The 144179-nt window shown below is 39.6% G+C and overlaps 2 protein-coding genes across 3 annotated transcripts; one reads left to right on the top strand and one right to left on the bottom strand.

Annotated features, from left to right (window-relative positions):
• Positions 1 to 68746: 68746 nt before the first annotated feature.
• On the bottom strand, positions 68747 to 137094 carry WIF1 (WNT inhibitory factor 1). Of its 2 annotated transcripts, XM_059404710.1 has the most exons (10): positions 136536 to 137091; positions 135889 to 136028; positions 93538 to 93646; positions 85541 to 85681; positions 84543 to 84638; positions 83461 to 83556; positions 79505 to 79600; positions 73224 to 73319; positions 72616 to 72711; positions 68747 to 69617 (listed from the first exon to the last, which is right to left on the bottom strand). In XM_059404710.1, the coding sequence occupies exons 1-10, from the start codon at positions 136681 to 136683 to the stop codon at positions 69496 to 69498; spliced, it is 1140 nt and encodes a 379-aa protein (XP_059260693.1). In that variant the 5' UTR covers positions 136684 to 137091; the 3' UTR covers positions 68747 to 69495. The 2 variants fall into 2 exon arrangements, with proteins under 2 accessions (XP_059260693.1, XP_059260694.1); XM_059404711.1 differs by lacking the exon at positions 79505 to 79600 and having other exon boundaries at positions 136536 to 137094.
• On the top strand, positions 116849 to 117320 carry LOC132020576 (prefoldin subunit 4-like). The gene is given in 1 exon segment (XM_059404709.1): positions 116849 to 117320. A coding segment is annotated over 1 exon segment (405 nt). The 5' UTR covers positions 116849 to 116855; the 3' UTR covers positions 117261 to 117320.
• Positions 137095 to 144179: the final 7085 nt, after the last annotated feature.

Here is a 144179-nt window from a genome sequence, read left to right as displayed (position 1 = left end):
TCATCTGATGTCTATGTCCTCTAGTAGAAAACAAACTCCATGAGAGTAGAGGTTTTGCGTTATTCACTACGGCATGTTCAGGACCTAAAACAGCTCCTGGCACCAGGTAGATGCTCAATACAGTTAAAGTAGAGGAAAGAATCCCACACTTGCCCATCTGCTGGCAATTCCCCTCCCTAGAGGCAACCACTGTTCTCAGGCCCAGGAGAAGTGTGTTATTTAAAAAGACCATCATGTTCTCCACTGAGCCTCCACCTGGGGGCTTACAGGCCAGTCTCAGGGTGCCAAGAAGGTGTCCGCTGGCTGTGTGTGGGCTGCAGGAGACACTGGTCTTCTAAGGCTTATAAGGACCTGGCTGCCTTTCTTGACTGGGGAGCAAAGGAGGAATGAGGAAACTCTGGTTAAACCCTGGAACCCCCCTTCAGGCTTTCATGGGAACTTGGCACTTAGGAAAAGTATCTACCTGCTGCCCCACACAGTGAGTACCTCCCACCCCGCCTTTAGCTCATCGCTGTATCTCAGCACAGGGGATCTGGCAGCAAATACTCTTTCTGTATGTGAATGTGGAAAGCCAGAGCTGCACACAGTCTTGAGTCCCACAGCTGTTGGAGCCTTTGCTTTTTGGTGGACTTGATGTATGACCCTTAAGCAGGACCCAGGTTGGGGACCACGTTGAGTGACGGGAACTGAGTCCTCATCTCAGAAGAAACTTCTCAGAAAGTATCAAATCCATATAGAGTATCTAGGAAGTCAAAATGAATGTTTTAATCATTATTTCCTTCATTGACAGACAAGGCAAGATTATCCCTCAATTTTATACTTGGGGCAATTTGCAATTTACAAGTATTAGGGAGGGAAGAAATTAATAATTACTGAGTATCCATTATCCTTGATAGATTAATTACAAAACTATCATTCAGAATGTGCTCAAGACCACACAGCTAGTAAGAGAGTGGTTACTTAATTAGTTTTAGAAAATTTGAGCAGGATTCCTTAACTCACAGCAAATCTCCCCCAAAGCAGTCTTATTCTGATGCCAACAAATGCCTGTTCAGGTTTTATTTTGTGTCTTTAGATGTCTTGGGTCAAGTCACTACATCTTTAGAGTCCGTATACCTGTGTAAAGCCTAGCATATCATACACACAATAAGTACTTGTCAAGAAATAGAGGAAAAGGTGTGTCTGGGTGGCTTAGTCAGTTAAGCATCTGTCTTCAGCTCAGTTCATGATCTCAGGGTCCTGGGATCAAGCCCCACGTTATGCTCCCTGCTCAGTATGGAGTTTGTGTGTCTCTCTTTCTGTCCACCCCCACCTTGTTCTCTCTCTCTCTCAAATAAATAAAGTACATAAAAAAAAAGAAACAGAAGAAAAAACTTAGTCACTAATACTTTGTATGAATTAGAATTAGTCTATTGACTATTTTTTCCTTCATATTATTATTTCCTTCTCTACTAGTGAATAGCATATTCGTTAATTATAACAGCAACAAGGACTTCTCTATCTAAGTTACTGGCCACTGAATTCTTCCATTTGCTTGGTCCCAAATCTTTGGAGTCACCTGCAACCCTTCCCCTCTCATATGGTACATCCAAAATGCCATTGAATCCTGTTGATTCTCCTTTCAAGAGATGTCCCAATATGACTCATCCTCACTATCTCCCCTGCTACCACCCTGATGCAAGCTACCTGTCTGGATCACTGCGCTAGCTTCCTAACTGGCCTCTGGGCTTCTGCCCTTGCTTCCTCCAGGTATTTCCCAAAGAGCAGCTGGAGTGAATCCTATAAAAACACATCCGATCACGTGACTATCACATGATCTATGAAATAGAAAAATGAAGAGTGTCAGTAAAGGAAGCAAGGGCAAAAATGAACTATTGGGATTTCATCAAGATCAAAAGCTTTTGCACAGCAAAGGAAACAGTTAACAAAACCAAAAGACAACTGACCGAATGGGAGAAGATATTTGCAAATGACATATCAGATAAAGGACTAGTGTCCAAAATCTATAAAGAACTTAGCAAACTCAACACCCAAAGAACAAATAATCCAATCAAGAAATGGGCAGAGGACATGAACAGACATTTCTGCAAAGAAGACATCCAGATGGCCAACAGACACATGAAAAAGTGCTCCATATCACTCGGCATCAGGGAAATACAAATCAAAACCACAATGAGATATAACCTCACACCAGTCAGAATGGCTAAAATCAACAAGTCAGGAAATGACAGATGCTGGCGAGGATGCAGAGAAAGGGGAACCCTCCTCCACTGCTGGTGGGAATGCAAGCTGGTGCAGCCACTCTGGAAAACAGCATGGAGGTTCCTCAAAATGTTGAAAATAGAACTGCCCTATGACCCAGCAATTGCACTATTGGGTATTTACCCTAAAGATACAAACGTAGTGATCCAAAGAGGCACGTGCACCCGAATGTTTATAGCAGCAATGTCCACAATAGCTAAACTATGGAAAGAACCTAGATGTCCATCAACAGATGAATGGATCAAGAAGATGTGGTATATATATACAATGGAATACTATGCAGCCATCAAAAGAAATGAAATCTTGCCATTTGCGACAACATGGATGGAACTAGAGCATATCATGCTTAGCGAAATAAGTCAAGCAGAGAAAGACAACTATCATATGATCTCCCTGATATGAGGAAGTGGTGATGCAACATGGGAGCTTAAGTGGGTAGAAGAAGAATCAATGAAACAAGATGGATTTGGGAGGGAGAGTCACCATAAGTGACTCTTAATCTCACAAAACAAACTGAGGGTTGCTGGGGGGAGGGGGGTTGGGAGACGGGGGTGGGATTATGGACATTGGGGAGGGTATGTGTTTTGGTGAGTGCTGTGAAGTGTGTAAACCTGGTGATTCACAGACCTGTATCCCTGGGGATAAAAATGTATGTTTATAAAAAATAAAAAATTAAAAAAAAAAAAAAGAGTGTCAGTAAAGCCAAAAGGTGGTTCAGTGAAACAATTGATAAAATTTATAAACCTTTAACAATACAGATCAAAAAAAAAAGAGAGAACACATAATTTATCAGTGTTAGGAGAGAAAAGGGGGCATTATTAGAGATCCTACAGACATTAAATGTCAATGCATATGTCAATAAATTCAGGGACTTAGATGAAGGGAATAAACTCCGGGAAAAAGATGCATTAAAAAATCTGATAAAAAAGAGAGAGAGAACATTTCTCAGCCCTATATATGTTAAGGAAATTATATTCAAAACAAAAAACCTCCTACAAAGAAAATCCCAGGCCCAAATGACCTCACTGGTGAATTCTCTCATACACTGAAGGAAGAAATAATGCTGACTTTACACAAACATGATCAACATTAGCTGTTGTTATGATTACCATCTGTATAGTTTTTATAAGTCTCATGTATCTTAAAATGAAGAAGACAGAACTTTTCATAGTCTTCTAAAAACAGTTAATTCATGGGAGTTTACTTTGTGTTTTCTTTTTTTTTAAGGTTATTTATTTATTTGAGAGAGAGAGAATGATCGGGGGGAGGGAGAAAGAGAGAGAGAGAGAAGCAGATTTCCTGCTGAGCATGGAGCCTGACGGGGGCTCGATTCCATGACCCTGGGATCATGACCACAGCAAAAGGCAGACAGTCTGTCTGAGTCACCCAGGTGCCCTTGGTAGGTTACTTTGTACATCCTTCCTCTCTTAGCTGTGTTCGGTTGACCCAGAATGGTATGTGGTGTTTGCAAAAACACTGTGTATTGCTATTGTCTCTGACCTAAGTAGTTTTTAACCTTTTATACAAAACCAGTTGTTCCTCTGGGACTTGAGAAGAAGGTCTGCCAAGCAGTATGATCAAGAATTTTTCAGGATTCTATCACACCTGGTTTTTGGTGACCTTTTAATAACACTAAAGCTTTGTTTACTTGTTTCTTCAATTGTTTTGTATAAGCCCTTTCTGGAGGAGTGACAAAGAATTGTTCAGATGAAGTGTTTCTTGCCTTAATTTGGTTTCATGTTACAGGCTAAGGTTAAAATTTGTATAGCAAATGGAAAAGTTGTGGGCAGTCGCAGTAATGGCTGGGGGAAGCTTTCCTTTTTTCCTATCCTTCCTCAGAGATACTAAGGGCCAGTTAGACTAAATCCTTCAGAAGCATTCTTTTTCACTATTGTTTGATGTAGTTCCAGCCACATCAAACACAGGAGGCATCCAGACTTCTCTGGGTTGAAATGACTGAGGTTGCATTTTTCAGAGGTCTTAGGAATCTGGTAATATGAACTGAAGAGAAGTCATGGTGAGAGTTTCTGAGTGACTGAGCATTCATAGCTAACTAAGGGATGAGGGCCCTGCACTCAGGATACCTCTTCTCCCCACCACCCTGGTTTCTTTACTCATCTTTCTCAGCAGCAGAAAACTGCATGTATTAGAGCTCAGCATACCTGGCCTCAGCAAAGGACAGTTTTCTAATGGACTATGATATTTCTCTATGTTAGAGTATAGGCCAAGCTACTGTAGCAGAGAGACTCTAAAATACAGTAGCTTTAATGAGATAGAAGTTGATTTTCCTTTCCTGTAACAGTCAAGAGGTGGGTGGCTCTACTCCATGATGTCATCCTTTATTTTACCTCTCCACTATTTCCCAGAACAAGGGTCTTGACCTTAGGTCCATGGACTGCCGGGAGGCCATGGATTAAATTTTTTCTTTCACTTTTGAAAGCAAGTAACAAGGAACAGTGACATCAGCAATACCTATGCCTTTGCCACCAGAAATTACAGATAATTTTATATCATATTCATTTGTTGTAAGTATCTTATACTAATATCATACTGTACCACTGTTAACAATAGACCTGCCTCTAGAGCTTGCTATTTGATGGATTAATAAACACATGACATTATATTAAAACTTGTAAACATAATTTTTCAAAATGTATATTTTAGTATATTTTCCTTTTTAATTTCGTGTATTTTATTTTATGCATTTATAACACAATTCTTAGAAGGGCTGCATAGATTTACCAGACTTCCTTGGAGGTCTATGATACAAAAGAGGCTAACGTCTCTATTCTGAGATGTTTCCCTGGACCTCATGGTAGAATCTTGCTTTTTCGCTCCACATCATTCCATTCTAGCTAGAAGGAAGGGAGAAAGAGGAAGTGGGGAGTGTTTTCTTTCAAGACGATGACCTAGAAGTTGTAAACATCCCTTCTGCTCATGCTATGCTAGTGATAATATAGTCAAATGATCACATCTAGCTGCAAGAAATGCTAAAATTGTAGTTTCTAACTGGGACCAAGAGCCCTGCTAAATGTGGTGGTGATGGTGGGTGCACTAGCCAGGGAAGAAAGAGGAATATACATGTAGGATGACAGCTGAGGGTCCCCACCACTCCCACATAATTCTGCTGGGATTCTGAAATCTGTTTCATTAGTGCTTTAGTAAAACATATAATATCTCTTAATCTGGGTGGGGAGTTGGGTCAAGCACAATAATAATCATATCTGGAGTGTCTATACTGTCTTTCCTAAAAACTTCAAGTCACCTTATAGACACTTTCACAAGAATTGGTCTACAAGATTTTTCAGACTGACCACTGTGTTTGCGGGCTAGAAAAGCATTGTGAATACAGAAGATGCTTTTCTTGCCCCCAGATTGCTAAATGGGAAGACCCTACAAATGCAGGTAATTACATTTAACATGAACGACAAAAGCACACTCAAGGTCAAATCCAACTGGTTGTGGAAGTCCTTTGTACTGAATTAAAAGTTTCATTTAAGTTCTGTTTTTTCATATTTTTGAGTTAACATACATTGAATGTTTACTCTATTTAGGCAAGCAGAGGACTGAGTACATCAAAATTAATAAGCCAGTTTTCTTACCCTCAAGAGGCTCAGGATCACATATAAGTGTGGGTGTTCATGCATATGTATGTATGTGGGGAAGAGAATATGTATACACATTCACATATATGTATGTATGTGGGAAGGAGAATGGCACAGTAAATACATTATCTTTAAGTGTTATTGTTGCCAAAATAAAGAGAGAATAAAGGTGTCATGGGTATAGAAAAAAGAAAGAAGGGAATGAATGTCAAGTAAGGAATGGAAGATTAATCTTCAAAGACAGGAAGTTATTGCTTTTATGATTGTACATATAACCAATAAGTCATCTGTCCTCAAGTTGAGTCTCTCTTTTCACACTTTTTTTTTTGCCTTGGAAGCTGGTATTGACACTTCTTTGCAATCAGCTTAAAGGATTTTTTAATACTATCAGAACACAAGCTAGCAATATTAATTTTCCTGAATATTTTGTAAGAGATGAGCGTAATTCACATTGCGCAGTTTAATGTTATTTCACTTCAAAGTATTTCACTTTAATATTATTTTACTTCAACAAGTCCCTTTAGACCTTTCTCTTTAATGGTCTCTGCAATGCTGAGGTCAAATAGGGTTTTTTCTCTGTTCTCCTTCTGGCATCATCTTGCTTCTGCTCTGGTTTCCCTTACGCTGGAATCTAGAGCCTCCCTGCCCTGCCCCTCAACTGTACTTCCTTCTGCAGAGTAACTTAGTTCTACCCAGGAACTACAGACTGGTTCACCTATATGCACAGTGCAATAGTGTTCTTTAAGCATAGAAAAGGCCATGCTTCCACATTGTATGAAGATGATTAATTTTTACAGTTGTTTTTTTTTTAAGAAGGCTCCACACTGGGTGGAACCCCAACATGGGGCTCAAACCCAGGACCCTGAGATCAAGAGTTGGACATTTAAACTGATTGATCCACCCAGGTTCCCCTAAGATGATTAATTTTAAAAAATTTATGGCTACACCCAGAACTCTTTAGAATTTCACTTGCTTTAGTTAGGCAAGTGAAGCAAGATAGTAACACAGTGTTGGGGGAGTAGGGTTGGGTGATAAGGTGGCACATTAAAAAAAAAGATTTTATTTATTTGAGAGAGAGAATGAGAGAGAGAGAACATGAGCTGGGGGAGAGGCAGAGGTAGAAGGAGAAGCAGACTTCCCACTGAGCAAGGAGCGTGGTGCAGGGCTCAATCCCAGGACCCTGGGATCATGACCTGAGCAGAGGGCAGATGCTTAACTGACTGAGCCATCTAGGCATTCTAATAAGGCGGCTCATTTTAATGATTTTGTTAGTTGTGATCACTTACACTTGTATAGGTCAGTGACTCTGGGTGATATAAGCCTCCGAAGGGACTCTTAAAATGCTATTTATACCCTATTCCTTAATGCAATGCATTTTTAGGTTCATTTTTTTCAATTTTCCCAGAGAAATTAAATACATAAATTGTAAGTAGATGAAGGGCATAAACGAAGAGGAGGCAGGAAAACATTCCAGATTGGAAAAATGGCAAAGGTAATGTTGAGACATATTGGGGTGATGGTGGAGGGGGGAACAGAATCCAGTATGTCTTCATCTCATACAATGTTTCCAGTTCCCTGAAGTTAAGATAACTAAAGGTTAATCTGGCTCATTTCCAGTTAGGAATGGTAGGATGAATGTGCCTTGGCTTCTTAGCAGCTATCTCTTGAAAGATGAATCTCCTTTCATACATCTGACCCAGCAGTTACCTCTGAGGCTTCATCCTCTCCAGGCTGCATGCTAAGAAAGAACAGTCAGACCAAGTGGTACAAGAGATGGGAAGCAAGTTTGAGTAGGAGCTATTGGGTCAAAGTGGGACAGTACTTGGTGTGTGTGTGTGAATTAAAAAATGGTGAATGAACTGAAATCAATGAAAGAGAAAGAAAAGTGGAGAAAGCAGGTTATGACAGAGGTAATAGATACCAAATAATTTTCCAGGTGTGCTGAGCGGAGAAGAGAAAGGGAGGTTGGGTATGAAATTAGTTGATTGCCATCACTTAGTTCACTCAGTGTTGCAAGTATAAGCAAATGTAACTCAAGTATTTTTTTTTTTTAACTCAAGTTTTCTTAAGAACATGTTAAGAAACATGTTTTCATTAGAACATGATTAAGAGAGCTGGTTTTGGAGGAAGACTGGTTGGGTTTGAATTCTGGCTTTAATACTTGAGATCTTGAGTAAATTACTTAATCCTGGTGTTTCAGTGTCTTCACTTCAATGAAATAAATCCATTTAAATTAAATTTAATAAATGTAAAAAGCACACAGAAGAGTGCTTAGCTTCTGGCAAGCTTTCAATAAGTGGTTAACTATTATTTATTATTATTATGTTGGTAAAAACAAACTCCCAAACCTATAAAGTCAGTCTACAGAAGTCCATCAGGCAAAAGGAAATAATGATTCTTTACTTTGCTGTAGTTGATACATTTATTTTCAGTCATTATATTCACAGTGTTAACTATGCTGTTCTCTCCATAAAATTATGTGTGTGCATATGAATTACAGGGCTCTAATTTGAAACTCTAACTGCAACAAACCTACAAAATGTTTAAGTGTAAATTATCATGATGACTAAACAGAAAATCTGCAGTTACCAAAACCTGCACATAAATTGACTGTACAAGATGATAATTGGACAGTAGTGAGTAGATGCTCCTGAGGACCTCGCTACTGCTAATTGGATCTTCCACACTATTTCAATGTTCTCTCAGCTGCAATGCCCAGAAGGCAGCTGGAGATCAGCCTTGTGGCTTTTGAGGGTAACCTACAGTTTGTCAGCACAGGGGTGAAGTGAGCACCATGGGACTTTTCCCAGGCTGCTGGTTAACATACTCTAGTTCTAATACCCTAAACCACTACATGAGGGAGAGAAAAGAAGCCAAGACCGTAACTGGAGGAAACGAAGGAAAAGGGAAAAGGGAAGGAAGAATAATATTCATGAAATTCCTTCTTTGGGTCACTTTCTAGGGACTTTCAGATATTATTCTTGCATCAGTCTTATGGGAAAGATTCTTACCCTATTTGTAACAGATGTCATTAGTTGAACTATTTCTGTCTCCTTTCTTGCTTCAATAGAGTTTCAGTCTCTCTTTGATTGTTTACCTTTCGCCTACGATGGAGGTCCTTCACTTGTTCCTATCTCTCAGCAACTGGGGTAATCCTAATAAGTCATTTTCACCCTGTTATTCTTGATAGAGATTGTTTAGACATGTACAAGAGATAAAATTCTAGTCAATGAAAGGTGATGAGAGGCTTCTGGGAAGATTCTGGGAATAATTTTTTATTCTTTTAAAGTAGTCCCAGAGGGGAAGTGGAAGCTGCTTCTGCAGCGGGATGTAGTTATGTCTGCAAGGGACTGAAAGTGTAGCACTATCTTGCGGTCATGAGGGGAGCAACTTGGGGGCAAAGCAGACATGCTGATGTGCCTCCTGTTTGGACTTTTGTGCATGATTACAAACATTATCATCATTAAATCCTCTTTGCGGTTGGAGTTAACTGTAGACAATTCTATTACTTGTTTGTTTGTTTCAAGTTTTTGTTAAATTCCAGGTAGTTAACATACAGTAAGACATTAGTTTCAGGAATAGAATTTAGTGATTCATCACTTAAATACACACGGTGCTCATCACAAGTGTCCTCCTTAATACTCATCACCCGTTTAGCTTGTCCCCTTCCTACCTCCCCTCCTGCAACCCTAAGTTTGTTCTCTATAGTTAAGAGTCTGTTTTATGGTCTGCCTTGCTCTCTTTTCCCTGTCGTATTCATCTGTTTTTCTTTCTTAAATTCCACATATGGATGAAATCATGTGCTATTTGTCCTTCTCGGACTGACTTACTTTGTTTAGCATCATATACTCTAGCTCCATCCATGTCATTGCAGATGGTAAGATTTCATTCTTTTTATGGCTGAGTATTTTCATTTTATGTATATATACCACATCTTTTTCATCCATTCATCAGTCAATGGACATTTGGGCTCTTTCCATAATTTGGCTATTGTTGATTGTGCTGCTATAATTATCAGGGTATGTGCGTGTGTCTCTTCAAATCAGTATTTTTGTATCCTTTGGGTAAATACTAGAAATGCCATTGCTGGACTATAGGGTAGTTCTAATTTTAACCTTTTGAGGAACCTCCATATTGTTTTCCAGAGTGGCTGCACCAGTTTGCATTCCCACCAAAAGTGTAAGAAGGTTCCCCTTTCTCCACATCCCTGCCAACATCTGTTGTTTCCTGTATTGTTAATTTTAGCCATTCTGACAAGTATGAGGTGATATCTCACTGCAATTTTGATTTGTATTTCCCTAACGATGAATGGTGTTAAGTATCTTTCCATGTGGGACGCCTGGGTGGCTCAGTTGGTTGGACGACTGCCTTCGGCTCAGGTCATGATCCTGGAGTTCCAGGATTAAGTCCCGTATCAGGCTCCCAGCTCCATGGGGAGTCTGCTTCTCCCTCTGACCTTCTCCTCGCTCATGCTCTCTCTCACTGTCTCTCTCTCAAATAAATAAATAAAATCTTTAAAACAATTTTTTTAAAGTATCTTTCCATGTATCTCTTGGCCATCTGGATGTCTTCTTTGGAAAAATGGCGGTTCATGTCTTCTGCCCATTTCTTTCTTTTTTTTTTTTTTTAAAGATTTTTTATTTATTTGTCAGAGACAGAGGGAGAGAGAGCGAGCGAGCACAGGCAGACAGAGAGGCAGGCAGAGGCAGAGGGAGAAGCAGGCTCTCTGCCGAGCAAGGAGCCTGATGTGGGACTCAATCCCAGGACCCTGGGATCATGACCTGAGCCGAAGGCAGCTGCTTAACCAACTGAGCCACCCAGGTGTCCCTTCTGCCCATTTCTTAATTGGATTATGGTTTCTTGGGTATTGAGTTTGATAAATTCTTTATAGGTTTTGGATACTAACCCTTTTTCAGATATGATATTTGCAAATATCTTCTCCCATTCTGAAGATTGCCTTTTAGTTTTGTTGATTGTTTCCTTTGCTGTGCAGAAGATTTTATCTTGATGAAGTCCCAATAGTTCATTTTTGCACTTGCTTCCCTTGTACACACACACACACACACACACACACACACACACACACACATACACAATGCATGTGTGTGCACATACACACACATACTCCACTCTGACAATTTCAAACTTTGAGCTGGCAATTTTAGTCCATTTACACTTACTGCAATTATTGATATATTGGGTCTGTCTTTATTGCTTTGCTTGTCATTTTCATTTGCTCCACTTTTTCTGTTTCTTTTTAATGCCTTTTACTTAAGTCTTGCAATATGCATAAGTCTTGCAATATGAAAAGTCTGTGTATGCTTATGCTCTTAAAACTCTCTTCCTGACTTTCTCTACCCTGATGTCATCATTTTGATATTATCTAAAAATTTAATTAGGGGTCATTAAGCATATATATATATATATATATATATATATATATATATATTTTTTTTTTCTTCAAATGTAACTGTTTTAAATAATAAAACTCTAGTAAGATATTTATTCATCTTACTATAAATTTATCTCATAGTTAAAATTCATAGTATTTACCTATTCTGAAGTCAATCAGTGGCCTGATTAGTGCCTAATGTTGGTCTCTAGAATATTAAAATTTGTGGGTGTATTGATGGTTGTTTCATCGCACACTTTAAATTCCTTTAAAAATTTATGGAATTCAAATAAAGTGTGTAGCCGTTGAACTTCTCAGTAGAATATTTTTTTCTCAACTAAGACTTTAAAATAACTTTACTGCATATATCTTAATACAACATCTCTTGAATGTTTTTTCTTTTTGAGTATTTTATTGATAACCTTCCTTCTATGTGAGTCATAGTGTGACCATTCTTCTAGACCTTGAATGGCCCGGGATATTTTTTATCTTTCCACATATCTGAATAATAATAAGTGCTATGAGCTTTCTTTCAATATTAAAAAAATTGGTTTTTCATTATATCATCTATGTACTTTAATCTGTTTTTTCATCTTTTCTAGCTCTTTTCTCTGAGGTTAAATTTTAGATGATTTCCTTAGTTGCATTTTCCAATGTATTAATTCCTTCTGTAGCTATGTCTTATATGTTGTTGAAACCATCTATTGTCTTTCTAATTTCAATTAGTGCATTTTTCACCTCCAGATGTTCTATTTTATTCTTTTAAAAATCTACTTACTTCTTAACCCCATTATCCAGACTCTCCTCTATTAAATGAAATGATCAAACATATTTATTTCATATTGTGATTTTTATGATTCCAGTATCTGCAGTCACTGGGAATCTGATTCTGCTCTTTGTGGTTTCTTTTGGCTCTTGCTAATAATTCCTTTTGTGTGCTTTGTTTTGTTTGGGTTTTGTTTTGTTTTGCTTGAGAGTTTCTCATTTTTTTCTAGACTGGAATTCTCTGAGGCTCTTTCATGTAAATTTGCATTTGTTTCTACAATATACTTGAGGGCACTAAGACCCTGGTCCCCTGTCAACTAAATTCTTACTTTAAGGTTCTTTAGACCATTCAGTTGATATAAATTTAGGCTCAATTATATACAAGGGCTGGTTTATGGGGAGGAGTTCTCAAGGCGAATTTCTTTTCTTCTCCCCATCCCTCTATTTAGCACCAATGTTGGAAGGTATTTTCTCTTCAGTGCTTTGAAATGGGGCTTCTTGTTTATATTTTATCCTTACACTGAGAGAGCAGGCCCTTGGGTATCTTCACTTTGTAAATAAGGTCTTCCATTATATGACCTACATTGGGAAAGCTCTAGGGCATGTTTCCTGTCTTCTAAGTCCTGTGAGTTTTTGACAGCTAATGCTCAGATCAGTTGATCTGGTAAATGTTTTCAAGGTAAAAGATGTTTATTGTGCTCTCCTTAACTTTTTGTATTCCTACTTTCACTTTGTTTTGGCCTAACTATGACTTATTTTCTTGTTAGTTCATGGATACTTCTAACCAGATGTTTCAATCTTTTCCCAGTTCTTATTTGACAAAGAGCAATGGAAGTTTGGGCAAAGATGTTAAAATTTCTGTTGGTAATATTATTTGCATGTGCTTGTAGAGGGATCCAGAAAAGTTAGATAATTTATTCCTAAACTTGGATTTAAGCTGTCTTATTCCTGAAAATTACTGATTACACTTAGGACATGCATGTCTTTTGGTTCCAGCATATATGCTCTTGTAAACGCCTGATCTTTGCATCAAATTAAACTGATAGAAATGATATAATATAAACTGATCTTAGTATAGAACTGACTGTGCCTTTCTGTTGGTGCTCTATACATAGTGTATTAATCAAGGTTCTCTAGAGAAAGAGTAGGATATGTATATATGTATATATTGTGAGAAATTGGCTCACACAATTATGGAGGCCAAGAAGTCCCATGAGCTGTTGTCTGTGAGCTGGATACCCAGGAAAGCCAGTGGTGTAATTCAGTCTGAAGGCTTAAAACAGGGTAGTCTATAGTGTAGTGTCTAGTCTTATAGAGAAGATGTAATGAGATAACCCAACTCAATCAGTGAGGCAGGAAAAAAGGGGCAAATGAAGTAAATTCCTCCTTCTTCCACACACAGTTTGTTCTACTCAGGCCCTCATGGGCTGGATAATGCTCACCCTTGTGGAGGGCAATCTGTCTTACTGAGTCTACTGATTCAAATGCTAAACTTTTTGGAAACACCCTCACAGATACACCCCAAGATAATATTTAATTTGGGCACCCTCTGGCCAGCCAAGGTGACACATACAATTAATCATCACACATAGTGATTTTTATTTTTTACTTTTTTTAAAAAGATTATTTATTTATTTATTTATTTGAGAGAGAGAGTGAGAGAGAGAGAGAGCATGAGAGGGGAGAAGGTCAGAGGGAGAAGCAGACTCCCCATGGAGCTGGGAGCCCGATGTGGAACTTGATCCCGGGACTCCGGGATCATGACCTGAGCCAAAGGCAGTCGCTTAACCAACTGAGCCACCCAGGCACCCCACATAGTGATTTTTAAAATAGATAGCCCAGACTTTAAAACTGTACCATGAGGCATGAGAATGAGGTGATATCCTTGTGTTTTGAGGGTAAGAATTTAATTAACAGTAATGATTACACCTGTTCATTGCTCCTAGACCAGAGATAGAGGTGAATGTTTGAATTGAAGGGAGAGGGTCTCCCTCAACTCTACCCCATCAGTATTCAGAAAAAGGAGGACTGAGAATAATTGGGATTAAACACAGAGAAAAGTAGTGATAGATTTTTAATGCTCAGAGTTTTTGTGTTTGCTTTTCTTTTTAATGTAGACAGTAGTAGCCATAAAATTAGACTCTGTTTAATGCTCAATTTAACTTACATGTCTAACATAAATGTAAAAACATAAACAATAATTTTAAAACTTTTATAAATAAATTTAAATCTACTACAAAACATTAACAATGTAGTTTTAATTAATTTTTTTGTTGTTGCTGTCATACTATTTTTCATCTTTCTTAGGATTATTGTTACACTTATTTTTATATCTTCCTTAGGCTTCAGCATTACTATTTTGGCACAGTTCTGGAATCTCAGTTATCTTAGCAGAACCTGAAAATTGTGCTGTGGGTGCCTTGTCTGCTTTAGAAGGATTTGTGAACTTGAATTAGAAAATACTACACATTGAAATGCCTGGGTGGCTCAATTGGTTAAGTGTCTGCCTTTGGCTCAGGTCATGATCCTGGGGTCCTGGGGTCAAGCCCCATATGAGGTGTTCCTTGCTCACTGAGGAATTGGTTTCTCCCTCACTCGCTGCCCCTCCCCCTTCTCTCATGCTCTGTTTCTCTCTCCCTCTCAAATAAATAAATAAATAAATAAATAAAATCTTTAAAAAAAAGGAAAGAAAACACTACATATTAATGTTTATTAACTTCTAACTAAATCACACAAGATCTAACTAAAATTTCACATTTCTTTAAATTATGAATATAGTTTATCAGTTATTGCTTCACAGCAATCATAAAACATCTCAATGACATACATTAACAAACACTTACTTTTCATGCATTGATAGGTCATCTGGATTAGCTCTTCTGATCTTAAGTTAGATCTTCCTGATGTATTAATGGGTTGTCTAATTTAGAGGGGGCTCTGCTTTTTGCTGCAGTTTTGTAGGTTGGCTAGGCAGTTCTATGCCAAGTGTCTTTTATTCTTCTTAGACAGTGGGTTAGCCTGGACCTTCCCATGGTTTTGGAGAATGCATTAAGCAATGAAAACACATGTGATGAAATCCCAGAACCTAAGTCAGGTTCGGTGGGGTGAGGTTCGGAGCTGACGACTAAAGAAAGAATTCTTAAGACATCTTTGGTGCAAAATGGTGGTTTATTAAAGCACAGGGACAGGGCCCATGGGCAGGCGGAGATGCGGCTGCCCCGGGTTGTTAGGAGTGGTTGGTTATATACACAGGAGTTGGGTAAGTGACGACAAAGGGGTGTTCAGAAGGGCTATTGGGGCAAAGAATACTATTGATAAGCTTAACTTCTTTGTTGTAATCTCAAGGACATTTGCAAACCAAGGGAGACTCCTGTCTTGCAGGATTGTGATCTCAGCAAGTTAACTATTTATCATTTTATGGCAGTCAAGGGTGCCTGAGGAATGCTACACATATGGAGGGGAGCGGATGAAGGGGGGGGTTGCAAGGCGCCAGCTCTTGCTTTGTCCTCAGCCAGCTTCCTGCTCCCTCATCACATGAGGCTTCTTAAGGCTTAGACTCAGAACTGGCATACAGTCACACCCTTCTGCCTATATCGCTTTGGCCGAGTCCAAAGCCTAGGGTGAGAAAGAACATTCTGCATTTTGCGAGAGTAATTGCAAGGTCACAAAGAAAAATGTTAAGGCAGAAAGGATGAAAAGTCAGGTCTACAACAAACCTCAGAAGTTTAGACTCTGTCAATGGCTTTTTCACCAATAAAAATTACAGGTATTTTGATATCCCTTATAGTTTCAGACATCTCTAAATATTTTTTATGCTCGTCACCACTTTGAAATAGTGATTTTTATTACATTTATTGGTAGATTGCACAGGATCTGTGAACAGTCAGTTGATATATCTGGCCAACAACGGGGCAGCTAGTGATCATTCAACCACCAAACACAGAGGATGGTGTACTGATCCTGCTGATCTGGACATCGGTGCTGCTTTCTCTTATTTCTTATGAATATGTGGAAGGAGATAAGATAAGGACCGTGTCAAAGTTTAACGTTCCAAGTCAAATTAAGATCTACAGGCTTCACACTGCAATGTCATTAAAAAATAAAATTTAACTTTAACTTGCCTGTACTTTAAATGCATTGTCTTGTTTTTTAATATATTAATAGAGAAGCCCATATTTTATTAGATTATATTTTATTTTAATATTTTGCTGACTCTGTTTAAATATTACAAGTTTCCTTTCTAATCCTTTATTTTACCCATTTAAAAACATTAGTCTGAACCTGGATGGACCTAGAGGGTATTATGGTGAGTGAAATAAGTCAGATTGAGAAAGACAAATACCATATGATTTCACTCATATGTGGAATCTAAAAAGCAAAACAAATGAATAAACAAAGAAATAAAAAGCGGAATCAGACCTATAAATACAAACAAATTGATGGTTGCCGGAAGGAAAGGGAGTGAGGGTGGGGGTGGGTGGGTGAAATGGAGGAAGGGGTATAGGAGATACAGGCTGCCAGGTATGGAATGAGTAAGTCATGGGAATGAAAGGTGCAGCACAGGGGATACAATCAGTGGTTTTGTAATAGCATTGTGTGGTGACAGATGGTAGCTGCGCTTGTGGTGAGCATAGCATAACATACACAGAGGTTGAATCACTATGTTGTACACCTGAAACTAATGTAACATTGTGTGTCAACTGTACTTAAAAGTTAATTAATTAAAAATAAAACAAAACAAAACCCAAAGCAAAAATGCTATTCGTTGGTGGTGGTTGGTGGGGGGGGTCTGCAGACTTCACCAAAGTGCCAAAGGTTTCCAGGCCATAAAGAGGTTTTTTCCCCCCACCTTGGTGGAAAATGGTTGTCTATTAAAGCACGGGGCACCGGACCTGTGTGCAGAAACAGCTGCTGATTATACAGGGTAGCTGATTATATTCTGTGGGGTAGGGTGAGGTAAGGGAAAAGGGAGGTTTTAAGAAAACTTTCATATGCTAAAGAGTACCTACAAGATACCTGAGGCTTTGCCATTGTCAAGGTGGTTTTTCCCCTCCAGCAAGGCATTAACATTAATATAGCTGGGAGGTTCCTGGAAGAATGTCACAGGAGTGGGGGTGTGTGGGGGGGGCGGGCAGGGTGCAGGGTGTCAGCTTCTGCTTTGCCTTCTGCCTGCCTTCTGTTCACTCGTTTCCCCACTGAACAATTTTGACCCTTAAATCTTGAAGGTGGAAGGTCTTATCTTCAGTAACGTCTTCCTGCTGAACAAGGGCGTAGAGATGTCCCTACCTATGGGTCAATACTGGTCAGTTGGGGAATGTATAGGGGAGTTACAAAAGCGGAAGGCAGCTAAATCCAACACTGTCAACCTATGAACCTCCTTGATTAGAAAGGATCATCCATTAGCTGGAAGTTATGGCAGTGAAGGAATCTTGGCGCTGGTGAGGCTGCTGGGAACTCTGTAACCAAGGTATCAGGGCAACATTGCCAAGGGGTTTATGACTCCAGGTTTCCTAAAGTTAACCTTAGCTCCTTAAAGCTGTTTGGTCATATCTGAGTCTATGCATGTCTCTCAAATATGACATTCCAGGCAAAACCTTGGTAAAATGACCAGTGTTTCCAATGGTGTCCAAGTTTGCACCAGAATCCAGATGTAAAGACTCACATTTGGGTGTCAAATGAGATGATGTGAGACTTTGAAGCTGACAGCCAAGAAAGAATTCTCGAGATGTCTTTGGTGCAAAATGGTGGTTTAGTTAAAGCACGGGGACAAGACCCATGGGCAGAAACCCAAGACCCTGGCAAAAACCCAGCTGCCAGGACATCAGAAGGTTTAAGAAGTCTCTGTTCTATATATTTATTAGCATCCAGGAACTCTCAGGGATGACTTCTTTTTTTTTTTTTTTTTTAAAGATTTTACTTATTTATTTGTCAGAGAGAGAGAGAGAACGAACACAGGCACAAACAGGCAGAGGCGGAGAGAGAAGCAGGCTCCCTGCTGAGCAGAGAGCCCGATGCGGGACTCAATCCCAAGACCCTGGGATCTTGACCTGAGCCGAAGTCAGCAGCCTAACCCACTGAGCCACCCAGGTGTCCCAGGGATGACTTCTTTGAATAAACCAACTATTTCAGTAATGCTATGGGCTATTGAGGGAAGGCCCACATGTCTACACAGGAGCCAAAGTATTAAGTGGATAGGAGCATGACCTGACTTCTCATGGGCCACTGTGGTATGAAGATATCTCTAATGGAGAAGTGAATCTGTAAAGAGTGAATGGTAGAGGTTTTCTGGTCTTCTGTTCCCTCCCTCCCTTTTGAGACATTCTCTTACAGAGGTAAACTTATAAGATTTGGGTTTGTGGGGGCCCCTGGGTGACTCATAAGCATCTGCCTTTGGCTCAGGTCATGATGCCAGAGTCCTGGGATCGAGGCCTCACGTTGGGCCCTCTGCTCAGCAGGGAGCCTGCTTCTCCCTCTCCCTCTGCCTTCCTCTCCCCTGCCCTGTGCTGTCTCTCTGTCAAATCAATAAATAAAATCTTTAAAAAAAAAAATGGGGGTTTTGAATAAGAGATGGGACAATTTTCACTTGATACCTCTACTTGTTTCTAGGCTTTCTTAGCTGAACTCTGCAGCTCTTCACTCTTCACTATCAAGCCTCCAGCAAAAGAGACCTCACTGAGCAACTGCAGTTCTTTTTCCTACAAAGCTTAGACTCTCTGCCTCCAGACTCCTTCTCAAAACAGAGCTCTGGGCAGCAGCCAACATTAATTGTGGAGGGCTGGCACACTGGCTAAAACCTACTTGCCACCACGTTCCAGCCTTTTCCTAAGTTTCTTCCAAAAGGAAACACACTAGTGCTCTGCTCATCGTCTGAAGTGCTGCCTTTGCTAACGTGTGATGCTCGTTAATGTCGACGTGCTTTCCTTCCAGGTAATATATTTCCATTAAAAGCGTAGAGGATGTTTTAATGTGGAAGAAGGACCCTACTGCTAGAAGTTTCAGTAAATCAAGTGAACAGGAAGGCAGCATAGTTTAACAAAAAGAGCCTGAGTTTTTGGCATAACAGGCACCCAATGAATGTTCCAGTTATTTTCTTGCGTTAAATGACTCCTGATTACCTAGTACCCACAAAGTATAAGATATGGATCTTTCCTTTAGGGAGGTTCTATTTATACTGATGAGATGATATGGGACAACCTTTAATTTTTCTTCAGATACTCCATATTATAGGCAGTCGTCTGGCCAGTACAGTTGATTAAAATTTTACAAAGAAAAAGACAACCAGTCACCTACTATGTTGTCTACATAATCTCAAACCAGCAGCTGAGTTTTTTCACTGAACTCTTCTGGGTATTGGAAGGCAGACTAAATACAAAAGCTGCCCAGCAACTTGAAGATGGAAAACACATCTTTTGATTAATTAAAAGCAAATGGTTGGAACGACTTACCTTTCCATTCTTTAATTAACGAAGCCCACAGGCCACATGAGGAAGTAATAACACTCATTATGTTGTGATGAAGGACTGTGATGAGGAGTTAAGTCAGACGGGACTCCAGGCACGATTCCCTTGAAGGCTTCCCTAAGATGCTGTCCTGAATGTAGACAGATCCTTACTTGTTGAAGAATCCTATCTCACCAGTCCTAGCACATGCCTCTTCAGAGAGTGCATTTCCTTTTGCAAGGGAAAGAAGAGCCCTTGAAACAACGTTATATTTTAATTAAGCCTAGGCATCCTCTCTGGAATTTCCTTTATTGAAAGAACACCTCCTTTGATTGGTATCTGTGTCAGTCTTTAGAACAAACAAACAAACAAACAAACAAAAAGATTGATCCCTTCCAGGCAGTACTGTCCCATCTGAATGATCAAAAGCGCGGTCAGCTGATTTAGAAACCAGCAAATTATTTTCTTATTGTCCCTTAAATCTCCCAGGAAGCACTTTTGAAGGTAGTCTCCATTCCTCGGGCTTTGTTCACCATACTTCATGCCTGTGGGTGGTCTCAAGGAACTTGAGGAAATGGCAACACCTATTCTACCTCCCTGTGGAAGCAACCCCCCAGACCCCCCAGCTTCCTCCAGGGTCCTTGCTCCAATGCTCAGTGTGAGAGGTTTCCCTTGTTGTGTCATCAAGGTGCTACTGAAACCTTTAGTTGGATAGCTTCCCATCCATCAGGAAAGTGAACTTTTTTTTTTTTTTTCTCAGAGAGAGAGAGAGAGAGAGAATATGAGGGGAGGGGTGGAGGGAGGAGGAGGAGAGAATCTTTTATTTATTTATTTATTTAAGATTTTATTTATTTGTCAGAGAGAGAGCACAAGAGAGTGAGCACAAGCAAGGAGAGCAAACAGCAGGCAGAGGCAGAGTCCCTGCTGAACAAGGAGCCTGGAGGGGGACTTGATCCCAGGACTCTGGGATCATGACCTGAGCCCAAGGCAGATGCCTTAACCAACTGAGCCACCTAGGCGCCCCAAATGCACATTTTTAAGTGACTCTCTGATTGAATACCTCTAGAAAACTCCTGCTTCTTCACATGAAGATTTTCATCCACCAAGTTTGATTGTATAATAAAAGTCACCATTTTAAATTAAGTGAATTCTAAACTAACTTTTTCTTACATGTTTGATTCTTGCTTTTTAAGAATGGAGTGATGGAGTCTTTGTGGGAAATTTAGAAAATTTTTGTGGCTGATTTTGCATGCCATGTTTCAGCAAGTTGTAAATTTTATGGCTCTGGAAATACAGTGTTAGCAGAAGAAATGCTGACCCCTTTCTGGTTATAGTGGCCCAAATATCAGTGCTATTATCCCTATCATTGAAAAAAATCTCATAATGCTGGAAACTTGAACATGACCTGAATTGTTGAATATTCTAAAACTGGTGGAGGGAAACCATCCTAGATTCCATGAACTGGTGGCTGTTTTCACTAATCTGGTTTAGCTGCAGGTACAGAAGCCCTCTAAATACACTTTCTCCTTCTTTGAGATACTCTGGTAGGATGTAAGGAGTCCTATCTCCAGAAATAGGCAGGTATGAACTGAAACTTGAAACCCCTCATAAAATCTGGTATCTGTTTGCTTAATGTGAACCTGGTACAGGCAGCACTAACTTTTGCCTGGTTTTTTGATATTACCTCTTCTCTGGTCTTCCCAGATCCTCCGATACTCCTCCAATCCATTCTCTCATTGCCTCCACAGTAATCTTTCCAAAATGGTACTCTGATATGTCTCTGAGTTGTATTAGTTTGCATCCTCTGAGAGGCATATGCCGAGACACAGGTGAGACGTGAAAGGAATTTACTGGGAAAGGAGAAGGAGCTGAAGGAGATGAGGAGAACCTTTAGGCAGACATACTGGTCTGATCCCTCTGAAGGAAAGGGAAGGGAGAAAGGTTGTCTAGAAAGAGTCTCAGTCTGTAGTTCTAAGAAAGTTTCTGTCAGGTGATGAGGGGTCTGTAAGTCAAAGCTGCTATCCTGTCCCATGTCTTGCCAGAATGGGTCTGCATTAGTGTCCTTGCTTTACTCTGTTATTGATGGAGAGTGATCATGGGAAGCATGGCCTTAGTTTGAACATGGTAACAGATTAATAGATTCAGAACACAACACTTGGGGCTAGGTGTCAATTACCCTCCCACAGCAGGCAGTCAAGAGTCGCATGTTCACAACTGCCTCCATGGGTATATTCTAGAAACCTCTAGCTTTTTCTGAATATCATCCCCAGAACTAGAACGCTCTCTCTCTCTCTCTCTCTCTCTCTCTCTCACACACACACACACACATCTTAATAAGCAGAGTGCTTGCTCTCTGATTGTTCTCTTTGAATCAGGTTGTCATCACTAAGTACTTCCAAAGAGAAATTCTGAGTCCATCTTTGATGTCTCCCTTATCGTGATGATTCATTTAACATATCAACTTGACAGGGTGCCCAGATATTTGGTAAAATATTATATTCTGTGTGTATCTGTATGAATGTTTTGGATGATATTAACATTTGTGTTGGTAGACTGAGTAAAGTGGAGTGCCCTCCCAAATGTGGGTAGGCCTCATCCAATCCAACAAGAACATGAATAGAAGTCTGAGTAAGAATTAATTTGCTCTCTTTGCTTAAGTGTTGAGCTGGGATATCAGTCTTTTCCTGCCCCTGGACTAGGACTCAGACCATTGGTGCTCCTGGTTCTGAGGCCTTCAGACTCAGATTGGAGTTATACATGAACTTCTTAGGTCTCTAGCTTGCAGAGGACAGATTGCCAGATTTTGGGGTTTCTCAGCCTCCTTCATTTCATGAGCCAATTCCTCATAATAAGTTCCTATCTATCTATCTATCTACCTATCTACCTATCATCCATCTATCTATCATTTATCTACCGCCTATTGGTTCTGTTTTGCTGGAGAATCCTAATTCACTCATGTTTAAAACTATTTAGTGGTAGAAAACCACTACCACTGAGAGGAGGCTGAGAAACCCCAAAATCTGGCAATCTGTCCTCTGCAAGCTAGAGACCCAAGAAGTTCATGTATAACTCCAATCTGAGTCTGAAGCTCAGATCATGATCTCAGGGTCCTGGGATCGAGTCCCGCATCGGGCTCTCTGCTCAGCAGGGAGCCTACTTCCCTTCCTCTCTCTCTGCCTGCCTCTCTGTCTACTTGTGATTTCTCTCTGTCAAATAAATAAATAAAATCTTAAAAAAAAATTAAAAAAAAATTTAAAACTATTTAGTGGTTTTCTGTTTTTCTTCAGATAAATCTTAGGATTCATTTTAATACCTATAAAGACTTCATATTTCTGCCTCTAGTTTCATCTCTGGTCTCCCCCTCACTCCTGTAAGGCATGGGGAGACCTCAACACTTTTTTTAGTTGTTGAAGATTTATCAGCTGAGATTTTTGACCATAAGTAATAGAACTAATTCTTGTTAACCTAGAAGGGTAGGGGGAAGACTGAAAGGATATGGGGTGACTCACACCATCAATAAGAAGGAAAAGAATCAGGTCTCAAAGGACAAAAGTGAAGGCAGAATCAGATAGAGCAACAGGACAGAAATCACTCTGTAGTCTTGACAAGGTAAGTTGGCCTTTCAGATATCTCAGTAAACCAAGAGTTTGTAAATCAGGGGCTGTAATTGAAAAAGTAACCTACTAACTGTGTGTTAACTACTGTATTTCATAAATGACTGAATGCTTTAATCTTACGTTGATTCTCAAACCTATCTTCAGTTTCCCCTCTCTTTCACACAAAACTCTCTCACAAAAGAATATATAAGCATTTCTCTTCCAAGGAGTCAGCTTCCAAGGGCGCGAGATCAAAAGCTGCTTATAACCAGGGGCTTTGTCTGTTTGGATCACTGCTGTAAACCCAACACTTAGAAGAGAGACTGTGTAATAAAAAGTATGTCCAATAAATATTTATTGAATAAGTGTGTGAATGAGCAGCCCATGTTCTGTCTTGATTCTGTGATAAATTATTTGACTAAATGTGATGATTGGCAATAATAGCCAGCATATGTTGGTTGTTTACTCTATCAGACACTGTTCTATGGTCTTAACTGATACTACTTCATTGAATCCTTACATCAACTCTCTAAGGTGAGGAAACTGAGACACAAACTCATTGGGTAGCTTGCCCAAGTTGTCACAGCTGATGGAAGGCAGAGCCAAGGTTTGAAGCAATATGCCTGACTTCTAAGTTTTGCTCTGTCTCTTGATGGTGAAGGTCAGTGCATTGCACTATCAGGCACATAGGAGGTATTCAAAAATACTTTTTTTTTCTTTTTCTTTTGCTCCTTCCTGTTCCTTTTCTCTCTTCTTTGTATTTCTAGTCTCATCCTAGCAAGGGCACTGCTCTGCATCTTTCAAGATTAAGTGTTCAGGAAACACCCCTTCCTATACCTCTGTTGGGAAATGTGTGTGAGATCTGATCCTCTTCCTCTCATTCACTCTGGCTGTATCTTGAGAGAATGTTCTAGGGGTCATGGTGGGGGGGTGTCACATGAAAGGGTATATCCTGGAGTCTACATTACGGATCAGATTAACTAAATATTTACTATGTCTATCCTAAGTTGAAATAAAGTTCATTGGTATCTCAGTGTTTCACTGGTCTACTTTCTTTGGTGGAGAGACTTTTACCATGGGAGAGCTACCATCTTTAGCTTGTCAGATGTAAATTTGGGAGAAGAGAAGACTGAAAGCCAAGGGGTGGAGACAGTAAAGGAAAGATATAAAAAGCTTAAATAGGTCACAGAATTTTGGTCCAGGAAATTTATAAATCTTAAACAAGTTCTATAAATCAAAAGAAAGGAAACATTGTTTCGGCACATAATGGGCTGTTTGAGGGAAAAAGCCAAACCAATTGAATGTCAAGGCATTTTATAAAACTTGTCTTCACTGAGGCCTCTCTAAAGGGAAAGTGTGTGGCTCCCTTATTCTCTAGGTAGCAAAGTGGTGCCAACAAACTGTCACTCTGTCCAGAGTCCTGAGCCCAGTTCAGTTTCCTGCCATCTAACAACCATTGGATTTCACACTCCATTGGAATGGAATCTAGAAAGGAGAAACCATAAAATTCTGTAATGGTAGTGTTTTGAGTCCTTAGCAGTGAAATCATTGCCTTGGGTTATCTGTTAATTCCTCTGGCTAAACATTAAGGCTGGAAAGTCATCAGTTACAAAAGAGAAGGGGCTTGAGTAAGACATAAGAATAAATAGAAAAGGAGCAGCTGGACAGGCATGAGGCAAAGCTCTCCAGAGCCCAAGATGATGGCTTCTATGTAGTAGCCAACTCTGGTCTGTAAAATCCAGTAATCAATTGTATGAGACTTGGAGGCAAGGCCAGGCCAAGGATTCATCAATGCCATGTGTATATTGCCACGCAATAGTCAACGGTTTGGGAACTCTGTGAAGCTGTTTTCTGGCTGGACCAGTTTGTGGATTTAAAAACTCTTTTTTGTTCAAGCTGCAATATCTCAGGAGAAAAAGACCACCTTTTAGACTTCCCCTAGTGATGTTGGACTCAGGCTGTGCAATTAGTGGATTTGGTACATGGGACTTTTACCCTTCATGCCTTTCCAACAGTTACCCTCAAGACAAAGTACTCCACAATCTAAGCAGTAAAATCAGGGAGACACAAATACTTTCTGGTAGGAATAACTTCTAGGCTTTTTCGGAGTTGCCAAAGATCATGGGAAGAAGGGAACAGGAGAGATTAGTGGAACCATCCAAGAATGTGTTAAAGGAACCACAGAGTTCAGCATTAAAGAAAATAATTATTAGAGATGACAATTAACTAAGGGGAAAATGAGTTCCAGAATCCCTGTGCTACGCATTGAATTGAAACTGGTTTGCTGTCTTGGAGCTAATGAATGGAGGGTGATCTAGGAAGTCAGGCCATATTATAATTTTAGGTCTACTGCTGATAGAAATTATTATGTAGAATCTGAGTTTGAATTGTCTTATATTTTATTACTTTCTATACAGTTAGCTGATGCAGCTCTGATAGGGAACAATGAGGTAAGTATTTAACTGTCATTTCTCTATAAGTTGTCTTGTTTATTAAAGCCATGAATTGGGGTGCTGGGGTGACTCAGTGGGTTAAACCTCTGCCTTCAGCTCAGGTCATGATTTCAGGGTCCTGGGATTGAGCCCCACATCGGGCTCTCTGCTCAGAAGGGAGTTTGCTTCCCCCCACCCCCTGCCTGCCTCTCTGCCTGCTTGTGATCTCTGTCTGTCAAATACATAAATAAAATCTTTTTTTAAAAAGCCATGGATATGAGTGTTGGAAGGGACGTTAGAGATTTTCTAGCACACTGTTTCTATGACTGAGGTCCAGAGAGAATAAAAAACTTACCTGAAGTCACACAGTTAAAGACTAATGACTGGGGCGCCTGGGTGGCTCAGTGGGTTAAAGCCTCTGCCTTCCGCTCAGGTCATGATCTCAGGGTCCTGGGATCAAGCCCCATATCGGGCTCTCTGCTCAGCAGGGAGCCTGCTTCCTCCTCTCTCTCTGCCTACTTGTGATTTCTATCTGTCAAATAAATAAAGTCTTTAAAAAAAAAGACTAATGACACAGGACTTCTGGATTCTGTGTAGGATATAGGAAGCTGGAAAAAACATCATTCTTATTCTAACAACCACAGAAATACCAATATAAAAATTCACGGCTTTTCTTGAACCCATCAGAGCAATAAAGTCACAGAGCAATCAACCAACCATAAATCTAAAGAAAGACAGTGCTTCCCAAAAGCAGTGAAAGTCAAACAAGTCAAACTTGTTTATAGGGGCAGAGCCACTGGTATGTAAAATCTGGTTAAGATTTTTAACAAATTGCTAAAGGCTGAATTGTGGTCTGGTTACAGAATATATAGCCTCAGGGGCCACAGGCACAAGAGGAATTAACTTCAGGGCTCTTCTTCACGGACCTCATGGTGCTCAGAAAAAGAATTGAGGGTAGGATGAGAATCCCAAGAAAACCTCCAGCATGGTGCAGACCAGGGGAGGGGCACAGGTACCCCTGTAAGAAAGGCACAACGTCCTTCTCCCCTGTATCTCATGTGGAACAAAGCCGTAAGTCACTACACTGTCCTCTCCACAACTGAGGGTCGGACAGGATCACTGACATGGCTCTGTCCTGGAAATCCAGGGGACATGGTGCCTGCATAAGACTGAAGATTGAGCAGGACAACTGGGATATTCTTCCTCTGGCTCCCAAACCAGGCTGAAAAAAGCCAACTGTACTATTAAATAAGACCGTGTTTGTGCAATTAACAAGTAAAGTACCAAGGTGCAGTGAAAAGGGAAGATGTTAAGCTGTGTGGAACAGACACATTTAGGAACAAACCTTTTACAATTCAGCACCCACTGAAACACCAGGTAATATGAGAGGCATTTAAAGCTCATGGTGCACTGAAGGTAACTGTAACAAGAAATCCCAAATTCAGCTCAAGCCCTGACTAGACTGATCAACTCCCTCACATTAAACACTTCGGAGAAGGAAATGTGCACCTCTATGTGGGCAATACAACTAGTAGCCTTAGAGTCTACTGACCTACAGAAGATGTCTGGCTTTCAACAAAAAATAACAAGGCAAAGAAACAAGAACACACACACACACACACACACACACACACACACACACACACACCAGAGTCAGGAGTCAAAGTGTTTAACAGAACCAGATTCACATATGACACAGAGAACAGAGGTTGGGACTATGAGATAGGAAATTTGAAATAGCTGTGAGTAATAGGTTAAGGGCTATAATGAAAAAGGTGGACAGCATGCATCAAAAGATGGCTAAATCCAGGTTAGAGAAGGAAACAATAGGAAAAGAATTGGTGGAAATACATACATGGAAAATAGTAACAGAGATGAAGAACTCCTTTGGTGGGCTTGTCCATAAACTCAAAACAGTTAAGGAAAAAATTTGTGAACTTTAAAGATAGGCTCATAGAAATTACTCAAACTGGAACAGAAAGAGAAAAAAGTGAATAAATAGAACAGACATGCAAGAGCTACAGGACTAAATCAAAGGGTCTTGCTCATATTAATAATAATCTGAACATTGACTTTCAGTAGCATTTCACACAGTAGCTTCTTCTTCCCCTTGACAAACTGTCCTCATTAGTTTTCAAGGACCTGGTACTCTCTTCATCTTCTGTGTACTTCACTGACTGCTGCTTCTCAGTTTCCTTTGCATGTTCCTCCTTTCCTTTTAACCCTTAATGTTGGCGTGATCTAGGGCTCAACTGTTGGTCTCCTCTCTTCTGCAGTCCCTCCATTGTTGACCTCATCTAGTCTCACGGCTTTAAATATCATGTATGTTCTGATGACTTACATTTATTTCTCCAATCCAGACCTCCTTCCTGGACTCCAGACCTATATATTCAACAGCTATTACTATCTCCTCTTGAAGGTCTAGCAGTCATCTCAGACTTTATATGTCTCTAAAACAAACTCTTATGTCTTCCTCCACAAGGCCATTCTTTTTGTATCTACCCAATGTCAGTGGTAGCAGTTCCATTCTTCCAGCTTCTTGGGCCAAAAGTCTTGGCATCATGCTTGATGCCACGCTTTCTCTCAAATTCCATATCCCAATCACCAGGAAATCCCATTTACTACCTTAGAAATGTATCCTGAATCTGACTCTTCTTATCACCTCTACTGTTATTACTCTGAACCAAGTCACCATTACATTCTACTTGAATTATTGAACTAGCCTTTTAATCAGCCTCTGTGCTCTCAGTCTTATCTTCATTTCACTTCAGCCTAAGCTCCAAACAGCGATCAGAGGGGAAATTTACAATATAAATCAAATTATGCCATTCATCTGTTCAAAACTACCCAGCAGCTCCCCATATTCAGAGTAAAACCTGTTACGGGTTGAATTATGTCCTTCCAAATTCATATTTGAAGTATCCAACTAGATCGAAGTCAGATCTACAAGTATCCCAGAAGTATCCTTGAAGTATCCCAGAGTGTTTCTCTCTTCGAAGTTAGGACTTTTAAAGTAGTAAAGTAAAATCAGGTGATATGGCTGGGTCCTAATCTAATTTGATTGGTTTCTTATAAGAAGAGGAGATTAGGACACAGATAACACAGAGCCAAAGCTGAACAATGACTGTGTAAACACGCAGAGAAGGCAACCCAAGGAGAGGGTTTTAGAAGAAACCAACTCTGCTGACACGGTGATCTTGGACTTCTAGCCTCCGGAACTGTGAGAACATACACTTCCATTGATGAAACCAACCAGTGTGTGGTACTTCGATATGGCAGTGCTACCCAACTAATACAAAGCCCAAATCTTTTAAGTGGCCTCTGATGACCTGCATGATTTTGTTCCCCATTCCATCTCTTAGGTTATTTCTTACTCTGTTCCTTCTCTCTCATGCTACTCCAGCCACACTGTTTTTGAGCTTGTCAGGCATACTCTTGCTATAGGGCCTTTGCCCAAGCTGTTCCTGCTTCCTGGACTATTTTTTCCCCAAATATGAATGGCTAATTCCCTCACCTCTCTCAAGTCTTTGTCCAGATGGGACTCTTGGTGATGTCTACTCTGAAGACCCTGTTTGAAAGTCAATCTTTTCTCCCTCCTTTGCCCAATATTTACAGCCTCACTTTCTTGTTCTGTTTCCTTCTGATTATATAATTTACTTATCTGTTATGTTTGTTATTAGGCTTGTGATTTCCTTTTCTCCTTGAGGTCCATTCTTCACCCTTATCCACCTTGCTCTGTGCCCTGAGAAGCTGCAATCTATGGGCAGTTTCAACAAATCTTTCTTGCTCTCTGGCTTTTAGCTGAGTTTAGCCAACAAGGCACTATCAAAAGATGTGCTTTGGTGAGTGCTGTGAAGTGTGTAAACCTGGTGATTCACAGACCTGTACCCCTGGGGATAAAAACATATGTTTATAAAAAATAAAAAATTAAAAAATAAATAAATAAAAATAATTTTAAAAAAAGAAATTAAAACTGAGACATTAAAAAAAAAAAAAAAGATGGGGTATGGGGAAGAGAGAGTTCAGGGTGCCTATTTCCCAATTCCTCTGTCAAAGAAGACTAGACTGGTCAGCACAATGTCCTCAAGCCAAGCAAACTACTGATCTTACTAGGGTTTCAAAGAAGCAAGGAGTTGAGGGATTGGACTTTCAGAGGCCCTAGTGGGTTGTCTTCAACTGTATTGTTAATCAGCAAGACTGTTGTTGATTGGTTCATTCTCAGAGGTGTGTTCACTAGAGTGTCTGTTGCTGTTTGGTTGGCTTTCATACTGGGTGTCCTGAGAGTCATTGCCTTGCAAAAGCATGTTCACAAAACTGAGTTTTTGTTTGTTTGTTTGTTTGTTTTTAAAGATTTTGTTTATTTATTTATTTGAGAGAGAGAGACAGAGCATAAGCATGGGGAGGGGTGAAGGGAGAGGGTGAAGCAGACTTTCCGCTGAGCAGGGAGCAGGACGTGGGACTCGGGAATCATGACGTGAGCCGAAGACAGACACTTAACTGACTGAGCCATTCAGGTGACCCTGAATTGAGTTTTTGATAATCATTTGAACTGGTTTAAAATGGTTTTTATGGATACTTATTGCCATGGCTCTAACAATCAGTCTTTTTCTAAGTTTATGGGGACTTCCGGATTCTCGCCTCTCTGCAATGCTGTGCTTTGTTCTTTGCAAGCCTCTGGTAATGACTTCCTCCTGTTGCTATCCTTGGGTGCTTTATCATAAACTATAAGGAGTTACTGAACTATGTACATTCACCCTCTTTGAGTGTGTGATCGATTTCATGGAGGGATCCTGATATGCCATGTGTGTTTTCCCCCTCCTAGAATGAAGCTCCGTGAGGGAAGGGGTTCCCCCTGCCCGCGTTTTGTTCACTGATGTAACCAAGTGCTTTTGTTCTTTTTATAGTTATTATGACTACTTTGATCTTTTTGAGGACCATAAACATAGAAATTTTCCTTGACCTATGGTGGCGTTATGCCTGGATAAATGCATGGCAAATTGAAAATATCAAAAGTAAAAAATGCATTTAATACACCTAACTCATTGAACATCATAACTTAGCCTAGCCCACCGTAAATGTGCTCAGAACACTTACATTAGCCTACGGTTAGGTAAGATGGTCAAACACAAAGCCTATCTTGTAAAAAGTGTTGAATATCTCATGTATTTTATTGAATACTGTACTGAATGTGAAAAGCAAAATGGTTGTATGGATGCAGGATGGTTATGAGTATATCAGTTATTTACCCTTGTGAACACATGTCTGCTGGGGAGCTGTGGCTCATGGTTGCCGCCCAGCATCAGAAGAGTATCATATGACATATCATTTCAAAGTCTGAAGTATGATTTCTACTGAGTATGTATGTTTTGCACCATCTTAAAGTTGAAAAATCATATAAGTTGAACCATTGTACAGGGAGACTGTCTGTACCTATTAAAGTTATTTTTATATAGTTCAGTTTTATGTTGCTTGCATTGATTTTAATCATCTCTTAACTGCAGATTTTATTGGCTGTTTCTCCTAGTTTCTGCATATGTTTTGGAATTTTGGTATATAGGCTTATGTTGAATTGGAGTGTCCTATTTCTTTTTATTCCTTGGTTTTGCTCTCACTCTCTTTGGGTTCACTCCACCCTCAGTAGTCATTCTGTGGTTGCCTCCATCCAGTACTTCAGGGATCCTTAGTGCAGAAAGAAGCAAGCCTTATGTTGGGGTTTGGGCTCCAGCCCTGTGGTGATACTAAAAAGAGAATCCTATCACCAAGCATGTGGGTAACTTGGTTCTGGATTTGGGGCTGTATCTGCATTCTCCTACTATCATAAATAAGGGGGCATAAGTAAGGCAGAGCCTCAGGACGTAGTTAACTGAAGCATTTTCAGTCTTTTTTTAAGGGCAGGAAAACATACTCCAGTCTCTGGATTTGAGCAATTGAACCTGGCTTAGGTCCCAGACTATCTACAACTTCACCCTGCTTTCTGGTTTGTGTTTCTGTTCTGTCTGTGGTTTATAAAGATCTGCTGATCTTCAATTTGAATGTGACTAGGCAACCTGTTTTTTTCTTTTTATGTTTCATCTATTATTGCTATGTTATTACAGTAGAGAAGGTGCCCGAAAGCATAGATTTCTAATATATCTTGACTGGAAGTCAAGTAGTCTCCTGTAACATAATTTTTTTTTTTTATTTGACAGACAGAGATCACAAGTAGGCAGAGAGGCAGGCAGAGAGAGAGGAGGAAGCAGGCTCCCTACTGAGCAGAGAGCCCGATGTGGGGCTCGATCCCACTGGGATCGTGACCTGAGCCGAAGGCAGAGGCTTTAACCCTCTGAGCCACCCAGGCAACCCTGTAACATAATTTTTAATGGATCCATGATATTTCATTGGGAGCAATTGCAGATTAAACTTAGCAGACTGAACACATATATTTCCTTCTGTTTCCTCCTCAAGTCTCACAAAATGACTGTTATGATCCAATTTAAGAATGCACATGCCCAGCACCCCCTATTCCACTTCTCTGCTCTTTTTTTCTCCATAGGATTTATACTTAGGCAAACCATAAAATATACTTATGTATTTTGTTTACTGTCTGTCTCTTTTTGCTAGAATATAAACCCTACAAGGGGAGGGCAGGGATTTTGACTATCTTATTAATGTTTGTGTTCTCAGTATGTAGGATAGTGCCTGACATCCTAGTGAGTCCTTAAACATTGCTTGTATAAGTGGATAAATGAATCAAGAAATAAAGAGGCACAAGGCGCCACAATGGAGATGAGATGAGATCAGAAACAAATACAGGCAAGAAAGGTCAACATCTTAGGTTCAGAAAAACTGACCCATCAGAGGTAACTGTGATAGATGATTTGCAAAAATAACCCCATTCTTTCTTAGTTCCCTTCTATATGCGCATTGCAATGTGACTTTACAGCCCATTCCATCAATAGGTAGAATCTATTCCCTGTTTCTTGAATGGGAAGTGGTCTTTTCATTTGCCTTTTTTTTTTTTTTAAGATTTTATTTATTTGACAGAGAGGGATCACAAGTAGGAAGAGAGGCAGGCAGAGAGAGAGGGGAAAGCAGGCTCCCCGCTGAGCAGAGAGCCTGATGAGGGGCTCCATCCCAGGACCCTGAGATCATGACCTGAGTGCAAGGCTATCTACAAGTCTTAACCCACTGAGGCATCCAGGTGCCCCTTTTCATTTGCTTTGACCAACAGAAAGAAACAGTAAAATTTTGCCAGTCCCAACCTAGCCTCAAAGCCATCGAAGGGTCTATGTGTTTCTGTCCTAAATCTAGGAACCATTGCTTCTGCCATGAACAATTCCAGGCTGATCTGATGAAGGATGAGAGAATATGGCTAGAACTGAGTCAGTGCCATCAAGACTGCAAGTGTTATGAGTAAACTCAGCCAAGATCGACAAAACTGCCTTTTCAGGCTTGCATTGGACTGCACAGGCCTGAAGAAGCCCAGCTGCAAGCAGAAGAATCACGCGGCTGGTTTAAAGGCTCGTGAGTAACTATAAATATTATTGCTTTAAGCCACTGAATTTGTGGGGTGGTTTGTTACATAACAATAGCTAACTAACACAGTAACTCCATTAGAAAACCAGAAAAAAGCTGAAAACTAAGCCCGCAATGGGGAAGCCAGTTAAAAGCAATGGGATTTCTTCCTGCCAAATTCCCCCATAGAGTCAGAGCTGTTGTGTTCCATTGAAGGTAGGTGCATGGTTCAAAGTCTTCAAAAAGAATATTTAGAACCTAGATCTTCTCTACCCCATGCATCCAAATAACTATTCCTCTCCCATCTTGGCAAGAGGTGGGAAGTCTACTTTCTGGAGTGGTCTTTGGACTTAGGCACACAAGGTACCTCACCAGGGGGTGGTGAGGAATCATTCTAAAAGTAGGGAAAATGAAAAGTCATCAAGGTTAATGGTAAAATTCTGAGCCCCCAACTAGGTTCTGAGGATGATAACAGGAAGGCTTAAAACTCTAAACAGAATATTGGAGGGAGATCTGACCTGTCCATGGAAAAGAATTCATACATGTAACCAGGTGCTACCCAATGACACTTCAAAAAATCTATAAGTGGACAACCTCTGTCTGCACACAGAGAGGGCTTCTTCTTCTTTTTTTCTTAAAGATTTATTTATTTTGGAGAGAGAGAGAGAGAGAGTGCATGTGCATGCACACGGGGGGGAGGGGGAGGGGCAGAGGGAGAGAATCTCAAGCAGACTCTCTGTTGAGAGGGAGTGGATGCAAAGCTTGATCTCATTATCCATGTGATCATGATTTGAGCCATGCAGAGGGCTTCTAATCAGCATTTAAATACAAATTTTCAGTCAAGGGTCATCAGTTATGTGAGGATGTCTTTCGTGTGAAATCAGAGACCAAAACAAATAAATGGAAAAAAGGAGCACAGACAAAAGAGAGACAATGAAGGTAGCAGAAGGAAACTTAAAAACAAAAACAAAATATCTCAGGGAGATAAGAAGATACTGCACCCCTGATATAAGACAAGGACACTATTTAAAAAGAAAAAGCAGAGAGTAAGAATATACTTATGGAAATAAAATGTTTGATAGGAGAAATAAAAAATTTAACAGGAGAGTTAGAAGATGAAGTTGAGGAAATCTTCCCAAAAGCAGAGAAAAAGACAAAGAGATGAGGCAATGGGGGGGGGCAGTATTTATAAGAGAAATCCAAAGGCTTAAAATAGCATTCCATAGCATCAAAACTTACTTAATCAGCAGATTCATGGCTTACTATTAAAACTGTTTCCGGTTTTTGCAGCAATTAACAGTTCTTGCAGTGAACATCTTTGAAACTAAATTTTGGTTTCTGCCATGATTATTTCCTGGGGATAAAATTACAGAATGGAATTACTTGATTAAAATATAAACATATTAAAGCCTTTTGATATGTATTGCTAACCAGAAAGATTGTTTCAATTTATAATGCCAGAATATAAGAATAATTGTTTGAGACTTTTTCTTAAAATCAATCATCCTTGTCTCAGTCTGTCTAGTAATGGGTTCCTACTGTATCAACAATACATATGGGAATTGACAATTCTTTACTCTTATTTCTCAATAGGATTAAGCAAATTATCATCATATAAAATCCTGAATTGTCTTGGTTCATTCTGCTTTGTTCTATAGATCAAGAACTCTACATGAGAGTTCAGAGAAACCCCAGTATTCCTTAGAAAAAAGGTCTGTGATATCCATCTTGTTTAATTTCATCATGGCTGATTGTTTATTTTTGGATTTCTCTAGAAAGGGCATGTTTTGGACTTCTCTTCTCTTCTTCTCTTAGTATATTCACGTCAGAAGTACCAGTTCACATGAAAGTGATTGCGCTCTGACTGGCCTTAGTTAGGCAAAAGGAAAAAGTAACTTAAGAAGAGAAAGAGCCTCCTTGCATTTCCAGGTATTTAATTTCATTTGGGGAAAAGTCAGACAAAACCCAGAAAAAGTAGAAATGAAAGATGCAGCCTCTGTAACATTAACCAACCAGAAACTTTTAGCCAAGTAAATTTAATAAGGGGTAGAACTGAAAGGGCCAATATTGATGGCTTTGTCCAGATGAGAACATTGAACGCTCAGGGATAAGGTGGCTTTTATTAGTGGTTCACAGATACAGAGAATAATTGCTCTGCAAATTCCACATTGGTTCTCATTTTTGAGCTCTAAGACAGATTTCCACCATGCTGGCTTTCTCTAGGAAATTTTCCAGGGATGATAGGACAGGAAACAGACTGCATAAGGGGCTATACTGAGTTGTTCAGTGGACAAACTTGAACTTAACTTCCTGGCCCTGTTAGACCAGATGGTGGCTTTAAGGCATACACACACACACACACACACACACACACACACAGAGAGAAAGAAAAAAAAAAATCTACAAACAACTCACACACAACACAAAGCAAATAATGATCTCCGCAATGCAATATCGCCAACATCATCAAACTATTCTTGCTCCTGAACACACGATTTGGTTGAGACTTTGTACTTTGCTTTTGAACATTCTTTCAGATTACTTCAGTCTGGTTTCCTTTCCCACCATTTTGCCAAAGACACTCTTATCAAGATCGTCATTGATTTCTATGTTGCCAAACGCTACATACATATTCCTGTCTCTACTTACTATTGAATGAATAGGCTACTTTTTCTTTCATCTTACAACTCTTTTAAAATAGTGTAAGTTATGGGGTGCCTGGGTAGCATAGTCTGTTAAGCAGCTGTCTCTTGGTTTTGGCTCAGGCCCTGATCTCAGGCCCCTGATCTCAGGGTTGTGTCCCTGCTCAGTGAGGAGTCTCCTGGAGTTTCTCTCTCCCTCTGCCCCTTCCCCTGCTCTCTCTAAAATAAATTAATCTTTAAAAGATAAGATAGTACAGGTTAATTGTTATACTTATGAATTTCTTGGTTACTTATGAATTTTTATGAATTGTTATACTTATGAATTACTTATGAATTTCTTCTATTCAAGAGGTTTTGGTTGTTTATAAGTGATGACAATTTGTCCTCTTAGTCTCAAGGACTTAGATAAAAACTTTCTTTCCCTCTCTACCCCTCCCTCCATTTTTTCACTTCCTTCTTTTCTTCTCCAGACATTTATAACAAAGAACACTTTATTAAGTAGACTTCCAGTATCACTCCTATTGTCCTTAGCGCTGCTAAGATGTAGTAAGAGGAGGGTTAAATCAAAAGTAGAGCCTAAGATTAGAACAACTTTATCCTCATTTCATATTATCTCCTTAGATCAAGACTGAAGCACATGTGTGAAGCCATGATAAAGAAGAAACACCTGGGGCGCCTGGGTGGCTCAGTGTTTTAAGCCGCTGCCTTTGGCTCAGGTCATGATCTCAGGGTCCTGGGATCGAGTCCCACATCGGGCTCTCTGCTCAGCTTCTCCTCTCTCTCTCTCTCTGCCTGCCTCTCTGTCTACTTGTGATCTCCCTCTGTCAAATAAATAAATAAATAAATAATCTTTAAAAAAAAAAAGAAAAGAAGAAACACCTGTTTTCATACCTGGCTTACTCAGGCTAAAGCAAAACTATTAAATTATTTAATTTGATTAATTTATTTTTAAAAAGATTTTATTTTTATTTATTTGACAGAAAGATAGAGAACACAAGTAGGGGAGCAGCAGGCAGAGGGCGACAGAGAAGCAGGCTCCCCACTAAGCAGGGAGCCTTAATGTGGGGCTTGAGCCCCGGACTCTGGGATCATGATCTGAGCAGAAGGCAGCCACTTAACTGGCTGAGCCACCCAGGTGCCCCTGTTAAATCATTTTCAATACTCAAATTTGTGATTTAGATAATAAGACAGACAGTTAATTGAATTTTTTTTTCACCGTGAATTGTAGAAAGCACACTGCATTTGGGCCATCTGGTTTGAGAAATGGTTCTGACCTGTACTGGACATGTGACTGTGGGCAAGTCATTTAAATTTTTGAAATTTAGATTCCTGTTCTTTAAGTTTGGGTTGTGACTTCCCCTGGCTTAGTGAAATATGAATAAAAGGAAAGCAGTTAGGAGGTGGTGCATTATTCTCCAATCATCTGCTAAAGAGACTGTTGATTTTCCAGATGAAAGAGCCTCTATCCATCTGCGACCCCCAGTGAGGATGGACAGCTGCAAAAGAAACTTGTGTAGCATTAGTAAGAAGTTAGCTTTTTGTATTTTTATATTAGGTCACTGAATGTGAGGGGCTATTTGTTACTGCAACAAAACCTATCCTATATTAACTAATATGGAGGGAAGAAAAAAATAAGTCAAAAGTTAGAAGAAAATTGATTTTGGTGGATAATTTTAGGACGGAAGAAACTTGAAGCTACTTACAGGGTAAAGAGAAGGAGCTAATGGAGAAGGGTCAATTGAATATAGAGGACACAGAGTGGCAGGTCAATGAAGGATCAAGAGCCAGAAGCCGGCTGGCCTTAACCACAAGGAGAGAGATTTCTTCTCTGAGACTGGATGAAAAGAAATAAAGATGAGTAAGGGAGGGGATGCTTATAGATTGTGCGGTGAGATGTTGAGGGAATTATATCTCTGATCACTCCTTTTCTTTGGTTAAGTATGAGGTAAGGCTATTTGTGGAGAGGGAGGAAGGTAGGGTTGGAAAAAAAGAATTGAGAGGGTAGGGTTGGTGGGAATTTGGAATAGTTGCCAATAAGAAGAGAAAGGGAGCTGAGCAAGGACAAATAAAAGACCTATCTATTTCTTCCACTCAGTTCTGATCTTCTTGAAGATGAATGCTGTAACTATTCCTCTATATTATCAGTATCAAGCCCAGTGCCTGACATTCTGGAAGTTCTCGAGGAATTTTTGCCAAAAACATGGCTGCCAGTCATTTTTATTTTACCCATAGCTTTGACTTTGATTTTTCCTTTTCCCTTAAAATACCAGCTTGCCCTAGATCTACCATTACTTGTTCCCTATAAAAGCTATTAGAAGAGATAAAAACAAAACCCTGTTCTTATCTTAATTGAAACACCAAATCTCAACACACCCAGGAAGCAAAGGCACAGACACAGCAAGACTCTGATTAATCATATTTCTCCTGCTGTATTTCAAGCTCTTTCATTAGTAATGGCAACTTTCCAAAGGACATTTTTTAACAGAAGGCTTTCATCATGTTCAGTTCTCATCCCAAGCAAGTAGCATTGCAGTGCATTTGCAGTGTGAATAACAGTTAACATTCTAAAGTGGTACTTGAATTTTTTGGGGTGCCTTGCATGTCAATTAAGCACTAGAGGAGTTAACGGCATGGCTGCAATTTTTTAAAAGAATTTATTTATTTATTTATTTAGAGTGAGCAGGGGTGGGGGCAGAGGGAGAGAGAAAAAAAAAAAAACTCAAGCAGACTAGACTGAGCATGGAGCCCAATGCAGGACTCAATCCCATGACGTGAGTACTTTTTGTGTTGTTTAATGTTTTTATTGAAACTACATTCATTACTCTGCAACTGGCATATATGATTGTATAATGTGTCCTGTATTTTCCCCGGATTAATGACTACAGTGTGAATTGTATAACCCAATGTTTTGAAAGTTCATCCTATCCATGAATATTCAAATTTACTAGTTTTCTGTTTTTGAAAAAAAGCTGCAGTAAATGTCCTTGGATGTATTGTCATGTTTTGAGTTTATTTATTTTTCAAGCATTCCCACTGGGGTTTGTAAAGAGAAAAACCCTATTAGATATGGGGGGGGGAATGTGTCCAACAAGATGTGACCGAAATTGGGGAATAGTGACCCAGATGGGGAACAGAGGGGTACAAGATCTCAAGTGGATTCTAAGTTTCTTCTGGATTTGTTGTGTGTTGGGAAAACCTCTATGATTTCATCCCCTTCCTTGAAATAGAATTATTAATGCTTTCCTTGTCATTAAAATAACTCCTCGTTGGGACGCCTGGGTGGCTCAGTTGGTTAAGCAGCTGCCTTCGGTTCAGGTCATGATCCCAGCATCCTGCTTCTCCTTCTGCCTCTGCCTGCCATTCTGTCTGCCTATGCTCGCTCTCTCCCCCTCTCTCTCTCTGATAAATAAATAAAATCTTAAAAAAAAAAAAAAAAACAACTCCTCATTATTTCTACAATACATCCTTTAAAGTTCACTGGATGAAATGCTGCTTGTGTATTATACAGACACATACGAGTATTATATGTATAATACACATGACTTCTGGCTTAATAGCTCCCACTCACATCTCCCCCAAACCATTTACTTTTTGGGATTTCCAAAGGGATGATTATCTTCTGCTCAAAAAGTCACTGGAGAATCCTCGGGCTCACTTGCCCCTTCATGAGGTGACAATATTTTTGCCAAAGGGCTGACTCCAATACTCCATGCTTCCAATCCTCTCAGGCCTCAGGAGGTCCCCGTTTCAGCCACCTTCCAGTTCTAGGAGCCCTCATACAACTCTGCTATGGCCAGTCACACAAGGTTTGTCTTGAACTGTCCCATTACTTCCTGGCTCTTTTCTCTCCCTAACCACTGGGTCTCCAACTCAATCCAAGAAGGTGGGTGGGAAGTAGATGCCATGTCACCCTTTCCATTCCCCAGTTTTTCTTTTGAGAGCCCTAATTTTTTTAGATGGTCTTCTGATAACCCTCTCAAGCCCTGTTCCCAGACAAGTTCCAAAAGAAAAGTTCACATGCATTGAAAAGGAAATCATTACTTTCATGACACTTATATAGGTGAAGGAGTTGTTCTCATGTTTGGTGGCATTTCATATGCAAACACACATGCAGTGAGGAAAAGTAAAGAAAAGGTATCTGTAAGGAGGGATTTTTGGAAAGGAAGTATTTTTTGATGGCCACATTTAATTTTTTTTTATCAAAACTTTATTTTCTAGAGCAGTTTTAGGTTCACAGCAAAATTGAGGAAAAGGCAGAAATTCTCTATAAATGCCTGCCTGTACACATACAGAGCCTTCCCCATCAACAACATTCCCCATTTGAATGGTACATCTGTTACAATCAGTGAACCTACCTCAATACATCCACAATCCCCCAAATTCCAGAGTTTACATGAAGGTTCATTGTTGGTGTTGTATATTCTATAGGTTCGGTCAAATGTATAATGACATATATCTATGATTTTAGTATCATAGAAAGTATTTTAATTGCCTAGAAATCCTCTGTGCTCTGTCTATACATCTCTACCCTCTAATCTCGCCCTGTCAATCCCTAGAAACCACTGATCTTTTCACTGTCTCTGTAGTTTTGCCTTTCCAGAATGTCATGTAGTTGGAGTCACACAGTATGTAACCTTTTTAGATTGGCTTCTTTCACTTAGTAATATACACTTTAAGTTTTTTCCATATCTTTTCATGGCTTGATAGTTTATTTCTGTGTAGTGCTGAATAATATTACATTGTCTGGTGTACCACAGTTTATTGATCCATTCATCTACTGAACGATATCTTAATTGCTTTTAAATTTTGGCAGTTAGAATAAAACTACCATAAACATCTGTGTGTAGGTTTTATGGGGCGTAAATTTTGGACTCCTTTGGTTAAATACCAAAGAGTGCAATTACTGGCTTATGTAATAAGAGTATGTTCAGTTTTGTAAGAAACCAACAGCCTGTCTTCCAAAGTGGCTGTACCCCTTTGCATTCCTACTAGCAATGAATGAAATTTTCTGTTTCTCCACTTGCTTGCCAGGATTTAGTGTTGTCAGTATTCCAGATTTTGTCCTTTCTTATCTTTTTTTTTAGTACTTTATTTATTTCACAGAGAGAGACACACAGAGAGAAGGAACACAAGCCGGGGGAGTGGAAGAGGGAGAAGCAGGCTTCCCACAGAGCAGGGAGCCCGATGTGGGCCTGGATCCCAGGACCCTGGGATCATGATCTGAGCCGAAGGCAGACGCTTAACGACTGAGCCACCCAGGCATACGATTTTGTCCTTTCTAATAGATATGTAGTGGTATCTCATTGTGGTTTTAATTTTCATTTCCTTGATGGTATGTGATGTGGAACATGCTTATTTGCTTGCTATCTGTTTTTCTTTTTTAGTGAAGTGTCTGTTTCGTCCCATTTTTAAACTGGCTTGTTTGTTTTCTTACTGTTCAGTTTTAAGAGTTCTTTGTGTATTTTGGATAATAGTCCTTTATCAGGTGTGTCTTTTGCAAATATTTTCTCTTGTTCTATGGTTCATTTTCTCATCTTAACGTTATGTTTCACAGGGCACAAGTTTTTAATTTTATCCAGTTTACCAATTATTCCTTTCATGGATTATGTTTTGGGTGTTGTATCTAAAAAGTCAGCAACATACTCGAGATCATTTAGGTTTTCTGCTATGTTATCTTCTAGGAGTTTTATGGCTTACATTTAGGTCTATGATCCATTTTGAGATCATATTTTGTGAAGGGTATAGGATCCATGTCTAGATTCTTTTGTTTGTTTGGGTTTTTTTGGAATGTAGATATCTAGTTGTTTCAATGCCACTGTTGAAAAGATCATTAAAAAAAAAAAAAAAGACTGCTCCATTGTATTGCCTTTGCTCATTTGTCTAAGACCATTTGTCCATATTTATATGCGTCTAGTTCTAGGCTTTCTATTGTGTTCCATTGACCTATGTGTTTATTTTCCCACCAATACTTGATTACTATAGCTTTACAGTAAGTCTTGATGTCAGGTAGTGTCAGTCCTTCAACTTCGTTCTCCTTCAATATTGTGTTGGCTATTCTGGATCTTTTGTCTCTCCATATAAACTTTAGAATCAGTTTGTCAATATCCATAAAAATCATTTGCTGTGATTTTTATCGAAGTTGAATTGAATCTATAGCTCAAGTTAGGAAGAATTGACATTTGACAATATTGAGTCTTTCTATCCATGAACATGAAGTATCTCTTCCTTTATTTAGTTCTCTGACTTTGTTCATCAGGGTTTTGTAGTTTTCCTTATATAGATAAGTACATATTTTGTTAGATTTATACTTAAATATTTCATTTTGGGGGTGTGCTAATGTAAATGAAATTTTTAATTTCAATTACACTTGTTCATTTCTGGTATTTAGGAAAACAATTGACTTTTGTATGTTTACCTTTTTCCTGCAAACCTGCTATAATACTTATTAGTTCCAGTAGGATTTTTTGTTGATCCTTTTATAATTTCTACAGAGATGGTCATATCATCTGTGAACAAAGGCAGCTTTATTTCTTCCTTCTCAGTCAGTATTTCTTTCATGTCCGTTTCTGATCTAATTGCAGTAGCTAGAACTCCCAGTACAATGTTGAAAAGATTGGTGGGAGGAGGACAGGAAGTATCTTTTCAAAGACCGATCAGACTCTAGTAATTATTAATGGAAGGGAAAAGAAACATATTTTTGAAGTTTCCTCTTAACATAAGTATAAAGCACTTATTAAATTAAAGAAATTCTGCATGCCCATTTGAGCCCTGGGAAGAGGGAAAATTCATTTCTACGTAGAGAATAACTTTTTAAAAAACTTAATGCAATTTTCAGTTAAACTTTAAACCTTAGCTTTATGGGATTTAGGCTTAAAGTCTGAAAAACAAATAAATATGAAAGAAACTGTAAAGATTGGAAAATGTCTTCCCAAGCTCTTTGGAGAACAGAACTATTTGAGAAGCATTCATGTTACCAACCAGAGTCTCCACCCCAGGAACCCAAGCCACAGCCCATCAAGCTCCTAAACACTGATCAGAGGGGCCTGGAGGAGCACTCCCAACACTGAGTTCTGGGCAGATTTCTCCCAGGAGTATGTTGTGATGACTTTAGAAAGAGGTTAAGTTGAATTCAGTGCCTCTTTTATCCAACTTCCAACAGACATTTAGAGTTTTTCATGGAAAAGTTTCTTGGAGGAATTTTGGGGTCACTGTGTTTCTAGAATTGTTTAAGTATTAAAAGTAATAGTGTAATGATGTGAACACTTCTCCATAAATGTGAATATGAAAAGAAGTCACTTGTCTATGTTTTATTTTTCTTTTCTTTTCTTTTTCTTTGAAGATTTTATTTGTTTATTTGACAGAGAGAGACAGCAAGGGAGGGAATACAAGCAGGGGGAGTGGGAGAGGGAGAAGCAGACTCCCCACCAAGCAGCGAGCCTGACACAGGACTCAGTCCCAGGATCCTGGGATCATGACCTGAGCCAAAGGCAGATGCCTACTGACTGATCCACCCAGAAGGCCCCACTTGTCTAGGTTTTCTTTGTGTCAAATCAAATCTAACTCAGAGGTAATCCCCACACCCATGCTGTGACAGCATGAAATTTATGCTCAGTGAAGAGGGCCCACATATCTTACCCAGGGTTGTAAAAAATTCTCATGTGGTTCTTAGAAAATAGAAAATGTGCTCCTAATATTCAGCCTGTCACTGCTACTGATAACCTTCACCATCCAGATCCTCCTGGTCCCTTGAGAAATGGGTGGTTCCTTGGCCACATAGTCCATTCTTTCTGGACTTGCTATTTCCTTGAAATCACCAAGGTGGGAGATCATTCTTATCACTAGTCAGGCCGGCTGGCTTACCTTTTAACTTTTCTTTCAACATAAACTTCCCTTGTGGCTCAGAGTTGTAAAGATCTGTCCATGTGCTTCGAATGGGTAGGAAAAATATGAAAACAATAAAATACAAATTAGAATCTCAGTAAATGATTCTGCCACAACAGGATGAAGATATGATCATTTCACTGTCTACATTATTACTGGCAAAGCAAGGGCTTTGAACTCAGACAGTTTGACCCCAGAACACATACGGAATGAATTTATCGCTTCATTCTTAAGAAAACCACTGATCCAGTCAACCAATGGTATTTATCATCTATCACACTGAAGGCACTATGCTGGAATACAGCTTTGAACAAAATAGATATGGGCCTTTCTTCATGACGCTTCATGAGAGACATAAGCAAATGCAGCAGGGTTGGGTTTATGCCTTACAACTCAGATGTGCCAAAAATTAAAGTAGTTTTCTTTATTCTTTTATATGGGCCTCATTCCCATTGGTGGTGGGGGAAAATATTTAAAATTATCAATTCATAAAAGTAATTCATTAAAAAAAGTTCAAAATAGCCAATTTTGGTCTAATTCAGTGTCTTTTGTTGATTCTTTTGGAATTTCTACATAGATAATCATATCATCTGTGAAAAAAGGCAGTTTTATTTCTTTCTTCTCAATCAGTATTTCTTTTATATTCTTTTCTGATCTTATTGCAATAGCTAGAATTTCTAGTACAATGTTTTAAAAGATTGGGAGGAGACAGGAACTATCTTTTCTTTCTTTCTTTTTTTTTTTTTTAAAGAGATTTATAATTTTTTTTTAAAGATTTTATTTATTTATTTGACAGACAGAGATCACAAGTAGGCAGAGAGGCAGGCAGAGAGAGAGGAGAAAGCAGGCTCCCTGCTGAGCAGAGAGCCCGATGTGGGGCTCGATCCCAGGACCCTGGGATTATGACCCAAGCCGAAGGCAGAGGCTTTAACCCACTGAGCCACCCAGGCGCCACCAGGAACTATCTTTTCAAAGACTGATCAGACTCTAGTACTTTTGGGTACTTGTATTTTTTTTCCCCAAAGGTTTTTACACATTCTTTTTCTCTTTCCTTGGGCACTCTCCTGACCTATACATGGAGAGCTGTACTAGAATCTCTTTGCCAGTGCCTCAAGGGAGTTCCTACAGCCACACAGTTTCAGCTCCAAGAAAGAGCTGGGGCCCTATAGCCTGACCTCTTTCTGTTATTCCCTTTCTTTCCCTCAAAATGTTCCCAGTAAAGGAGGAGCCTCTACTTCTTGTTGGATGCCTCTATGATTGTTTTTGATATGGTCTTCTTCTTCCTTGAGCCATTTACTTATACATTCATGACATATTTATGGGACACCTCTAAAACACCAGGTACTGATGTATATATTCAGGATATGCCCATGATTAAAACAAAGGCTCCTGTCTTTATGAAGTTTATATTCTCCCCATACATAGTGTGAGGAGGGGGGGGGGGAGAACTAATAGACATAGAAAAAACAATTATATAGTATATTAGAAGATCATAAATGTTACTGAAAAAGAGAAAGAAGGGCAAGTAGGATGGAGAGTGTAGGGCCGGAGGGCAGGGTGCAATCTTAAATAGAATGAATGGTCAGGGTTGACCCCAGTCAAAAAGAAGTATTGAGCCAAGGTTTGACAGAAATGTCTGAGTTGGCCCTTTGAACATCTGGGGTATGAGGGCTCTAAGCAGAGCCAAGAGCAACTGTCCTAAGGTGGGGGGTTTGTCTGCACATAGTGTGGAGATCTAGAGCCAATTGAGACAGGGCAAGGAATAATAGTGACTACATTAGGGAAGCTCATGAAAGTGGGGCAGGATCATGCAATTATCTGTAATTATTTATATAGCTCATTTTGCCATTATATTCTTAACTACTTTTGCAAAGAGATGTTTAATGCTTTTTTTTTTTTTTTTTCTTTTTTGCTGGCATTGGAGGCACTCAGTAACTACTGATTCATTTTTAAAAATTTAGAAAACTTTTGGGGATTATTTGAGTAAGGGTCTATGGTGACAAAGGTGATGAGCTAAATTCCATTCTATAGTTCTACATAGCTCTAAATTCTGGACAAGGATTGTACTTTGTCTGAATTATGGTGAAATGTTTCTAGTTGGCATTCAGATTTATGCTTGTTCTGTCAGCAGAGCCTCAATGAGTTAGGTTGGAGCGAGAAGTTACTCATTTAACATTGAGCCCTGATTCAACAAGACACTGAGAAATCACATTCCAGGAGAGAAGAAGGTTAAAGGTGACAGCAGGTTAACAGTGGCACTCAGCTCAAAAGCACAAGGGCTTATGGGCAGCAGATGCTTCTTCCTGGAAAAGAGGGGCATTCTTACTTTATATTTACATATAGGAGACAGCTGTAAATGGTCATTCGAGGAAATTCATTGAGGGATTTGCATGGCCTACCTTGCTGAGATGGTTCAACTCAGTGATATGTATATTTACACACACACACACACACACACACACACACATTTCACGTCTTTGAAATTAAAGTTTGTAGAGCAAATCTAATAAAGGGAAATTAACAAGCACTATTCCTGCCCAGTCAGTTAATTTAATATGATGTCTGGCTCCTAAGCCTATTTTTTGTGAACTTCATGCAAACAAAATTTACTTGTTTTCTGAAGGGGATCTGCATAGGAAGCTGGTAGCTGAGCATCCAACAAGCTACTGTTCTGCATTTGAACAGCTCAGCTGAAGAAATGCAAGGAGCATGTTGGAAAAAGAGAGACTGCCCTTCAGTGTAGGTTAAGAAGTTACTGTCTGTCTTTGTACTGTATGTATACAAGTACAGTCTGTAAAATATCACATTCCTAGATTGTGGATTAATGAAATTCTGAAACCACTTACATATGACACACCTCTTGGGTAATCTCACATATGTTAAAATTATTACAGACATTTTCCTCTCACCACTATTACGATTTTTTTCTGCCGAGGGAGGAGGTGAAGAAAGGGAAAGAATTCATAAAATAAAGGTTAGTCTTCGACATGTGGCAAGTCCATCAGATACGTGATAAATCTTTTTCAAAGCTGCATTCTGTAAGGTGAGAGAGCCTGCTCTCCTTCACCATGGTCTGGCCTTCAGTAACTCAGTACTTCAGTATATAATTGAACTTCGTGCATCAGAAGGAAGTCCCAGAGGCCCCCAATAGGCAGTTTGTTTCTTGCTGAGCACATTTTAAGGTTGTGTTTTGAGTTGTTTGTCTCTTCCCTCCTTGAATGCCATGAAGTTCACTAAAGTAGAGTTGCTTTTATGTTTCCTTTCTCTTTCACATCCATTTCTGGCTGACTCTTCAATATTGTGGCCATTAGCATAAGCGTGCTTGGGTAACTGGGCAAGCAATTAGTCGAATCGGACAGATCTTCCTTCTTCGGCAAGTCTTTCCTGGTTTCTTTAAACACAGCTGGCCAGAAAAGACCATAAGAAGAAACCAGACAGTAAGTCACTTCTTTCTTTAAAAGAAATAAACTCAAAATCTTATTAGTAGTTGTCATTTTGTAGTTGAAGACAAGAAGCTTCGGGCACCAATGCTATAAGGATAATGTTGGCGTGTGTTAGTCTTCTGTCGCTCCCTGCCTCCACTGTAGCACATAACTAGGGGAAAAACATGTAGATTTCAAATCAACACATGGTTAATGCAAGAAGCTTCTGGAAATCTCCATTGACATTCTGAGAAGCCAGCCCGAAGGGGAAGAACTCAGTGAGACACCTCTTTAAACATCTTGGAAACAAATGATAGATTAGTGCTGGGGCTGTAATTAGAGCCTGAGATGAGAATTCTTCTATCCTGGAAACTAAACAAACTGGAGGAAAGGAAAAAAAAAATCCAAATATAATTTATAGACACAAAAGGAACAATTGAATTAGTAAGAATAGGCAAGAGCTCAAAGGTAAATTGGAGCATGAATTCTGTAGGCACAAGATCACATGAAATGTATTTTTAAAAGCTTTTCAAACTTCTGAATCCCATTGCTCTTGAAACGCAGTTGAAGAAATGGAAAAAGCATGGCTGGAAGCTCTAATGAAGCCAGGGGAGTAAAAATTCTTGGTTCTAGCAGGCTGAGCTCATCTCAGGGGTTGGGAATGAAGACAAAAGGGGTTGTGTTCCCACATCATCCCTGTGGAGTTCCTAAGCACCGTGGCCTCGCCCCTCAGCTTTGTAGACACCATATGGGATCAATCTTGATGATGATGGTAAGTCCTTAGTGACTGTGATATTCTCCTAGCAGATCCTTCAGATTTGACCTGGGCTGGGTGAGGTGGGAGAGCAAAGAAAGAGGAGGGTAAGAAAAGGATCACGGGGGATGAAAGAGGGTAATGAATTTCAAACAAGCCACATGAAGACCAAAAGATAGAAGACTCCTCAGAAAAACTTCAACACTTCCTAAACAAGTTAGGGAAAGATCACTAAATGTGCTGCCCATAGTTTAAGGTAGTAAGCAAGAGGATTCCTTTATATGGTGCTTTTGAAGGCTGGAATAAGTTTCATTTTTGTTAAATGATACTATAATTTTTAACTTTTTAACTTGGAGCTTGCCACTTAAGCAGGACACCTAGGAGGAAGTTGGTTTGTGTGTTTTTCCAATTTACAAGAACAATCTCAACGGAAAGATCACTGTACTGGAACATTTCACATGTGGGTTCCTACTTTCCTGCCACTGGCTACCTGTGCAACCTTAAGCAGATCAACATCTCTGGGACTGCCTTCTATTCCTCCCCCCCCCTTTTTTTTTATTATGTTATATTAGTCACCATATAGTACACCTTTAGTTTGATGTAGTGTTCCATGACTCATTGTTTGCGTGCATAACACCCAGTGCTCCATGCAATCCTGGCCCTCCTTCATACCCATCACCGGGCTCACCCATCCCCCCAACCCCTGGGGCTGCCTTCTAATCTATAAAATGAAGGCTTTGGGTTGGGTGAATTTTTAGGGCACTCTAAGTTCTGGAAACACCCTCAAATTGAATATTCTATAGATTTAAGTTTATCTTACTTCTCCCTGTGGACAGGATTCTTCACCATCCCTTCTGGCAACTTCCTCAAAATTCCCTTTAGAAGGAAAACTTCATGTAAAACATTTCCTATATAGTGAGAGTATAGAAGACACAACCCCAAAATATGTTGTTCCGGCATATTGATTATTTTGAGTTAAAGACACTTGAGAAAGAACAGATGCATGGAGGACATTCTTTCTTTTCTCTCTTGAAAGCAGGAGATGAGGTGCCCATATGGAAGCTGTCTCACCTACAGAAGAAGAAAAGAAACATTCTTATCATCAGGGGTGAGGAGTCGAGGCCAAGAGAAATTTGTGCGCACAAACCTATTAAACTAATCTTTCCTTCCTAGTTGCCTCTCCATAATTAACTACCCAAGCCTAAGCCCCTTTGCCTAGTCATGTGCTCACAATTTAGTACTCCTTATCCAGCTTCATGTGGAAGTGTTTGACTCCAGCTGCTTCTTTGCTCCTTATTTTTGTGTGTGTGAGAACTCCAATGAACAAGTATTAAAAATAATAATAATAATAACCAGAACTTGTATGCTTTTCCTCCTGTTAATCTCTCTCATGTCAGTTTAATTCTTAGGGCCAGCTGGAGACCCAAATATAGAGGAGAAATTTTTCTTTCCCTACAACGGAAGTAGTTTCTCTAGTTTTTACTTGCTAAGTGCATGTCACGAACACTGCCACCTATAGGAGCGTTCTCCTCCTTCTTACCACTCTTCTGGGGGAAGAGTTGTCTTCCTTTCTCTCTGTTCTTCATATGATTGCAAATGATGAGACCAGATAGAAGCCTTAAAACAATAATGGGGTGAGGAAAAGACAGGAAGAAAAGGAAGAGAAACGTGAAAAGAAAGAACAGGTCAGAGTGAGAGGAAAAAGAAAAGGATGTGAGGAAGCGATTGATGAGGAAGGAAAATTTGGCCTCCATGAGGAATGGTCACTGTCTCTGGGAGGCCCTCAGAATGAGAGGGGTTTAACAGCCCTGTAATTGCTTAAGATTTCTTTAAAAACTAGAGATACTTTAATTGGCTTAGCTGAGAATATACATCTCCTTCCTCTTGAGCTCTATGGGGTTTTCTGTTAAACCAGTAAAAGAGCACTTGAATTTAACAGCCCCTGGGAAGAGATGGGATCTTCTGACATAGAAGTGAGCAGCCCCAAGGGGGCAGCACCACCAAGGGAAATTAGGGAGGTATTCTTTAAGGCCTCCTATTAAAGAAGCAAGAGCTGGGTTCTTTTGGGGATGCCTGAGCATAGTGCAAGCCCATGAATCGAATTGCCATGGATAAAGCTCACTGTGTTTCTCCACTTATTTTGCCAATCCAAACTACTCATACATTCAGGATTGAATGAGATGGATGCTTGATATATCCTGCCATGTTGCATCTGGTCTAAGAAAAGGGACCCCCTGCTGGCAACCAAATTCAGCAGTTCTGCTCAACCTCTTTCATATGGGAACTATCATCCAGGTCCATACCAGGCAAGACTCAAGTTGTCACCATTAATCAGCAACTCCCAGCACTATGGAGAAGCAGAATCAAGTTGCTGTGCAAGGGGATAATGTTAGCACTGGATCATCCTGGTCCCCAGGAGGAGAAATCCATTCTGGAAGAACCAGGACTTAGGTGTCCTCCTTGAAATCTCCTTTAAAAGTGAGGATCTGACAACAAAACTGGCTTGCTAAAAGTCAGGAGGTCAGGGAGGAGTGGTAGTGTTTGGAAAGAGCAACAAGGCTTTTAGGTGCTGGAAATGTTCTCTTTCTTGATTTGGGTGCTCATTACGCAGATGTGTTTGGTTCATGAAAATTCATGGAGCAGTACAATTATTATTTGCGTGCTTTGTGTGTATATGTTATTGTTCAATTTAGAAAATGTGGTCTTTAGAAAGTCCCCTAAGTTGTACTCTCCTTGAAGAGAAAGATTGGGTTTTTATTCTCAGCTCTGCCCCCTTCTTTGAGCACAATGTCTGGCTCAAATGAACTACTTGATATATATTTGTTCAATGAAAAAAAAAAAAAAAGAATGGCTTTCTCCTGGTGTCCCAGCACCAACCATTGACCGTTCTTCAGAAGTTCTGACTTCTGACCAGTGAGCCACTGTATACACACAGCTTACAGATGGCAGGTCATGTGCTCAGATGGCAGCAACAGTTCTGTGCTACTGGGCAAGGGAACTCAACGAAAAGGTGCCTGGCCTTTTGTATTTTAAGTTCTTTTCAGCATAGGATGGATTTTTAAGCCTGGAAAAGCCATGCTTATCATAAATGTGAATCATCTGGGACAAGAACTCCACGGTGGAGTGAAAGCCAGACTTCACAGGTCTAGATCCAGTTGCTCTTGGAAGAACCCGCAGAACTGCCCCAGAAGGTTCTGTCTTACCCACTGTGGGCAGAAGAGCCAGGAACCCTGATATTTGCTGGAGAGCCTTGCTGTCAGGTATCTCGTTGTCATCACAGGACATATTTATCCTGATATTTTAAAAATGCTTAAAATTTCTTTAAAGCAATCACAAACTTACAGAAAGTTTGCAACAATGGTATAAAAACGTGTTTTCTGAACTGGTTGAGAGTAAGCTTCCAACCAGATACACATGCTCTCTAAATGTTTGAGTGCATATTAGACACAACCAACAAGAACTTCGCCCTCTGTGGCCACCGTACAATCATGTCGCCAGGAAATGAACAGATATGTCACTACTGTCTCCATTTCAGTCTCCCCTACAGTTTCACCAACTGCCTCAATAAATAATCTTCATGGCAAAGAGATCCGGTTCAGAAGGATGCACACCATTTCGTTATCATGCCTCTTTGGTTTCCTTATCCAGCAGCAAATTTTCAGTCTTTACGTTGATTTTCATGACTTTCATGACTTTCACACATTAGAAGATTATAGGTTGGTTGTTTAGTTGACTGTCCCTGTTGGCTATTTTGTTATGGTTAGATTTTGGTTATTTCTTTTTGGCAGAGAAATCGTAGAAGTGAGGCTGTGTCCTCTCATGGCATCCTCTCAGATGCACGGGACTTTAATGTGCCCCATGACTGGTAATGTTCACTTTGATGACGTGATTCAGGTGATGTGCGCTTGGTTTCCCCACCACGTAGTTACTCATAGATTTTCTGGGGGCGGTTATCTGAAACTATGTAAATACCCCTTTCATCATCAAACTTTCAATTTATTCATTTATGAAGACTGTAAGGACTCATGGTTTCCTTCCTAAGTATTTAGCCAGCAATGCTGCATTAGATGCTCTAATTTAATTGTTCCTCAATTTGGTCAGCAGACGCCCTTCAAGTTGGGAATCTGTGTCCTTTCCCATGTCTCCATCATTCTTCGAGTGCTGTGTTTCCCAGTGTAAGATGCTCCAGGCTTGTGTTATTCTTTCCTGCTCCAGCTGGGGGATGAACCATTTTTCCAAGGAGTAACACACATACATACACACATGCCCACCGCACTCACATGTGCAATCTTTATCTCCACAGTTAGCTTTCATGTGGAAAACCAGGAGTTCACGCCTCTGATTCTCATTCAACACCAGCATCATGGGGTTTGCATTTGTAGATTCCCTCTCTGACGATGAGAGACTTGGCTCCCATTATCCTTAATACGGTTGCTTGTTTGATCTTGCTCCCTGAACATAACTGATATCTCTTCTCTGCCTCTATGTCCTCTGTGTGGCCTCACACTTGGCTGGGGCTCTGCACCCTCTGCTGGGTCACTTGTCTGTGTGGCTTCCCCTCACCCAGCTTGGGTTCTGATATCCTCACCAAACACCTTGCATTGGGCACCCTCCTCATCTGCTTTGTCTCTAACCATCAATGCTGCCCCCCACTTCCTGTGGGCTCAGACACTCGGAGCTGGCCTGCCCCCACATGTGAATACCCTCCTTACCTGACACCCCCATGTGGCCGCGCGCGAGAGCATGTGTGTGTGTGTGGGGGGGGGTGGCTCCCTTCTCCTCCCACCTGAACCCTGACACTCTGCTCCTGGCCCTGCAGCTTCTGACCTTCTCCCACCGCCAGTGTGGAAAGCCCATGTGGTCTGCCCCACCTAATGGCGTGTGAGTGAATTCTTCAGGAAAGAAAGTAAAGAGAAAGGAGGGGGAGGGGCGAAGGCAGAAGAGCTTTCCCCCACCTTTTGGCCCAGAAAAATGCATTTGGCATAGTTGTTTTAAACACTTATCATATTCTACTATTTAGATGGTTCACTTCCATCTTTTGACTTCTGAGAAAGAGATACCCTTTCAGACCAGTAAGAAGAAATAGCGGATTCTTTTTATCATAGCTTTCAGGAAAGTATTTACCCTAAGTCTTATTACTGATTCCAGTAACCGTAGCCAATCCATCTTGGTTGAGGAGGATCGAAGATGCTGGTAACGGCTTTAGTAAGGAAAGGACTCTACCTTTAATTTGTAGTTCTCAGTTAGTTCTTCAGAAGGACCCTGGTCATACCCAAGAACTGGGCTACACTGTTGCTGTGGAGAGGGTTGGGATGAGGAAGGGGCGGGATTCATTCAATTTCATCCAACCCCAGAGGGGTTGGCCTGGCAGGCCTTCCAGTGGCACTGCCTTCCCATCACACTCCCACAGCACTCCTGCTTTTTCCAGAGTCCTTCATTTTTTCCTACCTCAGAAAGATCCTACCCACCTGAAGGCAGTCCTCAGGAGTTTGGGGGCCAGGTTTGGGGCCTCTTTTCTTATTTGAGTTGCTTCATCAGGGATTCTAGCACAAATCATCAGTTGCAATGCTCTTATCAACATTTCTTCCACAAGTGGCCCTGCTCGAAGCTACTCATTCTTTTGCTAGAACAACTTCCTCGCCTTGCCTCCTTCTGCCTAGAAAAGTCTTCCATTTTGTAGAGCTCCTGGGACCTCTTTTCTGCTTGCTAGATGGGATGCTGCCAATTCATGAATCATTGGGTAAAGCCAATTTGATCTTCAAATTTACTCAGTTGAGTTTTCTTTCTCTCTTCTTTTTTTTTAAACACAACCTTGGGAGTGTAAGACCTGTTATCTCAAACCAGTGAAATACAAGAACTTCATGCTGAGCGTGGATTGTAACTAGAGGGAAAGGCTGGTTTCATAAAAACAAAACAATGACAGTAAAACCCACAACACTGGGTTGATTTTCAGAGTGTGTTGTGGCAGTACCATAAGAACGATCCCATTGTCATCTTGTCCACCTAACTTGTTTGGAATTAACTTGAGGCCATTTCTTGTCCAAGGAAGCATAACCACCTCTCCCCTCCCTAGCTCCGGTCTCTTCGTTGTATTTTCATAGCACTCTCTGTTCCGTAGAAGGGTAACAAATGACCCACTTTTCTTCTGCAATACTTCTTCTTCTTCTTTTCTTTTTAAGATTATTTATTTGAGAGACAGAGCAGGAGCAGGGGGAGAGGGAGAAGCAGACTCCCCACTGAGCAGGGAGCCTGTCCTGGGGCTTGATTGCAGGATCATGACCTGAGCCAAAAGGCTGACACTTAACAGACTGAGCCACCCAGGTGCCCTCGATTCACTTGTTAATACAGGGAACTGACTCACCTTTGAACTTAGCACCTGATTAATTAATGAGCAACAGCTTAGCTCTGCAGCTGCCTTTGCTCGGTAAGACTGTTTGGATTTGAAAATGCCCTTGTATAAGGATGTGCTCCAGATCTGCAGGAAAGGGTGACCATGGACTCTTCCTTTTCGGAAGGGAAAGCCTGTTTTGTGGGAATCCCACTTCGAGTTCTCTTAAGGATTCTTTTCTTGTTCATCACTCCATATGCCTCATAGACCAAATTACCACATTTCTTCTGATGGCTCAACATGTTCTTGGCTACAGAAGGATGAAATCCTGCTACAAATTGAGCCTTGTAGGAACTTAAAAGGAGATGCATCTCAGGGGAAGCCTGTCCTCCAGCATACCTTAAGTGAGACACAGGCATTTGAAAACAGCAGACCCAGACTCCAAAATGAAATTAACAAGAAGGAGCTAGAGGGAGGGGGTGGGAAAAACGGGTGCTGCCTCAGATTCAAAAGAGCAGTCAATTGAGTCCAATAAGGGTGCTAATGAGCTGTTTTACATGATTCTGGGGAACTCACCCCGCACCCATAATTTTCTTTCAAGGTATCATTAAAATCAAATGATCCCTTATTTTGGGTATCCATTTACACTGTAATTATTTTGGTCTTTTGTAGTGACTTTAGTGGTTAAATTAGGCAATTCTTCCTGCCTGGTAGATAGTGTAATGACTTTTTAATCATGTGTTTTTTTACCAGCCAAATTGTTTCCATGATCCCATTAGAAATTCTTCTGTAGTGATTCCAGTGGATTTATTGAACTACTGGTGACAGCCACACTGATGAACTACAGGCTGCCTGCTGCTGCTAAAGTCGACCAACATCACTTCTTTTGGGGATCACCTGATCACATTTCTTATTGATTTTTCTGTTGTGAATATTAGGATTTATTTTTATTAGGAATAATCTGTGCATAGCAAGATAATATACTTAGAAAAATAAAATAAACAGTCTTGAACCTACCACCCAGCTCAAGAAATAATGCATCCTGGATTCTTTTGAAACCCTAATGAGCACCTCCCTGATCCCCTTGCTCGCCACCTTCACAAAGAAACCAGTGTTTTTTATGTGTCCCCAAATGGCATATTATTTAATTTTGTCTCTTTTGAAAATGGAGTCATACTGTATGTTGTCTTCTGTACTTTCACATTGTGTTTTAAATTTACTGATGTTTGATTTCTGCAGCTATGGTTCATTTGTTTTTATTGCTGAATAGTATTCCCTTTTGTGTATATACCATTTATTTATCCAGTGTCCTGTCAATCGGCAGTGGGATTGTTTCTAAATCTTTGGTATTATAAGCAACATTGCTACATTCTTTTTTTTTTCTTAAGTTTAAAAAAATTTTTTTATAATTTTTTATTTTTTTTAAATTAACATATAATGTATTATTAGTCCCAGGGATACAGGTCTGTGAATCGCCGGGCTTACACACTTCACAGCACTCACCATAGCACATACCTTCCCCAAAGTCCATCACCCAATGATCCTCTCCCTACCCATCCATTCCCCCAGCAACCCTCAATTTGTTTTGTGATATTAAGAGTCTTTTATGGTTTGTCTCCCTCCCAATCCCATCTTGTTTCAATTATTCCTTTCCTACCCTCCAAGCCCCCCACATTGCCTCTCAGCTTCCTCATATCAGGGAGATCATATGATAATTGTCTTTCTCTGATTGACTTATTTCACTCAGCACAATACCCTCTAGTTCCATCCATGTCATTGCAAATGGCAAGATTTCATTTCTTTTGATGACTGTGTAGTATTCCATTGTGTATATATACCACATCTTTATCCAGTCATCTGTCGATGGACATCTAGGTTCTTTCCATAGTTTGGTTATTGTGGACATTGCTGCTATAAACATTCAGGTGCACGTGCCCCTTCCAATCACTACATTTGTATCTTTAGGGTAAATACCCAGTAGTGCGATTGCTGGGGTCATAGGGTAGCTCTATTTTCAACTTTTTGAGGAACCTCCATGCTGTTTTCCAGAGTGGTTGCACCAGTTTGCATTCCCACCAACAGTGTAGGAGGGTTCCACTTTCTCTGAATCCTCGCCAGCATCTGTCATTTCCTGACTTGTTAATTTTAGCCATTCTTACTGGTGTGTGGTGGTATCTTATTGTGGTTTTGATTTGTATTTCCCTGATGCTGAGTGATGTGGAGCACTTTTTCATGTGTCTGTTGGCCATCTGGATGTCTTCTTTGCAGATATGTCTGTTCATGTCCTCTGCCCATTTCTTGATTGGATTATGTGTTCTTTGGGTATTGAGCTTGAAAGTTCTTTATAGATTTTGGATACTAGCCCTTTATCTGATATGTCATTTGTGAATATCTTCTCCCATTCTGTCAGCTGTCTTTAGGTTTTGTTGACTGTTTCCTTTGCTGTGCAAAAGCTTTTTATCTTGATGAAATACCAATAGTTTATTTTTGTCCTTGCTTCCCTTGCCTTTGGTGATGTTCCTAGGAAGAAGTTGTTGTGGCTGAGGTTGAAGAGGTTGTTGCCTGTGTTCTCCTCAAGGATTTTGATGGATTCCTTTCTCACATTGAGGTCCTTCATCCGATTGGAGTCTATTTTTGTGTGTGGTGTAAGGAAATGGTCCAGTGTCATTTTGTCTGCATGTGGATGTCCAATTTTCCCAACACCATTTATTGAAGAGACTGTCTTTTTTCCACTGGACATTCTTTCCTGCTTTGTCAAAGATTAGTTGACCATAGAGTTGAGGGTCTATTTCTGGGCTCTCTATTCTGTTCCACTGATCTTGTCTTTTTTTTGTGCCAGTACCATACTGTCTTGATGATGACAGCTTTATAATAGAGCTTGAAGTCTGGATTTGTGTTGCCACCCACTTTGGCTTTCTTTTTCAACATTCCTCTGGCTATTTGAGGTCTTTTCTGGTTCCATATAAATTTTAGGATTATTTGTTCCATTTCTTTGAAAAAAATGGATAAGATTTTGAAAGGGATTGCACAAAACGTGTAGATTGCTTTAGGTAGCATAGACATTTTCACAATATTTATTCTTCCAATCCAGGAGCATGGAACATTTTTCCATTTCTTTGTGTCTTCCTCAATTTCTTTCATGAGTACTTTATAGTTTTCTGAGTACAGGTTCTTTGTCTCTTTGGTTAGGTTTATTCCTAGGTATCTTCTGGTTTTGGGTGCAATTGTAAATGGGATTGAATCCTTAATTTCTCTTTCTTCTGTCTTGTTGTTGGTGTATAGAAATGCAACTGATTTCTGTGCATTGGTTTGCTATCCTGACACTTTACTGAATTCCTGTACAAATTCTAGCAGATCTGGAGTGGAGTCTTTTGGGTTTTCCACATAAAGTATCATATCATCTGCAAAGAGTGATAATTTGACTTCTTCTCTGCTGATTTGGATGCCTTTAATTTCTTTTCGTTGCTACAAACATTCTTGCTCATGATTCCTGAAGCATTATACAAAGTCTCCCTAGGGAATGGAATTGCTGCGTCTTAGAGGCTGGGTAGGTTCAACTTTTCAAGATAATGTGAAATCCCTTTCCAACTTGGTAGTGTCAGTGTATATTCCCACCAACAGTGGATGGTCATTCCTGTGGATTTTGTGGCTTCACATTTTTTCCAACACTTCCATTGTATTGGATTGATTGAATGATGATATTTTGGGTAAAATTTCATTTACCTTTCAAATGATTATTGCATATGTCCTTTTCCTCTTTTTTTTTCTTTTTATTTAAAGAGTGATAATACCCATGATCATCATTTCTTGGGTTCTATCTTGTTTATGTGGGTCCTTGGACACTGGATGCTATCCCCTCATCCACCTGATGAAGTAGTTAACTGTCATCTTTGGGGTCCTAGAGATATTATCATCAGAGTATATGTTACAAACTGTATTTCCCCAAGTGATAGCCATCACACATTTATAACATGGGACTTGAGAACCAAGATTAATCTGTAAAATCCTGTCATACTGCAGTTTGACAGTAGATATCTAATTTCTGAAGTCTGTCCTAAGGTCTTTCAGATATAGATATAGATATAGATATAGATATAGATATAATATAGATAGAGATATAGATATAAAATCACCAATAATCACCAATCACCAGTTTTGTGAAAGAAAAATTTCTTTCTCAGTTAAGTGCCTGGTTGATTTCCAAATATATGGAAAATCACCATTTTTAAGGAATGTTTGCAACAATGTGAATGGTTCATCAGAAGCCTGGAGCTTCCTGTCAACCTTTTTGAGAGAAAGCCCATAGGAAATATTATGGGATGGACCCAAAGGGACATGGATCATCATTCTGTTTTGGGAGGTTCCAGTGTGATTGTCTCCCAGAACACCTTTCTTCTGAGGGAAGAGGTCCCAGCAAGCTTAGCTCAGAGCTATGTGTGTGGAAGGAGTGGGGGGGGGGTTGACATGTTTTGAGGCTACCCATCTTGGGCCAAACTAAGGCTCAGGAAGTCCATTGGGCCACAAGACCCTGGTGCCTTTAGGCACCAGGCCAAGGCAGGGTGAGCAGGAGGTCCATGAAAGAGGTAGAGAAGAGGATGGCACTGTGGACTTCAGAGGCTGGACTCAAACCCAACCTTTCCCATGGCAATCCTGGGCAGGTCTTCTCCATGATCTGCGAGCCTGAGATCATGCTTTGTCTGATGATTTGCTCTATCAGTAGAATTCTCAACCTTTCCATCATTCACTTTACCTTTAGCATATGTAGTCTTGTGCTATTATTTACTTAAAAAATAATTTTACTGAAGTATAATATGCATAGTTTGAAAGTCACTGATTTTAAGCATATAATTCAATGATTTTTAGTGAGTTTGCTGAGTTGTGCAACCATCACCAAAATCTGGTTTTGAAACAGTTGCATTATCCAGTGATGTTTATCCTCAGGGAATCTTTGCTTCCCCCACCCCACCGCCAGGCTCAGACAACTACTAGTCTGCTTTCTACCTCTATAGATTTTCCTTTCCTGGATATTTTGTGTAAATGGAGTCATATAAAATGTGATTTTTTGAATCTGGCTTCTTTCACTTAGCATGAACTTCCTCTGTGTTGTAGTGTGTATCAGTATTTCATTCCTTTTTATGGTTGGATAGTTTTCCATTCTTTGGTTATACCATCCTGTATTTGTCATTCACTAGTTGGTGGACTTTGGCTGTTTCCACCTTTTGGCTAATAAGAATAGTGCTGCTCTGAAATTCATGTGTAAGTCTTTGTGTGGACATAGGCTTTCTCTTGGGTATATACAGAGGAACGGAATTGCTGCATCCTATGGTAAGAATACCTAGCTATTTAAGAAACTGCCAAAGTGTTTCTGCATTAGTGCCTGATTTTACATTCCATGCGATTGACTTCTTTGTATGAGTTCTTTCTCTGTAAACTGTAGACTTTTTGCAGACAGCAATCCTGCTTGTAGCCCCTTGTAACTCCAACTGTCAGCATAGAATAGGGTTGTGGTCGTTAATGATAATGGTGGTAGTGGGCTGAGTGGTGGCTCTGAAGATATTATCCATGTCATAATCTCTGGAACCTGTGAATATGGCCTTATATGGCAAAAGAGGTTAGGAGGAGCTCCTCTTGAGAGGAGGAGCTCATCCTGGAATAAGCAGGTGGGTCCTAAATGGTGTCACAAGTACCATTAAAAGTAGAGAGGGAGATTGCATGCAGATACCCAGAGGAGAAGACTATGTGAATGCACAGAAGAGAGAAGTGGCCACAAGCCAAGGAATGCTGACAGCTACCAAAATCTGGAAGAGGCAAAAAAAGAAACTCTTCCCGAGAGCTTCCATAAAGTGTCTGACAACAGACCTGGCCTGACAACACCTCATTTCCACTTGGTGACACTGAGTTTGGACTTCTGGCCTCTGGAGCTATGAGAATAAATTTCTATTAAGCCGTGAAATTTATGATAATTTGTTACAGCAGCCACAGGAAACTAATACGATTGCTTAAAATGGTGGCTAAATAGAGCAAGAGTAGAAGCCCAAACACGGCATATTGGGGGGGGTCATAAACATACGCCTGGATCCAGAAGGTAGAGAGGTTTCCAATTCCTTTTGAGTAAACCTTTTTATGAATAAAGTGCATTCACAGACTCATTCAGTCATTCATTTTCAACCACTGACGTTTTAGGAGCTCTGCTTGACCGCCCTTATTCTATGTGACCATGTTTTTCTTTCCATCTGGGAAGGAATTACATATCAGCCATTTTTGGATGTATTTTATTTTCTCTTGTACCCAAACCAATGTTACTGCCCATAATCACAGAGTAGATTTTGGAACCAGATTGCCTGTGTTCAAGTACTGGCTTGGCCGCTAGTCAGTTGTGTGGCTCTGGGCATGTCCCTTAGCCTTTTTTGTGCATGGGATCCCTTATCCAAATAATGGAAATAATACTTGTACAAACCTTGTAACCTTTTTGTAAGGATTAAACAGTAAAGGTTTAACAACATTTCTCTCTTTGTTAAGATTTTATTTATTTATTTGACACAGAGAGATAGAGAAAATGAGAGAGCGAACACAAGGAGGGGGAGTAGGAGAGGGGGAAGCAGACTTCTCAGTGAGTAGGGAGCGCCATGCGGGTCTTGATCCCAGCACTCTGGGATCATGACCTGAGCCCAAGGCAGACACTTAATGACTGAGCCACCCAGGTGCCCTGACAACCACCTCTCTTGATGTGTAACATTTGCTAATCTCTGTTGTAAATGCTCCTTCCAGGGACAACTTGAAGCCATCAAAGTAGCATCACTGAATATGGGGTTGGAAAGAGATGCACAGTAACGTACCAGGACATAATATTTCCTCTAACACAGTTACGATGGCTTGAAATAACCTCAAAAATGTATATAATAGTAAAATGTAGTAAAATAATCAGGAAGAGATTAATTTTGAACATTTGTTAACCTTGTTTTTAAAAATAATTTATTTAATTATTTCATCATGACTGTGTTTAACACCTGGCTCATAAATTTCCAAAAATTTAACAACCAACACCTTCTCATGAGCTGGTATAATCTGACTACAGCTTATTTAAATTAATGTATATAAGGAACTTGGGACACAGCCCAGCACACAGCAGATAGTATATAAGTGTTAGCCGATTTCTACTGCTCCCGCTATTATTTTGACTACTTGAGCTCTATACATGCTGAAATTAGGCATTTTTCTTCATTACCCTACAAAAGCCCTAGCACTGACCCAGGATCCTCTCCTATCCCCAGGGATGACTAATTATTGTTAGAAGAGACCCAAATTTAAGAGCCTGGGCACCCAAGAACAGCACTGAATTGGTAGCAAAACGGAGGACATGATGGTTTCTCCATCTCTTTATCAGAATGTCTGATGCATTCAAAGCAGTTTGGGCTCGGGAGCCAAGTGGTAGGAGTAAAGGAAAGGCCCAGAAGGGGATGAGGAGGGCAACATCTAGCTTTCGCATCATTTTAGGGATCTTGGGTAGGAGATACCAGTCAGCCAGTGGCAGAGTTGAAGCTTGGGTCTCTCCGTTCCAGCCTGCTATTCTTCCTGGTGCGCCTTGCTCCCTGTTAGTCTTTAGACAGTGACCTTTTGTTCTCTGCCTGACATCTCTACCTCTGATTTAAAGTTGAGTAATATTTAAGAAGACATGGAGATCAAGAATTTATGAATCACCATAAACACAGCCCAAAAGCATGTGACTTGAAGAAGTGCTTTAGCTAGGTAGTTCACACGGGCTCCCCTTGTGTGGGATGTTGCTCAAGTAACTAGAAAATTAATTTATTATAATGATCCCTTTATCCTTTGTTGGTGAAACTAATCCCATGAAGTTGTATACTTTTTCTTAAATTTATTTTTATTTTTTAATTTTTTAAAAGATTTTATTTATTTATTTGACAGACAGAAATCACAAGTAGGCAGAAGGCAGGCACAGAGTAAGGGGGAGGCAGGCTTCTTGCCGAGCAGAGAGCCCGATGCGTGGCTTGATCCCAAGACCGTGGGATCATGACCTAAGCCGAAGGCAGAGGCTTTAACCCACTGAGCCACCCAGGTGCCCCAGAGTTGTAAACTTTTATCTGAAGTTTTAAAGGACTTTTAACCATAACCGAAATATTTTTCTAATACTCCTTTAAATGAGTGAAGCTGGAATCTAACAGATCAATTTATTCTGGAATACACAGGGTAAAAATACACAAATTACATAAAACCAGCTGATTTACAAGTTAACCTGGAAGTTCTTTGCATTGTAAGTTTTAAGTTTTAGTTTTCCTTGAATTAGCTCCAAATAGAATAACATTAAAAATTCTGAAGAAAATAAAAGAACATAGTAAGTGCTCAACTTCAGACTCAATACTATCTATTCTGGGACTGTGCACCACAAAGTGTGCTGTGTAAAATTTTATTCCCTAGGAAATGCTTTAGGGAAGAAAGCTCTCTCTGATCAAGTAAGTTTGGGGAAGGCTACATATTCATCCGCTCTTGGAAATGCACGAGGCAGGCTAATGTGGTAAAGGCTCTGAGCAGTGATACTAGAAAGACAACTCCCTGATTTCCTGGAACTCCCCCATCTCAGAGACTTACCTGGCCTCAGAATCTTGTTTTCACATATGTCACGTTAACTTCTTGAACAACTGAGAACAATTTTGGAACCCCCACACTGGGTTATTGTTAGCATTAATAAATTGGTTTGTGATCTTCAGGAAACCCTGGCCTCAGTTTCTCCTTTGAACTCATAACCTGCTGACAGAGACGCCGTGAACCAAAATTTCCCCAGAAAGCTTCTCTAAAAACTTTGGAATGCTGCTTCTGTGTTTGGCCAAGGTTCATCACCAGAAAGCCACCTTCTTGGTTCTTCTGTGAGAACTCCATTCTGTAACAACTCTCAGTAAAGCACTTCCACAGGATGCCCACATAGACGCGGACGCTGGGTGAGAGGCCAGGGAAGCTAGAACTTGCTTCAATTTCAACCTGATGCTTTGTTTCAAAGGTCCTGCTTTTTTCTTCTTCTGAAGGCACAACTGCTAGTAATTTCCTTTAGCTCATTTGTAGCCACTTACACGGAGACAAGTTGTCATGGAATTACCTATGTCCACATTATCGTTTCAAGGCTGACTTAAATGTGAAGCCAGGATGACTGGAGCCTTAAGGCTCATCTCGGTTTATTCCTCTGCTGCCTTTCCAGTCTGGGTTCAGTTTAGAAACCAGGTAGTACGTAATCTAAAACAAGCCAGGGCAGAATGTCCACATGACTGAAGAGCAGAGTAGCTTTAAAACTCCAGTAGGTTACTTGGGAGTTTAGCTCTTGTGACACAAGCCGAGGATTCATTAATCAACATGACACCCAATGGACTAGGGGCCCAGAACTTCGCTTCGGCTCCTTCCCAGAGTGTTTTAGGCTTAAAGAGGAGCAAATACCCATCTTTACAAAGTAGAAAATCATCACAAATTAGTTTTGGGTGTTTCCTTGAAGTGAGGGCTTTTCGGGATATTTGTCTTTGGGGTTTCTGGAGAGTGTCAGAAGGCTCTTCACCAAATCAAGCCTCCCTGGGAGGAGATGAACTTCATTTCTAAAACAAAGCTTTCGATCCCAATTCCAGCCAGATTTCTGCCTTGGTCTTCTAATAAAGAACAGCAGTTATAACTTGGAAAAACCCAAGATTATCGTTTTGGTTAAAGGAGATGGTTCACAAAATTCTGAAAAATATCTTTCCCTTGTGAGCTCTAACTGCAAGCTACAAATCTTTCCTAACTGGGAAATGAGGTTCAAAGAACTTGACTAGACTGAAGTATAATTTGCCCCATATTTTCTTCCCTATTTTTGTGTTTGTGGTATGAATGCAGTAGTGAGGCAGTAAATGGTTACTGACTTAACTGGTCTGATGGTGAATGAGTCTTCCACTCTCAAGGCTTGGGTTTTGAAGTTGAGAGAGGAACAGGCACGGAAGAGCTTATCTGGCCAGTGCCTTAGGAGAGGAAGATGTTTTGCATTTTAGCTAGACTTCCTTGTCCACGGACCTAAGAACTTGCACCTGGTCAGGGCCAGCTTCATGGATGTGTGAACTATGCTGTTGCACAGGGCCCTTGCTTGGAGAAAGATCCCAGGCTTAATGCCCTGTGGTCATCATGGTGATATTCTTAATGCTTTTTGAACAAGGGGCCCCATATTTTCATCTTGCATTGGGCCCCTCTAATGAGACAGCTAGTCTCTGTGTGGATTATTGATGACAAAGGCTCTCCACTTTCCTCTTGCTCTTCTCTCTCCCGCCTATAGCCCCTGACTCAGCCTCAAGACCATGCTCAGTGTCATGGTCAATGGAGTGGGAAGCTGATACTCACTCTGTTGTGAGTCAACTTTCAGTGGTCCTCCTGTGCATCATATGGATTATTTGTCATCTCAGAGTGGCCTTCTCTTTGTCTGGACTTTGGAGAAATGCCAGGTAATTCCAACAGCTGTGCCAGCCAAACATGATCAGAAAGGGAATTGTGTTACCTAGGAAAAGCTTTGTAATACCAAAGCTTAATAAAAACTATTTTTTCATGTGTAATTTCTAGATTCTTATTAACAATAAACCAGTAAATAGGTGCAAAATCAATTTCCACTGGAGTTTATATTAGAATTTTTAAAAAAGTCTTACTGAACACCTGAATACTGTTTTATGATGTCCGTTTCCTGTAGATTGTTTCTATTTTTTTTATGTTGAGCCATCTGGAGGACATTTATTCAATAGGCTTATGAAACTGTTATATTTGCACCACTTGCATAAACTGCCTAAAAATTATGATGATGAAACCCCTGTCTTTGGATAGTCCTTTGTTTTCTCTCCTTTTCTTTCCTTTTTATTGCCTCAGGAAATTCTTCTGAAATGGCCATGTTTCTCATTTAACTAATTTAAAAATTGCTCACCTCACTGTGTTCTCTCTTCTTCCCTTACTTTGGTAGAAATGCTGTTATGAAACTGCACTTTACTGTGATGATTTGTGCCTTCTTGAAGAGCATGGAAAGAAATAGTTCTACCTGTGGCTACTCAGTCTATATGACTGAGTCATGTGTCATGCGTGACCCTCTGACCTCCTTGTGAGAACCCACAGGAGACATTGCTCCCCACTTTCGGTTTTGGTGGAAGGGCTAGCTCTTCTGGGGGCGTTGCCAAGCCCAGCAAGCTAGAATTGTATTCTAAGGGTCACTGGACAGGGAATGAGATGGGAAAAAAAATCTTGTTACCAAAGTTTCTTTTAGGAGGGGTACTATATATGGTTGCAGGGAATACTCTGAGAAGCCACTTGGGGAGGAGCTAAGAATTTCCAGGAGCATGATCAAGTAAACAGTACACTCTGTAAACTTCCCTCTGAGCATCTTGGCTGGATTGAACTGGAGAGTTTTGTTTGCTGGGTGGGGCATGGAATTTTAGGACCGGAGACAAACTGCCTGGGATACTGGATGAGAAGCTGAACCCTGTCAGGAACCCTTTTTTTTTTTTTAAAACCTCTTTAAGCAGCTCCTTGTAAATAAATGTGGTAAAGGTTTTTCTTTTAAAAGATATTTTCTTTTTTTATTTTTAATTTTATTTTTATATTTGACAGAGAGAGAGACAATGAGAGAGGGAATACAAACAGGGGAGTGGAAGAGGGAGAAGCAGGTTCCCCACTGAGCAGGGCTTGATCCCAGGACTCTGGGATCATGACCGGAGCTGAAGGCAGCTGCTTAACCAACTGAGCCACCCAGGCACCCCACATATGGAAGATATATTTTATTTTATTTTATTTTATTTTTTTTTTAAGATTTTATTTATTTATTTGTAAGAGAGAGTGAGAGCGAGCACAGGCAGACAGAGTGGAAGGCAGAGTCAGAGGGAGAAGCAGGCTCCCTGCGGAGCAAGGAGCCCGATGTGGGACTCGATCCCAGGACGCTGGGACCATGACCTGAGCCGAAGGCAGCTGCTTAACCAACTGAGCCACCCAGGCGTCCCGAAGATATATTTTAAAGACCATTGGCTTTAAAGCAGTTTTCCTACAGACCTTCCTATCTTAATCCAGCCCTAATATAAGTGTCTTATGTAGCTTAACTTATCCTGAGCAACTAGTTAGTTTTTGTGTTTACGGTTTTGGGACTCATAACCAGCCCCAATTTCCTCCTGGAGGCGGCTGGAGCAGGGCCCAATTTTATCTTGCCAGACTGTGTACATCTTCTCAGACCACCTTAACTCCTCACTCTTTTAACTTTTAAAGTATTGTTTAGAGGTATTTTATATAAATAGTCTCCTGTCTTTCAGAGGAGGTGGGGGGAGGAGCGAGGGAGAGGGAGAGAAAATCCCAAGCAGGCTCCAGGCTCAGCCCAGAGTCCAATGCAGGGCTCAGTCTCATGACCCTGAGATCATGACCTGAGCTGAAATCAAGACTTGGAGGCTCAACTGAGCCACCCAGGCACCCCTCCTCCTCTTTCTCTTCCTTCTCTTCTTCTTCCTCTCCCTTCTTCTCTTTTGTGGTTACTTCAGAAGAGTAACAGCAATTATTTCATATCCCATATCATTGGTATTTGTTGTGATTCTACACAACCTGACAAAGTAACCAGAGGGCGTATTTTGGATGAAGATTCATAATGCACACAGGGGAAGGAGATCAATTTGCCAAATAAATAAATAAATAAACTAAAGGCTATACCCTGTTATAACAAATAAACATAGACACAGAAAAGCAGCAAATGGGTGCTCAGTCATTAAGTGTATACATTCAGCTTAGGTCATGATGTCAGGGTCCTGGGATCAGGCCCTGCTTGGAGCCACTGCATCAGGCTCTCTACTCTGGAGGGAGACTCCTTCTCCCTCTCCCTCTGCCCTCCCAACCCTTGCTCATGCATTCTCTCTCTCTCTCTCTTTCAAATAAGTCAATAAAATCTTTAAAACAAAATAAAGACACAATAAAACACAAGTGAATTGTATTGCACTTCACCAGATAAAGCCATTATGTATATTTATATTAAAAGCAATTCAATATAGAATTAGTACTATTCACTTATAGTAAAACTAATAATCAACAAATTATCAGACTAACATCCTAATAACAGTACTTCTAGTGCCTATCAGACATTTCCACCAAGATGTCCCAAAGGCACATTAAGCTCAATATATTCAGTACCAAACTCAGCATCTCTGGAAACCCTCACCACTGCCCATACTTCTTCCTCCTTAGTCACTTACATCACCATTTGGATTCCTCTCTAGAACCCTGCATTCACCCAGTGACCCAGTCCCTTGCTTATGATTGAAATCCTTCTTGACTGCAGACTCTGATTCTAAAGCCATTTCAGCTTCCTCTCACTCCTCTTAGCCTGAGTTCTCCTATGGGTGTGTACCCCCGGGTGTGCATAAAACTATCTTCTGGATAAATGGAGAAAATGCTAGAGCTTCTACTTATATTTTTATCTCTTCAACATATCTGGTTTTTTAAAAGCATACCAGTTAAATATGTAAATAAATAATAGTCACATGTAGGAGTATGTGCTCAGAAATTTCTAATGAAATACGATTGGTTTGGAGTCAGAATGGTTTGGAGATGACCCATGTAGACTATCGTGGTTTGTCACACTGCCTTCAGTCTAACTTCCCCGCCATTTTATTACTCATCCACGAGGTAAAAAGTGCTTGGAATAAACTAAGTACTGTGTAAGTATTAGCTATTAGTAGTAGCATCCTAGCCCCAAACTTAACTTTCTGTCACCGTCTTAAACCCTCATTATCAAGCATCTGGATTTTTACTTCAAAGTCTTAAATCAGTTGTTTTTCATACTGGGATTCCCATTGTGAGCTTCTTGGCTCTTGGCCTGCTCCTCCAAGTCTGTGTGAACAGAAGCTGGCACTCTAGGCTCTGGCTAGTTAGAGGAGGAAGACTGCCGTGGCCCTGCACCATGAAAAGACATGTTCACTCTGCGTCCAGCTTTTCCCTTGATCACTTCCCATGACACGTCACATTCCTGGACCACACAAGTCGTTAGGCCACTGCCCAGCAAAAGAAGAACATATAGGCTTTGGATTATCTATAACATAAAGTCCACATTTCCTTGGCAGGATGAGGAGACTAAAATATATTGGACAGTACCTGCTTGGGATTTGTAGAGTTTTGTGTTCTACTGCATTTGCTGAGAAAAAAGGAGGGGGAACCACCTTGTGCGAATTCTCCAGAATCAGGTGACATGAATTCAAACCCATCCCACTTGAGTGTGATCTTGGATAAATTGCTATGTATCTTCCTACCTCAGTTTTCTTATATGTAAAAGGACAAAATGATACCTGCCTCAACTGATTGTAAGATAACACACTATCATGTTCTTGGGAACCAATAGGTTTTTCATAAATGGTAGCTCTTGTCATTTGCAACATTCTGACACTTTAAGAAAGTCTTAGAAAGTCTCCCTCTGAAGGGATATTTAACACATTCTAGTGAAGAGACAACGTCTAAAAACCAATGCCAACTAAATGAGAGCTGACAAACATGGGAAGGTCTCGGGCAGGGCTCAGAGTGTAGCTGGGGGAGAGGGCTGGGAGGGACAGGTGGCCCTGGGGAGCCCGACTGGGTCAGAGAATAGAATCTCTTCTGTTTTTTATGATTCTGCAGAGTTTCCTTCGTAACCAACTTTATTTCCACTCACTGCAACTCATTGACACGGACTTTATTTCCATAAGATTGCACATGCACAGACCACTCCATACAACCCTCAGAAAACTAAAGCAGCACCTTTATTTTATACAAACAGTATAAAATATTCGTTATGTAAGAGCTGTGTTTTTACAATATATTATATTGCTTCAAGCCAATGCCAAAAGTCCATACGTTATAGTCCCTATTTTATTTTGTTTACAATATATTATATTGTTAAATGCCACTGCCACCATGTTCTTTCTCTCTCTCTCTCTTTCTTTCTTTCTCTTTCTTTCAATACTGAATTCTCTGGAATCATGGTAAGGTCAAAATTTGGTCAAAATATGGTGTATTGAGAGTTTAAGAACAAGAGGAACTTTAAAAATGTGACAAATGTCTAAACCCATGACAGTAAAATTAGAAATGTTGTAACTTCAACACGGTTAACTGCTCCATCCAAACCCTTGATTTATGCATTTCTGTTCCATGTCCAGTGTTCCCCAGGCCCTCGACACCATGAGTACATTGTAATTTTGGAAATTATTCGCCAGCTACACAACTGAAAAGACACAATTTTAACCTGATCAACTGACATAACATCTAATCTGTCCCAAAGCACTGAAACAAGAAATCTATACCATCCCGCTACAGACATACTTAGAAAACTTAAAAGGAAGAGTAAATATCAGCTCAGTGATTTATAATGAAGCTAATAAAATTCAGGCCAGTATTCTGAACTGTAATGAACATTATTTGAACATTCAACACATGAAAGGTTAACAAAGGCTATGAACTTAGTGTAACTTAAAACGTTTCAGATGTCGGAGTTCACCAGATGTAATTGGATTCAGGTGGATCCTGCCGCTCCTCAGCCTTTTTAAGTGAAGGCGTGTGCTGCCCCAGCCGGGTGCCTGCTGGCCTCAGGGCATGCATGAGGCGGGCTCCGTACCCTGTAAAATTATTCACAGCTTAAAAGAAAAGAAACTACAAAAACAGGCTCTTCAGATTCATTACTAACCATTCAAATGAAATCCATTTTCCCTTTTCAACCCAGAGTAGACCACAGCCACCACAAAAAGCCACCTGAATGAAGAGATGTTACAGGTTCAAGGTCTCTGCTAAAAAAGGAACCTATTTTAGGAATGCCATCAAATCTGGCTTCCATCAAAGCTCTGACTCCCTATAGATTTTGGCTATGCAGAAACTCTTGATGCAAAGTTTGGATGGATGGGGTCGAATGAAGGATTTTCTCCACCCAAGGTCTGGTAAGGATCTGGCACTGAGGTCCCCAAAGCAGGGATGTTCCTGCAGAGGATCTGATCATTTTCACTGCATTGCAAATCCAGCCTCGATTATATTGCTCTGGAACACTCCCCACTCTTCATCTCTTCATAGTGATCGCACAATCAAGTGTGGCGACTGCACTTACACAAAATGGGAATTTTGCAAGAACTAAGGACCTCCACCCTGCATTTTAGAGAAGGGTTATGATTTGAACAGACTCCTTATCCATGGGGATTTGTCAGTTTCAGTCATGGTGGGCATCTATCCATTTCCAGCTTAGTTGTAAGTGGACCGTAATACTAAGTTCCATAGCTTCAGACCTCCCTTTCTCCTACTTGCCAACTTCTAGAGGTGCTTGAGGCACTGACTCCTTTCTCCTGATTTCCTAAAAGGGATCCAAGGGGGCAATCACATTTTTAAAAATCTGCCTCCATCTTCCTGTGCATTAAAGTAGAGTTTGGCATTCCATTTGTTCCCTGTGGTTTTTAAATGCAAGCATGCCACTAAGTAACTACTGAGAACAGAATACTTTGTTCCCGAATGTGTTTCTCTGAATTGTCAGTATGTAGGCTGGTAGCTCAAGGAACAGCCAGAACATGAGCCAACAATGCACTGGAGTAAATCCTTACCCTGCTGTTCTCCCCGCCACCCATGAAGCCCGAACCTCCCTGCTGGCGAGGGTGAGCCTCAGCCAGGAAGTCTGTCTCCAATGTCCTCCTCCCCACTAACACGTCTGGGTGCCTGAGACCTCCCAAAGTGTCACCTCTCTGGGAGTCTGCTCTCTCCAGCACTCCATGCCTCCGACCTTCCTTGTCACCTCCCCATGGTCAAAATAAATCTCTTTCTTTCTGCCTGATTCTCTAAGCTCATGTACAAAATGGCTGGGTGGCCTCTCCTGGACACCACATTTGCATTTTAATCAGGCGCTGGGGCATCATCTTGAGGCAATGCTGTGAGTTGAGGGTACATCAATGACAAAACTCTCAGCAGCAGGTCGAGGAGTGGGGGGTGCATGGGGGCTGGCAGTCCTGTCCGAATTGCTCATCGATGCTACTCGAGGGCCCCTGACTTGCCTTCTTTTTGGTGATGTGACTGGTTTATCAGCAGGAACTACTCTCTTGCCATCACTCTTGGTCACCAGGTCCCAAATGTGGGTCCTAGAGGAGCTTTGCAACTGATTGATGCCTGGGATGTATAGTGTGACCTCAGCCCATCCCTAGGCTGGAGGATGTCTCAAAAGTTACTTGCATCCCGAGTTAAAGGTGGCATAAAAGATTTGGTTTACTCTTTCCCCAAGTATCTCTTGAAATGGTTAGTTTTCTGCAGTTCTTTTAGTCCAAAAAAAGCTTCCCCTAAGTGTGTCCCTGTAGGGATACATTTAGCCATTACTACCTGTGGAAAGAACCCTTTTCCAGAAGAGCCGAACTTCTGGTTAAGCTACACCCACCTGAAGCCAATTCAATCTACCATCCAGTCAATGTAGCACATGACAAGACTCAAGTCAATGGCTTAGTGTAGCACAGACCAGACACCAACTTGCCTTAAAACCAACAAACAAAAAAGCATGTATACCTACATGTAAATGTATTAGATATACACCATAATAATATAATGTGAACATTATAAAATACACACAAAAATTAGAGATTTGAGATTGAGATATATATTTATATATAAACTTATATATAAATATAATAAAATAACAAAAAATATAAAACTATTGTCAAACCCGTCTTTTCCATCCACCTAGCTGATAACTTCCATACTCCCTGGGCTGCATAGACCACCCTTTGGAAACTGTGGCTCTAGAAAAATATCTGCTGTGAAGGTGATCTGTGCAATTTGTGTCCATTATTTTGGAAACTGACTGTGATAGGCACAAGCTGAACTTCTGCGCTTGAAGGTTATTGGATGACTGAAGCCTGCCTTCCTTCAAAGGCAAGGTGGACTGTGGGCCCAAGCTTAGGAGAGGGAACGCTAGCCCCACCAGGTGGGGCATTTTCTGTCGTCTCACTGACAGGTCTCCAGTGCCTGGATTCTTGCTTGGAACAGAGAAGATCTCAATCAAAATGAAATGGTTGAATTGAATCAGTGTTGTTTTGTGCCGAAAACAGACCAGTGGTTTATCATCTCTACAGATAGCTCATTTTTGGTAGTCAGTAAATTTTAAAATATACAACTCCATACTCCCTAGACCTTTCCTTTCTTTCCTTCTTTTTTCTTTCTTTTGTTTTTCTGCCTCAAAAGAACTTATTTGAAACATATCACAACCAATAACATTTAGTAATCTTCAAGAGCAAAATTCTTCATGTTTTATATGCTCATGGGTAGATCTTAAAGATAAAATCAGAGCCAAATAGATGTATATATTTGGTTTAGACTCTCATACTTGTTATCTCTTTCATAGTTACCACACTCTATTACCAAAGCAACCTGAATTACTGCTTTAACTTAGAAAAGTGGAGCTATTTTACAGATGTGGTGATAATTTGCACAGCTGCATTGCCCTTAGACTCTAAAACTTAGGCTCAAAGGGTTAGAGAGTTGAGGGGGCCAGGGATGAGCCCTGGGGACAGGAGGCAAACATGGGAAGCAGGGCTGAGCTACGGGTCATCTATCAGCTGCCGGAGCCAAGATAGGCTCGAGGTGCACCCTCCCACTCACTTTTATTGCAGTGTCTTCCGTGCCAGCCTTCCTGACATTGGCACTTGCTGGGCTCATGACAGGTTCCGTGGGTACCGCAGCCAGGCTCACAGACCGCTAGAACCGGAGGAGATAGAAAGTGTTTCCTGAGCTTTCACTGTTCAAGAGAATTAGTTGCTTTTCCTGCAGTTCTTTAGAATGTATTAGTTTGGGCTTCATCCCCTTTTGTTGTTTTGTTGTTGTTGTTGATTTTTCTAAGCCAATCTCCAGCTCTAAGTCAGTTTGGGACTTTCTGAAAAAAGGCCCGAGAGAGATGGTAAACTAAGCTTGATGCTTCTGAGTCACAAAAGATGCTCAGTAGGACTCGGAAACTGCTGGAATGGAAGCTCATTTTCCTTAAGAAAACCCCCAATAGTTAAAAAGCTGAGTTGCTCATGTGTGAATGTGTCCGTGTTTTCACATGCATGGATTTAATACATTGTCTTTGTTCTAGAGAAAGGGAACAAAGATGTCCTTGAGACAGGTTCATGGTGATGCTTAGGCAACATGCAGGAGGCCCAGAAGTTGTGTAGGAGGAGATCCCTGAGCTCGAGCTGATTCTGCGGTACTTACTGATTCTGGGTACTTACGCTTGGAACAGAGGTCTCCTTGGTAACCTTTGGAGCACTTACATTTGCTTTTACCAATGCATTTACCTCCATTTCGACAGGGCTGCGGGCATTTGCCTGAAACAGAGAAGGATGCAGATAAGCCAGGAACTCAGTGCTTCATTCAGAGATATTCACGTTTTTCAAGGGAATTGCAGGGCTTTGAGAGGATAAATACTTTTAGATGGCATCGATTCCCATTTATTTCAGACCTGCTCTGGCTTTGATACCGTTGGAGTTTCATTCTTAGAACAAACGGGTTAGTATTTTCACTTGTGATTTCTAATGGATATCTGTTACGATAAATGTGTTGCCCACATGCTATGTGTATATAACTTTTTTGGTAAGCAGAATAAAATTCTGTTTTGCAAACACTTGTAATTTAAGATACAGTACAGGTTAAGATGTGAATAAACCACCAAGTGATCTCTCTGAGTTCTGACTTTGAATGTCACTCTTTCTAAAAGCAGACCTACACCTGTGCCCAGTGGTATCTTTCCTAGCCAAGGATTCTCCAGAGAGCAGGGCTTGCATGCAGAGAGTTTCTTTGTTAAAGTGATCCTAGGAAACCAGAATGGGGGGACAGGGAGAGGAAAGAATGGAAGGAAGGAAAGCCAACACAAACGTGTGTGTGGGGGTTGGTCATCACTTTAGGCAACCAGGCTCTATCCTGTGCGATTCTTCTGAGAGGCCGTGGACACTGCACCTTCAAGTTACTCTTAAGAAGAGAGAGGGGAGGATTTGTTCATTGGCACCTGTCTTCCATTGGTTGAGGGTCACCCTATGGAATGACTTCCTCACACCTCCAGTATGCCCCTATGTGAGTGCTGACTGATTTTGTAGGACTCATAGGAGTCTCTGGGTAGAAAGCAGAAGTGTGGAGCAACTAAGATGGGGTACCATGAGGTTATGCCACCCAAAACAGGTTTGCACAGCAGTGACTGGAGTGAAAAGCGGGTTGAGAGGAGATATGAAGTAGGGCACCAAAGAGGCCCCATACCACACCAATGCTTTTTTTTCTAGAATGTCTTAGAGCCTCAAAATACATCACTCTTTCTTTTATGTCGGTGCCAAATGAGAATTGCTAATGTTTTCACAGCTCTTTGGGTTACAGGATTTTAGAGCTGCAGTAGGGCCTTAGATGTAAAAATGATAAAATGATAGTCTTTTATTCCAGAAGCTATTTATTCTCCCTCTGCAATCTAGAATTTGCCATTCAAGGCTGGGTGATTTGAAGAAGTAGAAGAAAAAGGGTGGGTCACCCAGAGCTGACTGCATCCCGTGACTAGCATGATGGCATTCCAGAGAGAGCAAATACCCATTAGGTTTTGGGAGTGAAGGGATTTGGATTTTTTTTTTATTGTTGTTCTTTTTCTTTTTTTTTACATTTCAGCAGAATACTCATTACAAAGGTCTCAATACATAAGGGGAAGAAATGAAATCTTTATCATAAAACACACTTTTATTCTCTAAGCTCTTCTTTTTATGGTCAAAAGAGCCTTCAAATGAAGTGAGCTACTATGTTTTACGAGCAAGCGCTATGTTTGATAAACATAAATTCCATATGCAAATTATTTTGCTGAAACACTTTACTTCTCTTTTCACTTATTCACAAGGACCTTCTCCAATGTATAAATTCAGCAAAGCAACATTTAGCCATTGTGCAGACAATAGAGACATAATATTGAGATGTTAGAGTCTCTCAAAAACCTGGAATGCCATTATACCTTTAAGTTTTTCTGATGCAGGGATGTTCTAGAAACAGGCATCAAATGACCTTAATAATAGAATACTACCTTTTCACTGACTATTAAATATTCAAAAGTGTCCTTTTTGCTAAGACAATGCTAGAATAGCATTTACTATTTGGTCAAGATCCCAAGTCTTACCTAAAGCAAAGGAATGCCTAACTCAATTTCCATTTGTATCAATGAAATATCTGACCTCACCATATGTACCAAATTGGATCCTATCACAGTATTCTGCCATGCACTTGGGTTTTTCAAGTCAACAAGATGCGGGACAATAACCCTATGTCAGAAAAGATAGTACTTATTGTGAAATACTTGGTGACACCAATTTCCCCACATTCAATGAGAGGTGAACTTGGTAGCCAGGGATATCACAGAGAATGACTGGTAGAGAGAACCTTTTCATTGCTTCCATGGGTCTTTTATTTTCTTTATCAGAGGGAAGTGAGAGTGTTTGGGTTCACCACTGCCAGGAATAAGGACGTTCTCTCTTGGTTATCACACAGCAGAAATGTGACTACAGGTGACTGTCCCAAGGCCATTCCAAATCAAATCTTACGGAGCCAAAGCCTCATGAAGGTGTGACTGCTTTAAAAATCAGAATCCTCTAAGTGTCTTTAATGTTGACTCCCTTTTCCTGAAAATATTTTGCAATAAATTGTATCCACTGGACAGTGGAAAAGTAAGCCAACTTGAAAGATTACACATTTTTACCCAGAACAGACTAAACATTGCCTGAAGACAAACAAATTTTACTAAGTTTATATGTTAGCATTTTACTATAACCAGTGAGTGCGGGGGGTCCGGGGAGAACAATGAGTTAGGGATTGACAAAATAAGGACATTAAACTTCCTCTGCCCATTGGATGTAGGATAACTTAAATGTGTGACTCTGCTTCACATAGAAAACCAACAAAAATGATTTATAACAGTGCCAACAACTATCATCTCTGGGTCTTAGGATTATAGGTGATTTTTTTTTTTATAAGATTATTTATTTATTTATTTATGTGACAGAGAGAGAGATTACAAGTAGGCAGAGAGGCAGGCAGAGAGAGAGAGGAGGAAGCAGGCTCCCTGCTAAGCAGAGAGCCCGATGCGGGACTCGATCCCAGGACCCTGAGATCATGACCTGAGCCGAAGGCAGCGGCTTAACCCACTGAGCCAACCAGGCGCCCTTATAGGTGATTTTTAATTGTTTTATTCGGTATTCTAAATTTTTTTATAAAGAATACTTTATATGGAGGACTATTTTTTTTAGTCCCATAGATTTCATTTTATTTTTTATTTTTTTTATTATATTTAGTTAGCCAACATATAGTACATCATTAGTTTTTCATGTAGTGTTCAACAATTTATTAGTTGTGTATAACACCCACTGCACATCACAACAGGTACCTTCCTTAATACTCTTCAGCAGGCTACCCCATCACCCTACCCTCCTCCCTTCTGTAACCCTCAGTTTGTTTCCTGAATTCCAGAGTCTCTCACGGTTTGTCTCCTTCTCTGATTTCTTGCCCTTCATTTTTCCCTCCCTCTCCCTGTGGTCCTCCATACTATTCTTATGTCCCCCATATGACTGAAACCATATGTTAATTGTCTTTCTCTGCTTGACTTATTTCACTTAGCATAATCCCCTCCAGTTTCATACATGTCAATGCAAATGGGGAGTATTCATCCTTTCTGATGGCTAAGTAATATTCCATGGTATAGATGAACCACATCTTTATCCAGTCATCTGTTGAAGGGCATCTCAACTCCTCCCATAGTTTGGCTCTTGTGGACACTGCTGCTATGAACATTGGGATGCATGTTCCCCTTCTTTTCACTACGTTAGAGAGGACTTTTGTAAAAATAAGAATTCATTATGTTATTTTAAAACTTCATTTATAATACAGCATAAATAACCCATGTAAACTTTTTAACTGAAAGTTCACTGAAGATCCTTGGGATAGCTAGCTATGAACCTTAAGTAATGGGATAAATGTATACTCCCTACTTCCAGGTATTTCTAACCTTGATGTTATTTGTTAACTGGCAAGAGTTCTTAAATTAAGTCAAACTGAAGTTTGGGAAGGTATCAGTCCTAATAGATGCCAGGGGAAATGAAAATATAAGTAACATCAGAATATATACCTCATGAAAAAAATAGACAATAACAAGTATTGGCAAGGATGTGGAGAAACTGGAACCTTCATACATTGCTGGTAGGAATGTAAAATAGTACAGTGGCTTTGGAAAACAGTTTTGCAGTTCCTCATAAAATTGAACATGGAGTTCACATGTGGCCTAGCAATTCCACCCCTAGGAATATACCCGAGAGCACTGAAAACATATTTCCACACAAAAACTTGTACATGAATGTTCACAGCAGCTTTATTCACAATCACCCCAAACGTGGAAACAACCAAATGTCTGTAAACTGATGAATGGATAAACAAAAGATGGTTTGTATATCCACACAATGGAATATTATTCAGCAATTAAAAGGAAGTAATCATACATGCCACAACATGGATAAATCTCAAAAACATCATGCTAAGTGAAAGAAGTCAGACACAAAGGAAAAATGTTATATGATTCTATTTATATGAAATGTTCAGAATAGGCAAATCTGAAGAGATAGAATGTAGACTAGTAGTTTCTACTACTTTGGGGAAAGGGGAATAGGGAGTGCCTGCTCCCATGAGTACAGGGTGTCTTCTGACATCCTTTGACATGTCTAATGCCATGTTCTGGAATGAGACAGAAATGGTACTGTTCTTCATGAATATATACTGAATTGCATATTTTAAAATGGTGAATTTTTGGTATGTGAATTACATCTCAATTTTAAAATAAGAATTCATAATTCAATTTTTTGTCTCTACTATACTAGAGGCACTTTTCAACTCAAGATCCATTTCCGTATTTTCTTAGTACTGTGGTTCTTGTAATAGAAACAAGACATTTCCTAGAGGGATTTGAGAATAACTTGTGATAGGGATAATCAGGAGCCTTCAAAGGCCTACATTTTTAGTGTAGTAAGGGAAAAAAGGAATAGAAATCATTGTCTCTGCCAATGGAAAGTTGTAAACCCAAGGACATACTTACATGTAGAGAAATGAATCCAAGAACAAAGATTCATGAATATGATTTAGCTAAGTAAGTGAAGTCTGAGAGTAAGTGTGGGGAGAAAATTGAGGGGAATTAGTTCAGAGATATCTTTATCAGGGTAATTAATAAGAACAGAAACCATATCCTGACAATTAATTACATGTTCTATGGAAACTTCAGAGGTATTTCACTTGAACTCTATCAAAAATGGTTACTTCATCTACTACTCATTAAAGTACAAATAAATTAGAGGTTGAAAGATAAAATTATTGTTAATATTACTTAATTTTGAGCCCACTGCAACCCACTTCAGAAAGTATGGTGATACTAAACACAGCAGTATTTTACAGATAAAATATGGCTGGAAATGAAAATGCTATATTCCAGAACTTCCAAAAAGGCAGCAACAGGGCACCCTTAGGAGACAAGCTCACGTTCTTTTTCTCCTTCCTGAATGAAGCACTGGTGTTATCCATTTTCTGGATCATAAAGCAATCTAGGATGCGGTTGACTCATTGCTGAATTTAATAGGAAGATTCAGCGATCTGCTGAGGGTTACATGGCTGGTAGGAGGCAGAGCCAGGATAAGCAGTTTGAGATCCTGATTCTGAAAACAATGACTATCTACCACATTCCACCCTTAAGTTTTTCTTTCTTTCTATGGAAGCATGACCAAAATATCATGAAGGCACAATGAAGACCTAACTGCATTGATTTGAAGTTCACAGCTCAATTATTTTTTTACCTGAATAAACATTCATGTGACACTTCATCAATCAAGATATAGAGCATTTTTCGTACCCCATAAAGTTCCTCTGTGCCCCCAACAACCAACCTGGTTTCTACTATCATCCATTAATTTTGCCTGTTCTTCAACTTCATAAAAATAGAATCGTGCAGTATGCACTTTTCCCTTTACTTAACATCTGTGTGGTTCATTTTTGTACTGTGTGCTGTTAGTTTGTTCTATTTTTTTAAAATTGTTGTGCACCCTTTCTCCCCTTTCCTTGAATCTATCCTTTCCTCTTAGATGGGTTACTGGCTCTAATTTAGGGAAGAAATTCTATGCCTGCATGTAGGTAAAAAATCCACCTGTCCCAAAACTCTGGTCTACATTTCTAGGCTGAAGCGAGGGGCTCTGCACAATGAGAAGGGGACAAACTCACTAATAAGAAACAACACAACATGCCAAATAATACAAACCCAGATATGACTGAGTCAGAGTGTAGGCTCAGAGTCATCTGGCGCCCACTGCCCCACCTTTAGGAAAAATGAAGATGACCTGAGACCTTGGATAAGCTATTCATTGTCTCTGGGCTTCAGTTTCCTCACTGAAAAAATGATGGGGGTAGGTGGAGTACTGAGGCTCCCCTCCACCCCCCAGAAACAAAGAGAATGCAGAAAGTCAATACTCACTTATTTCACACTGTTCTCCCTCTAGTCCTGGAGGGCAAATACACTTTCCAGGGTAGAAACAGGTCCCTCCGTTAAAGCAGGTGGTTGAGCAGTTTGCTATTAGAATGGATAACATGGGTAATTGCATTAGAGAGTAGGTTAAACCTTAAAAAAAAAAAATCCAACTTCACTTAAAGTGAGGTGATATTTCTGAGACATCTGCCTCCTGCCCATTTACTTAGTCAAGTAAGCCACTTTGCAAATGCAAAAATTGTAACCAACTGCTTGATCATTGACAGATTTCAACAACATAATAGAATAGCACATACATTATATACTATTCTCTCCCTGGAGGCTTCTATTTTAGAGGAAAAAAAAAGGCAAGATGTATAAAAAAAAGTTATGTTTTTATTTTCTTGTAACTATGCCCTTAAGAAAGGAACACTATAAACACCCTAAAATATTTTTTGACGTTAAAAGAAGAGTAAAAAGGAGAAGACTTATTTTAGAATAGATAAAAGGGAGAAAGGCCATAAATACTAGGAGCTGGCAAAGGAGAAAGCAACTTTTTCTTTTTCCCCCAGAACAAGAACAGAGATTCATCTTATGTAATAGGGATTTTAAAAAATAGACTTTTATGACATTTGGAAGAAGGAGTCCTGGTGTTTGGGAAAGGACAGACTGTCAATCCTCCTCAGATCCCACAGGAATGGGAGTGTGCAGCAGCTACTTGGACAGATTATTGTGGTGGTCCAATTAACTAGATTTTCCAGGCAATAATCATACTGTTTGTAATTCATCCTAAACCCTGTCTTTGTGTCAACTTCTGGAATTTCACTGCTTATACCTAAAATAAAGGGAGGACAAAAATGGGGACAAGGGTAGAGTAAGTATCTAAAAATAGACAGGTTGGCTCCTTCTAGAAAAGAGATGAAAATGAGAGCTTGGATTCTCAGCAATTCCAGTTATAGGGCCTATTTGTTCTTGTTCTATATAAAATGGGCCAAAGTTGGCTACAGATGAACAAATGCTGAAGTAAGCTTCCAGTAGGAAAATCAGAGAGGAGATCCAAAATTTATATGTATGCTTTCTTTGTGGAAAAGCAGTCCAACCTGCATGTTCTGCAAGTATCGTGCTTCTTAAATGATAGAGCTTTTTGTTTAAACCACAAGGATCTGCCCTCTTAAGGCAATGCTGTACTTGCTTTGGCAAACACAGCCTCCCAATGCAGAAGGGAACAGCAGCATTTGGGTATAGAATTTAGGATTTAGGAGAACCAGCTCTTTGGGCTTCCTCCTTGCTAACTGCTCCTAGTATTGTTACGGCAGGACAGTTGTTTTTACAAGTGTGATTCTGTCTCCCCACCTGTCTCTGTGTCTCCTGGGGAATGAAGAAGAGACAAGAAAACATCAGGATCAGGGTCTGCTTGGCCAGAGCCTTCTGGGCACTACCCCTTCTAAAGAATAGAATGGGATGAACCTGGGAGCTGAACTGTAAGTCTCAGAATGATGACAAAGCTATTTAAAGAATGTGGCCATGCTCTTAGTATTGGTACAATTCTTTACAAGCTTCTCTACATTTCTGTTGTGCAATGATTCTGGACTAGGAAAATGCACAGAGGCACCAGGTAACTTTCACTGGGGCTGAGGGCATGCCGAGCCAGGGCTTAACTTTTCATTTCCTAAAGCTGGCAACAGAAGTCCCAAGAGCCACCAAAAGTTAATCTTTAATGTTGCTTCAAATATGTTATGCTCAGCTCTAGTTCTGTGCCAGTAATTAAGCCATTTTTCAGAAGCTCTATACTCCCTCCTGGATGATAAATGCATCTTTTTGTTGAGGTAATAAAAGCCATTATTTTTTAATATTCCCAGATCTCCAATGAGATCAAGTGGAATTTCAACAGACTTTCCAAAAGAATAATAATAAAAAGTTACTGGAGTCTAAGAAGTAGGTAAAAGTTTTCATCTGAAATGTAAAATATTACAAAGTGTAAAACATACTGGAATCCACATATTTTCCTTCAACAGTGACCATACAGTGTTTGTGACTCCATAGCATTAGAAAAACATTGCAGTTGGCACTCCATTGTTCAGATGACACCAATGACGGTCACATCTCAGTAAGCAGCCCTCACAAACAATCTCTTTGAACCTCTTCATACCTGAGTTCTTCATCCAAACCTCTGAGGGATTTGCTGTTTCCTAACAAGTTTTGTGATAATCTGAGCTTAATTCTACGTTACGAATCGCCCAATTTTGGAAGAGCGGAGATGTTGAGTGCTAAATTTTGACAAATAAATTTTGACAAATAAAAAGAAACTTTTTTTACTCACTGGCTCTTCTTATCTTGTCCTTAGTGTTTAACCTTTATGAATCCAAACTTAAGTTAAATCCAATACTCTAGTTTTATATCACTTAAAAATAAATGGTAGAGATGGTCACAAAGATTATCTCCCCAGCTTGGGGCTGGGGAGCCAGGGGTAGTGGCTTAATTCCTAATCTAGAGATCAGAGGGGCACCTAGGTGGCTCAGGTCATGATCCCATGGTCCCAGGATGGAGCCCTGCATTGAGCTCCCTGCTCAGCAGGGAGTCTGCTTCTCCCTCTCCCTCCATTTGTGCTCTATCTCTCTCTCTCAAATAAATAAAAATCTTAAAAAAAAAAAAAAAAGTTTAGAGAAGGGAAAAGGTTGACCCACAAGGAGATAAAGTCATCAGCCCAGATGCAGAGTCACTTGAGGAGGAATGGGAACCCCAGCAGGTAGCCTGAATGACTCACAGGTAGGGTGTGAGTTTGGGCCAAGCTACTGGAGTTCTGTAAACTTCATTTCGCATCTCTGAGAATGAAGCAGATACAACTTTACATATCTCAAAAGGCTGTTGAGTGTAAAATCAGAAAAAGTTGTGAAGTACTTTATGTATCATGGAAGAGCAGACCCCTGTGAATTATTCTCTGACTCATGCTGAGGGATTCTTCCAGGAGCTCTTCCTTCTTTTTAAAAAAGTGGTTCATTTCAATCTTAATTGGTGTTGACTGCATGATCACTGAAGAGACACTTCTCAAAACTAACATAGCTTTTCATTTCATAGCATGTATTTATTTAAAAAAAAACAAGGCTCTACTCACGCAATGAGAGTTTTTGACACAAGGATAATGTCAATAAATAAATACACTTTGCATGATATTATTTAAGTTTTTACCCCCATGAAAGATGTGAATCAGGCAAAACAAATTGGTATCTTGTAAAGCCTATAGACCGTTCAATATTTTAGAGGCAAGTTTGAACCCACTTTCTGAGAGTAAGCCTGGCGAAAGTGCTGCGTCACAGGAAGGCGGAAGACCATCTCTCCCGGCTGTCCTCTGTGAGCAGATCATTGAATTGGCAGTCAGTCGGGAAAGGTGGAGCAGGTTGTTTCATTTCAGTCTTAGAAGCTCACCCATAAAACAGAATGAAGACATACCCAAACCTCACGTGGTCCACAAAACTCCATGTTCCCCTCCCGTCAAGTTGTCAGTGGGAGACAGCTGCCCAGTCTGCACCTGGGACAGTCACCTAGGTAGGACCATGAGGCACATTTCTGTCCATGGAACAGAATAGGTGTGGAAGTTTTGGAAATCACTTCTTGGGATTTTTTTTTTTTTAAATCAGTGTCTACTCCAGTCTCCTTCTCTGCTCACTGACTGGTTCCTGAAAGTCCCAGATCTCTAGGTGGAAGGTGCCAGGATCCTCGAATCATAGCATGGAGGGCAGCCCCGCTCACTGTAGGGATTCCTGCACTGGAGCATTCTGTGAGTACAAGCAAACTTCTAGTGTGTTGAACTACACCAAAATTTGGGGTTAAAGTTATTATAGCAGCCAACGAAGTTTTACACCCTAATAATAGAGCTATTATGGAGAGTGATGGTATATCAAATATACTTCTTTTAACTAAACATTTATAAAGTAAAAAGAACCTTGTTCTTAGAAAGAAACCGTTACCTTTATCACAATTGACTCCATAGAAACCAGGTGGGCAGATGCAGAACCCAGGAGTGACACAAAGCCCGCCATTCATACACCGTGGTGTGCAAAGGGCTGAGAGAGAGAGAGAGAGAGTGCTCTGATTAAGGCCAAGTAGGGTTTTGGGGAAGGACCATTTCGGAAACATCGATAATACAATAGCTCTACATTTTTTGATCTTTGTGGTAGACTCTAAGGTCTTTAGAGATACAGGTGTGCTTTTATGCTTTTATTATTTATGAATTGTAAATGAGGTGTTTTTTTTTTAAATGAGGTGTTTTTAAACTAATTTCATAGGTGAGAATTTTAGAATTGTTCCATTTCGGTGGCTGATGAAAATTTGCCTAGAATCATTACTTTGATTAAGACATGGGTTTCTTAAGATTTTAAATATTTTTCTGTGCCCTATTTCCTACATCTTCTAATTCCAAAATATAGGCAAATGGGAAAAATTCTTGTGTCTTAGTTTTACTCTCATCAAATAAGCTGTTGGTATTTAAGCATTCTGTGGTTAGTCCACATTTTCCTCTTAACTCTTTCATATAATAGTAATTTCACTGAGATAGATATACTTACAATACAAATAATTTTTACCATTTTTTTTTTTTTTGGCCTCATAGTAACTACATAACTCAGGTGTAGACTTAGTTGTGAATCAAGTTACTTTGAACTGGAGTAGCTACTGTCAAATCAATCATAATAATTAGCTTTTAAAATCCAATTTAAGTGGAGGAGAAAAACTTCAAAACTTTCATAAGATTATGCCAAGGCATAGTGTGTATAATAGTGAATTAGGGATGGGGGTGGGTCGTGGCCGTGAACAATGCAGACATTGTGCTAACATTCTCTGTCCCGTCGCCATATATTGGATTTAACAGAAAACCACTCTTAGAAGTACTCTCCAACTGCTCTTCTGCGGCTCTTTAAGATTTTACCAATTTTATGGTAGGACCAGCAAAATAATTTCAAAGATTGTGTTAAGAAAGCTTATGTGGGGCTCTTGTGTGACATCAGTTTCATTAGGAAGCAAGGGAGGGTAGCTGGCTCTCTCCGTTCTTTACCTTTCTCACAGTGAGGGCCATAGAATCCATCAGGACACTGGCAGATGCGTCTTTCATTGCAAAAACCTCCATTTCGGCACCCTCCTGGGCATTCAGCTTCACCAAAGAGAAACATGGTTATATGGACACCTCTGAAATTGTGTTGGGTGAATTACAGCAAGCATGAAGAGGTTAGCGGTGACCTTTACCTGCAGTGCCCTGATTATCCTAATTTACTGAATACTGGTAAGTTCTACCTATATTCTCTCTCTGTACCTCTTGTGCTTCACTAAATCCTCAACAAAGCCAGATTTTGCATCTCTCAAATCTACTTCCAGCAGTAGGGGGGCTCAAGGAAGAAGGCAAAGCAAGCTTTATTCTGCCTTCACCCCCACCTATCAATCTACTGGACTTTCTTAAATTCACACTGAAATAAATGATATGGCCCACAACGTTTACTTTCAGAGGGTGGAATGGCCTTTTGGTTCATCTTTAGAGCACTGAAGGCCTCTAGAGCTTAAATTCTGTGCTGGAAAACCTTGCATCAAGATGGGGGGAAAAAATCTAGGCCTTCATGCTTACATGGGCATCAGGGTGAGATGCCTTTGCCTGGCAGACATTGTTGTTATGACGGTGGTACCCTGTTCTCTGGGGAGGTCGGCAGCACCAAGCTTGTGGTGGGGGTGGGAGTGGTATTGCCTTAACAGGTAGTAGTTGCTGGTAATGCCTGGCAACCTTGCTATGAAGTTGGGGACTCCCAAAGATTGTGTTGGAGGAGGGGAAGGAGAGAGGTAGAAGAGATGGCTTTTGAAGGGGTATTGGTAGTTAAAATTGTGAGTGGTGTCATAGCAGAGAAAAGCTCTTAATACCATACTGGACTCCGCAGTAACCAGCCCCTCTACACATTGGTGTGGTTATAATTATACCAAAAAATTATCTGTCTGTCTATTATCTATCTTTTTACCCATATCACACCCAAAAGCCTTCTGAGCCTTCTCTTGATGGGGATTACTGATTACCTTGTTGACATGTTTTAAAGAAGATAGCATTTTGAGGCGTCTGCAGGATGGTGTTGCCTTCAGAATTCATTACAATCACATTCACTTCAAATGCTGCCACTCCATCTTGTTTTCCAAGACATGGGAAACCAACTTGAACAACTAAGGAAAAAATAAGTATAGAGAAAGAGTTTATCTAGTTGATTCCAGTTGCATAGAAATCTTGGTAAGAGAGACAAAGCAAAGCAAAAATGGTCACATTGCATTTTTTGATAGTCTTATATCTCCACCAGAGTAGAGACTGTATTTTGACCATATGGGTGTTTTCCACAGAACTTACATATCATGCTGGGCGGAGAAAGAATGAATGACTCATTAGTTTGTGCTCTGCTAATATGGAATCTGGGATTTTTTTTTTTCCTAGTCTGGGCTTGTACTATCTTGAAAAAAAAAAAAAAAAAAAGATTTTCTTTAAAAATTAAAGGTGCAAATAGGCAACACAGATTGATTAATTAGGGAAAGAAACCTTGTGGATACCTTCACCAGCCTCCATATAATCCAAAAACAGCTAAAAAACAGTATTCCAGAATCTATTAAATAAAGACCCATAGACACTAGTTTATTTTTACTTTGTGTGCCTGAAAGTTTCACAATATTTTCTTTGGAAATATTCTACAACTCAGACTAGACTCTACTTGTTGGAATGAGTTTGTGAAGCTAATATTTTCTCAGCTATTTGTTACTATTAAGGAGTGTTCATATCTTGGGGATCTAGAAGGGAGTTTGGTATAATAAAATAAGCTTATATCTAACCGTTTAGGTTCCTAATAACAAGCTATTTTTATGTGTGTGTGAGTGTAATGATCACTCGGGGTATGTAGATGTTGACTTAGCAAAGAGTGACAACTAATGATGATGGTGTACTGGGAGAGCAAGAAGGCCACCAACTCTGGAATGCCCACAAGTCAGTGGGTGGAAAATTGATCAAGTCATTGGCTAAGAGAGAGATTATGTAAATTTATTCTTCTTCTGTTTTTTAAAGTAGGCTCCATGTTCATGTGGACCTGAGTTCAAGACCTGAGCTGAGATCAAGAGTCAAGATGCCTAGTCAACTTAGTCCTCGATTATGTAAATTTCTAAAATCCACCAGATTATCGTTAACATATCCACTGGGGAATACTGATCTAACTGATCCAATAGGCTCTAGTTCTTTCTTATAAATAGGAAGAAATTTTGCTAATAAGTAGATATTTGAAATTTTGCTTCATTTTGTTTGTATATAGCAGGTTATTCTTACCAAGCTTGGGGAAGTCGTACCAAGCCAAGAAAAATCCTTTCCCTTTAGAGTTTCCATAAACCTTTCCCCTAAGCTCATAAGACGGAATGATTTGGAAATTGGTTTGCTCTTCCATAAGGTGTTGCACGCAAGCTGGTCATATAATCTTTTCAATGCGCTTAACAACCAAAAACCCCTCTCAAAGCTTTCACATTGTCAGTATTTATTACTGTGCCATTCTCAAAATAATAGGTCTTTCCAGTTCTCCTGAATCTTGAGATCCAAGCGTTGCAACTAATCAATTAAACAGTAAAAAGGAAATACATTTTAACAGAAATAAAAAGAGAGAGAAAACCAAAATTGTGCCAGAAGTTTCAAAGTAAAATTGTCCCTGCTGAAAGCCTTGCTTTAATGAAATCTTAGACACAAAAATGCCAATTTACAAAACACAAAAATCCATTGTAGGGATTTCCATTTCAAAAAGAAGCAAGAGTTGACAAATTTCTCTTCCAATGCATTTTCACTTGGTTCAGTTATAAAATTTTCAAACTATTGTTTTCCAGGTGCATCTATTTTTCTGGACCTTACTTAGCCTGAACTTCACAGCCCACTTAATTCTTTAAAAAAGGCACTTCATGGGGCGTGTGGGTGTCATAGTCGGTTGAGCATCCAGCTCTTGGTTTCTGCTTAAGTCATAGTCTCAGGATTGTGGGATCAAGCCCCATGTCTGGCTCTGCACTCGGTATAAAGCCTGCTTAAGATTCTCTCCCTCCCTCTCCCTCTGCCCCACTCTTTTACCTTTCCCTCTCTCTCTCTCTCCCTCTCTAAAACAAAAACAAAAATAATTTATCAAAGCATTCACTCATATAGCATATTTATGCCTAATTCTGTCAAATGCAAAAGAAAAGTCTTTTGTATTTTTGAATGAAAAACTTTAGACAATCTTGGCAGATAACTAAAGATGTAGCATCATTATTTTCTTAGTAAACCATAGGTAAGCTATCTCTAAGAGTTATTGTACTAATCTAAAATTATGTTCAATTCATATTAATATTCATATGAGATATTTTCCTTCTTCATCTTTTAAAGATCTAACAATCTAGGTTTAAAACTGTGCTCATTTTCCTTACATATTTATAATCACAACTTAGCAAATTCAACTTCAATTAAAAATGAAAACATCACAATTACCCTCAGCCCAGGTGGAAAAGTTTTACCAACAAATACCTATTTCTTTAGAAACAAGAGGTATGTCAGCATAATTATGGTCTGAATCTCAATACAGAATGATTTGAAAGGAACTAGGAAATAAAGTTTAAAAGTTAGGAGGCACATAGTTTATGAGTTTCAATGAATTAACTTTTAAAATAAAAGTAGAAATTAATAAAAGATATGTAAATAACACTAATTACATTTGCTTATTTTTCCATTTTAAAACTTGAAATAGAAATTTTATTTTTGTGTGTGTGTGTGTAAATTCTACCCGTCCTCCTTTCTGCTTATATATTTTATTTATAAGACTATTCAAGTAATACAAATTATAATTATAGTTTTTAAAATGTTTCCAAAAAATTTGCTTAAAAAAAAAAACACCAAAACACCTGAGGTGCCTGGGTGGCTCAATCAGTTGCGTGCCTGACTCTTGATTTCAGCTTGGGTCATGGTCTTGGGGTTGTGAGATCAGGCCCAACACTGGGTTCTTTGCTTAGCAGGGAGTTTGCTTGAGATTGTCTTTCCCTCTCCCTGTGCCACTCCCCCCTCAAATAAAAACACAACAACAACAAAAAAAACCCCACACCTGACTTTTAGTTGTAATTGACTTTTGTGCAACTTGTGCTCTACCCAAACTAGATTTCTTTCTGTTCCTCAGCATGTGGTATATGGCGGCACTGTCCTGACCGCACACCCACCCTGCTGCTTGGAATATTCTTTCTCTTCCTTTTTGTCCAGTGTCCTCCTACTCATCTTTCAAGATCAAAATGAAACATTTCTGTCACTTTCTCTGTAGTGTACCCACAAAGAAAAAGATCTCGAAGAAAAAGCACAGTCGCCCTACTTTCAGGGAATAACAGACACGTGATAGTTACGTTGTGTTTTTGCAACAATAAGCATCTGAGGAGAGGGCCGCTTTCACCGAGAGCCAGATGAAATTAGTCCAGATGTCGTGAATTCCAGGACAGTCTCGATTGTATAACTGAAGCTGAGGTAAACTAAAACAACTCAGAAAAACGGAAGCAGATTGAATGTAACTCCCGTGGCATTCAAGTGCACACAGATGTGAAGCTGACTGCAACAAACTGACTCGTACACAGCCAATGTATTCCTATTCCACACAGAGAGGAGGGTCTCCAGGCACTAGAGCCACTGCCCTGAGGAAGGACAGGATGAGAGCGAGAGCGCACGCGCGGCACCACGTGACCACAAATCGCCGGAAGACCGTCATACGCTCATCGGTTCCCCCAAGCTGTGCTCACCGCCATTGGTTCTCTCAGCCAATACTGAGCACCCTCCCTGCTGAGGTGTGGGTTCCCTGCAGCATTAGCACCTACTGAAAAATGTCTAGACATGGAATTCCTGAAATCTTTGGTTGAAAAAGAAGCCTGCTGTCTTGGGTTCATGGTATGACAGAAGCTGTGTTCAAAGAGGTAAAGCCTTGGCTTGATGGAAACTGTTTTTTGTTCTCCAGTTTTACTGAAGCAGCCTGCAGTTTGTATTTCCTGTTTTTATTTTCTTCAGATGCCAGAAGGCAGGCCCTTTGTAACTGTTAAAGATCAAGAATGTTCTTGTTCGTGCAATGTTTAGGCATCGAGGAGTCTGGGGGGATGAAAGAACGACTTAGCCGCGTGAGGGTATAAAACAGACCAGTAGAATAATGAATACTAGCTGTATGTTTAGGGCCAAAGACACACTGATTTGGTTACTTTTTAATAATTCAAGGTACCCTTACTGCTCCTACTGTGGGGACTGAGCTAATAAGACTAATGAATAACTGCCCTGCAACGAGCTAAAATTCCCATAAACTTCTTGCACCTGCATTTCTGCAAACAAGTCCCACATCTGCCTTCAAAACCCTATGTTCTGGGGTACGGGGGTTGGGGGGGGGTCGTATATGCAGTGTGTGTGTGTGTGTGTGTGTGTGTATGCGCACGCGCGCGCTGCACACGCACATGAGCAAGTCACCTCAGCCCAGAAGGCTTACTCTTTTTATTCCTACCTTGTCCAAAACATCAGTCATTTCCCCCTAAATTTTGTGATTTATTAAGATTCCAGATGATTAGAAATTGAAATTTTATCTCAGTATGGTGTGTTAAAATATTGGCACATCATATATTCAAAATTTGATTGTTTCAGTATCTGAAGAAATAGAATTTCAGTAAGCTTTTTTTTTTTTTTTTTTTTAACTAAGGTGAATAAGGCTGGGAAGATTTAGGTTACAAGCATTAAATTGGAAACTCAAAGATGCAAGATTTATTGGAAGTTCAACAGGTGTAACTGAATAATTGATTTAATTATTTAATGGGCTACAATGAACTTGTGTTCCTTAAATAACCAGAAAACAGCAAAGGAAAAACTTAAGAATATAAATTGGAAATTGAGAGATCTATTATGTATTTATTTTACTCCTGACTGCATCTAAAAAGAAAGAGCAAAAAATATGATTGAGAAAATTATCTTTGACTACAAAAAAACACTGTGTGACATGGCATGAGACTGAGTAATGGCCACACTCCAAGAATGTTCTTGTCTCCGTGATGTAGCAGTATGTGATTGCAGTAGCAATGCCCTCTGTGTAGATCAGTGATGCCCATGGATCTGCAAGGGGCATCCATAGCTGTGGGGCTATAAATCTCAGGTGAGTTTATCTCCAGAATCCAAGGCCTCATTCCTTCATAGGACCTTTCTAGAACCCCAAACCCATCAGGATTGGAAGCAAATACTCTGGAAGGGCTGACTCTTGGGTCATCCCTGCAGCCCAGGGATGACCCAAGGGAAACCCAAATTCACACTCTTGCTGTCTACACCCACATGGGGACCTATGCCAAGAAACTGAAAAAACTCTGCTTATTTAGTCCCCAGCTCTTTCTGTTCTGGGATGTAAAAATAAAGATCCACAGGAAGTAGATGATGACCAAAACCTGAAAATGGACTTTATAAGACTATCTGATTTCTTAATTATTGCATAGATTTATAGGAGTGCTTATTGACATTTTCATTAGACATCAAAGTTATTCTAACATTCCTCTGGAAGAATAAGACTAATTTTTTTTTTTTTTTAGAAAGGACAGGGTTATGGTATCAGTTATTTAAAAATTTTATAAAACTAAAAATATTACAGTATTAGAACAAATAGTAAGCTATAAAACTCTATGTATGGAAGAACTTAATGTGAAATAAAAGGTATATCTTGAATCAATTCAACCTCTTATACAGGAAAAGCTGAATACTCAGGAAAATAATTCAGATGAGAGCCCTACCTCCTACTATTGTCAAAATAAATTTGATAAAATGCTAGAAGCATGTTCTAGTTATTACATAATTATCACATAATTGCTCTCTGAAGAAGAATTAATTTTTAAGCATAAAAGTAGTCAGGAATGGAGTGCCTAGGTAACTCAGTGGGTTAAGCCTGGACCTTTGGCTCAGGTCATGATCCCAGTGTGGGATGGAGGGCCCCCTCCCCAGTCGGGCTCTCTGCTCAGCGGGGAGCCTGCTTCCTCCTCTCTCTCTGCCTACTTGTGATCTCTCTCTCTGTCAAATAAATAAAATTTTTTTTAAAAAGTAGGAAAAAATGACAAAGGGAAAGATAGTTTTGATCACATAGGACTTAGATTCTGCATATCCTTGCCTTCAAAAAAATAATAAACTGAAAAATATACCAGAAAGTATAAACAGTAATATAAAAATAATAATATGTAATAATATAGAATATATAATTTATTACAAGTCAATAAATTATTTTATATTTTCAATATAAAAATAAGCATGGCTAACTGACATTTTACATTATATAGATAGAGGAAAATGTCTTCTACCTCGGTTGGAACAAAAAATATCAAATTAAAAGAACACTAAGAGGGACGCCTAGATGGCTCAGTGGGTTAAGCCACTGCCTTCGGCTCAGGTCATGATCCCAGGGTCCTGGGATCGAGTCCCGCATCGGGCTCTCTGCTCAGCAGGGAGCCTGCTTCCTCTCTCTCTCTCTGCCTGCCTCTCTGCCTACTTGTGATCTCTCTCTGTCAAATAAATAAATAAATTCTTTAAAAAAAGAAAAAAAAAAGAACACTAAGAAACCTCTTTCCACTTTCTAAGTCAGCAAAAGAGTTCCCATGATTAATAACGCACGTTGATGATGTTATGGTGAGCTAGGACCTCTCCCACACTGCTAGCCAGGATACAAATGGGCACAACCTTTGTGGAAAGTAATTTGGCATTTTGGCAATTTTTTCTAAAAGCCTTTGGAAATGCTCATAGTTCATGTCCTTTGACACAATAATTGTACTTCTAAGAATCTACTTTAATAAAATAATGAGATGAGCTCTAAGACTTTGATACAAACATTAATCCAGTAAGTATTTTATGAAGTCCTGTTCTGTGTTGGGCTCTGTGCTGGCAGTCATGATGAATAATGGGCTTTCTACTCACTGACCATCTATTACTTTAAAAACGATGTTTATTGTGATATTCCTAGTATGAAAACCCTGAAAACAATCCAAGTAACACACAATGAGGGAATGAGTAAACTAATTATGAGTATGTTCATAAAATGGATAATAAGGACATCAAAAACAACTTTTGGAAAAATCTAAAATGACACTGGAAAATTATTTTGTTGAAGTGTTAAAAGCCCCCCCCCCCAAAAAAAACCAACTATAGTGCAAAATCAAATATATATTCTATTATCACAACTATGGAAAAATTTATATTTCTAGATGAGAAAGAAACACACATGTATTTGACCATGTTAACATAAGTGATCTCTGTACTTCTCTGAAAGTCATGAAATCTGGTCTCAGCTTCACTGCTTATTACTCATATATGACTTTGGGAAGTCAGTGAAGCCTCAGAAGGCTTAGTTTTCTAATTTGTACAATGGGGTGGTAATTCTGGCCTTGACTCCCTCCCAGAACTCAAATTGGAGAAGGCCTGAGCTGCTGTTTTACATGCTGAACATCTCCAATTTTTTAGTATATGTGCTGCCGAAGCGAGCACTACATGCTGAACATCTCTAAACAAATACCCTATACTGTGTTTTCTCAGCAGAGAAGGTAGATTAGCTCTGATATGTTAACACATTTCTCCCGCTTTTCCATTGTCTCTTTGCTCCTTCAAATTCTTATTTAATACAATACTCATTTGGGTAAAGTTTTTCTCAATGTATCCCATTTCCCCCCAATCACTTGCTTTGCATCTTTGCCACATTTATGTGCACTACATTAATTCATAATAATTATTGGCTGGATATATCTCATGTAATGACTTTCTTTTTTTAATCTGGAATTGCTTATGAACCAGGACTATGTCAAGTCTTCAGCAAATTAGGAAACAGCCATTTTGTTACTCCCATTCTTACTTTCTGTCCAAAGGAGGTAGGGACATAATAATCGAGCTGCCCTAAAATCATCGGATCTCTTCAGGAAAACATTCCATGATTCCTCTGACGGATGACTTCCAGGTCTTGAAATTATTTCCATCACCATTACAAGTGTAGACTCCACCCCCTCGCAAGGCAAAGACCACCCACCTGATGCCTTGTGGGGCACTGTTCCCAGCAGAGGGACATTGATGGTTGGGTCTGCCATGATGCCTTTATCCAGGGAGCGTAAGGACAGGAATTCATAGAAGTATTCTGCCTACAACAAAAGGCATTGACAATCAGTACCATGGGGACCATGGAGTGTGAGAAGGCATTTCTTAACTGGTCACTCCTCTGATAGGAGAGTGACATTTTTCACTACAGGAAATCTGGAATACATGACCTCTGAAAGTCTTTGTAGGCATAACTCACTCTTCTGGATTTTAGGACTCTAGAATTGGACTCTGGAGAGAAGGATGCTTTAAAAACATTAATGACATCTATCCAGTATATCCATAAGGTGGCTTTTTAGCTTAAACAATATTATTTAGTTACTGTTTCTTAAAAGGATTTAGGAAAAAAGCTCTTAAGGAAACAATTGGTATCAAAACAATCGGCAGCTAGTCCTTAGAAAATCCATCTCAGCTTCTTGGGTCATTCTTTAATTCTTTAATTCATTCTTTAATTCAAATTTGAGGTGAGTCTTTTGATCAGAATTTGGAAAGCTGTAATACGTAAGGGATAATGAAAGCAGTAAGCTATTGGCAAAAGAAGATATGAAAGTCCAAAACTAATGACTTTGTTGTGAATATTTATTTTTCAGTATCCTTCCCTTTGGCACGTTTACATTTAAGGTCTCAATTTAATTATGGAGAGAAAAGCCTAAAAGTGTAAAAACCACCATTGCAATATAACATCCTGTAAAATTTTACATTGTAAACATTTTTCATTTTCCCACTAAGTCTAGTAGAGAAAATGGTACCTGTTATTTGAATAACCACAAAATACTGAAAATGGTGAAGTATAATCTCCCTGGAGAGCTCTGATGCTTAAGTGATTCTCAGCTGGGTTATTCAAAGGATTTATGATGGAATTATGTTCTTGCTTGGGAATAAAGAGCAATCAATAAATAGTGCAGATGCCAAAATGAGAGGTGAGCTGAGTGGCTCTGCAGTTAACTGTAGAGATATGCAGAATTTGGATGGGTTAATTAACTAAATTATGAATTACATAAACATGGGCTAAAGTGACATTTTAAAAAGGAATATGACCTTTCCTATAGTCAGTATCAAATTTATTTCCCAGTATGGAGGATATTAAGAGATACCTGGTAGACATTCACACCATTTTTTGGCCTTACATCATAGTGTCAATGTGTTAGGGATTAAGGACTCCATGGGAGGATGATAATGCAAAGGGGTGATCTCAGCCGCTGTGGGGACACTGGCTCTTTGGGCTGTGGCAGTGTTCTAGATGACCATCATGTAGATGAGCAACAAAATGTCATCAATTAATTTTACTAAATTCATCATTAGAAAGGCCCTGAGGATAAAGAGTTTTAAGACTGTCATTTCCTACCCTGTTTGAGGGAAGGCAGAGAATTACAAGAAGTTTGATGAAAGAAAGGAGTGTCATCAGGAACAGTATTTCAATTTGGAATGGATTCCTTTAACATTATTTCTGACCCCGCAATAAAGTCAACAACTATTAAAAGTGGGCTCTTTAGTGTTCTGTGAATCTGGGTGTTTTAAATGACCTCCACCAGCTGCACTTACCTCTGTGCCTCACTAGATCATGCTTATCACTTAACATTTTATTCTAAAACATATTTTAGTTGGCATTATGAAAGGCTTTAGTGTTGTATGCCCTTACAATTAATAACTTCGGGTAATTTGTATTACTAAGTACAGTAATAACTAGCAAACAATAACACAACAAACACCTGTGTAATGCATACCCTGTCCCAAGCCTTATTTTGAACACTTGTATTAACAGTACATATAATGATGGAAAAGAGCTGAGTGAATAGAGCATAAGCATGCCGAAAATACATTTCAGTGGCTAGATTGCTTCAAATACCACAAGTTATCATTTGCTGTTCCATAATTATATCTTCAAACTTTGTCACATTATAAGTGAAATTTATATGGATGATATACTTAAAAAGGGCATTAATAAAAAAATACCATTAAATATAAGTTAAAATGTTTTTGAAACATTTTAATGTTTCATATTAAAGCAGTGATTGTGTAGGGTTGTTGCTAACTGATTTTTCCTTTCTTTTATAGTGAAATAAATGCATTTATTTAAAAACAGACATTAATTATATACCTTGCTTCAGTTCTGTGTGGCTGATGAAAATCACTGGCTCTATTTGTATAATTCTCATGATCTGGACATAGATGAAATATTCTTGGACCTCTATTTGGTGAGACTCTGCTCACATAACAATTTGATTTAAATCTCTTTGCCTTCTTGAAAGTGTGCTTTTTTTCTTTTTTTGAAGATTTTATTTATTTAGAGAGACATTGTGAGTGGCAGGGAGGGGCAGAAGGAGAGAGAGAATTCGAGAAAACTCTGTGCTGAGCGCAAACCTGACATGGGGCTTGATCCAAGACCCTGCGATCATGACCTGAACCAAAATCAACAGTCAGTCACTCGACCAACTGAGCCATTCATGTGCCCCTCCTTGAAAGTGTGCTTTAAGAAAATAACATGTACTAATAAAGTAGCTTCTGAGTGTGTCTCTCAAGAACTTTTGATGATGTTCCAAGAATGTGGAACTGAAAGAATTTCACTCAGGGTCCAGAAACAACGCCATAGAGCCTCTGGGTCTCCTGTTGTTGCTTTTGACTATGGCCATATGAAGTAGGCTGGCAAGGTCAGAATCCATTATATTTGATGTTAGAGTTTGTAATTAGCATTGGCATGACTGCATAGCATGATGCAGCTAGGCTTAATGGATTTGTCCAGACAGCCAGTATTCTTATCAATAACAAATTTCACAGTAGAGATTTTAGGGTGTGCATTTGATTTCTCTGAGAATCAGTAAATATCAGTTTTTCTACTGCAATTCTAAGACTGTATTCTAAGACAGGAACTGGTCAAAACAGTTTCTTGCTTGATTTTATCAGCAATAGACAGTTTCCAGAGAAAACCTTTGAAGGTTTTGTTCTTCTTTTTGAAGATGATAATGTTGTTGTAATTTCTGAAATTACTTCATTCTTTCCTTTATAGTTGGTATATATATTTTAAGGGGGTTTGTCCATCTACTGTTTTCATTGCCTTCTTTAAAATTCCAATTTGAAAACTACTTAAAAACTGACCAACTCTGATGGACATTGGGGAGGGTATGTACTTTGCTGAGCGCTGTGAATTGTGTAACACTGATCAGCCAGACACCTGTACCCTTGAAACAAATAATACAGTATATGTTAATTAAAAAAAAAAAAAGAAATTGGCCAACACTTTATCTCTGATCTTGACACTGACCTCTTTCATTGTTTCATTTTGTCATTATCAACAGATCTACCAAAACTACCCATGCCATATAAATATTTCTACACATCAGTTAGATCACCATGTAGTAGAGATGACCTATGTTCTTCATTTAACCTAAGTATTAACTTCTGTGGCTTAAATAAGTCCCTCAAAGTCAAAGAAAAATGGCTGATAAAATAAATGATAGATTTATAATGTCATAGTTTAAGTTCTAGACAGGACTTTCTGTTTTTAGTTTATTTGTAATATCATAAACAGTCCTAGTCTCAAACCTCTCCACTGGAAATACTTATGTAGGGGCAAATAAAACCTAAATTCTATGCCAAAGAGAACAACAAGCTTGCTTTAAAGTTTGGGAACAAACTTCACAGGTTGTAGATTTATTACTTAGATAAAAGGAACTCAGAGCATGAACTGTAATAGGGAGGTGGCATATTGGAGAGTCTGAAACCTCTATTAGGAAAAGTACATTTAGTTTTATTAAATGACACTAGTGGAAACTCAGGTAGAGGTAAGTAGTGTGCTTATTTGAGAAGCACATGAAAAGACTGCCTTGTATTCAAACAAAGAATGGGTCTATTCAGGAGAATAATTCACTTCTAAATTAAGTTGTTGAAAAACCTTGCTGGCCTGGCTCGCCATGCAGTAAATTTTCTTTTCATGGAGAAGAATAAAAGACACCCAAATATTATCAAGAGAGGAATGAGTGCTAGAGGCCATTTAACTTGCTTCCAAGCAACTTGGCTGAATGTTAAGGTTGTTCTTTCCAGAAAAGATGAAGACCTCATTTAAACAGCAAAATGGGACAACCCAGAAGGCCTTTACTCTGGCACTATTTCTTGGGTAGACGCAGAGAAAGGAAGCAGAGAACTGCATAACCATGGGGAGGAACAGAAAGAATCCAGTATTTCTTTTCTATCTTTGAAGTTCTGGGTTTGTGGTGCATACTTAATCTAATATATTAGCATGATAATTACAAGAGCCTCTGAGTTAAGAAATAAAGGTTCTTCATAAAACCACAGCTCTCAAACCTCTTTTAACTTCATGTATCATGATGCTGACCTAAGTGTTCATGAAGAGAACTGGAACAATAAAGGTATTTGATGTGTTCTGAAGAAAATTTCAGGCAATTCACAGATACAAAGCATACAGATGCCATAAAGCTGGAAAATTTACAAAGAATTTTTGTTGAGTGTTTACTAAACACTCCAGTCACTCTTCATCATCATTCTCACAAGAACCTAGTATTATAGCATGCATGTTGTGTTCAGATTAGCCAGGCATTCAGTACGAGCATTATTAGTGGTATCTGAAATAGCTCCTACACTGTATGTGAAGAGCAGAAAGAAATTCACTGAAGCAAGAAAGGAATAGAGTTCAATGCTAAAGTCCCAAACAAAATGAATCAGCACACCCAATGCTTAAAATAATCTGACGCCTGAATGTCTAGACCAAAAATTGCCGGATTTCACATTCTTCTCACATCTCACATCACAAGATGAAGGGCATTCATCTTGTCACCTCCCTGCAAAATTTCATCCTTCAAACTCACAACTCATTATCCTTGGATGCTGGGACACTCTGCTGATTGTTCCCCCATGTTTTGATTTTCCTGCACTTCCTTGTTAACCCTCCTCCTCTCAGTTCCTGATTGTGAAAAATCGCTAAGACTCAGGCCTCAGCTCTTCCCTCTGTATTCTATCATAAAACTCAGGCACTTGCACAGATGAAGCTGTTTCCTTTTGGGTCAATAATGCTCACTCAACAAGAACCATTCCCACTGCTTCATGGCTAAGCTCATGTACACAGAGCTTCCTTCATTACCTTTCCAAACCAGATGCTGCACATGAGGTCTTTGTATCTGTCAACAGTATTATCATTTTTCCAATAACAAAAGTACTGAACCTCTGAGTCATTGTTGTTTCCTGCCTCTACTTCATCTCCTGATAGCTGGACAGACACCAAGAATTTTATCCCCTCTCCTTGTATAATCTTTTGATTCTTCTCTGCCTTTCATTCCCACTGCTTCCACCCTAAGCCAGCCCTTATTTCCTCATACTGGTATTATCGTAACATTTTCTGAAATATCTTTCTAGCCTTCCTCTTTAAAATCTCTGCCATGAGGTGAGCCAATATATCTAGTGGAAACATCAGTTTTGCCATTTCACAATGCTTTTCTTTCAGCCCCTTTCTCTAGGAAAAAGGCCCTTAGCCTGATAAGTGTCCTCCACAGTCTGGTTCCAAATTTCCTTTATTTCAGACTGCTACCCAACAGGGATCCTCTTCCGGAGCTCACCTGGCCTGCTCTGAACACCCCATAACCATACCTATATTCCAGTGTTTTCACCTACACTGGCTGGCAACAGGACTCAAACCAGTGTGGCCCTTAGACAAATACTGTCCCATATTATTATTAAACTTTTCCCATGTGTAGATCATGTATTGTCATGTACAGATTGGAACTTCTATGGTTAAAGATGGGATTATATTTATCCCCATCCCCCCACAACTATGCTACTGGAGATTCACTCAGCATTGGGTACAGCCAGGTATTTAATAAATATTCACTGAATGAATGAATGACCGATTGAGAAGCATCCAGAGGCGTAAGACCAGTGCATTCCAGAATATTCTATTCACATTGTTATGGTGAAATGGCACTAGCCTATGGTTTTACTGACTGGGCATTAGCTTATCTGTTTTGGCAATTGCTTAATTACTTTTATGGGTCAAAAGGTTCTCTTTTACTTTGCTGGGTGGCCAGTCACCATAGCATGTATAGAGAATAGAGAATATTTTTGGAAAAAGAGCAAGGAAACAAACACTGACATTTGATATCCAGTTGATCTTTGTGTAGTTTGTTACTGTTTTATGGTTATTTAGGGACAAAACCTTGGCAGTGAGGCTCCAAGAATAAATATAAGCAGATAATGTAGATAAGGTCCAGTTCTGAAACATGATGTTGTCTAATGCTCTTCTGGTTCATAGTTCCAGAAGAGACGTGATTCCTTCTCTAAGTAACATATATATAATTTAAATTACATATAATTTCTATAATTTCAAGTTTATAAATTTTGTAAAACTGTATGTAAATTTATATAAATCTTGTCTTCTGCAAATTACAATATGAAATTACAGTGTCACTGGGAAAGGTGAAATATCAACAAAGACTTCTTTCATGACTTCTTTTGAAACTGGCTCTAAGGAGAACTTGTTTCAGAAACAAAATTAAAAAGCTCCTTTTCATGAAGAGTAGTTATTTAATTGTGAAACTGGCCTTGGCTTAATGGATGATGAAATGAACAATACTTAAAGAGAGAACACTTCTTAAAGAGACAATCTCGATCGGCCTCATCCTTCTGTTCCAGTAATTGGTTTTATCCACACTGCCACTGACCACAGTTAGCGGGCTGTGTTGAGGGAGTAAAGCTATTGGAATATAGTGGTAATATTAAAACTTCAAGTCCAAGTAAACACATCCGGGACCATGAAAGTTTTGTAAACTAAAACTGGCAGGAGATCACACAGTTTGGCTTCACATGCATCTGAAATATCTAAGACATTTTCCATCTTTTTCCTCCTACGGTTTGGAATCACCATTGCTCATGCAAACCAGAAACAGACCTGGCTATCTGACAAATCACTGGCTAGTCATTCTCTTTTAAGATTCCTAAAGATAGAAAAGCAATGTAATAGAGCACTATATTGCTGTTTTGTGTTAGATAAAACCAAAAGCCAGGGTTTTTTATTTTTTTGAGGGCGAGTAACAAGGAAGTAGAAAAGCCAAACACTGGGGAATGGAAAAGAGGTTTTTCTTTTTTATTTCTTTTAAAGATGGGAGGAAAAGGGTATCAGAATGGAGATAAAGTAGGCTTTAAAAATAGAGCCCCCCTTCAGCATACTGCTTTCACCAGACTGCCAAAATTTTCCATGGGAAGGGCAAGATAGGCAGGAGAGAGGCTTTTGAAAACTTCATTCCTGCTTATTCCTTGAGGCTTCTGGGGCAAGGGCCTCCTCTGTACAGTAATCCTGCCCTAATTCAAGCATCTGCAAAGTTATGGGTCAATGGCAACCCCAAAACTGGGCACGAAGAAAGACAGTATTGGGCAATACGGAGGAGTTGTAAGGAAACGTTTTGAGGAAAGAAAACTTTGTTCTAACGGGCATAGCTAGCACTCTGTGCACCAGGAAAAGTCCAAATGGGAGGCGTGGGAAAAGAAACCTCGGGAGCACAGCCACACCTTTCTCTTAGATAGTAGGATGGTATTAATTGGAGAACGCAGAAGGGCTAAGAAGGCAGTGGTATGAATGCAGGTGTTCTAGAGGCGATGAGAGCAGATTTCAGCTCTCGAAAAAGGAAAAGGAATACTTTCTCTGTTTTTTTTTCTTCTTATCTCAAGATTTATATTTGAATATTGCTCTTTTTTTCTTTTTAAATTGTGTTATTCACCATACAGTACTACATCATTTGTTTTTGATGTAGTGTTCCAAGATTCATTGTTTGCATATAACACCTGGTGCTCCATGCAATATGTGCCCTCCTCAATACCCATCACCGGGCTAACTTTTCTTAAAGCTTCAGAAGCAGTCATTGGGTATTCCTGTACTCCGGGCGGGGGAGAAGAGAATGGGCTAAGAGCTCTGTCTTGGATAATCATTTCACAACTGAGCAATTACCCTCACACCTCCTGTATTTATTTCCTGTGCATTTATTCCTCATCAGTATCTCATTCCCTTCATCTCCCTTTCATGCAGTTCACATGGTGGTGTATTTCAGCACATCACATTTTTTAGGACAGAATGACCTTTATAAAATGTCCAAATAAATCTGTGTAGCACATATAAATAGCTCCAAAGAGGCAAGACTAATGTCCCATTTCTTTCAGAGTTCTTTATAATGCATAGTCTCCTTTCCATTGATTTAAAAAAAAGTTTGAAAAATTTTAACTAACTTAGAATTATCAGTAGATTCTCAATGATGGCTTTCAAAATATTTAACATTAGGTCATGTTTTTCCTAGGCTTAGCTTCAGATAGTTTTCTAACATTCTTTAATATATTTTTATTGAATCCACATGGACAGTATTAACTTACTTCTTGATAAAAAAAAAAAAAACCAACAGGGAAAAAAACCACTGTCCTTCTTGACTTTGTGTTTTGAAAAAAAATACATTAAGCTATTTGGTAAATATGAAATATGTCTTAATTTGCCTTCTTTATTCATATAATCACAATTTCATGTATCAAAATACTATGTTACAAGATATCATCCAATGACCAGTTGTTCTTTTCCTATCTAAGAGTCAAACAGAAAAGTCTGTGATTTCATAGTTACAGATTTTCGAAGTCTAAAAATTTAGGGAACTAGTGTTACTAGCAGAAGATTCAAGTAGCAGTCATCAGTATAAATTTGCTTTTACTTCAGAAAAAGTGATTACCTAGAACATACAGTGTCATCAGCCCTTTTACTCTTGTAAATTCCTCTAGGTATTTGCTATTTTAAAACTGTTATTCATACACGCATTATTCATCCTCTTTAAGACAACAAGAAACTGAGGCAGAACTGAAGCAATTTCCCTGGAGGACACTGAAGATGAAAATCCAAAATCTGAGGACTGGCTAAATCTACTGCCCAACTTGAATTGCCCTCTAGTACCCCTGAGCAATTCTTTTTTTTATTTGATTTTATTTGTTTGTTTGTTTGTTTGAGAGGGAGAAGTGTTGGGGGAGGAACAAAGAGAGAGAGAGAGAATCTCAAGCACAGTCTCACAACCCTGAGATCATGACATGAGCTGAAATCAAGAGTTGGGTGCTTAACTGACTGATCCACCCAGACACCTCCCTGAGCAATTTTTTTAAACATCCCTACTCTCTCCCTTCTCCTACACACAACAATTCCATAGTTTCCTCAAAGTCCTCTGCTCTAGCCCTGATATCGATACTCAACTGATGACAATACCCTATTCACAAACAAAACAGAGATTGCTAGGTATGAATTTCTTTGAACTTTCCCTCCATCCACCTACAAATAGCCCACATTCACATTCAATCTGCTTCCTTCCCATATCCTCTGAGATTGGCTCTAATAGTAATGTCATCTCCCTCATGTATATTAATATGATTAAAAGGTTAAAAACCAAACCCTGTCTCTACCTGGCTACCTTTCTTCTTACCTGTCATTACAGTGCTTCCAGAAGGTCTATACTCATGGTTCAGTGTTCTTGCTCATCAGTCTTCAGCTCACTAGTAAGGCTTTTGCCCTCATCATTTTAAAAAAGATTTTATTTATTTATTTGAAAAAGAGAGAGAGAGCGAACGCATGATGGAGGAAAGGGCAGAGGGAGAGGGAGAAGAAGACTCCTGTTGAGTAGCGAGCCCGACGTGGGGCTTGGTCCCAGAACCCTGGGATCATGACATGAACCGAAGGCAGACTTTTGACTGACTGGGCCATGCAGGCACCCCTGTACTTATCACTATAAAATCTTCATAAAAAGTCACAAATAGCCTCCAAATTGTAAAATCCAATGAGCACTTTCCATCCATCCATATTCTCCAAAATTTTTTATTATAATAAAAAAAAATTTTTTTGCTCTGTCTATAGCAACAGTCTTTGTGAGTTCCTCTTCTCCTTCTCCCATCAGTCTTTCCCTAATGAACTTCTCATGCTTCTCTTTCTATGATGGCACCTTAAGAAGAGTTCTGAATGTGGGCCCATGCACCCTTAAAGAATCCATAACTTTTGTGTCCATATATATGTGACTATTTTTCTGGGGAGAGCAGACCCTAGATTTCATCACATTCTTAAAAGAACCCAGGACTCAAAACATAATGGTAAGAGCCACTGCCTTAAATACTGATGTTTCCAGGAAACAACTGCTGCTCTCCTCTTCTTGCTTCTCTGTCTTCTTGAGGGATTTTATCCATTTCTGTGACTTCAATTTATACCAACATTTCAAAGACCTCCAAATTTTTATCTCCAGTTTTCACGTTTCTTCTGAGCTTTAGATTCATATTGGCAGCTGTCTATCAGACATCTCTCCTTGGACTTAATATGTTTGGACCAAACTCATTACCTTCCTGATAAACCTATTCACTTAGACTTCTTTACATAGCACTATGATCCTGATTACTCAAGATATAAACTCGGCAGTCCTTCTAGACCCCCAACTTTTCTCTCACCAGCCACCTCCACAAACTCTCACTGATTTCTCAAATCTATTCCCTTTCTTTTCCTTCCCACTGTTATTACCAAAATTCAGATATTTCTCACACATACTCCTGTAATTGTCCCCTAACCTGTCTCCCTAGTAATTCCTGCGGTCCAGATTTATAACTTCAAGGCTAAATATCATTCAGTTTTCTTCCAAAATGCCACCTGGACTATACCACTGCTCCCACTTAAAAGTCTTAACTGTTTCTAATCACGGGGAAGAGTTTAGATACAGCTTTACAGCTGGTTCTGCCCACGGGGCTCCTTTCATGTCTTCCCTCACATCTTCGCTCCAGGTCTACCAAGCTTTGAGTTCATTGAACTACCATGCTTTCTCATGAACCTTGCTCCTGACTCCATGCCTGGATTGAACTCTACTCCCTGCTCTTGTCCACTAAGGAGACTTTGACTTACCTGTCTAAGCACAGACATAAAACTTTCCCAACCCAGATCCTTCTTTCCTGTACTTTCCCCCATATCTGTATTATTGTACTTCCAGTAACAGTCTATTTATTTGTCTTCCCCATTAAACTCTCCTCTATGGAAGGAACTTTGCCTATTCTTATTTGAATCCCCAGTGACTGACAGTTTTTATGGCACAAAAGCTGTTTATAAAAAATAAATACAAGTTCTGAGTCAAATTAGTCATACCCTAAAAAAAAGGGGTAAATCACATCTTACTGAAATTGTCTTATTTGTTTAGCTTTAAAACAAATTAGAAATGTCTTTTTGAACTATTATTTTAGAGGGAATTTAGAGGATAGAAGGACGAGTAAGACTATACCGCAAACATATAATCAGTGAAATCCAGGATATGGGAAACACCCAGTCTCCTCAACAAAAATCTGAAGGAAGGGGAAAAAAAGAGAGAGATGGGAGGGAAACCTAGAGGTTAAAAGAAAATTAAGGTTTATCAACTCGCCATCATGTGTGCACCTACCTTGAATTCTCAAATAAACAAACTTTAAAAATGGTTGACCTTTATGAGCCATAGTTGGAAATTTAAACAGTAACTAGACATTTGATTATGTTAGAAAACTATTTTTAATGGTTTTGAGGTTCTTTTTTTTTTTTTTTAAGATTTTATTTATTTATTTGACAGGCAGAGATCACAAGCAGGCAGAGAGGCAGGCAGAGAGAGAGAGGGGGAAGCAGGCTCCCCGCTGAGCAGAGAGCCTGATCCCAGGACCCTGAGATCATGACCTGAGCTGAAGGCAGCGGCTTAACCCACTGAGCCACCCAGGCGCCCTTGAGGTTCTTTTTTTAAAAAGGTTTTTAAAATCTTTCATAGATAAATACTAAAATATCTGTAGATGAAATGACATGTTACCTGAGATTATTTCAAAATAGTATGGGAGGGAGCCATGGGTAGGGAGTGTAGATAAGACATGGCTGGCCATGAATTAATGATTCTTAGATCTAGGTGATAGATAAATGGATGTTTATTTTTCTGTTCTGTCAATATTTGTACATGTTTGAAATTTTCCATAAGAAAAGTCTTTACAAAAAAGAAAAAAAAAAGCTTCATATGGGCATCTGTGTTGAATGAATGAGGTTTGATTCATGGAGAATAATGCATCACAAGTGATAGGGTAATGCTTCCCCCTTGGGCTGGAGTCTCATTAACGGCAGCTCCCTACTCACTCTGGTCCTACTACACCCACTTCCTTGCTGCTTCCCTAACGTGCTAGGTACACTCCCATTGGAGGGACCTGGCATGAACTATGCCTTCTGCTGGGGTGCTTTTCCCCAAGATAACCACATAGCTTATCCCCTTATTAATTTTATTCCTCTCTAGTACAGTAGCATCTCCTGGCTGTCTTCTCTGAAACAGCACCCCTCACCATGTATATTTTTATTTTCTGCTTTATTTTTCCACTAGCACTTATCACCCCTTGACATACGTTCATTTAAATATTTAAAAACTTCTGTGTCTCTCTTCTGCACTACAGGGAAAGTAAGCTCCACAAGGGCCATCACTCTGCATTCTTTGCTGGGCTCCAGTACCTAGAGTAGTGCCAGCACATTGAAAGTGCTCAAGGGGCACCTGGGTGGCTCAGTGAGTTAAGCCTCTGCCATCAGCTCAGGTCATGATCTCAGGGTCTTGGGATTGAGCTCCACATTGGTCTCCCTGCTCAGCAGGAAGCCTGCTTCTCCCTCTCCAACTTCCCCTGCTTGTGTTCCCTCTCTAGCTATGTCTCTGTCAAATAAAATCTTAAAAAAAAAAAAAAGTGCTCAGTAACTATTTATTGGATGGGTCAAAGAAGGAATGAATAAGGAAAGGTCAGCTAACCTAATGGTATCTTTTCTTTATCCTTGTTTATGTTTTAATTTTGGAAAAGTTTTTGTTATGAATTAATTAGAGTTAATTGACTTCAAAACCTTGCCATGATCAGAGCTGTTGGCTGAAATTGATCTGTAGCATAAAAGGCAAGATCTAAGAGAATCAAACATGCTTTTGGAAACATAAGCACAGTATAATTTTTGTTGTTGTTGTTTAGAGAATAGGTGTGTATGTGTGCCAGGGTTGGGGACATGGGCTGGGAAAGGAGCAGAGAGAGAGAGGGGAAAAGAGAGAGAATCTCAAGCAGTCTTTACGCCGCAGTGTGGAGCCCAAAGTGGGGCTCAATCTCAGGACCTTGAACTCTTGACCTGACCTGAAACCAGGAGTTAGACACTTAACTGACTAAGTTCCCTTGCCTTTTTTTTTTTTTAGCACAGTTAATTTAATCACAATTTTTCTGATCACATGATTTCTTTCTATTCACATGTTAATACAAGAAATTGGTGGTGTGAGATTAAACACTGAACTTATTTTTTAAAATTTTATTATCATGTTATTTATTTTTTATATTTTAAATTTTATTTCCTTTCATAAGTTTAGACAAATAGTATTATTATCAGAGTTTCTCAAAACCAGAGACTACGACTTCTTCCGCTATCCCCACCTGGCCTAACACTGTACTAGACAATACAGGTAATAAAGCCTATGGACTTAAACCAGTACTTTTTTCCAAAAACACCTACTCTCCATTGTTGTCTTTATCAGAAAAGTTTTTATGTCAATACAAGTAAGTAAATATGAGTGTTAGAAAACTTGTAGATAACTGAACAAATGTGTGAAGGAAGAGCACACCAGCAGAAAGAACAGTGGTCCCAAGTCTCTCAGGTGGGAAGGTACTTGGCACATTTGGTAAAGAGCTAGGAGACCAGTGGTGGCAGGCCCAGAGCGGGCAGGGCACTGTGGTGACCAGCGTTCAACATCACCCCGTCACAGGTAAAAGGGTCAGGTGCGTCCAGTGGAGGAATGCAGGAAAGTGCTCATAATGACAAGATCAGCTCTAAACATCCTCTGGTGCCAGAGGAAACACTGTAGGTGACACCAACGCCCTCTTACCTCTTGTCTCTGGTTTCCCCGGCCCCCACCTGCAGCCCAGCCTTCCAGACTTAGAGGAGCTGGAGGAGTCTATGAGAAGAGTCAACCATCGAACCTTCCAGGATGCTGCTAAGGGAGGGGAGGAATTTTAACTGTGAGTGAGGATTGAAATTTTAACTACTACAGAAGAGCGGATATTTTAATTACTGAAATGAGAATAATCTTAGCACAAAAGTAATCCGAGGACATTTTATTATCTTTGGCTAATGAGAGAAAGTCCAGGATCTGTCTGAGGAGTCATCCAAAGGCCCAGGGAGAAAGTAACCTACACCACAGGTTTGCAGGGGCTGATGTGAGAAATAGGAAAGTTGGCCCTATGTCATGACACAGGGCAGCGTCTTGCTTATTTGGTATAATAAGCCTTTGGGTCCTTACATAAGGATCTTAGGAGGCAAAGAGCTGGCAGCATATTTCCATTTGTAACCTCATGGTCTTTCTATCTTGCCCATTTAAAACATGCCAGAATATTAGCACAAAAAATGAACTATCCTTTATTTCTTTTTAATTATTATGTTACATATTAGCTTTCTCATATTTATTATTTCCTGTATAAATTCTTCAGTACTTTCAATTCCCCTTCCTGGATGTAAACCTAGTTGATGATCATGATTCTCTCCCAAGAGCACAGTGAATGACAGTACTTTGCAGTTAAAATAAACGGGTATGAGACAGACACCATAGTTAGTCAAGCTGATTCACTAAAGAAAAAAAAAAAGACACATTAAAGCTGAATCAACTGTCATCTTTCAGTGATGACTGTTGATCTGATGTGATGAAAGAAAGTTCATGCACATAGATGGGTTGATTTGGCCCCTGGATGGTCTGGAACATCGTTAACTCATACAGACTGATTCTGGCCCCGGTTCAAACTTCTCAGCCTTTGTTCTTAGGGCTCAGAAGATGGCTTTGAAGTTCAGGATAAAGTTCTTCTAACACACCATTACCAAAGAATAACCTTTTGATTATGATCTCATGAAAGTATAATCAATAACTTACATAAGTTAAAACCATGGCAAACAGTGATGGTCCTGTAATTGGACCTTTATGAATTCCATATGTTACAAACTCTGCATTAGCTAGCAGTCTTGCATAATACATATATTTCTTCCCCAAACAAAGCTGTTGAATTTTCTTAAAAGGCTATGAAACTTTTCACAGCTACTGTCAGCCTTGAACTCTTCAGGCCCCCGAGCTCGGTTGTGGGTACGTAACAGGCAGGATTTTTGGAAAGCTTAAAAGGATAAATAAGTATTTCTCCCAAATCCAATAGACACTCATTTGTGCAAAGCAATTTAATCAGAGCCAGTAACTTTTTACTTAATTGGACAGTTTGTGTGCTTTAAAAAATATTTCAGGGGGAAAAAGACCTCCAGCAAATGATGGTTAAAAACATAAGTAGAAAATGTGTTCACTTAGCAAAGTCATGTTCTCACGTAATGTTCTCAAATAACTAGGACCTGGCTAGGAAACCATTAGGCTGTTATCTACATTATTTAAGACTGATATTTACTTCTCTCTCTCATTAAGCTATATTACACATTACTAAATTTAAAATGTACGTGTTTAGCTTAACTGGCTTCACTTTGGGAGGAAGGGCACTAAACATGCAAGAAGGGATTTGGGAAGAAAAGTACCTAACCCAACCCATGGTCACAGTAGTTAAAAACAAAATAAAAAACAAAACAACAACAACAACAACAAAAACCAACAGAGTTTTCTGATAGATTGAAGGGGACAAAGAAGAGGTTTGAGTTGAAGGAACATTTAGTGACAGACTGAAAGACATCCAAGGAAAGATGAATCCTATCCTTTTAGACCAAACATCAGATCTTTAAAGAGAGAGGATTATATAAAGCCCAAACCAATAATTACAGGTGGGGGAAGAGGCATCAAAAGGGTTATTTTTGCATCTTAGCCCTCTCCTTCCCAACTACTATTAGCCCCCTGAGTGTTACTTTATTCGGTTTTGTTACCTGTTACCATGAACTCGTTTTTCTTTTGGAACACATTTGAAAATTGCCGAAGCAGAGTTGCAGGTGTGGGGTGTGCGCAAAATGGCCCAAGGTAATTGGGAAATACAGGCTTCCAGTAATGGAATGGATAAGTCACAGGAATAAAGGGTACAGCATAAAGAAACATAATCGATAGCATTTTATTGGTGTTCTATGGTGACAGATAGTAGCTACACTTCTGGGGAACACAGTGTAACATACACACTTGTTGAATCACTATGTTGCTTACCTGAAACTAATGTTACACTGCGTGTTGCCAAAGCTAATTTCTAGCAGATTTATACACTTTCAGATTCCTCAGTCCAACATAGCACCATTAAAGTAATCTTTGTGACTCTACTATCACTATATATACTTCTCTACCTGTAAATATGTTACCAGCTTTCCAATTAAAATTTGAATTACTGACTCACAACACATTCATTAAAAATGATATTTGGCTCCATTTCTCCTCTATTTGATTATTTGTAATTCCTAAATGCAGAGACTGTAACTATTTGCCATTCCATTTTCTTTTCTTTTTTTTTTTTTTTTAAGATTTTATTTACTTGACACAGAGAGAGATTGCAAGTAGGCAGAGAGAAAGGGGGAAGCAGGCTCCCTGCTGAGCAGAGAGTCCTATGCAGGGCTCAATCTCAGGACCCTGAGATCATGACCCAAGCTGAACGCAGAGACTTAACCCATTGAGCCACCCAGGTGCCTCTGCCAATCCATTTTCAATTGCCCAACTTTATTTATACAAGTATTTTCAAAGTCTTGCGTGTGTGCATGCGCACACACACATACACACACGTATACACACATGGATGATCAAAGAAGACCAGTACACCAAAGGGGAGAAGGATCAAGCTTTTAACATCTTTGGTTTGACGTTTTTTTAAGAAAATACCACTAAGCTGGTTTTTGTCCACTTTCTGTCCAGTTGTGACAAAAGACAACAGGCTACACAAAGAGGAAAAGAAATAGATCAACAGCGGGGGCGCCTGGGTGGCTCAGTGGTTTAGGCCTCTGCCTTCAGCTCGGGTCATGATCCTAGGGTCCTGGGATTGAGCCCCACATCGGGCTCTCTGTTCAGCGGGGGAGCCTGCTTCCCCCTCTCTCTCTGCCTGCCTCTCTGCCTACTTGTGATCTCTCTCTGTCTATCAAATAAATAAATAAAAATATTTAAAAAAAAAAAAAAGAAATAGATCAATAGGAAAACCAGATGTACACAAATCAGCAAGGCCAAATATGACCTAAATCATAATTTGTGTGAATTTGTGGAAACTAAAATATATTGAGAAATAAGTTTCCTGTATTCATTTTTTCTGGTCCCCCCCCTCCTCCAAGAAAGAGGAAAGGATGGCTCTGGAAATGACTGACCTTTCAGCATCAGTATCTGTTTTCATGGTTCTCGCAACTAGAAGAGTAACCTAGATACCAACATAGTCATAAGAAATCAACAACTAAATTTATGTTCTTCCTCAAAAGAGAGGACAGGAAGCAACAGAGAGTCTACCTCTATGTCAAAATCACTATTGATTGCTTCCCACAATCGGGAAATCCAGCCTTTACTCTTCTATGAGATAGCTAAACAATCGATTTAAGAGTTTAAGAGTGTATGTTACACCCAAAACATAACCTACATCAGCCTGGTACATATTAGGTGCACATATTGGGTGGTGTTTCATTCAAATTCGTCCTGGAAACCAATCTATCCAATATTCACCTTCATGACTTTCATAAACAAAATGTGAAGGTGCTCGCAAAAGTTGTAGAGTTACTTAAATTAAGTGGGCCTTAGTACTCTGGAAGACAGAAGAATCTAAGTATTCTTAATTAAAATATGACAACACTAAAACCAGAATTAAATTTGCAGGGACAAAAGGTCAACCACTGAGGCATAATGGAACAATTGAGACTAGGGAAACCAGATCTGGAAATCATAGTTTACCACAAACTGAAGATGAGTTAGCAATTTTCTGCCATATGGAAAAGGTCAACTTGATTATGAAACTTACTGTGTGTAAAATTCTTCCTTCATGTCAGGCATTAGCCGTACTGCTAGTATCTATTTACAGAACAAACTGGTGGCTGCTGGACAGGATGGGGGTGGTTCCACAGGTGAAACAGGTGAAGGGGATTAAGAAGCACAAACCTCCAGTTATAAAATAAGTAAGTCATGAAAACGAAAAGCACAGTAGAGGGAATATGGCCAGTGAGATTATAATAATGTTGTGTGGTGACAGATGGTGACTCTACTTACTGTGGTGAGCGCTGAGTAATGTAGAGAATTGTCTTATCACTTTGTCATACACTCAAAATGAAAATAACATTGTATGTTAATTATCCTTCAATTTAAAAAAAAAAGAATCGGGAATTAAAAAAATACTGGTATCTATTTTAAATGATATGCATGAATCAGAAGGATTTAGAAAAAAAATTTATTGAACCATAAGAAACTCTTAACTATAGGAGACCAACTGAGGGTTGCTGGAGGGGAGGCTGGTTGGGGCATGGGGTCACTGGCTGATGGGCATTAGGGAGGGCATGGAGGTAATTAGCACTGGGTGTTATATACAACTGAAGAATCACTGACCTCTACCTCTGAAATAATAATGCATTATATGTTAATTAATTGAATTTAAATAAAATTTTTAAAAAGTTTATTGAAACCATTTAAAAAGTCTTATGAAAGAGTGTTGTGAAAATTAAGTATTCCAAGATCTATAAAGAACTTCTCAAACTCAACACCCAAAAAACATAAGTCAAAAAATGGGCAGAAGACATGAGCAGACACTTCTCCAAAGACATACAAATGGCTAACAGACACATGAAAAAGTGTTCATCCTCATTAGCCATTAGGGAAATTCAAATCAAAAGCACATTGAGATACCACCTTACATCAGTTAGAATGGCAAAAATCGACAAGGTAAGAAACAGCAAATGTTGGAGAAGTTGTGGAGAAAGGGGAACCCACTTACACTGTTGGTAGGAATGCAAATTGATGCAGCCACTTTGTAAAACAGTTTGGAGGTTCCTCAAAAAATTAAAAATAGAGGGGCACCTGGGTGGCTCAGTGGTTTAAGCCGCTGCCTTCGGTTCAGGTCATGATCTCAGGGTCCTGGGATCGAGTCCCACATCGGGCTCTCTGCTCGGCAGGGAGCCTGCTTCCCTCTCACTCTCTCTGCCTGCCTCTCTGCCTACCTGTGATCTCTGTCAAATAAATAAATAAAATCTTTAAAAAGAAATTAAAAATAGAGCTAACTTATGAGCCAGCAATTTTACTACTGGGTATTCACCCCAAAGATACAGATGTAGTTAAAAGAAGGGCCATATGCACCCGAATGTTCACAGTAGCAATGTCCACAATAGCCAAACTGTGGAAAGAGACAAGATGCCCTTCTACAGATGAATGGATAAAGAAGATATGGTCCATATACACAATGGAATATTACTCAGCCATCAGAAAGGATGAATACCCAACTTTTGCTTCAACAAGGATGGTACTGGAGGAGATTATGCATAAGTCAAACAGAGAAAGTCAATTATCATATGGTGTCACTTATTTATGGAACATAAGGAATAGCATGGAGGACATCAGGAGAAGGGAAAAATGAAGGTGGAGAAATCAGAGCGGGAGAAAAACCGTGAGAAACTGTGGACTCCAGGAAACAAACTGAGGGTTTTAGATGGGAGGGGGTGTGGGGAGGGATGGGTGAGCCTGGTGATGGGTATTAAAGAGGGCACAGATTGCATGGAGCACTGGGTGTGATATGAAAACAATGAATCATGGAACACTACATCAAAAACTAATGATGTACGATCTCCCTGATATGAGGAAGTGGAGATGCAACATGGGGAGTTAAGGGGGTAGGAGAAGAATAGATGAAACAAGATGGGATTGGGAGGGAGATTAAGTGACTCTTAATCTCATAAAACAAATTGAGGTTTGCTGGGGGGTGGGGGGGTTGGGAGAAGGGGGTGGGGTTATGGACATTGGGGAGGGTATGTGCTATGGTGAGTGCTGTGAAGTATGTAAACCTGGCGATTCACATACCTGTACCCCGGGGGATAAAAATATATTATACAGTTTATAAAAAATAAAAAAATTTAAAAATGGGAAAAAAAGAAAAAAAAAACTAATGATATACTGTATGGTGACTAACATAACACAATAAAAAGAAAAAAATTTAAAAAGTATTCAGATTGATTACTTTTCCAAGTTCATTGTTGTCTATAGTTCTTCCTGTTTGTTGTTGTTATTTGCATATCATTCTGGAAAACCACTCCTACTTTGATGTAAATGAATTTTTGGTTCTTGTTCTCAAGTCCTAAAAAGTATAACAAAAAGAAACTACTAGATTTCATTGTAGAAAGGGAGATTATGGATGGAGAAAAAGTGTGGGCCATCAAAATGATGAAGCGCTGGATAGCTAAAGATGGTAGAGTTCTTACAGAAGGTAGTTAGAGATCTGACCCATATATTTCCTGTGAAGGCCTGAAATCTCTTCCTGCTCTGCTAATCTGTTGATCTTAAGAGACTCTTGTATTCACTAGCAGTTTCCCTGGCAGCTTTCACTCCTCAATCCTCCTGCTCTGGGCTGGGACATTGTCTACTTCTTTTCTACTTTTTCCCCTGCTGAGCTTTATCATTTGTTCACGCTACTCTGTACTGCTCTTCTTGATCGTTCCAAAATTTCCTTGTTCCAGAAAATCAAATCCTTCCTTACACTTATTTCTAAATTATCTTCCGCCCAGAAAATAAATATTTCCATACTACTCTTTCCATCAGACTTTTTTCAAGTATCATCTTGACATTTTTTTCTTTCCATCTTTAGTGCTTTTCCCCAATTTCCTCCAATTTTCTTCAGTTTGCCATATTTCTTTGGGTGATCTTCGAGGAAATTGAGATAACAGAAGTTCTAGTACCATGGAGAAAAATCATGTTTCTTAAATGGAAGAAGAAAGAAGAGGAAGAGGGGTTGTAAAGATAGTATTGGAAAAGGGGAAAGAACTCATCTCCAAGAAAGAGCCAATGAATTAAGAGAAGGACAACAGAACAAAAGGGTCAACACCCTTTGGGCTAATATCATGTTGTTCTTCCTCCATAGGCAGTAGATGGAAGACAAAAGCCAACCTACAAGCCCAGGTTTTTAGAAACAGGTTAGCATAGGGTCAGGTCAAATTTTCAGAGTCATGTAAAAACAATGCTCTTTTAAAAGATATACATTATCTGACGATAAACGCTTTGCAAATCTCATTAAAAAAATTTGTGTATATATTTCTTTTGATACTGTTGGAATTTCTGTAATAAGGGACCTCAGAGAGGTTTGTGAACAGGTCAGTCTTTTCACAAAGTCCCTCTAATGGGGAAATTAACACTTTAGAGTTGGAGAAAGTCTAGGAGATCATTTGGGGAAACTGAAGGCCAGGGAGGTTAAATTATATTTCCAAGGCCTGTCCTTTCCATGATACTTCCCTACCACTGTCTCTGTTACACTGTTCCAATTAAAGAGAAAAAGAACCCAACAGTGATATTAGTCTGAGTTCTGGGGCACTACTATTGTTAAATACCTACACATCCCGGGCCCTGGTGCTTGGTGGAATGTGTCATGGGCAGAACCACTCAGTGTCCTATCCCTATTGCCTCATCCTGCTATTCAGAGCAGTGACCAGCTCATCCAGCTCTGCCTCAAAATTTCACATCAATGTGCATGTGCTTGTGTGTGTGTGTGTTTACTGGACTGTCCAACCTAAAAACAGATCAACAGACTTCCTTATTCTTTATTCCAGGAGAAAACTTATGAGCAATTCTTTCCTTACACATTTTGTGGGACTGTTGCATTGTGATGTGGTGATGTTACCTTCTCACGGGATTAAGTTGAAGACTGAAACAAAGTGGAAAGCTCTGCTCTGGCTGTCAGAAGATACACATTCTTTAGCCAGCTCTGTTGCTAACTCTGGTCCTCGGAAAGTCCGTTACCACCTCTGGTCCTCGGTTTTCTAATCTGAAAACTATGGAGGTTGAAGGAACCTTTAAGATTCCCTTCCCCTCTAAGAATCTGTGATTCTGAGTGGAGGCAACACTTGGCAAGTCTTTTCCAGGGTTTAGCACAAATCCTTCCAGAGTGCCTCCTGAGCACTGGCAATGAACAGAGTTCATTCTGCATACATAACTGATAGAGAACTGGGCTCAATAAAGAGTTAGCTCTTGGGGCACCTGGATGGTGCAGTGGGTTAAGGATCTGACCTTTGGTTTGGGCTTAGGTGGTGATTTCAGGGTCGTGATCTCTAAGTTGTGGAGAATTGAACTCCATGTCGGGCTCTGCACTAAATCGGGGGAGGCGTGTCTGTTTCAGATTCTCTCTCTCCCCCTCTCAGCCTCTCACCCATCTCTCCTTCTCTTTCTAAAATAAATAAATAAATCTTTTAAAAAGTCAGCTCTTAATGTTGAAGTCTCGGGATATTAGTTCTGTGATCTTATGACCTAGCATCTGATGACTCATCTTCCCAGAAACGTGCAAACCTGGAAATATGCTGCTCAGAGATCCTTGAAGGTACACTTTTGCCTTTATCAATTTCTGATGTTTTCAAAATGAAGAGGTACTATTTTGATGACCAATACATGAGGCGGCTTAGAATAAGAATGCTTTCCCTCCATCAGACCTGTCCATTTCCCTTTTGTGTGCCATGGGCTCGCGGCAGGAGATTTTTCTCAAAGAAGTACACGAGGGCTCCAGTCTTTGAAGTGGCTACAGAAGATCTCTGCAGCACAGAAGCCAGCAGTTTATAAACAATAATTTCTGTCTACCTACCAGGACTTTTTTCCTTCCCTGAACCACTTTATTCCATGGAGAGTAAATTTAGAACAAGTTAACAGACACTTCAAAGTCTAAAATGCAGAATATTTACTCATCTCAGACTTCTGGTTCAGATGAAACCAGCTCTTTGGATGTCTGAGTACTTTTCTTTAAAGAATCCTCTATATCAACTCTTGCTCCTTTTTCCACTTGGATATACAGCTCTGGGAGCTCGGACCAGCAACTTAATTTGTTTTCTCTTTTATGGAACACCTTAAGCATATTTATTTGCTCAGAGTTCCCTTATTTTGATAAATGTGGTAAACATGCGATTCATTCTCTTAGAAAGTGCTATCTTCTAGCTGCTGATGACGACAGCTCTTTAGGTTTTAAAGGTGATCTACTTGCTGATCCTTCCCTATCCTGTCCCTTTGAAAATTGAGAAAATTATATCGCAGAGTGTTGGGAGAATAAATTCCTTCATATGTAAGAAATTTGTTTCAAGAGTATACGTGCAGAAATAAATGTTCCGAGTCCAGTCCCAAGATGGCGGCCACCATGAAGAAGGCGGCTGCAGAAGATGTCAACGTTACTTTTGAAGATCAACAAAAGATAAACAAATTTGCACGGAACACGAGTAGAATCACAGAGCTGAAGGAGGAAATAGAAGTTAAAAAGAAACAACTCCAGAATTTGGAAGATGCTTGTGAGGACATCATGCTTGCAGATGATGATTGCTTAATGATACCTTATCAAATTGGTGATGTTTTCATTAGCCATTCTCAAGAATAAACACAGGAAATGTTAGAAGAAGCAAAGAAAAATTTGCAAGAAGAAATCGACGCCTTAGAAGCCAGAGTGGAATCAATTCAGCGAGTGTTAGCGGATCTGAAAATTCAGTTATATGCAAAATTTGGGAGCAACATAAACCTCGAAGCTGATGACAGTTAAACATTTTATAATACTTTATTTTTAATTTGTTTAATAAACTTGAATATTGTTTAAAATGAAAAAAAAAAAGAAATAAATGTTCCAATCACTATTATTTCAAAACACTTCTGAATAAATATATATCTATATATGTACATGAAACACTCAGAAAAACTCATATATGTATTCATATTCGTTTAAAACTGATAGGAAATGGGTTTCCTTGCTATGTTAAAAAGGAGTGACTTATTTTAATCTTTGGGAATCACCCACTAGTTTTGTATTTGTACTTATAATTTGAAATTAATATATACCTGAAGAGTTCTGTGTTCACAATTAAAAATCACCCTTTGTAGTTTTTTACCTTTGACTAACCTTAACAACTCTCTCTCTCTGGAAAAGGAGAGCCACTTACTGATCCCTCACTGCCCCCTACAGTATGAAATTCCTACTGAGACAACTTGAAAAATGCAGGCACAAATCAACAGCCACCAGTACCATTTGGAAAGCTTCATTTAGAGGTTTAGAAATAAGCCACAGAAGAATACTAAAAAGGATATCCTTGCATAATTCTGTTGAAAGTATGTACTAACCATTACAAACCATTCAGCACTCATGGATATGCCACGTGTGGTACAATGATCAGGTGCTTTGACTCAGAAATTCCACTTGTGGAACTCAGTCCTAAGGAAGAAATCCTAATATGGAAAAAGCTTTATGCGTCGGGTTGCTCTTCACCGTGTTTTTAATAACAGTGAAAAATTACCTAGAGACAATCTAAGTAGGAGAATGTTTAAATAATCCACAGAATATTGTGTAGCCGATTAAAAAAAAATCATGTCTATAGAATATGGAATAACATGGGAAACTGCTCCACTATCCTTAAGCAAACAAAAAACAAAAAAGGGCACAAAAATCATTGCTTGAATGGAAAAACACTAGATGGAAAAACACCAAAATGTTAGCGTTTTCTTATGTGAGTTAACTGTACATGACTTCCCCTCTCCCAATCTTCCTTCTCTGTTTCTGTATTTTCCAAAGACTTTTAGAGGGTGTACTAGTTTATGATGGAAAAAAGTAATGAACTTAAAATAAAACTCTATGAGGATTCATAAAAAGAAATAGTTATACCCAGGAAATTAAGTACTGCAAACTCTAATGAAGTCCAGTTTATGTAACTGAGTAATGGGTTTTGCAAGTTATAATTACTACAAAGACAGTTCGCAGTTACCCTCAATTTTTAAGAGCAAGACAAAATCTCCAACTGGGTTCCTCAGTTCTTTGTAAAGAGCCAAGCAAAGAATAAACATTATCAATATCTAGAAAGGAACTACTATTTGAAGAAGGTCTTAAAAGGTAAATACTACCTAGTATTAATCATTAGTAATAATCATTAGTAAAAAGTAATAATCATTAGTAAAAAGATCTTAAAAGGTAAATATGAGTAATATGTATCAGTTATATTAATACAGCTGTCTGGTCTACCTGCCTCAGAGCTAAACTTCTAAAATCAGTTTATTAGTCAAATTGAAATCAAGCTAATAGGAAACCTGATAAAAGTTGCCTAAAATAGATTTTGGTAGATTTGACTGGCATTATTCAGGCCAAAAGTATTCTGAAAAGTTAATCCTGCTCAAAGTTTGTTTTATTTTTTGTTACAATGAATGGTACTGTCCAAGTTATTTTCCTTCTGTGATTTGAATTCAAACACAGAACCAAGAACAAGGCTGGAATGATAATGACTAATAAATCACAGACATTTTAGAACTGGAAGGAACCCTTTATTTTACAGATGAGAAAGAAAATGAACCACTTTTCTGAGGTCCCACATGATGGTGTGGCAGCCGAGCAAGGAGCCGGGTCTCCTGAGGCCAGCTCAGTGTGATGCTCTGAGTTCAGAGGCTGGGACTCCATCACTTAATGGTGGAATTTGGGCACCTGGCCAGCACACTCCCTAGCCTGGGATCCGGCTGATTACCTTTCTTTGGCTTCATGGCTCCCTCTTAGCACTAACAGCTCATTAATACAAAAGGAAGAAAAGACCCCACTTTTTTAGTGTCGACTATGTGTCAAGTACTTTGTACATATTATGCCACTGCATTTTGCTGCCAGTGTAAGAAGAAAATTAATGATTTCCTTTTAGCACTTGAAGAAACCAAGGCCCCAAGCATTTAAGTTGGTCAAGATTTGGCCCGTGTTGCTGTTCACTTCTCTTTGATAGTCACTTCTCTCCTGTTAGGCAGCTAAGACAGAGAAATCAGTGTATTAAAGATCTCCAGAAAGAATCAATAAGATAGATGTAGAGAGACAGACTAATAATAAATGGACAGCTAGAGAGAGAGATAAAGGAGGTAGATAGATACATAATAAGGAATTGGTTCATGTGATTATGTTGGGAAGCCTGAGATCTGCAGCTGGCAAGTTAAAGACCGAGAAGAGGTAGTGGGATAAGTTCCAGTCTGAAAGCAGGCAGGCTCAAGACCCCAGGAGAGCCAGCGTTTAGCTTGCAGGCAGTCAGGCAGAAGGAGTTCACTCTTGCTCATGGGAAGGTCAGCCTTTTTGTTCCCTTCAGGCCTTCACCTGATCAGAGGAGGCCCATCCACACTGGGATGTACCACATACCTTCACTTTACCAATTCAAATGTTAATCTCATCCAAACAACACCCTCACAGATGTATCCAGAATAATGTCTGACCAAATGTCTGGACATCTGGTGGCCCAGTCAAGTGGACACGTAACATTAACCATCTTATATCCTGTTCTCTGGTGCAGTCAGGGCCTGGACTAGGGAGTGGTGATCAAGGTACACAGAGTGTAAATTTATGGAGGTGCTCACTCCTAGGTTCACACAGGCACCCGGAGTGTGTTGCTTGTCTCACTCACCCTAGTGCTGGCCCCATGCCCCTCTCAAAAGGGCAGTTTCAATCACCTCCCTTAACTTGAAGGGTTTTATATTAAGGGGGAAACTTTCTACAATCATGTAAATACCAGTCTAGTAAAGTCTTGGCTATGCAGAGTTTCTCAAGGAATTGATGGCAACAAATATCTGAAATACCAAGTATGAAAACAGACAAAGGGCTATTATTTCTACATTTACCATGGCATGGAATGGTAATCCACTTATATTCTCCACTGAGAATGGTTCCATATAATTAAAATAGTATTTATCAAATGGGCCTTTATTTATTTTTATCAAAAGGTAAAAGTATTTCTATAAAATCACAAATGCAAATCTTTTCATGCATTATAGAAGAATGCACAGCTATTAAAGATCAGGTTTGAGTTATTTTACTTTGGGCTAAAGGCCATTCATTGCAAATTATCACAGTTATTCCTCGTATTTAATTATCTACCCAGTCAGTAATGCATAACTTCTCAGTTATAAGGACTGATGAACTCAATGAGACAAATGAAAGCATGTTTCAGACTTTAAGTGCAATACAGAAAGGTGTCACTGTGATAGAAATCTCTTACCTTAATTCAAGAGAGCTGTACCAATTTGCATAGTCTCCCTCACTGAGTAAATGTTCCCTTAAACCCTAGACAACATAGGACAGGCAATGATAACTCTCCAAATTCAAGCCTGCTGATACCCAAGAAATCAGATACATTTAATGACCAAACATTGGGAACCAGAGACAATCAGCCAGTCTGGAGTCAAGTGGACTTTGTATTCGTTCCATTTAGCTTCTAAGCGAGATCTTGACTTGGTTAATCTGGTATCTGCCTGGTAAGGTAGAACACTCTAAATGAAGCTGCTTCATTAAAAATTGATTTGGGGGGTGCCTGGGTAGCTCAGTGGGTTAAAGCCTCTGCCTTTGGCTCGGGCCATGATCTCAGGGTCCTGGGATCGAGCCCCACATCGGGCTTTCTGCTCAGCAGGGAGCCTGCTTCCTCCTCTCTCTCTACCTGCCTCTCTGCCTACCTGTGATCTCTCTCTCTCTCTCTCTCTGTCAAATAAATTAATAAAAATAAAATCTTTGAAAAAAATTAATTTGGATCAACAGATCAGCTTACTCTTGTGTGACACAGAAGTGAAACAATATATATTTCCATATCCCTACTTTGGCATCCAACAGCCACAGTTCACACCCAGGCTCTACAGATGACTAAGGTATGATCCTGGAAAAGTTACCTAATTTCTCAGCGCCTCAGCCTTCTCATATGTTTTATTTTTTAAAGATTTTATTTATTTATTTATTTGCCAGAGAGAGAGAGAGAGAAAAAGAGACAGTGAGAGAGGGAACACAAGCAGGGGCAATGGGAGAGGGAGAAGCAGGCTTCCCGCTGATACCGATACGGGGCTCGATCCCAGGACCGTGGGACCATGACCTGAGCCAAAGACAGACACTTAACTGACTGAGCCACCCAGGCGCCCCTTCTCATGTGTTTCGATGGAGATAAAAATAGTATCTTCAAGTCACAGACTTGGTCCAAGAATGAAATTAGGTAATCCATATAAATTACTTAGAATAGGAGCTGGCTCATGGTAAATAGCTCATCAATGACAGTTCTTGTTATTAGGTTAAATCACATGATATTTAACCATTTTAACCTAGTACACATGACACTGTCAAGTGAGTGCACTTAATATTTACAAAAACCATGCTATTTCAGCCTCCTTTAAGAGTGTCAGCTCTTATCGGTCAGCATCTTATCTAGCTCATGTTCCACAGCACATGGTGTGTGTGCCATAGACTCTCTAAAGAGTAAAGATCTGATTCAGGAAAAAATATTTGTTTTAAAGAGCTCAGGTTGCAGTTTCCTCATGGATTCTGGAGTCAGATTACCTGAGTTTAAATCCTGGCCCCACTACCCACTAGTTGTGTGACCTTAGGCAAGTTACATTACCTTTTTGTGACCCAGTTGCCATTTCTGTAAAGTGGGAATATTTGTAGCCCTTATCTCGTAGGTTGTTGAGTTAAACTAGATAGTGAGGAAAAGTGATCATTAGCACAATGGCTGGCACATAGAATACCATATTAAGTGTTAGTTATTTCCCTTTTTCTCTTCCCCTCTTCCCTTTTCTTCTTCTCTAGTTTACCACACAGTTTTATACACTAAAAGATGATTTCACAATTCTAGAAGTAATCTCTTATTCTAGCAATGAACTCTCTTCTCATCAGAATATAAAGAGCAGAGTACCAGGAAATGCCGTCTGTGATACTTTCATACTTTTGCTACATATTTAGGAATCAAGGTTGAAGAAATGCAAAGTGGCTCATGGGGGGGGGGGCTGAGAAATTGGGGTGTGTGGGCACATGGGTTGCAGGAAATTAATGTTGGTGTCTAGTGGAGGTCAAGGGCCTTAATTCATGCTCTTTTCAGTGCCAGGTGGCAATGTTTAATGTCAAATTGAGGAAGGGGGTAGTTTCCCTATTTTGGCACAGGACATCAAGTTACTCTGAGAATGTGAGGCCTATGGAGATTACAGTCCTCTGTGGCCCCTTGAATCTTTATAGCTCAGGGAACATGGAAAGGCTGAATCTAGAACTGACAGGTGGGTCTCACCTGAGCCACATTGTAGCAGCAGGGGTCAAGATATCTCCCTCTAGGAGGGAATGTGCAGATTCCTTCTAAGAACTCATTGAAATAGCTGATCTTCACTAGGGAAGAAGCAGGGGTAAATCAACCAGAGACCCTACATTCCCAATGGAGAGGACAAGTCAACAAACTTCAGGGTATAAATGCAAGGCAGGACTCCCCAAATGGGAGCTCATAGACTTAGAGTTTCAGGATATTCAAGTTACAGTGGGAAGGTAGGTTGTAAACCATTATGAAGAAAACTTTCATTGATAAAAACAATTAAAAGTATTCAGGAACATCTGCCCTATTAAGTTCCATGCCACCAAGCATGTTCAACTAGGGGTTGAGAGACCATGATTCAGGGATGCTTCAGAAAAAGTTGGGCTTGATGGGGTAGAGGAGCTCTGGGATCTCTTCTAACACTGTTATTCTGCTGACACCTAAAGATACAGCCAGCGAAGGCAAAGAAAACACTGTATGAATATGGAGAGATATTCAAAGCTTGACTCCAGCCTGAAATCGAGCAATTGTTTAAAAGGAGGAAATAGAATATATATGTAAAATGAAATCATTCACATTTGAAGTTATTTAGGATGAGTTCTCAAATCTATGCTGAGTCTTAATGCTTTCAGTGACATGGAATTTGAAACAGGTTTTTTTCCTAACTAACTCAATATATAAATGGTCCATTGAAATGAGTTGTGTCAGATCATAGTATCCCACAAATTGGTCTCTGTTAGACAGACAGCACCCCCCCAGGCTTAAGAACTGTTGAGGGGTAAAATTCCACATAGAAATAACTTTTACATTGCCACCTGCTGGCTACTGCTGTAAGTGACAGCAATATAAATACAATTTCAAAGTCTTAATCAAGTTCCAACTGGAAACAGGAATATTGGTTGAAGTTACAAGTGACAGGAATCAAACAGTTTCACTGAGTCCTCAAAAGGTAGATATCAGAGTAATTTTACAAGTTTATTGGGGATCCATCTGGGTATTGCCTTAAGTAGGAGATAATCTATGTGGACTTGACTTCAGATGTGAATCACCCCCCTGGGGAATACACCCATGACTAATACTGAACAGCCCTTGTAAACAAGACATACAAACAAACCCTATGGCATGGGTTTATTCAGGACTATCTTCAGCCCACATTGACCACTTCCTCAAGAGTAGTTCTAGATGCTTAATTCTGGAGGGATGATGTTCTCTGTCACCTAGTGGTATAGTGACATTTGTCCTGTTCATTTCCAAAACAATAGTAATAATAGTGGCAAGAAGGAGGCAGAATACATGAGGTCAAACTATCTCAAGTACATGAAAGCCATGAAGGTAAGCATATATAGCAAGTGTGCATATATTAGTTTTATAGGTTTCAGGCTATACCCTGAAGAACACCAGGAACCCTATGTGGGTTAATTCATACCTCTCCCATCAGAGTTATGCACCTTTTTCATTCTATAATTATAACACATTTAATATTGCACTGTTGTTGTTTTGTTCATCTCTGTTGTGACACTAGGCTGAGGCCAAGCTTGATCTCCTTGAGGGTAATCTTCATATACTTCATATACTATTTACATATATATATATATATATATATATATATATATATATATATATATGTTTTAGCACTCAGCATGAGCTTTGGCATTAGCTAAGTCCTCAGCTATTTACTGAGTTCAGGTCAAAATAAGGAAGGAAGGAAGGGAGGTCCAGAAGAAGTCCCCCAGATCTCCAAAATCAGTCTTTCTATTCTACATCTCATATCTTCGCTCTAGACTCAAGTTTTCAAATTCATACCAGACTCTGCCATCTGGATGTTCAGCAGAAAATTCGTGTTCAAGAATTTCCAAGTGGGCTGCACTGCTTTTGTACCTCAAACAGTTCTGCTCTTGCTCCTGTAATTACTTTCTCAGTTAAGACATAACTATCCAAGCATCTGTCCATCTATCCCAGGAGTCATCCTCTAGTCCCTCATTTCCAAAACACCCTCGTTGCAGTCATACTGACAGATAGCTCTGGACTCTGCTCCTTACCCCCCTCTCCTCACTGCCCACTTTCTTTCACGCTCTTGTCACCTGGGAATGTCTTAAATAACTTCCTAATTGGGTCCCAGTCCTCAGCCAGGAACCCCAGCCTCTGCCATTCCTCTGCTAACCAAAATTATCTTTCCACCAAAGTCTGCTTTCATGCAGACATGACATTACCATCTACGTTATTATGCTCCCTATTTTCTGTAAGACAAGTCAACTATGGCATACAGAAATCATAATCTTCCCAAGCTTTGGGGACTGATAATCCTTCTCCAAATACACACTGATTTGTAATCTTGTGTACTTTCCTCTGGGTCATTCAGTATACATAGGACGCCTCGTCCAGCCCCACCTGCCGAGGTCACTCTCTGCCTACTGAACACTTTTCATGACCCAGGTTAGATGTTACCTGTTCTGTGATATCTTCTTTGGAATGTAAGTAATTGTAAATTTACCTGATCAATGGCAAAACCCTCTGGCTTTATGCTTCCACAGTACTTCTCTTAGGGCATTTCATGAGGGTCATCTAGCCCACATGAAGGTTCTGTGCAAATTAGGTAGAAATGTCCCCTCTGGACAGAGGTAGCTCTGTGGCACACTATCAGACTTGACAAGTGAAGTGAGCTGGATTTCAGCTCGGGCAGGTTGAACTTGCCACTTTGGTCGGGTTACCTTATGCAACAACAAAAAATCCCATCCAACCATACATGTAGGCCCTGAGAACTCAACCCAATTATTGCCTTCTATGCCAGTCTTTACCACCAGCTGGCAGATTCCTAGAAAGCGGTTAGATCAATTAGAATTTGTATTCTCAGAACCTAACACAGAGTAAGCTTTGATAAATGTTCTTTGAATTGTTGTTTTCTGAGTGAGAAGACATTCTAGAAGTTTGTCACAGAGAGGTCTCTGAAGTATAAAGCCATATATACTGCATGGTCTTGGGCAAAAAATTTGACTTCCTTGTGCCCTAGTTTCCTCATTTTATAAACTGGGGATCATACTAGTGCTTCACTCATGCCTTCTGTGAACATCTGATGGGAGACTACTGGCAAAGTATGGGCCAAGAGTATGTGTTACACAAGTATTGACAATTATCATCAATGTTGAATAAATAAAAGAGTATTCTGAGATGAACCTCTTTAAATTTGACAATAAATAAGACAAATTTGGAGGAAGAATCTTTCTAAATCTGTCTAAAAGAAAAAAAAAAAAACAGAGACAGTTACCACAATTTGAATGAAGGTATTACCATTAATGTTAAAGGATTGAAGATATTTTACTTAAGAGATAGAATCATAATATTTTAGAATTTGGAAGGCACTTAGAGGTAATCCAAACTGCTTCTCTTATAGATAAAAGAACTGGGTTAACTGACCTTTCCATCGGTTCTACTATTTCTCCCTCTGGCTCTTCCCAAACATCCAGCCTCTTCTCCTCACAAACACACACATGGTGTCCCCAGCCCCAGCCCCCAATATTTTCGGTTGCATACATTCAGCGCCTGTCTAGGGCACCATTCGCCTCTCCTAGAATGCGCTTTCACAGCTCCTTTGCCTCTGTCTGGAATAGCCCTCCTCCCTACACCTGACTCCTCTGTCTCAGCTGATTACACAGCTTCAAGCCCCAGTTCAATTGTTGTATCTTCTCTGGCAAAGTCTTCGCCTCCTTCCTCAGCCAAAGTTAGCTGTTGCCTCCTTCTGTGTTCCCATTCTGTTCATACCTCTGTTTAGCACTTATCAGAGCAAGGGCTCTGAATCCCAGCTGTCCAGGTTTGAATTCCAGCTCTGCCACTTACTACCTATGTTTCTCTTGCTCCTCTCTGTCTCAGTTGTTTTATCTATTGAATGGGAATAATAATGGGATCTACCTTATATATTAATTTATTCAACTAATAGTTATCAACTGCTTATCACGTGTCAGGAACTGTTGTAGGACCTGGAGTACTTACATGGTGAATAAGACGAAGTCTTTCTTCTCATGAGCTTACATTGAATGGGAGGGTTGAACAATTATAATCAAATATAATTAGGTTCAATCATTATTCTAAGGACCATAAAAATATACAGTAGAGAAGTAGACTCAAGAGTAATGAGGGTGGTGGTGTTTGTTTTACAGAGGAGAGGCAGGGGAAAGTATGTTAGAGGAGGTGAAATTTGATTACACATGGGGGAAATGAGTGAGCAAGCCACACAGATATCTAGCAGCAGTGAATTCTAGGCTGAGACAACTTCATGTGCAAAGGCCCTGGGGCAGGAAGGATGAGTTTGGGGGTAGGGGGTAAAGGCTAACAGGGCTACTGCCAAGTTAATGAAGCAGATAGTGGAGGAAATGTGATGCTCTTTATTCCTAGCACCAAGATTTTTGGATTTTTATCTCCTAAATATTGCCCCAATCTATTTTCCTTTTCCTTCATCCCTGATCTTGTATCCTATTATCTTTGATTTCTCTCCTTGCAGTCAAGCACCCTCAAAGTTATTTTCTATCCCATGACACAACGATCTAAATACATAATCTGATGCTACTGTCCTCTGCTTAATACTTTTTCATGAACTGACTCCACATTGTCTGTAGAGTAAATCCCAGATGCATTACCATGCTGAACAAAGTCCTCTAGGACTTAGTCCCTGCCCACCTCTTTACTTCCTACTTGCACATACACACCAGTCACACCAAAGTATTGGCTCCCAGATAATGACTTTCTGGTCTCTATACTTGCCTTAACCTGTTTCCTTTTCCTAAAAACCCATCCACTCTTCCATATTTTTTCTTGGCTAACTCAATAGTCAGACTCAGCTCTGGAGTTACTTCTCCTCTGTGCTCTCACTATATCCTGGGAATGTCCTAGTGTTGCTATAGTACCACTTCCCAGCAATTATTAGGATGATCTGTTTGTCTATGTCTGCCTCTCTGGTTAGCTTCTAGTTTTCTCAAGGGCAAAGAATTGGTCCTTAATCATATTTTGCTTCCCCAGGATGTGAGTTGTATTCTGTCCGAGAGCCTCAGAGCAAGAACTGTGTTCATGCCCTTCCTCATATTATCAGCTAAGAAGTCAATCCTGAATCTGTCCCATTTCAGGCTCACACAGATGTATCTGCTCTATGAGACTGAAAAGGTAAATGCATTGCAAAGGATGCTGACAATTTTCAAGATTCTTTAATCACACTCATTTATAAAATTCAAAAAGAAGACAAAATCCACATGTTTGTCTGAGAAAAAAGAGCAGAAATTGTCCTATGACTTTTAAAAAGATTTATTTTATTTGTTTATTTGAGAGAAAGTGTGTGCATGCGTGTGTGTGTGTGTGTCTATGTGTGTGTGTGTGCGTGTATGTGTGTGTGCGTGTGCACATGCACACATTTGCTGGAGGGGAGAGCAAGGGCAGAGAGAGGCTCTCAAGCAGGCTTCCCACTTAGCATGGAGCCACACACGGGGCTCAATTCCGCGATCCTGAGATCATGACCTGAGATGATATCAAGAGTTGGATGCCTAACAGACTGAGCCACCTGGGAGCCCCTGACTTTTGTCGGGGACCGCCTCTGGCTGGGAAAGTCCCCGCCATTACAAGATGGTGCTTGGCTCACTGCCAGCAAAATACGAGGCAAGTAAACAACGAACGTTCTGGTGAAGCCCGCCTAAAGGAGGACATAGTCATTGGTTGTTTCAAATTTAATCAGCATAGTAACAGGACTTTCATTGGCTCTCCCCATTGCTTGGCCCCTTATTGGTCACCCTGCTGCATATAAGCTAAGGAAGTTAACGAAATAAACGGATGAAGCATTAACACCATACCAGGCTGATTGTCGTTCTTGTGGGCCGAGGGCAACAGACTTTAGAGTTTTAACTATAAGTTTTAAAGGAAAGTCAAATAGTTGAAGAAGCAGGCTTATTTTAAATAAATCTATGTCCAGTGTCCACTTCTCATCATTTAAATGGAAGCATCGCCTGCCAGATATAATTTCTATACCATTATTATACTTTTCTTGATACTTAGAAAGGTATGGGAGTAGAATACAGATGCTAAATCAATTCTTTCACAAATCAACATATTATTGTCCTTTTTAAGCTTCTTTTTACATTAAATTCAAAGTTCTAGTTCTATTAGAAAATTAAATTGATTTTCTAAAAAGTTCTATGCACTTGCAAAATGCCATTTTTTTTTTATAGTTCTGTGCTTTATTTGCCAAAAATAATTTAACCTGGAGCTAAGACTAATCATCACAAAATTTTCCAAAAGTTTAATAAGAAAAAAGAGCTAACTGATGATTGTAGAAAAGCCACTGTCCACCCAACACATAAACCAAAGATTTACTTAGTATATCCCTGGGACAAACCCGCAAAATGTTGTCTATTGTTTTCACAACAGAGAAGAAAGAAATCTCCCTGAATTGCTTCTACCTTCTTCTCCTCCCCCATAATCATTCTCCATTATTTGATCTTGATGTCCCCTTCACTGAATTTCCATTACCTCTCAGGGGGGATCCGAGACCCCTCATGATCACCTAGAACATGCCTTCTCCTTTAAGACCTCCATGCACTTGAACATCCTGAACTCTCCACTTGGAAGGTGTTTTGCCTTTCCTGTTGGTCTGATGAAAGCTTCCTCATCCTTCAGGAATCAATTCAGACATCGCCTGCTCAGTAAGCTCAGTGAAGAGCTCCTGCCCTTCTTTCCTCCAGGCAGGGAAAAGAGTGGCCTTCTTTGTGTTCTCAACCAATCCTATACTTTCTAACCTCATTTGGATGAGCATGATAGGTATTTGCTTCCTAGACTATCAGCTTCCTGAGGGCTGGGATCATGTATTCTTCTTTGCAAGTCAGTGTCTATGTTTGTTGATTGACCAAGTGCTTGAGGCAGAGAAACACTGCAGGGGAGAACGACTCCCCATCCAGGAAGGGTTCACAGCAACGTAACCAAGTTACTCCCAGGCTGGCAAATGGGAAAGTTGGTTAACCTATTGCAGCAAAAGAAGTCCTGACTTGCCAATGTCTCCTCCAGAGATCCAGCTACAGGATGAAGAACATTTTCACTAAACTCTTAATCCCCAAACTTTTCCTCTCACAACACATCAGGGACATTGAAGGGAAATGAGTTTAATCCAAAGCAAAATGCTTTACTGAATATCATTCCTTTCCACTTCACCACGACAATTTAAAAGATTTTTGTTTCTGCAAGGATTCTAAAGTCTAGAACAAATGTAGAGGATAGTGATGAAGGTCTTGTTTACATGCCTTTATACCACCGTGTAAGGAAGACCTAGCAGAGTTTACATTTGTGCCATGTAAATCGCTATAGAACCAGATGTGGCTTACAAGGTACCTTGTAACTCATCTCCTCTAAGCAATAAAGGCTTTTTTTTTTTTTTTTCTGGCAAAAGTTTGAGAAACTTACTGCTGTTTTCTATCAGCACATACAACAGATGGCTGGCACATGCCTGCTTTGCTAAATGAAATGGGCTCTCTGCAGATTTACTCTTTGATCCCTAGTGGCATGTCCACAACACCACAATGCAAAATACCACAGCCTAGCAGAATCTAAACATTAAAAGTTTAAAGCTGTGTTTTTGATATGAGTACCTTCTGAAAAAAATCATGCTCACAGTATGTAAACATATTCACATTCCCACTTTGAAACCATGGACCAGGGGTCAAAAACTGAGGCATTTCCTCCACTGGGTGACAAAAAACACCACCACAAAGGTATGATGGCAAACCCCAGGAGCAGGAAAGTATCCAACCACTTGGATTGTAACTATCAAAACGATCATAACTGCATTAGGGGAAAAAATGTGGACAGTACACATTAAGGGACTTTATACTAATAATCAGTGTTACCATAACTTATGGAATTAGAAGAAGATAGTTAAGGTATTTGGCAGTCCTTTGAAGAGGGAGAGGAAGTGTTTGAGTTAAAATTCACTTCTCTGTTGCCTTTCTTTCATTTTTGTCAAGGGGAGAAAAGGAAAGAAACATGTTCATACAAGTCTCCCTTCCTCAACCAGTCCAATGGGAAATTTGAGACCACAAACTATGGCTAGTTTAATGGGACCAGTGTGACACTGTATCAAACACTATATTGCAAAAACAAGCTATCTAGAGCTTCAGGGGCATTTAAATGACAGAATTAGATTATCTAGTTCACATTACGGAAAGATGTCAGGAGAAGGATTCCACTTTTTTAAAAAAAATCGCAAAAATATGAGTCAATTCTCAGGAAAATGATTTGTTTTTGACTTTTCTTTTGCCAACAGTACCTTCCTCTGTTTAAAGCTAAATTTGGATGCTGCCGGCTGAAATCATTCACAAAGACACCACTATCCAGGTAAAGTTCTTGAGTTTTCCTTATACTTGATCTTGTGTTATTATTGTTCTTGCTTCTGGCAGTTTGAAATAATTTGAGAAGTTTTTTAATTGATAGGGAGCTACGAAGGGTTATGAACACATTTCTACTCCTTATATATTGATAAATATTGCACTCACTGTGCTTTATCTTCAGCATTTGCAGTATTTTGTTTTCTATGGTGATACATAACACATTTCTACAGCTTAACTCAATAATCAATTCTTCTAAGATATACATGTGACCCCCTACCTCCCAGGACAGCAGACAAAATTCTCCTCTTCCCTTCCTGTATCCACAATAACACTTTACAGTTTTGTTTTTAAACATCCTGCAATTGAGAAAAATGAGGCTCTATCACTGACTTCTAGTGGTTGTAAGACTTGTGACCATCATACATGATAACAAGCTTACTTTAATTTTTGGACCTGTTGTTACAGGTGCTTAGAATTGCTTGGTAACCCATGTGGTAGGCTGGAAGTTAATAATGGCTGGCTATCTTCACCCAGAGAATTTCTATTCCATACACCCCCAACTTCACCCCAACCCTTGCCAACCATCTCAGAAATCCAGGCATTTGGTCACAAGGAGGTTGGAAAACTGGTACAAATGGCTCAGCAGAAATCCATCACCATGGCTTTAAAAAAAAAAAAAAAAAAAGCCAACATAAAAAGATGCCCAATTAACTGGGTACTAGATTCATAGTATCTTAGCATCTATATGCAGGTGATAGAATATATTACAGTTACTAAAATCAAGTCTAAATGATCTTTATAAATAAACATATATACATATGATCTATAGGAACAAAAATTTTTGGCCTTGAACCAAATTGGTTCATATGGAAATCAGCAGCGGTGTCCTAATATTAGAATTCAGATTTGTCTAACAAAACTTCTCATTAAAGTTTTATTTGAAAGTCATTAGTTTTAGAAAGGGTTATTTTCCAAATAAAATGTTTAATTAGTGCATCATTTAGAAAACCAAAATGGTCACTCATGGACCCTATCTGTCCCAAGTTTAGAGAAAAATTAGAATAAGGAATGCCTCATTGAAAAATATCAACTATTAAAAGTTATATACAGCAATAAAGAGTATTTTCCCTTAATTACTAAAAATCTTTTAAGCCTAAACCTCTTTAATAGAAATTCTTCTCTGATCTAAAGGCATGTCAGAAAATGAGTATTTTAAATGGGAGATAAAGTAGAGACAGGGTTTTCCATGGAAAATAAGGATTTCAGTGAAAGAGGTCAGGTCATCTAGTTTCAGATAGGAAAGACTTCCTAGGCAGATTTTTAGGGATCTTGAAAGAAACTGGTGAGAATCAGATAAGCATTAGTGAATTATTTGGGCTCCATAGTTATGATCCAGTCATGATCATTGTTTTACCATTTGGTTGAGTCATGTATGGTATAAAAATGATATCAGATAATAAATACAAGTAAACTATTTTTAATGTGGAATGTCATGCAAGTTTAAACTCTAAAGTATAGCTTTTTGCACATATTTAATGTAAAATAGTTTTTGAAATTATAAATCAATACACACTACTCATTGTGGAAAAAATAAAAATGTAATATACACAGATGTAACTAATATTGACAACTTGGAGAATCAGAGGTTACAGGCTGAAGATACAGGGTATCAAGTGCAATATTTACCAATATGTAAGGAACATTAATGTGTTCATAACCCTTCCTAGTTCCCTATCATTTAAAAACCTCTAACACATCAGCTGTTTATTCCTATGTTTGCCTTTGTATTTTATAATGGAATCAAGCAGAAGATACTGTGATAGGCTGTTAACCTAATCTGTCATGAATATGTTTCTATGGTATTGAGTAGATGTCTAGAATATTCTTTGTTTTTTTTTTTTTTTAATGTCTGGAATACTCTTCTTAATGCTTCATTGTATTCTCCTGCCACTGTCACTGGACTTCTAAATTCTACCTATTTTTACTTTTATAAATAGCACAATATGAGGAAGAGTCTTACACATAAAATTTTTATTAATATCCATAATGATTTCCTTAGGATGAATCTCTGGAAGAAAAATTTTCCAGTCAAAAGATGTCTAGCAAGCTTTTTGCTATCAGAATCAAATAGCCTTGCAAAAAGCCTAACGGGGGCATCAGCCACATATAATAAGCAGGCCCCATTCTCAATAACATATAGACTCAAAACACTCAAAACACTCTTAAAACCCTGGCCAACTTGATGTGGGGAAATGAATTGCACTGTAATTTTTATTTGCATTTGTTTGAAGTAGAACATAAAAGTTCTTTCAAATGGCCCCACGAATACTTTATACTAATAATTTATTGGAAAGAGATAACACCTACCGCCTCTAGGTCTTCAAACTTAATGTCAGTTTAACTTTCTCCACGTGCTGCCAAAACACTTTTATATTAAGTTTAAGATTTTGTTAATCAGTTGTGTGTTTTTGCTTGTGTTGAAATCCTAAATGTTTGATATTATTTGGATGAAATAACTAGATAATGGAATGAACTTTTCATTTTCCATGTAGTTGTTTTGATGTGGTTTGGCTTTAGCCAGAGATGCCTTTCAAAATACTTAATTGGCATTGAAGTGATTATTTTTCTCATCTTCAAAATTTCCATGCATTTCAAACATTATGCTGCTGGATTTACATAACTTTATTGGGTAAAATAAATAAAATTTAAATAATACTTTTAAATGTCCCAATATTTGGCAATATCGTGTAGATCGTGCCCGCCTCACTTACCCTCCCAGCTAATTAAAACAGACCCCAGAGTTCATGTTAGTAACCTGTGGTAACCTAACCAGAGCAGACTGAACGTAAAAAGCAAGATAACTGAGGTGTTAACATTGCCCTGTGTATTGAGATAATCCACAGAGGCAATCAATACCTAAACAAGAGAGAAAAAGATGCTAGAAGCTTCATCTCCAAGCCAGTTCCAATATCTTCTCTAATCCGTTACAAGGGACATTCCTGAGATCAATTTCATACTCAACAATATTTCAGTGCTTGCAAACACGTACAATGCTATAAAGCGACAGGGTAGATGACATGGTATTTAAGGCTTTGTTTCATATTCCATTCACCAAAAGACAAATGCATATGAGAAATAAATAAATAAGAACTGTTGACATTTTCTGTTTCTCCTACAGTTACCAAAACTTTTCAGTCAGGAAAGGGTGTAAGTTAAGCTATCGTCTAATGGTTCTCATAAATTCATAAAAGTGTAGGTAAAGAAAATATACTTTTCAAAACTACAGAATTAATATTGATTTCATCTGCCAAGTGATTAAACACAGATAGATTCAGGTGAAAAGAAAGGAGATGGCAAAAGGTCATTCATGTTTTATTACCGATTTCGCACTATTCCAAAATCAATTGTCCATAAAGTATGAAGAGACAATTATTGGAAGAAAAGGAATAATCTTTAGAGCAATAGAAGCCTCAATGAACTTATCTACCAAATGGGGGTATTAGAATAAATGACTTTTCTGTTATGAACCTCAGTGGATCCAAAACATCTATTTCTTTTTTTACAACATGGAAATGTTTGGTTTATTTTGGGGGAAAAAAAGAGTTTTGATGCTAGAAGCTTCATCTAAGATTTGGTTTATTTTGGGGGGAAAAAAAAGAGAGAGAGAACAGACCTGAGGGGAAAAACACATTTAAAATGGTCATGGTCACACCCAAAATATAACAGATATTTAGAGGGACCCAAAGTGGCTTCTCAATTCAAAATAATTACTTTTTATAAAGTGTTTTCTGGATCACATTCTTCATGAAAATAGCCATTTAAGTAAATTTAGAATAAAAAAAAGCCCCCAAAATTATAATTGAATTCTATTCAATTATAATTTAATTATAATTACAATGATTTCCATAGTGGACACATTTTACCAACTCATGAGCAAAAGAAGTTATTACTTACTATTTGTCCCCTAGAGTAATTCTCCAACTGCACAAAAGAAATTAAATTCACATCATATTTATCCTTCTTTTCTTTCCAAAATTAGAGCTCATTTATGCATTACTGGGACTGTACAAAAGGTAACATACAAAGGATGGTAATGTATTAAGAAATAAAAGAAATATTTCTTCATAAAAATATATTGCAGTTTTCTTTTTGCATACGAAAGTATTTTAAATCGTACTTAAAAAATCAATAGCCTGCAATATTTTACAAATGTTCTTACAGACACTTTTGAGGCTGTGAACTTCAACCAGAAATATGTAGCATTTACATTGTTCCAGTGAATAGCATTCAAAATTTTTTTTCAAATCACAATGTCAAAAATATTCACAGAGTTTAAAATTTGTCGTAAAGTACAAATAATGTCAAAAATGATTGGCATATACTACAGCAAAGAGTCTTTTAGATGTTATGTGTTTTTTCCATATGTTTTACATATTTTATTCTAGCATAGATATTATGTTAAATTTTAATGTCAATAATCATAGAAAGAAGTGACGTTGGTATTTGTGTCTAGCAGACTGAAGACATGGAGTCATATCAAAATAGCAAGCTTAGGAACACTGCTTACTTTTTTCCTTTGGGAATCTTTATGTGACATGTTTAAATAAGCGGGAGTTAATTCTTTATTTGCTTTGTAGATCACATGAGAAATCACTCTTAATGGTTGTAAAAATGTATCAGTCTACACACTACAGAGTATTATTTCTACCTTCCATCAGGCAGTGGAGATATTAAAAGGTAATTTTCTGCGCCCTTCCTGATTATCAGTACTTACCTGCCCCGCAGCTTGCCAAGTAAAATTCATAGAATGGATATTGACAGGAATAGCTGGCATTCTCTGTTGTGCTTTTCTGAAATCATGTGTAAAAGGGGCCATTTTCCCTTCGGAAACAATCAAGATATCTTCTTCAAATCCTGGTTTAAAACAAAACAAAACAAAACAAAACAAAACAAAACAAAACCATCAAACTGGGCAGACTTAAAAGAATCCAAACCAGAAAACGCACGCAAAAAGAACACTAAAGAGTTGGTATGGGCCACGTCTATACACAAAGCACCTGTCTAGGTGCCCACTAATTTTCCTCGCTATGTGATAAGAATTGTGCCAACAGACACATGGTTTCAGGAAACGGAGTGGACATACAGTCACCGGGTGCTACTAAACGCGGGGTCCACCCCAAAACACAGGGTTGTAGAAACTAGCAACAGCATGATCAGAACAACTACATCAGCTGAGGTCTCTGGAGACAGAAGTTCATACGCTTTCAGATGGAAAAGAGCTGATTAAAAGGTGGAAGGGAGCAACCTTCCTTGGAAATTAAGTTTTAAAAACACACTTAAATGCATGCATCTCCCCTTTCACAGAAGCGCTGGAGAGAGCGGAGACGCAGGTAGGGAAGGCAGCGGGCGCGGGAGCCTTACCTATGAGTACTCTCGCCTGGCGAGCATCGATCCACAGGTACAGGCTCTCCTCCCGCGGCTGCCCGACCTCCGCCCGCAGCACCAGCAGGCACGGGAGGATGCTCCACAGCCGGAGCGCCGCGGCGGGGAAGGCGCTTCTCGGGGCCATGCTCCTCCGGACCTCCCTCCCGGTGGCTCTCGCCGCTCGACCTGCTTTGCCTCACCTACCCAGCCTGCGGCCGCGAAGTCCTCCCTCAGCCGAAGCTGCGCCCGCTTAGACGGCCGGGCGTGCAGCCCCCTGGCTCCGGTGCGAGAGAGCCCGCGAGAGCCTGCAGGGGAGGTGGGAGGGGAGAGCAGGCGCCGGCGGGGAGGCGAAGGGGGCGCGGGAGAGAGCGGGGACGGCGGAGACGCAGGACTGGCAAAGCGGGAGATGCCAGCACGCACGCCGACGCCAACAGCCCCGGGGTTAAATACGGCCCGAGAGGGAAGAGCGGGAAGGGAGGGCGCGAGCGAGGTGCGAGCGAGGAGTGACGCGGCTCAGTCGGCCGCCGCTGGGGGGCGCTGGGTGGAGGGGGGGCGCGCGCGCGCTGGCGGCGCGAGACCCTCGGAGGCCGCGTCCACGCCGCGGGGCGCGGGTGCGAGCGCGCGCGGAGGGGGCGCGTGGTGTAGGCGATTGCCAAGCCCCGCGAGGGGAGGGGCCCCTAGGACGTCCCTCTCCTCTGCCGCCCACTTAGCGAGGCGTGGCCTGGGGGGAACCGGGAGAACTAACACGCCTGGCGTGAATGAGCGCTGAGGACAGTGACGATAATGCTGATGACGACGACGGCAACGACTAACATCCCCATGCCGGTGCCGAGGCAAGGCGCGTATTCCTTCACTTCTCCCTTTCCGCGCCTCTCGTTTCTCTCTGAGCAGCTCAGCGCTGATACTTGGCGCATTCCCATCCGTGTAAAACCCGACCTGCGGTCCTGGGGTGCCCTTGATGTCAGGCGCTGGGCTTGGCTCGGCGCGCAGGGCTTCCATTCCGCACAGACAGCGAAGAGGGTGCTTTCACAGCTCGAGGAGGCTCTTCTCCCTGCTCACCCGGTGGCGCCAGGAAGGGTTCCCCTGGACGCTGGATGACAGGCGTACCTGACGCTGTCGGGGGAGGGAGGGTAGGACCCTTTAATATTTGCTGAGGTTTCCAGAAACTTGGAGGCACACGCGGTGGTACTGAAATCACAGGCGCTTGGGGGCAGGACCAAGGTTCTGGCCTTGTCTATGGGAAGAGTAGTTGGCTGGCAGTGTGGGCTGTAGTCTAACAGGGCCACCCGACATCAGCAAAAGGGACTTAACTTGCCCCCTGCTTAATCCCTTGGCTATGCAAAGAAAATGGAAGCAAAGGTAAAAAAAACAAAAACAAAAGCAATACTTAGAAAGATTTCAGACTCAGAAAAAGGTTGTTTACTTCTCTTTGTTCTTTAGCACCCAGATGCTGCAACAAATGTCCAAGGATCAAGTGTCCAGGGTGTGGTGTTTCACTTAGTCTTTTGTAGAGTGGTGGACACCTCAAGAGGGGAAAACAAACAGAAAAAAAAAAAAAAACAAAAAACAGAAGAAAAGCCGAATTTGTGCATGCATTAAGTTAAATACCTGTTAGGTCATGAGCAGTTACTAAAAAGAACAGAATATTTCCAATTATGAAGTATTTTCAACTTTACAACTGTTGATCTTTACAAGTAATTAGACAAGATGTCTAATTATGACTGATTTGAATTTACAGCATCAAACTTTATAAGTACTTTAAAGTGCTTTCTTGGGGCGCCTGGGTAACTCAGTGGGTTAAGCCTCTGCCTTCGGCTCAGGTCATGATCTTAGGGTCCTGGGGTTGAGCTCGCATAGGTCTCTCTGCTCAGGGGGAGCCTGCTCCCCCCCCCCCCCCCCCCCACTTGTGATCTCTCTGTGTCAAAAAAATAAAATAAAAATTAAAGTGCTTTCTTAATCCTCAATTCTTTTAAATAGGTACTGTTATTATTTCCATTTTACTGTTGGGAAGCACGGTTCCCAAAAGCCCAGCAAGTTGCTTGTGTTACCCAACTGGCAGGGGGGCAGAATCAGGGTTCAAACCTAAGCACCCTGATTTAAGAGTCCATTCTTTTAGTCACTACACTTCGTACTGATAAGTAAATCATAATTAGGTCCCAAGCCTCACAGAGATTCTTTCTTTAAAATAAATATATTTACCTCTTTTCAAACATTTTATTAATTTTGAATTCATTTCAGTAACTATTCTTTATATAGTGTATTCACATACATTAGGCAACCTTTAGAGCCCTTCAACATTTCAATGCCAATTGTCTCCCAATTAAAGATAATTTCAAAACACAATAGACATTTACTTTGATTCCCTAAAGTGTGGTCTTTATTGAAACTTTTTTCTCTTAGTCATGCTCAAACCCCTATGGCTCTTGGTGCAAGGACGCCCTCTACAGGCTGTTATAATCAAATACTAAGTAAGAAATAACTCCTAAAATGCACTTTGGGATAGAGAAAAAGAGGGGCTAAATTCTCTCCTCATTCAACTTCCTCTGGGTAAGGTCCCCTCTATTCACTTCTCCTTAGCAGTGGACACTTACAAAAAGTTAGATCAATTATAGTTAGAAAACCATACTATTTTTAAAAATCTTGAACTCTTTGGATTTTAAAGGGAAGGAAAGAACATACGGTATATGCCAGTCAGCTATTTCCAAAAGTAAGAGGGCGTATCTTTTTTGGGAGGGAAGGGCTACCGAAGACCTAATTCAGGCTTGTTTCTCTGTTGTTAAGGAGCAAAGTGGCTTTTTCATTTAGAATGCGGTCATGTTTCCAGTTTCTGTATTAAAGGTAAGAATATTTATTTGCAAATGATAAAAATTTGGAAATAATGTGCCAGGTGGTATTACAAATCAACCTCATTCAGTATGAAAATTCTACCATTTATTGGCTGGCTCAGTGGGTAGAATTTACAGTTGAGAGACCTCCCATTATCTCATCTAGGTGGTCAAGGTCAACGTCAACTAGGATAGGTCATACTGATAATACGTGTACCCTTGGTATGTTTTGAGAATGGCACTTTATCTCTGTGGCCTTCTCCTGAAAACCCATAACTTCTGTTTAATAGTGAGAAAAATATCAGAAAAACCAAGCTGAAAAATATCAGAAAAACCAAGGATATTTTGAAAAATACCTGAACGATAATCCTTGAAACTGTCAAGGTCATCAAAAACAAGGAAAATCTGTGAAATTGCTCCAGTCAAAAGGAGACTAAGGACACATGAAAACTAAATGTAATGTGGAATCCCAGATGGGATCCTGGAACAGAAAAAGGATATCAGATAAAATTAAAGAAATCTGAATAAATTAATACTAATGTATCAATACTGGCTCCTTAATTGTAACAATTTACTGTACTAGTATTAGGGGAATGTGGGTATGAGGGTAGACAAGAGCTCTCTATCTTTGCCATTTTTCTGTAAATCTAAAACTATTCTAAAAAATAAAAGTTTATTTTGAAAAGAAAAGGTGAAGACCTAAGTACATCCCAAAAGATTTGGCTAGCTGACATTGAAAATCAGAAGATTTCTCATAAAATTTGGATTTCTAGCTTCTCCAGACTTTTCCAGGCTTCTCAAGACTTCTTCAAGGAAAATTTAGAGATCTGGCAATATTCCTCCCTTACAAGGGGACGTGTGTGAGTGGTGGTGTTGAGTCGTGGCTGCCATTCAAACGGGCCTCCGCTTCTGACAGTTCTAACACTCTTCTGTTGAACCTGCTTCACCCATTTACTTGACTTGCTGGGCTTCTATAGGATTCTGAGTTTGCTACTTTTGGACTAGAGGAGAGGCCATGGGATGGAGGGGGAAGGTGCCTGAGGGGTCTAAAATCAGCACTCATCCTAGAAGCGCTGTTGTGTGGGAACAGGGGCAAAGCCTGCTATAGAGAAGGATCTTGTCAGTACCCAGCCACCCACTTGCCAGACAAGTGGACTTTCTGCTGCCCACTCTGCCCCGTTGCCTCAACCAGAGCTTCAGGTGTTGGCACTAAGACTGGGGCGTATCAGCTGCATCTTGAGCTGTGTTTGGAGGAGGGGAGCAGGCACACCTATAGCACCCTGATATGGAAAGGGAACCACAGATAGTAAGTGAATAGAACAAGTGGCCAAGCATTATTTTTATTAGCAGTTCTGTTTAAAAAAAAAAAAAGTTTATATGTATATATTTATATCTTTTTATGTCTTTAATATGATGCACAGAAAATGTCTAAAAGGTTACATACTAAACTACTCCCAGGGGTTGTTGATAGGGATTGGAAATGGGTCTGGGGCATGATTTTTCACTTGATGCACACATTTCCCGATTTCAAAAAAAATGAGCAAATGCTCTTGTGATTAAAAGCATTTTTAAGCAGGGAGAAAGGTCTTTTCTTCCTAGCTTCAGTCAGTTTCTCCTAAAGTAGGCAGCTGTCACCACCCTGGGCCAACACTTCTTGCTATGCTGCTCGCATACTTTATCACTTCAGAACTGTTCATCACAACACATGACAGCTCATTACTGAGGCACAGCACAGCCTGAGCATTCCTCAGAGTTCCATGCAACACTCTTGCTCTTCTTCCCTCACATAAAAGCATTGCTAAGCAACCCAGCATATCTCATCTTCCACAAACCGTATCCATTATTTCCTGTTCATATAGGCTCTTTCATCTCTGTGACATTTAACAGCCATTATTTTGTTTGTGATCAGGGAAAAGAGGAAAACAATTTTATTGCCCAATATTAGAGGAATGAGAAATAAATTAGAACACTTTCATAGCATGAAATATTATTGAAGCATTAAAATTGATGTTGTGACATAGATATTCAATCACGAAACTGCCATCACAATCAAGATAACGTACATTATCCATCACTCTAAAAGTTTAACCACATCATACACTTTAAATATGTGCCGTTTATTATGTTAACTAAATTTCATTAAATCTGCTTAAAATTTTTTAAATAAATAAAAATAATTGGTGTTTCACCAGGATACAGAAGGCACCAACAATAAGAGAAAAAAATTGATAAATTGAACCATATTAAAATTAAGAATTTCTTTTATCAAAAGATAGCATGGAGAGTGAAAAGACAAGCCACAGAGTAGAGAAGATACTTGGATGTATAGGATTCTTATCCAGAATACATACAGAATGTCTGCAAATCCATAAGAAAAAGAAAAAACAATCCAGTAGAAAATGGGCAAAAGAGAGGAACAGGTACTTCACAAAAGCACATACTTACATGCCCAATTAACATATGAAAAACAGCCCAACATCACTAGCCATCAGAGAAATGTGAATTAAAACCACAGTGGGAAACCAATTCACACCCCTCAGAATGCTTAAAATGAAAAGAGAAAGACTATGTAAAGTTGATGAGGATATAAACACATTGCTGGGAAAAGTATAAATTGATACAATCATTTTGAACACTTTATTTTTTTTTTTTTTTAGGATTTTTATTTATTTGACAGAGACACAGTGAGAGGAAATACAGCGGGGGGAGTGGGAAAAGTGGAAGCAGGCTTTCCACTGAGCAGGGAGCCGATGCGGGGATTGATCTCTGGCCGCTGGAATGATACAATCATTTTGGAAAACCATTTGAAAATACTACAAAAGCTCAACTTAGCAATACCACTCCTAGAGATAAGCCTAGCCAAAAAGAAAAAATAAAAAAAATAAAGGAGGGGGTATATATGGGGTATATATGTGTCCAAAGACTGTAACAGCACTATTTATCTTGGTCCCCAAATGGAAATAACTCAAATACCAATTGGCAGTGGAATGAGTTAATAAATGAAATACTACACAGCAGTGAGAATATACAAATACAATTACACACAGCATGGATGAATCTTGCAGACATCATCTTGTGCTAAATAATCCAAAAGGGTACATACCGGATGATGCCATCTACTAAAAATTCAAAAATAGGAAAAACTAATGCATGATATTAGAAGTCAAGATAGTGAAAAAATTACCTTTGGAAGGTGGTAATGATGGGAAGGGGATGTAAAAGGGGCTTTGAGATGCTGATTATATTTTTGTTTCTTAATCCAGATGTTAGATACATGGGAATGTTTATTTGGTGAAAACTCATTAAGTTGCACACTTACGATTTTGCACTTTTTAATGTATGTTATGTTTTATAAGCTATTAATTAAAAATTGTTATACTATATAAAAAATATCATAAAAGATCTAGTAGAACACATAGATGAATGTGTTTATAAGCTTAGAATGGGGAAGACCTTTTTATAAGCAAGATACTTGAAAAGTATAAAAGAAAAGATATACAAATTTGATTTTTAAAAGTATTTTTTTAAAGTATTTTAAATAGTTATGTCAAGGTTCCTGAGTTTTCTTTCCCCTGGGCAACCGAACATGGTACATTTTCTTTCCACTCATGGGAATAATTAAAATCAAACAATGCCAGATTGTGTGACTGGCTTCCTTCAGGTAAAATACCAAATAGCATTTGTACTAACCTTGAAAAATACTCATTTGTGAATTTTTTTTTTAAGATTTTATTTATTTAGGAGAGAAAGTAAGAAAGAGAAAAAAGCATTAGTAGGGGGAAGGGCAAAAAGGAGGGGTAGAGGGAGAGGGAAAAGAGGACTCTCCTGCCGAGCAGGGAGCCCAACGCAGAACTCGATCCCAGAACCCTGGGATCATGACATGAACCAAAGGCAGACACTTAATGCAGCCGTCTACAAAGGCAGCCGTCTAAATGCCCACTTGTGGATTTTTAAAAAGACACATCTAAAATTTCAAAGGAGATTAGCTAATTGTAAATGTAAGCCCTGTTGAGGGAATAAAAACTGGGCATAGTTATCACAAAACTAAAAGTTATTTTTGGGTAGACAATTCTCAATTTTGTCACTTTCCAGTTGACCAGGATCTCAGAGCCTATTCAAAACTAAACACACTCAGAACTGGGATTAATCAAAATGGTAATTTATTACCCTCTAGTATGTGGAATATATTTCTGGAGTCTAGAATACAAAAGTTAATGGTCTAAGATGTCCCTTTCCTAGCACGAAGCTACCTGAAAAACTCTATTGGCAATCAATAGGTTGGTGAATGTTGATGTCAATGTTGAAAGTACTGGATGGTCTGAGAGATACCTTATCTTGGGCAGTGAATCTCAACTGCTACCCAGTAGGAGGCATTTTAGAAATTTGTGGGGGTATTTCTGGTTGTTACAATGACTATTGGATACTTTGGGCTCCTAGAGGGTTTAGGCCAGGGACAGTGCATTTTCTGTTATGCAGGAGACGGGCACATATGAATTGTTCCACAGTCTACACATCTTTGAATTACCCCACTGGAGACTCATGTAGACGAAAACCTTATAAGTATGAATATAGTATAATGAAAACCTTTATAATTATCTAAAGCTAGGAATCTAGTTCTACTTTACATATAAACATACAGTTTTGTTTTGTTTTGTTTTGTTTTTAAGAAGGCTCCACACAGGACTTGACCTCACAACCTTGACATTGAGACCTGAGTTGATATGAAGAGTCAGACACTTAACCAATTGAGCCCCACAGGTACCCCTACATATAAAGACACAGTTTTAAATACACAATGAATTTTCCAAAAATGCAA

The sequence above is a fragment of the Mustela nigripes genome, chromosome 6 (genome assembly GCF_022355385.1).
Source record: "Mustela nigripes isolate SB6536 chromosome 6, MUSNIG.SB6536, whole genome shotgun sequence".
Classification (NCBI taxonomy): Eukaryota; Metazoa; Chordata; class Mammalia; order Carnivora; family Mustelidae; genus Mustela; species Mustela nigripes.
The sequence above is the reverse complement of the archived record's forward strand: the minus strand, read 5'-3'. Positions and strand labels throughout refer to the sequence as shown.

Coding starts and splice junctions, on each gene's coding strand:
- WIF1 (XM_059404710.1), bottom strand. CDS start 136,683: ATGGCCCCGAGAAGCGCCTTCCCCGCCGCGGCGCTCCGGCTGTGGAGC. Junction 136,029..136,535: donor CCAGGCGAGAGTACTCATAG/GTAAGGCTCCCG, acceptor GTTTTAAACCAG/GATTTGAAGAAGATATCTTG. Junction 85,682..93,537: donor AGTGCCCCACAAGGCATCAG/GTGGGTGGTCTT, acceptor TTTTTTCCTTAG/TTGTTCAAGTTGGTTTCCCA.